Source organism: Anas acuta, chromosome Z (genome assembly GCF_963932015.1).
Source record: "Anas acuta chromosome Z, bAnaAcu1.1, whole genome shotgun sequence".
Taxonomy (NCBI): Eukaryota; Metazoa; Chordata; class Aves; order Anseriformes; family Anatidae; genus Anas; species Anas acuta.
In genome coordinates, this window is record NC_089017.1 from 57,231,404 (window position 1) to 57,366,600 (window position 135,197).

The window sequence follows — 135,197 nt, forward strand, 5'->3', positions numbered from 1 at the left end:
AAAGCAGTAGACAGAATTTTTGCCCTGACATTTCATCAAGTTTCTAGTGTGCAGAAGTAATTTTGTATTTTCAAAGGGACTTTAACAGTACAACCTTGTCATATACTATTTAGTATTGTTTTTCAAATTCTGAACAGTGCTGTGTATAAAAATAGTTATTACTATAATTTCCCAAACTCTTGTGACTTCTTACATCTGTAACTATTTCCTATCATTGGAAACATCTGCTAGGTATTTCAACGAAGTCGGTTTCTATTGATCTTGTTTCTAATTATGGTGTCCCTGCAAGCCAGCTGACTTAGATGACTGCGTCAATAATTTGACCTCTAGAGGAAGTAATTTGGAAATTGCTTGTGACTTGTTGTATAAGTAGCATTAAAAAAATGCTTTCAATTAGCTTTTTGAAGTTTCTGAAGATAGTGAGTTGTAGTGAGTTTATGTGGCAGGGTTTGGGTAGTGGGGGGCCATAGGAGTGGATTCTGTGAGAATTCAGAAGCTGCCCCATGTTAGATAAGGGGACTGCTGCTGGCCAAAGCCAAGCCAATAAGTGATGTTTGTGCCGCTGTGGGAGCATATTTAAGAAAGGAAGGGGGGAAAAAAATACTGCTATGGAGCAGCAGCAAGGAGAGAGAGAGGAGTGAGAAGCAGCCCTGCAGCCTCCCAGGTGAGTGCCGCAGGAGGGCAGGAGGTGCTGCAGGCAGGCAGGCAGCAGCAGTTCCCCTGCGGGCTGTGCAGGGAGAGGCCCCTGGTGGAGCAGGCTGTCCCCCTGCAGCCCATGGGTCCCCCATGGAGCAGATCTCCACGCTGCAGCCCCCCCATGGGTGGAGGAGCCCCCGCTGGAGCAGGTGGATGTGGCCTGGAGGAGGCTGCGGCCCATGGAGAGCCCCCGCAGGAGCAGGCCCCGGGCCGGAGCTGCAGCCCGTGGAGAGGAGCCCACGCAGTGCTTGAAGAGCAGTGCTTGAAGAGCTGCTGCCTGTGGGAAGCCCCCGCAGGCTCAGCTGGGGAAGGAAGGCATCCCTGGGAGGGAACCCACGGGGAGCAGGGGCAGGGAGGGACTGTGAGGGAGCAGCAGAGACAAAGTGCTGTAGACTGACCGCAACACTCATTCCCCTGCACTGCTGGCTGGGAGGAGGTGGAATAAGGTAGATGGGGGGAAGTTGTCTTAATTTCTTTCCTTTGTTTCTCATTGTTCTATCTTGTTAGTAATGGGCAGTAAATTTCTCTAATCTCCCTACACTGAGTGTTTTGCCCATGATGATAATTGTTGAGTGATCTGCCCATCCTTATCTCAACCCCTGAGCCCTTTGCATCGTATTTTCTCCCCCTTTCCCTTTGAGGAGGGTAGAGTGAGCGAGTGATTCTGATGGAGCTTGGCTGCCCACTTGGATAAGACCACCACATGACTGTTATGTATCAGTGCCTAAACCTGTATGTGAATGTTTGTTAGCTGAAGAACCCCATGTAGAAATTCCATGGAAGATAGTTTGCAGTGCCTTGTCTATGTATCTGGTGAACTAATTAGGATGTAGTCATGTAATTTCATGTATTTTTGATAGCACCTATCTTTAGGTTAATGTTAAGGCCTGATAAGATTTAGATGAAGAGACCTGATACTTGCAGTCTATGGGGCAACTATGCTTTTTAAGGACACAAAATTTATGCTGATTTAAGCTGGTATACAACAGAATTTAGGATTTGCTAGTTAGAACTCAGTAGCAACCATTTTTGCTTGTCTTGCTAGGGTTAACATTTGTCAAAGTAAATAAATAGTTTTCAAAATAAAGAACAGAATCCCTATGCAACTAAAACCAATAGATAGTCTCCATTTCCATTAATGATCCTCTGTGGAAAAATCTGTGAAAAAACTGAGAATCTAATTCTTGATGTGAAGCTGGGAATGAGCAGATTAATTTGGCTTGGTTTTCAGGTTTCAGACCTGGTACAGTATGTGACTTCCAGTAAAAGTTACAAATACCTCTGACTAATATACACAGACACTCATTTGAGCGTAAGAAGGCTGCACAACACTAAATGAAGACATATTTGATAGACTTTAGAGAAATCAGATTCTGCTGGTGAGAATTACATGTCTATGTCACTTTCTGCCTGGTGCTTCCTTTTAACTTCTTATTTAATTTTCAAATCTCTTAAAGGGGGAAAAAGAACTGGTAATGATAATTTTGCTCAAATAGAAAATGAGAAGAATGGCTAAAGCCAGGCCATACTGCTATCTTTATTTAGGCATCAACAAACAGCCACACAAAATGACAAGTTCTTTTTAAAACTCAGCCAAATCTTCAAGAAGCATGCATAATTAGGTGAGCCTCTTTGTATCAGGACAGCTAATGTTTATTAGCATGTAGATGCCTAATTTTTTCCTGCATACAAATGCGAAGGGCCAAATAACTTTTACTATATAAATTATTACTCTGTACATTATTTTTTAAAATTTAAAATTGTGCTTCAAAATTAATTTGTAATCCAAATCAAAATGCACAGGATATCTATATCAATTGGTTGTCCATACATGCACCTGCTCAAGAGAGAACATGCATATTAGCAGGTACTGTAGACTTAAAATACAATTTTAAATTATATTGCATTAAAAAACAATTATGAATGCAGTAAAATAATGCAAATAATACCATTACTTTGGACATTTTTGACATTTTTTTCCTTCACTGCAGACACAGCTAGAGTTCAAGTAACATGTAAAAAACATGTACAGTACTGCAACGATCCAAATGCCATGACTAGCTCCTAAAGGTTAGGGAAAAGACATAGGCACTGTCAGTTACTCAGAGAGGTCTCTGGCAGCACACTCATGCAGTTTCTCACAGCCTTTGGGAGTCATCCAAGTCTACTTCTTCTTCAACTCAACTAGGATGTTAGCACCTCACTATCCCTCAACAAAAAGTTCCACAGCTGAAGCATTGCTTATGAAAAATGTACCTTAGTTTTTTTAAACCAACTATTCCATAGCTTTGTCTGATGATCCACGTAATTCTTGCACTGGGAGGAACAGGAGATAACTGTTCCCTTTTAATCACTCCCATTCTTTTCATGATCTGTCAACCTCTATCAAATTCCATACTCCATCCTTTCCTGACTAGGTACTTAGTCCATGTAATGACTCTCAGCTACAGAAGCCTGAGCAACCTTCTCTTTCATGTCTTTCAGTATCTTTTTCGATCCTAATATACACTTTGATGATAAGGAGAGGAGGGAAGGGAATACAGATCTGCATGACTATATGCACCAGGTATTTACATAGCAAAATAGTTTTCAAGCTTGTTCTCTATTCCTTTTCTAAAAACTTTTACCATTAAACTTGTTTTCTAATCTGTACTCAGAGGACTTTTGTATAGAACTTTTTGTGGTAATGCCAAGATCTCTTTTTTCCTAAGTGATAAAATCATGCAGGTCAGCATTAACTTGTCTACCCACGCTCTTTACAAAATTTCATGCAGGCTAATACCAATGATCCTCCATAAATGGTAAGCTTTAGTTAGAAAGCTTTTACAAGAATCTTAGCATGAGCACTGGCAGACTTTAGCTTGCATCTATTCCAGTTGTGAAGTATACAATATGCCAACAGCTCACCATGGTTCCAGGACACCATAAATTGCAGTGCTGGAGCTTTAGACAACAGACCAAGAATAAAGACTCCAGTTCTTTTAATATGGGTAAATTCAAAGAAAATCCACTCACTGTTTAAATATCCATTTTAATTCTTCTCTCCTACACACATACCTGCACACTGACTTATAAATTCAGGTAACACACGGGTGGAAGAATAAGGAAACATAAATTAAAACATTTGTTAATCATTTATATAGACTCTTAATACCATAAAACTGCTTTGTCACATTGCTGCTACTGGCGTTGTATTTCATCATAGTCCATAATAAGCAAGTAGTTTCATATGCATGGAAACTAATGAATTTTCATTTCCTGTAATGCACGGCTCACAAAGAACCTCTGTTCAGGTGGCTAAAGAACAACAGGTTTCAACTGAAACTTTTCCCAGTGTCAGGGCTTTGATTAAAACTTCTCCCTGCCTACAGTTCTTCAGATGTACTCATCTGCAAGCTCTGAATGCCCCTGTCTTTCTGCTAAAGTACCTGCATGGTCTCCTCCTCCACCCAGTCTTCATGAAAGTTTTAGGAATTTAATTTTTGAGAGTTGTATCCCCCTGATGGTTACAACTGAAATGCATCACCAGCTTATAAAATAATTTAAACCCCATGGACACTATTTCCGAAACAAGTTTTGGGGGTTTTTGTGTTATTGTTTTTTGTTTGGTTTGGTTTGGTTTTTGTTTATATTTTTATGAAAAGTTTAGTCTTGTAGCAATGACAGTTCCCTCACAAGCTAATTGGGTTAGGATTTTGTTTATCTCTTTCTCTATGCTGCAGTATAGAGAAAATAAAAACATTTTTGTTACCAGTAGGTCATGAGCTAACTGCTTACAAGTACTGCGACTGAAATGAATTTCCCTGCCTAGCAGAAACAGAAGACATCAGACTTTTTAGTGTGCTACCCCAGGGGGATATCTCCATGCCACAAACCATATCATATGTCTCCATGTAACTGGGGTAGAGATTTACTCTTTGACTGTTCACTCTTTCACGAAGATGGAATGCTTGAGCAAGCCTGAAGAATGTCACAGCTGAAGGCTGACGTGCAAAACAGCAGTTGAGAGAAAGGACCCTGGGCCAGTCTGGAAACTGAGCAGTGCAACCTTGCTCTCTGTCAGAAAATTTAGGAGAACAGGCAATTGTCACTATACAACACTCAAGGAGCTAGAGCCTCCCTAAAAGTAGAGTGGAGTGTTCCCCCAGCTGAAAAGAGACAACGGAAAGTGTTGGTTTCTGAGCAAAACCTTCTACCTCTATCTGCAGTATGTATCCCCTGGAGGCTGGGGATTGATTTGGGTCAAATCAATTTATCTCTGTTGGCTTTGGAGGAATAAATATTACTTTTGTTCCATTCCTATAATTTCTTTTTCCTATTTATTAAATGACTGCCACGATACCTGCTTGTTTCTGAACACAGCATCACGGTAACATTGTGACTTTATGACTTTATGCAATGTCAAACTGCATCCAAGCAGCATCCAGGCAAAGTACCAAGGATAGTTTTGAATTTTCAAGTTCCAGTGTTGCCAGTGATACCAGTCGTAGTATGGGCTACCTGCCTACCATGAGAAACTAGGTAAGGGGTTTGATCTGTTTCAAACTCAATGAGGTTATATACTGCTGCAAATAATCAAACGAGCTGGAAACTGGCTGACTTGTGGCCATCAATCCACATGCTTTGTTTTGCTGTTGAATTTTTAAGATGCTTTTTTTTTTTTTTTTTTTTTTTGCCAGGTCTGACAGCACTTTTTAGTTGCAGACATTTGAAAAAGAACTTTGCTCGGTGATTTTCAGTAATAGCATCAGTCCACAGAAATGCAGCTTCTTCTGTTTCATAAAAGTCACTACTATCCTCTTTCTAGTTTGTCATCCTTCTGTTTGTAAATGCAACACCTTATGTTCCTGTTCATTTCAGTGAGTTCTTTTTTCCATCTCTTAATGCAATGATTGTGCCATTAGAATTCAAACCAGCCTGTAGAGAACCATTTTTGCATCTAGCAACAGATAGACAACTTAATCTGAAGAAGATCTACTTAACATTTCTCTTTCTACATCAGTTGGTTTGTGTAGAGAGCTGGAATGGTAATACAGTTTCTGTTTTGCTGTCTGCTTTGGTTTGTTTTGTAATGTGTTTAGTTTGCAGTTTTACATATCTGTGATGGTAACTCATTGCTGACAATAAATTATATATCTGTTCCTAAAGAGACAGAGCCAAGACAGTATAATATTCAGACCGCCACTTCCACATATACTATTCTCTGTCATCAGATGCTTCCTAAAAGCAGTGTTCCCTAAGTGTGTAAGCACAATCATGAAGTAGTGTCCTGTTGAGAAACAACTTATTGTAACAGCAACAGCCTCAGCACTACTGAACTGCATGTGATTGATGGCAAAAAGCAATTGCATTGAGGTCTACAGAAGACTTAAAAAAAAAAAAAAAAAAAAAAAAAAGAATGCAGGTACTGCACTGGACATGGTCACAAGCTTACACAGGGGTAAGAATATTCATTACTGACATCATTTATACAACTAAGCAATAATAAAAGTATGAAAAATTTGGCTTTATGGAAGATAAAAAATAGTGAAGCTAAAGCAAATCTTTCTGCAACTGTATCTCATCATTAAATCATAAGCTCATTTGACTAATGCTTGGAACAAGATAAGGAAACACAGGACGAAAAGATATGAGAAATATTCTTACTGTCAGCATTACAATAGCTGACATTAAACTCCTGAAAGAGCAGGAAGCTTAATCTAATTAACATACAGTAGATAATAGGCCATGATGTGTCACCTCTCATGCAGTTCTTTTCTCTTTCATCCAGTGCTATGATATGCATTTGAATATTAGGTCAAAGCACCCAAATAATTATTTTCTACAATTATTTTTCAAGCTTTGATAGTAATATTTCTTAATCCTTGCAGATGCCCTCAGCAAAAGCAGTTTTTACCAGCTACGGATCATTGATTCTTCGATTCTTGCCTGTCTCCAAAACCATTAAGACGTCTCACTTCAGTCCTCACTGATGCTGAAAAGCAGTGTTTGAGAACATGACCACTGATAAAAAGTATTTTTATCTGTTAATACCACACTCAAAACATATTCTTTTAATATATTATTTCTAGGCAGATTTCTGCTAGTACATGTCTCTGCTTTCTGATCAGCAGTGTAGGTTGCATCTTCTGCTCAGGTGCACTGTGAACCTGCAGAAGGTACTCAGCCTTCTCAGGCAGCTGAAATCTTTCTCAGATCTCCAAATTTTAGTCACAGATGTTACGGCCCAGAAAATAAGAAGGAAAAGAGATTGGGATTAACAATGATCTATGGATTTTAAATGTAATCTGCAGGAAAAAGATGGGGAAATGAAATACAGAAGGCAAACGCAATGAGTCTCAGTTCACTGTTCCACACAAAACAACCATTGCCTAAAGATTTTCATAGCTCTAAAAGGGCAAGCAAAAAGCAATCACCAAATGAGCTAAATAAAATAAAATAAAATAAAATAAAATAAAATAAAATAAAATAAAATAAAATAAAATAAAATAAAATAAAAAAGCATGTCAGACATTATCAGTGTATCAGTGCACTCAGTGTAGGCATATGCATCTGAAAGATACTTATGCATTTATCAGGAATGCCCGGAGGTTCCAGGGGGCTGATGATCAACTGTTGTTTAGCAGCAGGGCTGAAATAACTGAAAAGAAAAAAAAAATAATCACACCATTCCTAAGCAAGCATATCTACAAACAGACTGGGCATAAGGCAGTCTAGAAGAGCCTCCTTCTGCTAAGCTAACAACCTAATGACAAAACAATTACTAGGAAATTTAAAATTACTTTGTAATTTTAATTGCTACTTAAAACATCAGTAGCAAGATGTCATTTTAGACACCAATAATAATATTCATCATATTGCAATAGCAGACACTAGATTTGAGGCAAATTGTTTTTCCTCAGTTAGGAGTCAAACCTCTGGTTAGGGCTTTCTGCCCTTCTGTTAATTGAAATCAAGTCAAATTGAGGACATTCAGCACCTTGCTGGGATCCACTGATTTCTCAGATTCACAACCGCAAACTTTTTCCATTATCTCAATGAGTAGGTTGTATTCTTGGTTAGATTAATCATCCCCTACACCCCCTCCTCCAAGGACAGTTGCAAATATGATTTCTCTTTAGTTGCATTTTAAATGAGAAAGCCTAAATGGCTTCCAGCTATGGCTGAATATAAAGTTAAATAGATGTCTCTTGCTCTGTTTCCTGAGGATGAGTCACCTAAATTGTTAAAACAGCGGAGTGACATACACAAGTAAGAATAATAATGTCCTTGTTGGTGATAATTTAATGAAACAAGCTTATTAGTCACTAGGGAATGACTGAAGTGTTGTATATTTAAATTTTCTGAGTCCATTTTATTATTACTATTTGATGGGTGTGTATCCTCTCATTTCATTAACCTGGTTATAACAAAAATCAAAACCAGAGGACAATTTAGATTACAGAGTAGATTTCGAAGAAAACTGTGTGTACCAGCTCGGTGTTTGCATATACCCTCATGATTACAGAAGTCTGTAATTTAGCTGTATAGAGCAGCCAGTTAGTCCCTCTTAGTGTTCGTATCAAACTATTCTAGTAAGATAGATGTAAAAAGTCTAAGTAAATGAGACAACACCAACACAAGACTACTAATCCCATTGACTAATGACTTGTCTAGATGTTTACTACATCTAGTCAGTACTCATTTGAAAAGATTGTCCTGTTTTTGCTCTTCTTTGAGATTCTTCCTGTTAACTTGTTCCCTCTACATGTGTGCATGTTCCTGCTAACTTCTGAACTCAGCAGCTGACTTCAACCCAGTCTGCCCAAACATATCTGACAAACGTTTTTTTGGGTGGCAGTATCAGGCTGCACAACTCCAAGCACCCTTTTCTTCTGTCCTGCCCTTAACTGTACCAGTAAAATTGCTTGTGTGGCTGTGCACTGAAGTAAAACCTCACAGGGATGCTCTGGGTATGTACTGGCTCGCTGAGCTTGCTTATTGTCCCATGCTACCCTTGCTAATAGCTGCACCAGCACAACTAGGTGTGAAAAAGTAGTGCGTACCTGTAGAAAAGAATGGATAGAAGTTGCTACTGTGCTAAATTTCTGCCAGCAGACTAAAAGATGGCAGCTGGGTAGAGGAGAGGGACACTATTAATATCCTGAACAAGGGAAACAACTCTGCATGAGATCACCTTTTATTGGACATGAAAAAAAAAAGAAACACCTTGTTTCTCTGTGAAGGTGTTTATAAAGGTTTTTATCTTTCTCAAGTTTCAGCATTTAAAGGATTGCTACATCTTTACATAGTTTGCTCATGTCAGTCGCAACCAGGAAGCTGTCTGTACGCACAGAGCCTGAAATGTCTCAGTTGGCAGAGTAGGAAGGATGTTCAAGGTCTTCTGAAGGGCTCAGTGAAAAAAAAATAATAATTTTGTTTGTTTGTTTAGCTTGCTGATATGCACTGATCAAGGTCTGCTTAAATTTGGAGAGTCAGATCCAGGTGAGATTCTCTGTTGTCCTCTGAGAAGAGTGTGAAGGGGTAAAGAGTGAGAATCAGAGCAGCCATCAGAACTCCCGTTTCCTTAACACATTCCTTGCAAACACTGAGGACTTCTATGAATCCAACACTTCCCTTCCCTGAACCAACAGATCTCCTTTATGGGGCTTTACAGCCAATCTCAGCTGTATAGAAAGAAAGCTAGAAATAACCAGCATGGTATTTGAGTTCCGTATTAGCTGATTCCCATTGGTAGGGGCAGTCTTGCTGAATATCCATGATGTTAGGAAGGCTTTGCAGCATGAAAGCAGATTACCAATTCTTTAACCTTCAAAATACACAGTGTGTGTGCTTGCCCAAAACATGGACACCTAAATCTGGCTGGAAATATCAAAAGCAGAATGGCTTTCTTGAATTTAGTTTCACTACAGTCTGATAAACAGTAAAAAGATACCAGAACCTTTGCTAGTGCAGGAGCACTAAGCACACTTCTGATTCAGGCTTTCAGCTAGGACAGCTGTGGAGGCAGAGCAGGAGCTCTGAGTTCTTTGATTCTTCCAGTGTTCAAGACAGGACTGTGTATATGCTTGTAAAAAAAAATTAATAATAATAACAACAAACAAACAACAAAAAATAGCAACAACAAAACAAACAAACAAAAACAGAAAGGCACAGGCTAACTAAATAAACAATTTCTTCTGTTAGTGAGAAAGTGACCTGCCAGACTCTGGGTTTTACACATTTCATAGAATCACAGAATGGTTTGTGCTGGAAGGGACTTTAAGACCACCAAGTTACAGCCCCCTGCCATGGGCAGGGACACCAGGTTGCCCAAAGCCCCATCCAGCCTGGTCTTGAACACCTCCAGGGATGGGGCAGCCACAGCTTCTCTGGGCAACCTGTGCCAGTGCCTCACCACCCTCAAAGCAAAGAATTTCTTCCCAATCTCCAATCAAAACCCACCCTGTTTAGTTTAAAGCCATACGCCCTTGTCCTATCACTACACTCCCTGACAGAGTCCTTCCCCATCTTTCCTGTAGGCCCCGTTTGGGTACTGGAAGGCCTCTATGAGGTCTCCCCAGAACCTTCTTTTCTACAAGCTGTCCCCAGCTGTCTCAGTCTGTCTTCATAGCTCCAGCCCTCTGGTCATCCTCGTTTCTCTCCTCCATATTTGTTTCAGCCAGAGGAAACAGATTCCCAAAGGATTGAGTAGTCCTAATATCCTCAGGCCATGCTCTTTATGGGGACCACTGAGCAGCAAATGTCAGTGATCAGTCTTGCTACAAGATAATTGACAGGAGATTCCAACATTCCTCCCAAAACTTAGTAAAGCAGAGCATGTTTGCTGTTACAATGAACAATCTCACACACAACAAAATCTTTCTGCAGAGGAGAGCTGTTGGGGAAGAAAAATATGGCAGTTGGGCTGTCATCGCCACTGCAATTATGCAGCAACCGGGTCTGAGAAAATGTTCAGGTCTACAGAATTCACAGAGCTATTGGCTAAAACTTCCCAGTTCGCCATAAACTGCATTTAAAAGTTCCCTTATGATAAGGAGTACATTTGCAAATCAACATTGAGCTCATTGTTAATACCCGTTATATTCTATATTTGCATGATTGTCCCACTGGATCATCTGACCTTTTTTTTTTTCTTTTTTTTTTTCTTTTGAGATGAAGGAAGCTTGCCAGGACATGCAGCGTATGAAAAAAACACAAGTCCTCAGACTGCAATGTATAAATCACTCCAAAGTGGTAAAGGATTGGCACACACCCAAGCTGGAACGTCAATGAGTGGTGAATGGTGGTCTGCATGTCAGACAACTGTTGCTGCTGAATGTGGTGCATAGGGAAAAAAAGAAATGGGAATCCCTAGTTTACAGTGTACTGGTGCTCAAACTGTCAGATTACTGTCTGACAGACACATTCCTTTTCCTTTCCAAAAACGATAAGAGGTACAGTGTGCAGGCACTGAATAAATCACTGCATAGCAGCTGCTCCACAGGGCTGTGTGCTTAGTCCCATACTGTTGTGGCTGACACTAGATAATTTCCGATAGGTTACCCCACAGTGACAAAGAGGAAAAACTGCCTTGTTTTTATGCATTGCTGTACTGCAGGGCTTGACATAATATAAGCTCACATCCTGTTTATCCCACTACAATTGGTAATGCCAACAACAAGTTTGAGAATGGGATCAGGAGTTAAGGTTTTATTTTTCTCCTCAGTACAAGCCAGAAATATTTCCAGAGTCAAGAGAGATCTTGATTTCTGGTAAACTCTTCAGCATGCCTCTAATTGCATTCAGCTTTAGTATCAGCTCACAAAGGAACACTGCACTTTGATTTAGCAAAATGAATGCTGGTAGATGGCCAGAATTTGAATTTTGTAAAATATCATTAGTTATCCTCAGAAGTGCTGTCTCTGTGCTATTCTGAGGTCTGAATATTCAGATGAATTAGAAGGAGATCTCAATTTGCTAAAAGACTATGCAGCTGGAGAGTGAGACTTGCTCATCATTGCCAAAAGAGAGAGCAGAGCATGGCCCTTTATATAATAACATGAGATTTTAATGGGATCCAGAGTTTGGTGATAAAGTTTTCTGAGACAGATGTTATCAGCTCATTTTGTGACAAACAGAAAAACTGATGGCAACTGCCAGATACTACCTAGGCTGCCTTTAGTCCATTGTCATTAGACTTATCGACCCTGAGCATTTTGATTGGAAGCAGTGATGTGCGCACAACTGACTCACAATGGATTGTGTGTCTTAGGTTTGCATTATGGTTTCTGTCTGTGGCATCCAGTCAGGCTTTGACCTTGCTCAGGAGACAGACAATTGGAATTTTCCAGCACTTTCTGTGCACAAGCCCTGTATAAATGGAAAATTACAACCATAGCTGGGGAGATGAGTCAGCCAGTCTTCATGACTCCCAAGTATTCCAGCAGAAGCAGACCCCAAAGCAGATTGTAATAAGAGATACAGAACATCAGTTTTTTCACAAGTCTGAGAATGTATTTCAGTGATACTACAGGACAGGGTTGCCAGAGTCTGTAGAGTCAGGAAACAGTCAGTATAGAATATCCATTTCTTGCTGTAGTTGCTCATAGAGACTAGCAAAAATAGTTGCTAGAGTGGATGGTTGAAAAGTCATGGACATACATGTACACACCTTGTTCTGTCTGTATATTTTGTTTTGTTTTGTTTTGTTCTGTTCTGTTTTGTTCTTTTTTCTTTTTTTCCTCAGAGAAGTAGCAAGCGTAAGTTTGTGCCTAATATGGTACTAACACAGAGATCGTGTCAGACCAAGGAGATCACCCAGGACCATTTGTGTTCTGCAGTCACAAATCTCACAGAGATAATAAGCAACCTTGCCAATCTTGGAGCCATGCAAATGTTCAGCCAACATATGAGAAAGGTCAAGGTCTAAGATGACTGAAATCACAGGTCTAGGATTGTCTTCATTCTGCCAAAAGCACATTGCCCCAACACTCAGCACTTGCAGGAACCACACAAGTGTCAGTCTTCTCAATTAATATAACTGGGCTGCAATTTCATGAGAACGAAATTGTGATGAAGAAAACGTGTTTCAGCACACAGCTGCACTGGCAGAATGTTACTCCAAATATTATGCTTTTGTTAGCAGTCATTGTTCATGTTTTAAAATCCCTGTGCCCTTACAAGAGCGGGATGAGAAGAGTCCTCTGACATTGGAACTATGGGGTCCTGATGAGCTTTGGCAAGGAAGAAAAAGGCTCGGTATAGGCTGGCCTGGCAGACCCAGTAGTGTCATGCCCTCATACTGCTCTTTCTTGGTTTACAGGAAAGTCTCCTGAATCATTCCTTGGCAGATGTAATATGTGATTATATAGCAAATATTCCTGTTGAAAACATTAAAATATTAATTCTTCTACATGAAACCTAATCACAACAGGTTCTTAACAAAGCAACATTTTATTCTGCAGGTATTCAGCACAATTTTTAGGTATGTGTATGTCTTATACTTTCTTATTCAGACAGTCATGTCACTATTACTGCAGTTACAAATTACGTTCTAAAAATAGCCACAGAGTTGTCAGTTATCAGTCACTATTTACAACACACAAAGGTTTATATTCTTTAGCACATTTAATACTTACTGGATTTATCTTTTCAGATCATTAAAATAAATGGCATTCATGTCCGCATTTATTCAGTTTTCTGTCACAAGTTTCTAGAATTGTGCCAGACATTTCACCAATAATAGCTACAATTTATAAGTTTTCTAAGAATTTTGTTTATATTTTGGATTTATGACAAATGAAGCATAGAGAACACACCCAAACTGACCAACTATCACCTGAAGTAATGATTTACTTTCAAAATCATGCCTTCAACTTCTCAAAGGTTGAATTCTGAGTCTTCTCTATATGTAGTCTCTATTCCCTCTTCCCTCTCCAATAAATAATTTGCGGACTCCACCTATCAGTTTGCTCATATGTAATTACATTGCCGGCCAACATATATATTCACTTTTTACCACACCCCAAGAAAGTTCTCAAAATGCAGAAATATAGATAAAATAGCTGTGGTTACAGAAATAAATAAAATAAAATAAAATAAAATAAAATAAAATAAAATAAAATAAAATAAAATAAAATAAAATAAAATAATAAAATAAAATAAAATAAAATAAAATAAAATAAAATAAAATAAAATAAAATAAAATAAAATAATAAAATAAAATAAAATAAAATAAAATAAAATAAAATAAAATAAAATAAAATAAAATAAAATAAAATAAAATAAAATAAAATAAAATAAAATCATAACGGTATGTTTCAATACATTGCTAACGAGCAAGTGACACACAAACTGTGCATCATATGAGCTCCCAGTTTTCCTCTAAATACCAGTTCCTGCTGATTATAGGGATTCTGAATTACCCCTCCCCGTTTTATTTTCATTAGTAAAAGAGACAAAATTAAACATGGCAAAAAACAGCTCAAGCATAATGCCAGTCCTACTTGCTCAGAAGTCCTTGCTGAGCATCATTATACTTATCTCCAAGTCAGTTTTTCTAACATTATTTTTCCCCTGTGTGATGTAATAAGATACTCAGAAAAATGACTGAAAATTCTCTCCACATATTCTTTCCAAGCAATGTTTTCAGTCAGCTTCTAGCACTACAATTTTCCTTTTAATCAAATACTCATCTTTAGTCTTGTCTCAGTAGTGCTACATGCAGGTACAGACAAATCACAAGGACTATTGCCATTATCAGACTGGAAAAATTCAGCATCTAAAATTTAATCAGATCAGAAATCAGGGCATTCAACAGATGGGGTACACTTTCTAAAGTATATAGAACAGTAGGTAAGCAATGACTTTTGAGTAACTCTAGACTCTGGAGTTGTGGTGCACAGGAAAATACAGTTCCATAAACTAAGGTATCCTTTCACTGATGTCTTTTTATTTACTCTAAAAGAAGTATATTTTTCAATATTTAAAAGAAAGGCATTAGAAAGGAGAATTCTCAGCAACCTGAAGTCTCAAAGCAGTTTGGAATCGTCAGGTAGGATTGATCCCTCTTCCCCATACTGTGCACAGAAGTGGAATCAGGAGGGAAACCTACTTCAGCTTGCAGAGTAATTTTGTCTTTGTGAATTTGAAGTTACATTTCCAACTTTAAAAATATGAATTGATGAAGTATCCCAGAATGTAAGTCTGACCTTTTGAATTACTTCCCTTGTCCTGCTTTTGTTATCTTGCACTCGTTGCCTAGTAGACTATCCCACAGACAATAATAACATTGGCCTTGATTTCATGATGGTGTAAAACCATCATGAAAGTTTGCTTAAGTTATTGTTTGGGCATCTGGTCAAATGAATGCCATTCTTTTTATTTATTTATTTATTTGCTTGTTTATAGCCTTTTTTTAAAACTTCACTAATAATACGTATGTTGACTGCTTTCTCCATTGATCCTTTCTCCATTTTACTGGATCATAATTATGCAAATGAAAGAATTTATCAAACCTCCAAGAAAGGCTATAATATGTCAGAAATTGTGTTTGGTAAAATGGCACGTCCTTATAATGAACGATCTTTGAAAATATACATGCATCCGATGCCAAAATTCTTCTTTTATTTTGACTTTCTTTTTTTTCTTTCTTGTTGTTAATCTTTTATTTTTGCATTATCTTGCATCAACTGTGATGAATGCACCTGTCAATTATTCTCCAAAGTAAGAACAATAACGACAGTGCATAATGAAACATACGTGTTTGCATTAAAAGCAAGTTCCTTGTATTTAAATGCACTTGAACTGAAAGGAAAACAGATGCAGGTATCCAGCTACAAACCATTAGTAGCACAGCATTCCTAGTATTCCCCATTGTACATAACATAATCTCCACACCTCAGCCTGTCTTGAAAATTTACTGGCATGATTACTTTAATTAGTTGGGTTTTTTTTGTTGTTGTTGTTGTTGTTTGTTTGTTTGTTTGTTTTGTTGTGTTTCCATTGAACTAAGTATCTTTATAGAAATAGTTTCTCTACAAATAGTATCAAAAAATGTTAGTAGGGTCTCTGGACAGACAATATGCCCCTTATGCCTTGGAGTCAGATCAAGGCTGCAACTGCCTCAGAATACCACTGCTGAATAAAAGATTAAATACTTAATTACTATTATGAATACTGTTACAAATAAGTCCACCATTATCTTTTCAATTTGTGTTCTAAGTCACCAAGTGATTAAAAAAGGGTTGTAGGGTTCCTTATTACTGGACCCATCTCATTACAGGGTGAGCCTTTGAAATACCCCTCACCATTGGCACTGAACAGTTCCAGCAGAAGAGACCCAGAAGAACCACAGATGTCTTCAAGGACACTGGTGACATATCAGAACCACAAAAAGTTGGGGGTAGCCTTAATTAACCAAACCTCAAGAAGATGAAGAGCTGGTATGAGGAACCACATATTCCCATATAATATTAGAACCTGCAGTAATCTAGTTTGTTTATTGAGGGCGTTAATCTGTACAGAAAAGCAGTACTGTAAAAAACAGCTAAGAAAATTCCTTTGGACCTAGTTAGTGCTAGAAGTTAATCACTTGTAGAAAAATCAACAGTAGTCCTTCTGATTAGAAATTTGAGTGTACAACAGTCCAGGAGTCCTGAAGCGTCAGTACCTGCACTCTTTCAGCTCACACCTCGTGTTTCCTTTGGGTACTATATTTGAAGTGTATGTGCCCCTGCTGAGCTACACAGCAGTGCTTCTGCATTAAAGTGATGCTTACACATCTCGTCAGCTCCTGTTTCAGTCACTGGCCATTCAGTTCTGCAATCTCGGTTTCTATACCTTCACTGTCCATGCTGTTCAAGTTGAACAGAATTCCGATTATTCAAATAAGAGCTTATTTTATTGCCAGAGCGCAGCCATTCACATAGCTCAGTGGTGTGCCAGTGTAGAAATACCCCTATGAAAACAAGGCATCTCACCAAAAAAAAAAAAAAGTCCATTTCTAGTCCTGTCTATCAGCAAATAAATTTCAATAAGTATATTGCTCAGAACACTTTTCTCTTAAAAAACAAAACAAAACAAAAAAAAAACATTAGCATAGCAATAAAGCACAACACCTCCCCTCTCCACCAGCTATTCTTCTCAGCATTAGCAAAGCACAGCCAGAGGTCTCTGGACCCCCATCTGGTCCTACTGACAGTACACCTTTGAACTGCTGCCGAAACCTGCTGATAGTAACACAGGCCACATGTGGAGTTGATAACCAGCAAAAGTCTCTAGCTGTTCCAAGAAAAACTGTTATGCCCACTTAGTACTAAATTCCTTCTCAGTAGTGCTTTGGAAAAATGATTGCTTAAGTATACAAAATGCTGTTCTACATGCAAGCTACCTACCACCAGGGACATGGAAATAAAAGAGAGAGATCAGGGAGATTATATGGGAGAAACTGCAGCCAAAGAATGGAAGGGAAATGTCATTTTATTTTTAATTTCTGACTGACACTGTGAAAAGTTAGACTTTAACTTCTCCATCACTGCAAACTAGAGGTACTCACATGGCCCTTATGTCTTCGGAAAACTAATCCTCTCTAGAAACATGAGACAGCTTCACATTTGGCATATGATTTTGATGCCCTGACCATTTGATTATCTGCTTTAATAGATAATATTTCATAGGGCCTCCTCAAGTGCCAAAATGACTGCAAGGTGGTTTGCACACTTCATTCTCCCTGTGTGATATGCCCCAAGCCTTTGGGAATTCTTCACAGAGACAGATATTTGCTAACCAAAGGTCCATGCTGTTTTGGTTTTGTTGTTGTTTTGTTGTTGTTCTTTGTTGTTCTTGAGACAGAGGGAAGATCCACATTGAAAGACCTCGTTAATATCTCATTAACTAGCAAAACAACATTGAATGATCCTTGCCTTACCCACAGCCAGCCAAGCACCCAGGTCACATTGTCATGGGTGCTGGTGGAGGGGCTGCATCAGGCAAACCAACACGCTAAGCTCCAGGAGGCAGGTCAGTCCCAATGGGCAAAGACTCTGTATGGCTTCCCTGGAGTACACAGCATAGCCTTTACTGGTTTTGTTTCTTTGTTTGTTTTTCCAGTTCCTCCTCTGGGTCTAGAAACAGTGTAGCTCAAATGTACTAGTGTTTGAATTTTTTCATGGAGCCTCACTAAAGAGAAGATAATTTATGAGAACTTTGATTTTGTTAGCTGGAACAAAAGCTTATGTCAGCTTATCTTACTATCCGAACTCAATCTTCTAGAGAATCCTAAAAAAATGTGCCAAACCACCAAGAGCATGGCTATTTTCTAAAGGAAAGCTCTCCCTGCTACCATGTTGACACCACAGGAGGCACAGCATGGGGCACCCAGTCATGGTGCCCATCTAACGGCCACCATGCTTTGTTTAAAGGCATGGCAGGGCCGAACTCCTTGTTAGTTCTGCAGCAGTGCGGGTCTGCTCTCCATTCCCCAAACCGATGACCTGGGACACAGGACAGTGATGAGCTGTGGATCTTCTCAGGGCACTGCTGAGAGGAAAGGAGGAGACAAGTGACCTGCACAACGTCTGCCCCTCCGTGGGGCTAGGGTTGGCCCAGTTTGTTATGTGAAGCCAGGGATATAACTCCATGCACCTTACTCTGTATTGTGCTTATACAGCAAGGTTTTGGTAAAAGACCCCAGCAGCTGCCCCATGTCAGATCAGAGCCAGCTCCAGCTGCTCCAAAAGGGACCCGCTACTGGCCAGAGCCCGGTCAGTGAATGACAGTGGTTGGGCCTCTGGGAGAGCTGGGAAAGGAGTGAGAGAATATAGAGAGAAACCTCTCTGCAAACAGTTTGCATGTAGCCCATGGGTCCCCCATGGAGCAGATCTCCACGCTGCAGCCCCCCCATGGGTGGAGGAGCCCCCACTGGAGCAGGTGGATGTGGCCTGGAGGAGGCTGCGGCCCATGGAGAGCCCCCGCAGGAGCAGGCCCCGGGCCGGAGCTGCAGCCCGTGGAGAGGAGCCCGTGGGCTCCTCTCCACCCGTGGGGGACCCGAGCTGGAGCAGTTTGCTCCTGGGGGATGGATGGATGGATGGACCCCGTGGGACGGAGCCGTGTGGGAGCAGTGCTTGAAGAGCTGCTGCCTGTGGGCAGCCCCCGCAGGTTCAGTTTGGGAAGGACGGCATCCCTGGGAGGGACCTCACAGGGAACAGGGGCAGGGAGGGACCGTGAGTGAGCAGCAGAGAGGAAGTGTTAGGGACTGACCGCAGCCTCCATTCCCTGTTCCCTTGCACTTCTTAAGGGTAGGAGGTAGAACAGGGTAGATGGGAGGGAGAGGTGGGTTTAGTTTGCATTTAGTTCTCACTGTTCTAGTCTGTTATCAATAAGCGATAAATTGCATTTATCTCCCTCATGCTGACTTTGTTTTACCCATGATGGTAATTGCTGAGTGATCTCCCTGTGCCTATCTCAACTCATGAGACTTTTCTCATTGTATTTTCTCCCCCTTGTCCTTCAGAAAAAGAGGAAATAAGAGAGCAGCATGGTGGTACAGAGCTGTCTACCAGTGTTCAACCTTGTAGGGAGTAGAGGAGAAACTTAATATTCATCAGTGCTCAAGGACCTTAGGGTGAAAGTGCTATGGAGCAACAAAAAGCTATGCTACTGCAGCTTGTATAGGTTCTTGTCTGTACTAGTAAGGCAAGGGAAGAAAACATGCTCAAAAACCCCCAGCTGTCACCTCTGACATGACTGTCAAGTAAGGTAACTCTCAGATCCTGTGTGACGAAGTGGTTTGAGTATCAATACACATTGAAGTGTTTGCTTTTAATCCTGCTAATTTCTGGCAATGACTCTTAATGTAATGAAGAGCAGAACCCCTCACCCCACCAGCCTGCTGCTCCATCTCCCTAGCAAGGGTTCCAGTGCTAGGGCCAATAGGTCACGGCCATGGGGGCCCCCTCTGACACAGGTGCTGCAGGCTGCAGATAACCTACATGTATATGAGCTGTGCTCCAGGCCTGACAGACCTCCCCCAACTTCCAGTGGTTGACAGAGGCATCTTGTGCTGCCCAAAGTGCTTCATGATAACAAGAAATATTACTTTGCATCTGCACAAGGGCTCACACTATCTCATTGCTTGAGCCAGCAATTCTTCAGTCCTCTTCACTTTTTTTTTTCTTTTCTTTTCTTTTTTTTTTTTTTACAGGTGCCAAGCGATAAAAACAACCTTCTCAAGGTTACACAGCTAGCTGGTAACAGAGTCAGAGGAATAAATCATATTTTCTCAGTTGTCATCCTTGCTACCTCCTGGCCTTTCTGCTGCTCTCCAGCTTTCTCTCAAATTTCAGCAAGTGTCTCCTTAGTGAACCTGTAGGATCGTGACTACTGGAAAGGGCAAGCAAGAGCAAGCTAGAGGCAAGCACATGACAAAACAGAGGGATATCTATAGCACATCCTCTGTACAACTGTATGACTTTGTAAGTGCAGCAATGCAAACAGTATAATGACCTCAAAATCCAACCTGTGCACTCACAAATACTCTGTGAAACCCAGTCTAAGGGTAGGATAGAAGCCCTTGTGCGTGGACAGCAAACACAGGCATCAGTACACATTTCTTTGATCACCTGCAAATCCCTCATAACTGTCTCAAAGCATGAATGGATTGAAAGAATGGGAGCTCTATCTTGTAAAGGATGGACAAAAGCAATCCCATATACTTCTTAAAGGATTATGCTAAATAGGCTTTACATAAATATGAAACTTTTACTAGTTACTTAAGTTATATTTCCATTCATAAACTCCTCATACATGCACTTTCTTAATGAGCTAAGATTAGATTTTTTCCATTTAATATTTTGTCTTATATTTTCCAACATAAATTAAACAAATTCTGATAACTAATAAATACCATCCATCCCTACACCAGCATGAGAATGTGAACACATTCAGTCACATGTGTGCTGTTAATACAATACATCCATACAACCTGCTGTGACAGTGTCTTTCTAGATTCACATCTTCTCTTACTCCCCTATAGCTGTGCAGAGACCTGTAATCTGTGATCAGTAAATCAGAAAAATGTGTTCTGTTACAAAGGTCATTAACACCCAGAGGAACTCTTTTGATTTTTTTTCTCTCACTCCAAAATAGCACGTCATTATAGCTAAAATATTATATGTAGCATGTATATACATTAGCATACTTTATGTCCCTCCAAAATATACATACATTGGATATTAGTACATTATATATACAATAGCTCAGCAGTATTTTTGTATGCTTGCTAGTATTTATCTTAACTGAACACTAAGAAATGTGTCATAGTAATATACAGCACCCTGCCTGCAATTTCAAAGCTAGCAGTCATGCCTGTATTTCAGTCTGGCCTTTGGCAACTCAGCTCCACTTTGCTTACTAGCATTAATAAAATACTCTCAGACAAACACAGCATGCTTCAAAAAACAGCCTATGTACCATCAGCACTCTCTGAGTTAGGTACAAAAATGATTTAATCAATTTCAGTAGTGCAGGTTTAAAATTTATTCCTTCCTACATGTGAATTTATCATCTTAGTGGGGTTCCATTATATACTTTGTTTTGGCAGCTTCCTGAACAATATAAATAAAACTAGGCTGAAACTCACAGGATTAAAAGAATTTCCCAGATCAATATTTTGTCTAAGAAATTTAGGACTTTGTCACATAACATCTTTTCTACAGGTGTTTATAATTACATATATAGAGATGGATAAGTTTTATAAAACTTAAGACTCCAAGTTCATCTCTGATATTTTATCTAAGAAGCACATTCTTGATGCCTTGTGTGTATGACTATGTTTAGATTTGCTTGCAGTTAGGAATAAATTAACTCCTCTTATTTTGGTTTCACAAAATCATAGAATCACAGAATGGTTGAGGCTGGCAGGGACCTCTGAAGGTCATCTTGTCTAAGCCCCCTCCTCAAGCAGGGACACCCAGAGCAGGTTGCCCAGGACCACATCCAGATGGCTTTTGCAGATCTCCAAGGAGAGAAACTTGAGAACTTCTCTAGGCAACCTGTGCCAGTTGCATGGGTTTACCATGCCTTCTTTATCTGCATGATAAAGCAGTGTTCAGATGGAGTCTCCTGTGCTCCAGTTGGTGCTGATTGCCTCTTGTCCTCTCACTGGACACCACGGAAAAGATCCTGGTTCTATCTTCTTTGCACCCTCCCTTCAGGTAGTTACACACACTGATGAGATTCCCCCTGAGTTTCCTTTTCTCCAGGCTGAACAGTCCCACAGCTCTCAGCCTCTTCTCACAGGAGAGGTGCTCCAGTCCCCTGATCACCTTGGTGGCCCTCCATTGGACTCTTTCTAATATGTCTAGGTCTCCTTTACACTGGGGGGACACAAAACTGGACCCAGTACTCCAGCTGCAGCCTCACCAGTGCTAAGTACAGAAGAAGGGTTACCTCTCTTAATCTGCTGGTGCCTGATGCAGCCAAGAGTGCCATTAGCTTTCTTAACAGCAAGGGCACATTGCTGACTCTTGGTCAACTCAGTGTCCACCAGGTTCTTTTCTGCAGAGCTGTTTTCCAGCTGAGTGGCCCCCAGCATGTCCTGGCACCTGGGGTTGTTCCTTCCCAGGTGCAGGACTTTGCCTCTCTTGCTAGTGTGGCTCTGTAGTTCGTAATTAAGGCAAACTTTCTAAATTATGCACTTCTTAATATCCAAGGGATTCTTTGATCATGTATGCTACATGTCATGTTGCTGTCATGATACATGGTGTATGTTAAACCAGCTGACACTAGAAATTGAACTGGCAACCTGTATAAACTAATATTCAAGATACATCACACACACTGTCCAATAAATTAGGTAAGTGGATTTTCAGGGAATATGAACCAGTAAAAGCATATGTCATACACCTTCCAAATCTGTTCACTCTCTACAGTAAGCATTGCTGTGCAACTACCGGTGCCAATGAGAACTGATCAGAGGCTCTCCTATCTGCATGCCGTGCAGTTTAGCCTCCAGTTCCTTTGAACTGCTGTCAAATTGTCTCCCTTTCTAGGTCTCAAAAGAATCCTTTTGCAACATGGGAGGTCTTGAGGAGCAGCCAGAATATGGTGAAATTCTCCTACAGATTCTCCGTGCTTCCGCATCAATAAACCTAAGCAAATTTAGAAAGAGTAATACATCCGCAAACAGAGTGCTGTCATCCAGACAGAAATGCCCAGGCCATGGGAGTCAGGAGCACAGAGCTATAGGGGTTGGAGGGCATCATCCCACAGTAACACTGCCTTACTGAGCATGGAGTATGTTGTGGTATGTAGCTATATGACTAAATTCTTGAGATGAGTCTGCCCTGCTACTAGCCTAAAAAGTATGTCTCTGTAGTGCAACAGGGAAAGAATGGGACCTTGGGAATGTCTCTCTCAGCAAAATGTTCGTGGCAATATAGAAATAAAATAAAGAACAACTGAACCTAAGGGAGCCTGGATCAACCCCTTCCGTTCCAAAAAAAATAAAGGCTGAAAATGAGGATGAGAAAGAGAAAAAGTGAAAAGACGTGAAATCCACTGCCACAGAGAACAACAGTTATATAAAACTTGCTTGGAGGTTAAAGAAATTTTCTGGTTGTGCGGTGCTGCTGACAGTATCCAATTACAGGCAGGAAAATGAAAATTTTGGAGCTTGAGGCAATAGTTGATTGCCATTACCCTTGCACCCTCTCCCAGGAATTTTCTTTTTAAGCTTAAGCATCAGATGAAGGGTATAGCAGATGTTCTGCAGCTGAATATAGCTGTACTCACCAGAATAGGCTGAATAACCTCTTTTTCGTAGTCTTTGTCCAACTCAAAAGGTAAGGAGAGCTTCCATCGCAGAACAACCGCTGCTGGACCTCCAAATGCAACTCTGTGCCTGCGGAAACTTACAAAATAAAGGCTCTAAAAATGGCCCTGATTTTATACTTCACGTGCTCACCTTTCTAGAAATTTAACGCTCCCGGTTAAATTTTAACCTAAAGGGAAGAAAGTCACCTAATCAACAACATCATTTTTTAAAATCTTTTCTAAGATTTTTCTTTTTTTTTTTTTTTTGTGTCATTGGTTGTTGTTTTTGTTCCTTTTTTTTTTTTCCCTAGATGTTGCCCACAAGGACTCTTACTTAATGACAGTGTTTCAGACCACAGCTCAAATAGGTGTGATCACCAAACACTTGTTTAACAAGCAGTAACTTCCATTCCCAAGACACAGCAGGCATTTTCTTCTCAGTTCTGTCTGCTGTCGTTCCCTTGCCTTGTTGACCACCTCTGGTGGTCTTAAAAATTCTCTGTGGTTTCATTCTGTTAGCCACAAAAAAAGTGCTAAAAATAAAAAAATAAAAAAAAAAATACCAATTAACTATTTTAACCATTTAAAGGGTCAGAATAGTGGATTCTCCTAGACACCAGCTTGAATAAATGGACTAAAGTGCCCTCTTGTGTTCCACAATGCTAAGAGAGGCTTAAAAACATTCTGATAGAATACAGTGTTGAGACAATTTTCTTAAGAAAATACTAAATAGCATATCAACTATTAAAATATGAAAGAACACAGAGACATTCAGAAAATATTTCCAGGACCCAGATAGCTAAGCTGCTGTCACATTTCACAGTGCAAAAAAATATGCTAAAATAGCCTAAGGTTGATCACTTGTCCTGTACTTGTCATGTATTGTACTGACTCCACACTGCAACATTTATATCAAAGTTACAGCATAAATCAAGAAAACATCAGCGGAACAGAGTTACAAAAATAAACCTGTACTGAAAAGCCCCTTACATTTTTGTTTTGGTTCATTTTCTGAAGTAGTAACTTCAGATGTGTAAGCAATACAACAATTTTTTTTTTATGTTAAAAACAAACAAACAAGCAAACAAAAAGCTTTAAGAAGTTGAAAATATTGGTGTTAAACTTGCTTCCTTTTTTTTTTTTTTTTTTGTCAACTACATTTCTCTTGTGAGAAGGGATTGCCCCTGTGAATGAAGTCTGAGGGGTCGGGTACTGAAAAGTTTCTGTAGTTTGCTGTGCTTTTTCAGGATGATATTGTAGCACATTAGATTTTAGTGTTGATGCTCAGATCCTGCTTCATCTGTTCATTTTATGGAGGAAACGGCATGAATGATAACAGCAATTTTATTGTTTATTTATGAGGGAGGAAAATATTTAAGCACCACATTTACTTTGGAAAAATTAGTCATAATTTGTATACACACTCAAACCTTCATGTGTCTTTCCCTAGGAATATGCCTGCCACAGCCAGCTTGTCAAGAAGATAAAAATCAGGAGCTGTGCGCAAAGCCCATGCAGTAAATTCAGAGGATTGCAGCAGGAACGGGCACCCTAACAGCATCCACCAACTGCCCTTGGCTGGCAGAGGCACACGGCAGTGCTCATTGCCCAGGCTGTTCTGCTCGCGGCACAGCATCCCTCTTCAATTACTCCTGCTTTGCTCTGTCCCCACATTTTTGACAGGCAGCTCCCTGCAGATCTTTGTTTTAATATTTCACGGCTGAACTGGAGCAGTTGTTTAGGGAAGGAAATGGAGGTTTTAATATCTGGGAAATTTTTGCCTGGAGGCAAAAGGGACTTTCCCATTAAAGTGGTTGGCTTAGAAATAGTTGCAGAGATCTAAATGTTCATTTTTTAGGTTTCAGTTCTGACATATTGAGATGGATGTAGCACTTGACACCTTTCACTTGAATTGTTTCAGTTCTCGGGAGAGCCAGGAAGTTTGCCTTCAGCTCATGATTTTCCTTCAGATTTTCGTATTCTTCACAACTATAAAGGCTCACTCTGAAATGAGAGAGTTCTGCTTCAAGAGACCTACACAATGCCCATCGAATTATAAGCTAGAAGAGTCTCTAACCACAAATGCAAAACTTGTTTACCTATAGCAGGCAATGGGATTGGGGGATTTCTCTATTTTTTTTTTGGATCTACCAACATTCAGATCTTGGCATGTGTGCAGAACAGGGCTGTTAAAGCCTTTACACTTCAACATCTTTGCTGTTTTGTTTTGTTTGTTACGTTTTGCTACCATTTCTTTCAGCTGGTGAAGAATTGTGCATGTCCTCTGGACAAAAACCTGTCTGAAAGTCCAGAAAGCATGAAAGAGCAATTCCTATCATTTAGCTTACCAGCATGACCTAATAACCTGCTTTCTTCTCCCAAAGTTGGACATGCATAATATTTTTTTGCTATACCCTCACTAACCACTTGACCCAAAGCCTTCTGACTTCATCAGAGCTGCTCCCAGTGATGTGTTGAATGAAACCCTGACATCCCTCTGAACTAACTGCCCAAGAGACCAGAACTGCCAGCGATGGCAGACTGGCATGTGTACATCCAAGGGAAGAGAACACAAGAGAAGTCATCCACAGTCACTCTTGCAGGTGAACGAGGATGAATCTTAAACATCTCTGCTGTCCCCTTCTCTCTATAAACACCATCACTGAAGTAAATAAATGGATATTATAACTATTCATGAAAAAAGGCTCAGATGTGAAATATGGTTTGAGCTATGAGATTATTATAATGAAGCAGTGTACTGTCCTGAATACCATGAAAATAAACACATCTTGCAAGATTGAACAGTAAAAACATACGATGAACTTAAAAGCATACCATTTTGTCTGCTTTGGATTAAAGTATTAGCAAAGTTTCTGATGATGTAATTATGAAGAATTTTCTAAACCTCAGTTTCTTTTTATTTAAAGAAGTTACTAGATATCTTTTATATCTACTCAATATGGATAATAAAGTCAGGCTGCAAGACTTGGCTATCTGTTGTCTTTTTGTTTGGTTGGCTTTGCTGCAATATATTAGATGACACGTAATAAAAAGAAATAAGAGATGTCAAACAGGTTTATTTCTTTTTCACTGAATGCATTTTACTATGGAGGCAATACCAGCAGAATTCTCATTGGCCCTAATTTGATTGTATGCTTCTATTGAGATAAGTTTTCACATGCATTTGCAATCAGCAAAACTTTTAGGCATGTGCTTAAATCTCACAGGCTTACAAGACATATTGAAACTTTACTTCAATTCCATATCTCTGCAGGAATCTCACTGGAATGCTCTAATTTTAATGCCCTAGATACATGTTGCAAGTTACACTTCCAAAGGGATTATCCTTTCAACTGTTTTAATTTTGTGTATGTTTTTACTCCTCTGGCTGTGTCAAATGCTGGTCTTACAGAGCTGACAGAATATCTGACTGTCTTCATATATTTTTGTTTTTATTCTGTACTAAAACACTACGTATAGTCAAAGTAGCAGTGAAAAAAAAGGCCTTGAGGTCTGGGGCCTGAAGAAAGGGTACATAATTTATTTCCCTTTTGTCATGTTGGGATTTGAGCATTGAATTACAGGGCACTATGACAAATGAATCTAGTCAGCCATGTTAAGAAACAATAAGCAAAGAGTTTACTGAAGTCAGAGGGAAGTCAAGAATTCTGTTTGTTCCCAAGAGACGCCATGTCTGCTTTGATAAAAATTTTCCATTTGATGCTCAATATAGTTACCAAAGATAAGTGAATTTCAAGTGCTTGCCTTACTTTGATTGACATTCTCATAAGCAAAATTAAACTGATGTTAATGAGTATAGCTCCAGCTAAGTCAATGGTACTAAATAAATCCTTAGCAGCTGAGCATTTAGCATAGCATATATCCTAATATTATATCAGATATTTTGGTCAAGAATCAGACCTGAGAAGACAAGTGCTTCTGTAATTAATGGTAGGTGCTTCCTGCGGTAGGTTTGATTGGCCCATAAGTGTACTAAATCCAAATCAGCACAAGCTACAGAATGAAACTGAGCACCTTCTGCCAGAAGCTAAAGAGTGGGGCCAATCTATATATATGGAGAAAGGCACCAGTCAACTGGCATGAGCATCCCAAATGACTGACCATTTATCTTAGCCCTTGAGAGGACTGCTCAAAGTGTGTGTTTTCTGGTTTTGACTTTTATGCTTTCTCATGATGATTTTGCTTATAGTTTATAAGAATAAAAAGAGAGATACAACACCCCAAATAAGCACTTTTGCAATATAAAATAGTGAGAGACCAAGCTGCTAAATCACCTGTTGTAGGACCATCAATCAGACTTGTAGTGTTTTCCCAACACTGTCACTAACATTCTTGTAGTGTTTCCCTAACTCCACACACATTTTCATAATTCATTTCAATTGGAAAGCCTCTAAACCCAGTTTAACCTAAGTCACCAGAACAACTTACATGACTGCACCCACAGTCTCTAAGAAAAAAGAAAAAAATATATACGTTGACTACATAAAAAACCAGCAACAACATCAAACACGTCTATGCTGCAGACACATGAGCAATCACTGTGCTCCAAAGGGCAGCTCATTCTGTCTAGCTGAGGTTCTCAAAGAAAATGCATGTGTCCTACAGACAAGGCTCTCGGGTCAGTCGCATGTCCAAGGGACAGGGAGCTGCAACTAAAAGCCACCAAACTGAGGACAATACCTAAAATCTACCCAGAATCCTAAAACAGAAAATGACCAAGGCTGTGGGAGCAATACTGTGGACTGGCATGTGTCCAAAAAAGGGGAGCCCAAGAAAACCATTATACTTTCACCATCCGAACCTGTGATCTCAAGCAATTAAATTAAGTACCTTTGACAAGACCTATTTTCTTTTAGGCCATATTGACTGACATTAATTATACTGCAATCTTTTAACCATTCCATTTTTTTTTTGGCCACAAATCAATGAAATATTGACCTAAAATTACTCACTTACCTTTCTAAAAATAATTTCATGACTTTCGCACTGCCTTAGTCTCTTGGAATGCACCCAGTGATAAATTTACAGAAGTTGTAGAGGTGGCCCAGAGATTTCTACTATAAACAAGCCTTTTTCAGTCATCTTTGTACCATTGTTAGACTTTAAAGGATATAAGAGGCCAGAGAAAATGGGGCCTCCAAGTTACACATTTCCTTACCTGGGGGTGTTTGACAGCTCCAGATCAATGGCTGCAGGTGGCTGGAGCCATTAATCTCATTAATCCCTAATGCTCTCAGATGGCCCTCTTGGCCATTCTCTCCTCAAAATCTTAATGAACATTAGGGTGCTGTCAGTCCTAACCTGAGAAATTTTTCCTCAGGCTTTTCAGTTGTCCCTATGAAGAAGGCCCTGGGTGTTGGGAAATCAGTGTGTCTGTATATCCAGGGGAGGGAAGAAGATCTGTCCTACAAAATGTGCTGCAGATTAGGGGGAATATGAGACCATTAAGTAAAACAGGCATGTCACCCTCCTTTTTGGCCCAACTCTGGATTATAAACTGCTTGAACTGTGCTCCTCTGCTGAACATGAATCTTAGCATTTTACAGCTTTGTCAGACCATTTATTCTTTGATTTACCCCTCTCCATACATCGTTCCTCTGACTGAAGCAGTTCTGCATTTCTGGCTTCTTATAAATTGATTTTTCTTTCAGGACCCTGGGTTTTATCTCCTCTCCATTCTGAACATCATCTCGTTGCTTTCAGAAGAGCCTTTTTCATGATTAATAACATAACAATCATACCCCTCACAACCCTTCTTTCTCCAGAGATGAACATGATAGTGATGGTGATGATGATGATAACTATAATAACAAAAATCTAGTGTATTATAAAAGAGTAATAGGGAGGAGGGAATAGCCTATAATAGTAGTTAGTCTCTATAACATAATTAATCCTTATAGCAAAATGCTTGACAGGCTGGTAGAAGACTTGAAAATCCCAATCATAAGAATTAAAGTGACTGAAGGTAAGTGACTTCAGATGAGTGTAGCTGGTGAGTTTCTTTATGCAGTGATTCTTCATGTAACAGCCTTATCTCTAAATTTCAGGACAATCCAGCAAACTAAGCACATTACTGACGTCTACAGAAGGAGTTTTCACAAGTCATACTTGCTTTGCTATGCAACATGAAAGCAAAAATGCACAGAGTCATGTAGCATTTCCAGTGAAGATACGCCAAGCAGTATATGAATCCCAACACTGAGATGGTCCTTGGCTAGAGGGAGAACAGTGAGGAGCATCTCAGGCACACTGAAGTCAGAGGTAAAGCTATTTGCAAGGCCAGTAAGAACCAGATTTCATGTTTATTTTGCCAGTATTTGATGACTGCAAATAAAATGCATTTTTTCTTCGTAAATCATCGACCATACAGCAAGGCTTGCTGTCTGTTCAGCACTTTCTCCCCCATGGTACAGCATCTTAGCCAGTGGAAGCCATTGCAAGAAACATCTGGTTTAATGGGTTTATTATTATTTTGTTATCAATCGTTTTTTTTAAAGATAAGAACTGTATTGACAATTCTGCACTAAATATGTACTTAAATGTCATGTCACATGTATCCTTTTAGACTGGAAACTCTCTCACTTGAAGTAACCTGTAAAGTGCTTTTAGCTTGTTCCTTTTAGCTTGTCTACTAGACCACAAAATCCTTCATCCAGGCTGGATATCTGAATGCAAAAGAAGTGCGACAGTAGCCAAGTGTGCAGCAGGGCTGGGTATTGGAAGCACGTACGTTTTTATCTGACTTAAAAAAGATCTGTTTTCACTCTCCATCCAGCTATAAGAGTAAACCTAACAATACAAGGAGAACTGAAATCTAACAGTAGTGATGGTTTCTGTCTGTTTGCTGTGATCCTGGCTGGAGGAAGCCTTCTCCTTACTTTATTAATATTAATTCTTATGTTTCCAAACAGCAATAGAATGTATATTTCATTCTGTTTTCACAAAGACAACAAAAAGAATGAATTTCACTTATCCAGGCTGTGCAAGGAAGCAAACTAAGGAGCAAAATGGTCCAAGTTGGTCAGGTTGGGTATTCAGATACACATCTCTATTGCAAGTTGTCTTTTCCACTTGAACTGTGGCAAGATGATCCAAGGAAAATGATGTCCTAATAATGGATTGAGTGCCTGAATTAGGAAATGTGAGACATCAGCATAGTTTCACTTTACTTTAGGCAGAACTGGGAGTAAGAACAGAACTTTTTTTCATATTTTTTTTTCTGTACTTAAAAAGGAGTCTGAGAGTACTGCCAAATATAGAGAGAACGTCAGCATCTGAACTGGGGATCTGTCATACAACAGGCACACAGTCATTAACGAAAGAGGGTCACGTTCACAGTTGATGTAAGTGGACACAGCATTTTGTATCTCAGTGAATCCTCATTTAATCAGCAGAGTAAAGTGATATTCTCAGCATCAAGGACAAATACTCACCCCACAAAATCACCATTACCTCCAGCACACTTGTGTGCTAATTTTCAGAGTGTAATCAAAGTTAAGAAATCAGACAAGAAAGATGTTGCAAGTCAGTGTGCCAAAAGGGGTCTGCCTCTTCTAATAGGAACTTTGACCCTATTGGTTCATTAAAAAAAAAAAAAATAAGAGGCAAGTTGGCCGTTCCATTACCAGCTGGGTTTCTGTTGGATATTATGACTGGAGGAACCAAATCCAAGGCTCAATAAACATATTCCGAACTTCATAGAAATCCATCTAAGCCTTAAGGCTTAGGGAGACATCTATGTAGCTGCACATAACGCCCAAACACAATGCATTATAACATAAGGTAGATACTGACAACAAAGAAGGAAGAGTTTCCATCACCTTTATTGCCCAGGGAAACCTTCTATGAAATGATACAACAGAATACTCCAAGGTGAGGAAGCTGAAGCACAAGCATGAACATGAATGCACATTTTCTGTCATTCCTCACGCATATTAAGAAACACCTTTAGCCTCCAAAACATTTTATTTTATTTTATTTTTTATAAACAAGAAAAATCATTGGGGTAGACTAAGTCCTTAAAAGGCATTTTAGCAAAACAGTTATTACCGTCATGTATATCTTGCTCAATCCCCAAAATACCTTGCTAAAAAGGCCCTAACACAGACCTGGCTGCGTTCTCAGCAAGGCACTATTTGGTCGATAAGCAGTGATTGAGAAGCAAGGCAACAACCTTTTTCTGAGCACAGGTAGACAGCTGCTTGGTACACACAGGTATTTGACCACAGGGCTACAGTCAAGCATTTATGTGGTCTGAAACAGAGTCTGTTATATTTCATCTGTGAATACACGTAAGAGATAGAATCATGGAATAACAGAATGGTTTGTGTTGGAAGGGACCTTAAAGACCACCCAGTCCCATCCCAGACCAGACCAGGTTGCCCAAAGCTCCACCCAGCCTGGTCTTGAACACCTCCAGGGATGGAGCATCCACAGCTTCACTGGGCAGCCTGTGCCAGTGCCTCACCACCCCCAAGTGAAGAATTTCCTCCTAACCTCTAATCCTAACCTCTAATCTAAATTTCCCCTCTTGTGGTTTAAAACTATTCCCCCTTGTCCTGTCATTATCTGAACGAGCAAAGAGTAGCTCTCCATCTTTTTTTTTAAGGCCACTTTAAGTATTGAAATGTTGCAATAACGTCATCCCAGAGCTTTCTCTTCTTTAGGCTGAACATCCCCAGCTCTCTCACCCTTTCTTCATAGGAGAGGTGCTCCTTGATCATCCTTGTGACCCTTTTCTGGACCTGCTCTAACAGCCCCACATCCTTCTTGTGCTGGGGGCCCCAGACCTGGACGCAGCACGCCAGGTGGGGCCTCACAAGGGCAGAGCAGAGGGAGACAGTCACCTCCCTACACCTGCTGTCCACCCTTCTGTTGATGCAGCCCAGGATGCAGCTGGCCTTCTAGACTGCAAGCACACACTGCTGGATGATGTTGAGCTTTTCTTCCACCAGATGAAACCTATTTCCAGATAGATTGGAAACAACCAGTGTATATGTCCTTCAGAAAAGAAACTTCATTAAATCTTCTTCTGAGGTAGTAATATAGGATGGAGTGAAGAGACTGAGCTTGGGATGCTTCATTGCAATTCAAAACAAAGAGCAAAGTGTCCTTACACAAAATTAAAACAAACAAATGAACAAAAATATCTAATTTTGTTCTTCTTAATAGTTACCTTCACAAAGCAGTAACTATGATAACATCAAGTCCTGAAGCACAGAAATAAAATAATGTTTCTAATGTCTCCTTTGCCCAATATCTGAAATTAGAGAGAACTTTCTCATGTCAGCTGAATGATAAGAAAAATAAATAAATAAATAAGTAAACATGTTAAATTAAGTATTTTATAAGCTAAGGGCCATTATTAGGGTATCTTTATAAACATCCAGGAAGAAACAGATCTTAGAGAATGCTTTCCCTAAATGATGCTGTAAGTAAATCAGAAGTAATGCACAGGATTTGCTGGATTAAGTTCTGCAGCCTAAATTAGTCTCTGTTCCAGGGTTAGATAATCGCAGTGATTTCTTCAGGAAAGGAAACAGTTTCTGTTATGGATTCATTTATTATTTTAAGAGGATGAAAGTACAGTTTAATAAATTTTATTAAGTACTGCTGGGAAACACAGAAAGAAGTTTAATCTCTTTAATTTTTCATGCAAGTTTTTATTAACAATGGTGTGTAACTCTGATACATATTTTTTCTAAGCTGATCTCTTTTATTAGTGGTATTTGAAACAGCACTGATTGAAATTTGTGTAGCTAACCAGTGAAATTGAGTAGGTCTAGGGTAAGTAAATGAAATATGAGTAATATTAGAACGTTTGCTTTTAAAACTTCTTTCTTTTTCTTCTTTTTTGGAAAACATACTTATACCAGCAAATCCTGAAAGAAAACAAAATCATTTTAAGACAACAAGAAGAGTATAAAGGCATATGAAATTGCTTTTTGATCTTCATTTACCATATGTGATTAAATTAAACTATAAATTTTGGCATTGCAGTTAAGTAGACAAATTTTCCTGAACAGAACCTTTACTTCAAGTCACTGTCATCTTCTTGACATAATGTCTAATACCATGCACAAAATCAGAAGAAATGGGTTAACTGGAAAACAAAGAATAGGTTGTTGGGATGGTCAGGGAAGGATTATGACAAAATTGAGTAAATATCTCAAATACTCATATGCAATATTAATACATGTAGATAATAATCGTTACCCACATGTGAAAATACAATGGAATTGTATGATATATTGTGTCCTTTCAATAAATATATATATATTTTTTTTCTTTTTCTGTTCTTGTAAAAGCTGCAATGCTCTTGAAAAACAATGTATCATTAACAAATGAGTGAGTTTTGTCTTTTGACCATCTCTCTGTCTGATAATCTGGTAATTTATCACTGAGGGGACAGTCAAGCACTGGAGTGTGCTCCCCAGAAAGGTGTCACAGCACCAAGCCTGCTGGAGTTGAAGAAGGTTTTGGACAGCACTCTGAGAGATATGGTTCGATTTTGGGGTGTTCCTGTGTGGAGCCAGGAGTTGGACTCAATGATCGTCATGGGTCCCTTCCAACTCGGGATATTCTATGTTTCTATGATTTACATACAATCGTCTGTGCAATTGTGTAGGCAAAGATGGAACTTGGCAAAGGTTTTGTTGTTTCCTGGTGTTACCTGGGTATAAGGTCCCACTCATGATTCAGGCTTGTGGGAGCTTGTAGAGTTTGTGTGCTATCTCGCCCTCCAGTCAGGATTACTTTAACTGTAGGCACCAACATGAAAAAAACTCCTCTGTAGAGAAAATTCTCTGCTGCACCCTGATTCAGAAGCAGGCATAGGCCATAAAAACCCATCCATTATCTGATGAGCAAGCAGATCAAAAGAGTAAGCCACCTAGTGATAAAACTCACTGCCAGAAGAGACTTTTAAAACATATCTGTAAAAACAACTCAGGAAGTAAAATCAATTGCCATTCTATTATGCAATATATAAATACATATTTTTTTAATAAAATGCTGGGCACTCATCCTGCTGGAGGAGACTGCTCTGGAGGTCAGGACTGATCACTAGTGCTCAGGCTCCCAATAAGCTGCTTAGCATGGCATTCAGAAAATTGCTTATCTTGTTAAATTACAGCGTAATCATGGGCAGAATCCCACAAACTTGGCAACATTTCTTATAGCTGATGCCAACCAGAAGATACCGAGGCTGAAATAAATCATGCAAGAGAAAATAAATGAGAAATAATATATCACTGTACGCCTCTATTGGTATTTGGATAGCTATAAAGCATCTAGCACATAATCATGCATTACATTTACTTAATGTAGCTTCATTGCCAAAGAGGTTACCCTTTTCCCACTGCACATTGCTCATTCACATCCATGCAATATCAGCCATCATCCCCTTAAAGAAATGGCCTGGAGGTGGGATGAAGGGTCAGCTGTTGGTGGCAGCATGGCCAGAGACATCTCACACCAGCTCTGGGGCTGAAACATTGCAATACGGGACTACGTTGTTATTCTTTACAGCAAATGTGACTTAGCAGCCTTGACCTGAAACAGATCCCTTTTTCACTTAATCATGTCACAGTGCTGACAGCAGAGTCCTTAAATAAGACACAGATGCTCCAGAGAAATGAGCGTGCATGTGTCAGAAAGGAAGAGATGACTGCAACAATTTCTGAGTTAATTGTAGGGTAGACTTGTGATGCTCCTAATTGGGGCTAAGGAAATAAGCTACAGAAAAAGCAGAAAGACAGGAAAAGCAGGTAAAACACAGAGAGCAGGGGAAATACAGAGTCAGCATGTTGGATCACACGGATATGTGAATCATGCAGGACCAAGGGACACTGCAAAAGGAGGACCTGTCAAAAAAAAACTCGTCTCCTTTCCTCCAGCTCTTCTCAAGCACGCAGTTTATGCAAGCAGGAATATCAAAACCCGGATGCTGAGAGTCTGGCTTGGTAGTGCCAGGTGAAATAACAGTTCTCTTGTCAACTGCGTCAAGGACATCATTTTTTTAACTTTCATCTGTTCAACTACAAGGTTTCTGATTTGCCTCCAGAAAAGCAGTTTCCTTCTTAAATTCATATTTTTTCCTGCTTATGAAAAAAATATGTACATTTATTTTCTGAAATTTAGGTACAGGAGGTCATCAGGAGTATGGGCAAAAAGACATCAATAATTCAGAATGGATCCACAAGCTCTCATGTACAAAACTTGAAGCAGTTCTCTGCTCTCCCAGCCCTGGATTCAGTCTGGGGGCTGTCCTCCCATAAAAATAGGAGTTTCTTGTGAGGGTCTAGGGTTGGGGTTGGGAGAGCAATTGACATGATAGAAAACATGACTTTTGGAGGTGAATTAAAGAAATTGGAGAGGGGGGCTGTACTTAATAAAAAGAAAAAAAAAAAAAAAAGAGGAAATGAAGGAGGAAGGGATGTAATAAGCATCTTAAAAAAGTCAGGGGACTTCTGCATAGAAAATAGAGGAGTTTTGCTCTTCACATCCACCATACATATCATCTAATCAAGCAAGCTGTGCTGTCCCAGGACAGGGAGATGCTCCAGGACTGCCCAGGGACCCACTGGCAACTCCCACTCTGGGTAGGGCTAAGGACATGTTAACTAGCTCTTTGTCAGGGCATAGCTATCAGTGCTGCCCCTTCACAGCATGGCTGTCACCCTTTTGGGTAAATTGTTGGAACGTTTAAGTCACTATCATGAAGCAATCATTTACTGAGCTGATCATGGACAAAAATAAAAATGTATCTTCTATGTGTTGAGAGAAAGACAATAAAAAAGTCACAGATATTCTTGCTGCTATGCTTGTTGGCTGGCAGAGCAGGGCAGGTCTACTTTCCAAACCTGAGCAGTTGTGCTGCTTGAACAGGAGATTCAGCGAGACTCAGATATCCAAGGAGTTGCTTTAGCAGGCCACGGACGCCATCTAGGCAGCAAATGTGAAAGTTGTTCTCTCAGCTGCAGAGCCTGCAATGCAAATGAGCGCTGTGTCCCCTTTATACCCGTTTTTTTCTGCAGAGGGCTAAAAAAATGTCGGCGGGGCCTTCCCCAGGCCCCTGTGTTGCTGGTGAGCGTGTCCTGGGGGAGCAGCTGGCACCCTGGGCAGGACACTGCCGGGAGGGGTGCAGCAGGGAAGGAAGCTGGTACCAGTTCAACTCCCTGCTCTTAAGTGAAAAGAACGGGGTTTCAAAAGCACTGCTCGTAACTCAGCACTCCTACAGCACAGGGCAAGGCATGGGTGCTTTTTGGGCACTCCCCACCGAAAGCCGTTTTCGGCCACATCTATATGTGCTGGCTCCTATGTGGGCGCCTTTCAAAGTCGTTGGAGGGTCACGTCCCTTAAAAAATCACCCACCTCGGATGGATGGCCAGGCACGCCAAAGCTAAAGCACACCTCACACTCTGAAGAATCATTTTTTAAAAATGTTTAGCACTGTGGGCGTTTGAGACCAGATACCCTTTGGAACAAACTATTCAGACTATTTCTAGCTTTCAATCTGCTAAGTATATTTGTTCATTTTTTTCCTACTGGCATTTAGAAATATGCTGCCGTTATAGCAGCTAATTTATATTCACTTTCAATGAAATATATTGGGACTGCAAGGGGGTTCCCTCCATCCATACATCACAAATTTATACACCAGCTTTAACATCTGCAGCAATTCAGCATGTGACTTTGAACAGTGCAGCGTATTGTGCATAGCTACAGACTTTATATTTAAACACGTGCTTTTTTTTTTTTTTTTTTTTTGTGGCAGGGGGAGGCTCTAGGGTGACCTCATTGCAGCTTTTCAGTATCTAAAGAGGGCTTATAAAAAAGATGGAGAGCAACTCTGCTTTTTCAGATAATGACAGGATAAGGGGGAATGGTTTTAAACTAAAAGAGTGGAGATTTATATTAGATGTTAGGAGGAAATTCTTCCCTCAGAGGGTGATGAGGCACCGGCACAGGCTGCCCAGAAAAGTTGTGGCTGCCCCATCCCTGGAGGTGTTCAAGGTCAGGCTGGATGGGGCTTTGGGCAACCTGGTGTGGTGAGAGGTGTCCCTGCCCACGGCAGGGGGGTTGGAACTGGGTGGTCTTTAAGGTCCCTTCCAATCTGAGACAATTCTATGAATTATTCTACGATTATTTTCCCAATTCCCTTGTACCTGGTACTCCAAGTAGAAATTCATGTTCCTTAGTGGTTTACATGATGTAATTGTTTTGTTTTGTTTTCTTTATGGCATTATGCTTCATAATCAGATTTAACAGAAGGAAGACAAATCTAAACCGCTGTTGCTTGTCAGAATAAACCGACAGCCTTCTTGATCTCCAGTTGGCAGAGAAGCAGCACCCGCTGCAATGCTCCCTGTGCTGCTGGCCAGCTGCCCCAGGGCTGGGATGCGGGCAGGGCCCTGATGGCACGCAAGGAGCCCTGCCTTGCCCCTGCCCTTCTTCTGGGAGAGGTCCTGCCACAGCCCCACCTAGTTTTTAATTTTTCCCTAATGATTTGCCCCAGGCTTCTGCCTCATGGACGCCCTGGGAGGGCAGCCAGTCTCATCCCCTCAGACCATGTGTGTCCAGCATGCCCATTCAGCTATTCCATGCACCACCACCACCACCATTGTCAGCAAAGCACTTAGCACTGCCCTCTGCTCACCTTCAGACTGGTAGCAAAAAACAAACCAGGCCATGGACTGCAAATGTTGTGTGCAACACGTGATGGGCAAAGGCACTGCCCAGTGGCCCAGAAAATGGGCTCTGGTGCATCAGGTGGATGTGCTTCGTGCAGAATTTGCTTCTTGCTTCTCTTGAAGATAGATAAAAAGAAGGTCACTGACTGATACAGCTTTCCAGTATTTAAAGAAAATGTAATAGCTTTGAGGAATAAGAGACTGAATGCCTTACTTCGCTACAAATTCTGTATAGGAAGAGTTCTTTCTGCTTTGTACAGACAGGCGTTGCAATGGCCAGCTGCACAGTTTAATGACGGCAACTTAAAGGGTCTGAGTTCATGATTTATCTCCAGGTCTGACAATTATATTAATTATGTTATTAATTTTATTAATTGAATATATTAAATAACTATATTACTAAGACCTGGAGATAAGCAGAGTTGCTTCTTCCTGCTATCCCAGCTGCAAGCCTGCCAATTTTCAAATTAGGGCCTGCGCACTGGAAGACTGACGACTGCACAGTGTCACAAAAACCTGGCTTTTCAGCTGCAGAAATACTTATTTCAAACTGAATCTGAGCATTTAGGCAAAAGCAGAGGCCACTATGCTAATTGCCCAAAGCAGGAGGTTGAAAGTCCAGCCACAAGCCTGAAACCCACCTGAAGTCACTGCGTGTCACAAGGGTTATGCAATGAGAAGCAAAACACACCCAAGAGTGAAGAGGGGCACAGCAGAGAGTTGTGGAAAACAGAGGAGTCTAAGACTTTATTTGCAAGAATCTAGTGTGTTTTTTATTAATATGGGACAGATCGTGGCTGTTGTTAAGTAAAGGTCTAAACAAAAAAGAGGGTTTATAATCTTTGGAAAAGTGGGCAGGCCACTAGGGAGGACTATAAGGATGTAACGAGGCTGTGCAGGGACAAAATTAGGAAGGCCAAAGCTCATCTGGAGCTCAATCTGGCTACTGCCGTTAAAGATAACAAAAAACGCTTTTATAAATACATCAACACAAAAAGGAGGACTAGGGAGAATCTCCATCCTTTACTGGGTGCGGGGGGAAACTTAGTTACAAGAGATGAGGAAAAGGCGGAGGTGATCAATGCCTTCTTCGCCTCGTCTTTAGCGGCAATACTGGTTGTTCTCTGGATACCCAGTACCCTGAGCTGGTGGAAGGGGATGGGGAGCAGGATGTGGCCCTCACCATCCACGAAGAACTGGTTGGTGACCTGCTACGGCACTTGGATGTGCACAAGTCGATGGGGCCGGATGGGATCCACCCAAGGGTACTGAGAGAACTGGCAGAGGAGCTGGCCAAGCCCCTATCCATCATTTATCAGCAGTCCTGGCTATCGGGGGAGGTCCCAGCTGACTGGCGGCTAGCGAATGTGACGCCCATCTACAAGAAGGGCCGGAGGGCTGACCCGGGGAACTACAGGCCGGTCAGTTTGACCTCAGTACCAGGGAAGCTCATGGAGCAGATCCTCTTGGGAGTCATCATGCAGCACTTGAAGGGCAAGCAGGCGATCAGGCCCAGTCAGCATGGGTTTATGGAAGGCAGATCCTGCTTGACGAACCTGATCTCCTTCTATGACAAAGTGACACGCTGGGTGGTCGAGGGAAAGGCTGTGGATGTGGTGTACCTTGACTTCAGCAAGGCTTTTGACACCGTCTCCCACAGCATTCTCCTCAAGAAACTGGCTGCTCTTGGCTTGGACTGGCGCACGCTTCGTTGGGTTAGAAACTGGCTGGATAGCCGGGCCCAAAGAGTCGTGGTAAATGGAGTCAAATCCATTTGGAGGCCAGTCACTAGTGGTGTCCCCCAGGGCTCGGTGCTGGGGCCGGTCCTCTTTAACATCTTCATCAATGATCTGGACGAGGGCATTGAGTGCACCCTCAGTAAGTTTGCAGATGACACCAAGTTAGGTGCGTGTGTCGATCTGCTTGAGGGTAGGAAGGCTCTGCAGGAGGATCTGGATAGGCTGCACCGATGGGCTGAGGTCAACTGCATGAAGTTCAGCAAGGCCAAGTGCCGGGTCCTCCACCTGGGGCGCAATAACCCCAAGCAGAGCTACAGGCTGGGAGATGAGTGGTTGGAGAGCTGCCTGGCAGAGAAGGACCTGGGAGTGATGGTGGACAGTCGGCTGAATATGAGCCAGCAGTGTGCTCAGGTGGACAAGAAGGCCAACGGCATCCTGGCTTGTATCAGAAACACTGTGACCAGCAGGGCTAGGGAGGTGATCGTCCCCCCGTACTCGGCTCTGGTGAGGCCGCACCTCAAGTACTGTGTTCAGTTTTGGGCCCCTCGCTACAAGAAGGACATTGAGGTGCTTGAGCGGGTCCAAAGAAGGGCGACGAAGCTGGTGAGGGGTCTGGAGAACAAGTCCTATGAGGAGCGGCTGAAGGAGCTGGGCTTGGTCAGCCTGGAGAAGAGGAGGCTCAGGGGTGACCTTATCGCACTCTACAGATACCTTAAAGGAGGCTGTAGCGAGGTGGGGGTTGGTCTGTTCTCCCACATGCCTGGTGACAGGACGAGGGGGAATGGGCTAAAGTTGCGCCAGGGGAGTTTTAGGTTAGATGTTAGGAAGAACTTCTTTACCGAAAGGGTTGTTAGACACTGGAACAGGCTGCCCAGGGAGGTGGTGGAGTCATCATCCCTGGAGGTCTTCAAAAGACGTTTAGATGTAGAGCTTAGGGATATGGTTTAGTGGGGACTGTTAGTGTTAGGTTAGAGGTTGGACTCGATGATCTTGAGGTCTCTTCCAACCTAGAGATTCTGTGATTCTGTGATTCTGTAATTCAGCAATATCCATGTGGTCCAACATTCATACCCCTCCAGCAGAAAGTTAATCTGGAGTGGAAAGGGAAGTATTTTCCTTGGCTTCTTTCAAGGGTCTTTTCCAGAACTGATGAAACTCTGTGATGAGGACTTGAACTAGTGCAAGCAAGATGCATTTAAATTACATTCTCAAACCTGGTTTTGTTCCATTTGCTCCTCTTTGTCAGCCTTGTTGTATGGTACATGTGCTGCAAAAGCAAATGACAACTGGCTGTTCTGTCAGTGGAGTACACTTTCTTAAGCATAGGGAAGCTGAACTTTGCTGGATTAGCTATATTCCAAAATGAGAAAGATGATGTGAAATTTTCTGATTCAGACCCAAAACACATTTTCTTCCTCTTCTTTCTAATCCTACAATGAGTTTCATTAATTTGATGTGCAAAACTTAACAAAAAGCAAAGAGAACCTGAAGTTTGTTAATATTAATTTTTTCAAATGACAGCTATCCAAGGATCAAATCAGATCTTGTAAATGAAGGTGTAGAACAAGGTTTTGCTTCCTCTTTGATATGTAGTTTGATATCTTGTAATGTTTCCTATCTTATCGCTTTGATAACATAGGAAACCCCGCTGCTAAACCAAACAACCTAACATTGATTATCTGCAAATATTTCTTCCCATATTTATGTCAACTACACAGTATTTGGTGTGCATTTAGACCGAACCTACTATAAGAAGGAGAAGGGCAGAGAGATAAATGTTCTGGTCAGTAACTCAATTGTGGAAGAGGGAAGTAAAAATTGGCAGGCTCCTGTATGACAAGATTATAACGTTCACTAAAATTTCTGTAAAATTTATGGTAATATCCTTTTTTATCTTCCAGTTTCTTGAGAGCTGCTCTCCTCTGATTTCAGCACGCCTTGGAACAAAGCCCACCTTGTGACTTCAGCCCATTTGGCTTGAACATGACTTGGCTTATTCACACATGATGTAAACCTGCATGAAGGAAACCTAAGCACACTTTGTAAACTGGATAGATCCAGATCATAACAATAACTATGCAGGGTTCAAGAGCATGGTTAAAATCCCATCTGCATTGAAAATGGTAAATAATTATACCTGGATGAGACATCTACTTTTTTAGTGATAGTTCAGGAAGGTGCAACCTAAAGGGTATTGAGGTCGCCCCTTAGTCTTTTGTCTTTTTTTTTTAGTGTATTTTAATATTGCTTTGAAAATAGAGAAAGTTGGGGGGTGAGGTAGTTCTTTTGGTTTGTTTGATTAATTGGTTAATTATTTGTTTCTTTTGCAATAAGACTTGCTTGTATTGTCACCAGGAATGACAGAGGCACAGGGAAAACACATTTTGTGCCTTTTTAAAAAAGAGAGCAGTAACTATAAGAAAATCGGTATCTTGCTTAAAGCATAAAAATAACAAATGTCAACAAGTGACTAAGAAGGGACTTTTTCTTACTGATAAAGAATATTTTTATTAAAGCAGAGTTCATCTTAACGACAATTTATGAACTTACAGCAGATTTCTCAATAATCTGTGTAGAAGTTGGCAAAACCAAACCTAAATTTGTCATTGCAAACACATTCCAAATGTGAGCAGTACTGACCTCAGCCGTGAAACACGGTATAATCATTGACTCTGAGTAGCATTGGGGAAGTGCAAGCTTTTGACTTAATTTCCAGCAAGTCGTCCCCGCAGACCTACTCTCTTTCAACAGGCTAAGTATTCCCTAGCATAAAAGATGTTGAAAGTAAGAATGTGTTTTCTCTGGTCCTTTGCTTCTCAAAGCCTTTTGATTGTCACTCTCCAACATTCATTTGCATTGTATGTGTCATATCAAAAGGAATGGCAGCCGGAGGAGAAGTGGCTTCTCCACCAGGTTTGCATTTCAAAGAAGAACCATTTCCCAGATTAACTTCAAAGCTGCCAGCCCTTGTGCCTTCGCGTTCATAAATGCTCCACGGAGGATAACCCGATGCTACCAGCGGTGTCGGAAAACACATTAAAACCCGGGCTGGTCCCATGTCAAAGAGCACCTCACGTCATCTAAAATCCTGTGCCTCTCCCTTGAGAAGCAAATAGGTGTTTGTGAAACTGCGGACTGTACAAAGCAAAGCACGCACTGACTATACATGAGCTTCACAAAGCAGGCCGGGCCTGTCTCCCAGGAAATGCCGCCAATGGCTGCTGAGGAACCACACAGCCCATCTCCCCTCATTATTTTAATGCCTACTTCTCAGTCAATATGCCTCGATTATGGGCGCTTTAAAACATCTCCTCGCTTCCTCCTGCTGCCCTGGTGCACGGTCCAGCCTCACAAACACGTGCAACCAGCCCTGTGGGGGTGCACCCACAGCAAGGGCTCCCAGGAGGACAGATCTCCCCAAAAGTGCCCGGGGGTGAGCTGGGAGAAGCACAGCGCCGCAGCACGGCTGCAGGAACTGGGGCTGAGCGCTGGGGTAACGCTGGGTGCCGTCAGCCCCTCTTCGGAAAGGAAATTGACACGGTTAACAGCTGGACTGGAACTAAAGTCAGAGTGAAGAAATCAGGATTTCTTAAGCAATACAGACAACAATTTTAAAAGGTAGTGATGGGTCTTTAAATTTGAAAAGAAAAAAAAAAGCTAGGCTTAAGTCTTTTTTATTCTTTCCTTGAGTAGCTGTAAATAATGAAATACTAAAACGGGCAATATGTAAGATATGTAAGCAAGTAAATACGCAGGCTTTTCTCCTTACCATATGTATCACCCTACAAGTGGTTATGTGATCTCCAAGGGCATGTTCTTTGCACTGCCTCTCTAAAAACATCCTTCTGCTTGCATTAACATTAGAAACCCAGCTACTAACTAGATAAGAAAACCTGGGGAGAAGGAAAAAATAAATAAAGGGGGAGATGCTTGGAAGTCAGTGAAAGCAAAGCCTGCCTGCCTGGTCAGGGTCTGCCCTCTCAGCGCCAAAACCACTGCCATGGACCAACACAAATGATGGGATGGCCCCAAGGAAGAACCCCCTGGGCCCAAGCATGCTGCATACCGGCTGCTCGCACGACAACTTAAAAGAGGGGTGCAGGAAGATGATAAACTCATGTTTAAATGCCATTTGATGTATTTACACCACAAATCTGCATGCTGTGTGCTACTGCCCTTTGATTGAGCAGCAGCAGCAGCAAGCCAGGCTGAGCACGGCGCTGCCAGGCGCTGGCTGCGCACCGGGAGCTGGAGGGGGCAAGTGTAAGGGCACGATGCTAGGAACATCTCTGAATGGGCAGGCGAATTGGGGTATTTAAAGGAGAATTAGGATCCTTTCCTCGCTAGTGTCTTGACAATGCTCTTTTCGTAAGGTTTTGTATCTAGAAGAAACAAAGTGCTCTGGAATGAAATTAAAATGGTGCCAACGTGGTATTAAAACTTACTTGTTCTCATAACAAGTCCCTCTTCATCCCTACTTTTATATCTTACTAGCACTCTGAAATGGACTCCATTGTCATTGAAACGAAAAAGCAACAATTAAAATTTCAAGCTGGATTCGCTTTGTGTAACTATTGGCCTGTTCCCCTGTCAGGCAGGAAAAAGACACCTGGAGCAAGACTGAATTCACACCTGCATGAATACCCTGCAACTTCAGAAGGTACCTGACAGTGCGGGTGCCTGACAGGTGGGGAAATCCTGAAGAAAACCATCCTGTTGGCTCTGCCAAGGTGTGCTGTCACTCCTCCACATCCCCTCTGGCTTAGAGCTCACAGGTACCGGAGGAGTTGCACCGCCAGCATCACCCGAGGTCCTCGTGCCTCCAGGGTGAACAGCCCCCTCACCAAACACACCCCCAGGAGCACCCGAAAAGGATGCTTCTCTGCCACCTTGCATATTCCAAATAACCGGGTGCAGGGCGTGCGCTCGGCCCAACAATGTGCGACACCACAAACAAGAGGGCCCTCAGAGCTGCCAGCATTGCTTGAGTGTCAGCGTTTCCTAACAGTTTATCAATGAGTAGCTTAGTTCCAGAAACAAAGGGACATGTGCAAACATGTAAATGCATATATCCATATGGCTACATACAGGCAGGTTCAGTGGTAAATGAAATTAAGTGCTCCCAGTTTTCCTTAGCCAAGTGGCTGGCTCAGAGCCTTGCAATTGTCTCATGAAATGACTTCTCAAATGAATCCTTCATCCTAATTTATCACTTAATTTGGTTTTGGAGGAGTATTTATGAGGCTACATCTTAACGGAACTTTTTTTTTTTTATTATTATTATTCTACTGGTTTAGTTACGATGCCTTGCAGCATAATATAACTAAAAACAAGGATGACAACCCGTTTATATTGTATTAATATAAATAAGCTCATACTGCAGTTCTTGTTCAATACAGGATGGAGAGGTATCTGTGCAGTGATTCAGTAAGTTTTTCATTGTAGATGGACATTGTGGGCTGCCCAGAGAAGCTGTAGGTTGCTCAGGGTAGTTGTGGATGGCCCATCATTGGCAGTGTTCAAGACCAGGTTGGATGGGGCTCTGAGCAACCTGGCCTAACTGGGGGTTGGATCTAGGTGGTCTTGAAGGTCCCTTCTGCCCCATACCATGCTATGATTCTGTGATCTTCAGCTGGCCAAATATAACTGTTTTACATTATGACATTTATGAAGGAATGCACTGAACTTCCCCGTTTTAGCCTACCAGGTCACAGCAGGTTCCCAACCCCAGAAATAACCATTTCTGACCAATGTGCCCGTGGGCTGTATGTTTTCAGCAGCACTAGGCAAGAACCTCATCTGCCTGCTCTGTTCAGCCACCCACACAAAATGGTCAGTCACAACCCCTGGGGAAGAAAATAGCCATTTTCTGTCTCCTCTGACACCTTCTGTTGGATGAAAGCTTTCACAGAATCACAGAATCACAGAATTTCTAGGTTGGAAGAGACCTCTAGATCATCGAGTCCAACCTCTAACCTAACACTAACAGTCCCCACTAAACCATATCCCTAAGCTCTACATCTAAACGTCTTTTGAAGACTTCCAGGGATGGTGACTCCACCACCTCCCTGGGCAGCCTGTTCCAATGCCTAACAGCCCTTTCAGTAAAGAAATTCTTCCTAAAATCTAACCTAAAACTCCCCTGGCTCAACTTTAGCCCATTCCCCCTCGTCCTGTCACCAGGCACATGGGAGAACAGGCCAACCCCCACCTCGCTACAGCCTCCTTTAATGTACTTATACAGAGCAATAAGGTCACCCCTGAGCCTCCTCTTCTCTAGGCTGAACAAGCCCAGCTCCTTCAGCCGCTCCTCATAGGACTTGCTCTCCAGGCCCCTCACCAGCTTCGTCGCCCTTCTTTGGACCCACTCAAGCACCTCGATGTCCTTCTTGTAGCGAGGGGCCCAAAACTGAACACAGTACTCGAGGTGCGGCCTCACCAGAGCCGAGTACGGGGGGACGATCACCTCCCTAGCCCTGCTGGTCACAGTGTTTCTGATACAAGCCAGGATGCCGTTGGCCTTCTTGGCCACCTGAGCACACTGCTGGCTCATATTCAGCTGACTGTCCACCATCACTCCCAGGTCCTTCTCTGCCTGGCAGCTCTCCAACCACTCGTCTCCCAGCCTGTAGTTCTGCTTGGGGTTATTGCGCCCCAGGTGCAGGACCCGGCACTTGGCCTTGTTGAACTTCATACAGTTGACCTCAGCCCATCGGTGCAGCCTATCCAGATCCTCCTGCAGAGCCTTCCTACCCTCGAGCACCTAACCTCGACACACGCACCTAGCTTGGTGTCATCTGCAAACTTACTGAGGGTGCACTCAATGCCGTCATCCAGATCATTGATGAAGATGTTAAAGAGGACCGGCCCCAGCACCGAGCCCTGGGGGACGCCACTAGTGACTGGCCTCCAACTGGACTTGGCTCCATTTACCACGACTCTTTGGGCCCAGCTATCCAGCCAGTTTCTAACCCAACGAAGCGTGCGCCAGTCCAAGCCAAGAGCAGCCAGTTTCTTGAGGAGAATGCTGTGGGAGACGGTGTCAAAAGCCTTGCTGAAGTCAAGGTAGACCACATCCACAGCCTTTCCCTCATCCACCCAGCGCGTCACTTTGTCGTAGAAGGAGATCAGGTTCGTCAAGCAGGACCTGCCTTCCATAAACCCATGCTGGCTGGGCCTGATCGCCTGCTTGCCCTTCAAGTGCCGCATGATGACTCCCAAGAGGATCTGCTCCATGAGCTTCCCTGGTACTGAGGTCAAACTGACAGGCCTGTAGTTCCCCGGGTCAGCCCTCTGGCCCTTCTTGTAGATGGGCGTCACATTTGCTAGCCGCCAGTCATTTGGGACCTCCCCCGATAGCCAGGACTGCTGATAAATGATGGATAGGGGCTTGGCCAGCTCCTCCGCCAGTTCTCTCAGTACCCTTGGGTGGATCCCATCCGGCCCCATCGATTTGTGGACATCCAAGTGCCGTAGCAGGTCACCAACCAGTTCTTCGTGGATGGTGAGGGCCACATCCTGCTCCCCGTCCCCTTCCACCAGTTCTGGGTACTGGATATCCAGAGAGCAACCGGTTTTGCCGCTAAAGACTGAGGCAAAGAAGGCATTAAGCACCTCCGCCTTTTCCTCATCTCTTGTAACTAAGTTTCCCCCTGCATCCAGTAAAGGATGGAGATTCTCCCTAGTCCTCGTTTTTGTGTTGATGTATTTATAAAAGCGTTTTTTGTTATCTTTAACGGCAGTAGCCAGATTGAGCTCCAGACGAGCTTTGGCCTTCCTAATTTTGTCCCTGCACAGCCTCGCTACATCCTTATAGTCCTCCTTAGTGGCCTGCCCAATTTTCCAAAGATTATAAACCCTCTTTTTTCTCCTAAGCTCAAGCCACAATTCTCTGTTGAGCCAGGCTGGTCTTCTTCCCCGCTGGCTCATCTTTGGGCGCATGGGAATAGACCGCTCCTGCGCCATTAGGATTTGCCTCTTAAAGAGCGCCCAGCCTTTCTGGACCCCTCTGCCCTTCAGAACCGCCTCCCATGGGACTCCACCAACTAGTGTCCTGAGCAGCCCAAAGTCAGCCCTCCGAAAGTCCAATACAGTGGTTTTACTGGTTCCCTTCCTGGCCCCGCCAAGAATAGTGAACTCCACCATTTTGTGGTCACTCTGCCCAAGACTGTTCCCGACAATCACATCCTCCACCAGTCCTTCTCTGTTTGTGAAGAGAAGGTCTAGCAGGGCACCACCCCTGGTAGGTTCACTAATCAGCTGCGTCAGGAAGCTATCTTCCACTTCCTCCAGAAACCTCCTAGACTGCTTCCTCTGGGCTGTGTTGTGCTTCCAGGAAATGTCAGGGAAGTTGAAGTCCCCCACGAGTACAAGCGCTGACGATTTCGCAACTTCTGTCAGCTGCCTGTAGAACTCCTCATCCGTCTCCTCATCCTGGTTCGGCGGTCTATAGCAGACCCCGACCAGGACACTAGCCTTGTTGTCCCTGCCGATCCTAACCTTTCTGTCTACCTGCACTTTCTCTCCATTTCCCTCAGCAAGGTTAAAGGACAACCACATTTTCCCTCCTTCCCACATTAGTTACGTTGCATGGAGGAGCAGAAGACACGGCTGCTGCTGCTGTTTCCAGGTCTGAGAGCACATAGCAGAAAATGCAGTAACTGCACCACAGCCAAGTTGATGTGGTTGTAATGGAGCAGGAGAAAGAGATGGGCAGAACTTAATTGACAGGCAGGAAAGAACTGATTTAGAAAAAAAATGCTATTTTCAACTGTTCCAGCCTCCCATTTCTTCTTCACCAATGTCTTACTGGAAGGGAAGCAAGAGGCAGGAGAAATGCAAGGGTTAAGAACAAGGACTAAGCCTGTCAAACCAGGCAGGCTAGCTAAAACAAACAGATCCTTTCATGCCAAGTTGGATTTCCCAGTGCAATGTTTATAGTTGGGCAATAAATACACAAAAAGCCTTATTATTTCGGCAAGGAGCTAGAAATATCCTCCAGGCCAAGTCAAAGCCATTTCTTTCTAATTTGAGACTCCCGTGCAAACTGAAGCTCTCTCTCATGCCATTGTGCAGTTTGTTTCTCTGAACCTTCAAATAAGCTTTCAGAAAACTGGCGCTGAGCAAGAGCTGAGCCAAAGACCACTCACTCAACACCTTAGCCTGCCCCTCAGGGCAAGCATTTCAGGAAGTGTCAGTAAACTCCTTATTCATGTGCTGATGTGCCTCCAAGAATAGTCTTCAGCCTGAGTCTTTTTTCAAGCTTCCTTAGCCACCCTTCTAGTCTTTATGGTGTCAGTTTTACTCAAAGAGATAAACAAACCTGTCATTTTTATCTTTGAACAACGTACTTGAGAATGGCTGTTGTATCAGGAAGTTGGGAATTTTCAGCGGCACATTGCCTTTCTTTTTCAGTGCTCCTGCTTTCCCAGCAGTGTGAGCCCTTTTCTCATAAAAAAGCGTGGACACACACACCGTAGCTGTGTTTTAACCACATTAACATTGCTCACAAGACGCTCACTGCAAACAGCCTCCAGCTGCACACACAACGCGCCCAAAGGCAGGAACCAACAGAAGCTGTAGCTTACAGCACCCTGGAATCAGCAACATCTCACAGTGCAAACACTGAATGAACGTTCAGAGATGCAGGTTTGAGCACTGGCACCAGTTTTCAGAATTGCAGACCAAAGCAAGCACGGTGCTGGATCCACCCAACCTCACTGAAGTTGCTTGGCTGGGCTGCTCACGCTGAACAGCCTTTCTTTCCTGATACTTCTCCCCTCCACTGACTGAAGAGGGAGTCTTGGGCACCCACATTGACACCTCAAGAACCTGATGTGGCAGCTGGTCCTACCTAGACTCCTTCCTTCAGCAGCTGAGGAACAGAGGTACCGGGTAGGTGTAGGTGCAGACTTAAAAACCACAAGCACTGCTTTCTTCCCCCAAGTCACTTGTTTTCATCTACTCCCAGAAACGTTACTTCAGCTGAGGTACTTCAGAGATGGGATATAATAACATGAACAGCCAAACTACTGTATTTTCAGCTTTTATTTAAAAAAAAAAAAAAAAAGGAAAAAGACAACACATTTACATTTCAGAATATTTTTAAATAAGGCCTTTTTGTTAAAGCTTTAGATATTTAAAAAGAGTCTACAATATTCACACCTGCATGGAGCTTTGCAAATCACACAGTAGTCACCAACAGCTATATTGCACAAAGATCCACACAATATCACACCATTCTTAGCTTAGTCTACATCGTAAAGTGCTGTTTTGTATGAAGAAACTTGTTTTGGAAAAATAAGTATCTGTATAGGCAAGTACCACTGAATTGTATTTCTGAAAGGTGACGCTCCCACTGGAGAGGAAAAACATCATTTGCCTCTGACATTAAGTTTCTATTTAATAAGCTGGAGCAAGCACCGTGTAGTACTGCAATGAACACATCCAAAGGATTCAACACCAGAAGTGTTACCGATTTTTAAACTCAGAATGAGATAAATACAAACAGACATATCAAAAGGCAGATAAATGTTAAAAGTAGCATCAGTCTGTGTCCAGTAAAATAAGTAATTGCATAGCAGGGCACACCTTAAATGAATGTAAGGTAAAGCTACAGCAGAAAACAACCTGGAATTCTTCTTCCCTTACTTCTGTATTCTCAAACCAGTACTTTTTTTTTTTTTTTTTTTAAGGAAGCGAGCCTTAGGGACAGTCTCTATGTATCTAAGATGATGTGCATAGTTTATGAATATTTTCAAGAAGTAACAAAATGCTAAAGCCTGGTGATATTGGTCCAGATGCTTCCAAAGAATCCAAATGTGGAATTGTGGAGAGCTAACTAACGCAAAACCTGTAATATAGACCAATTTCTGAAACAGAATAATAAAAATTAATGACATATTTGTCTGTAGAAAGAGATTTGATCTGGGGACAAGATTGGGAAATCCAATCCTATAATCTGTAGCCTTAAATTGATACTAGGTTCAGCAGATAAATGGAAAAATGACAATTATGCATTGGGACAAGTCACAGCTACTGAAAACAGAATCTTGTCTCCTGAGTCTGTTTGACTTACTGAGCTCACAAGAACATGGATCTTCGAGTCAGAGCATACTAAAATGTAAAGGTTTTCAATAGCTGAGTAATTAACTACGGTTTAATAAATGGAAGGAACGGTACATGTTTAACAGAGAGGAAGAGAATTGATGTCCCATTACAATATAAATTGTTGCAAGATCTGGAAAAGGAAGCAAACAAAATGGACTGCAGTTGTGTGCCCTATAAAATTTCTCCAATCAATCAAGACTAGAAGTGACTGGAGAATCAACCCTTGGTACTTGCAGTACAAAGTGACTAGGTAAGCTGGCAGATGAAACTCAACCTTAAATGCAAGCTAGTGCCTCAGGTGGAGAAGCCCTGCATGTGCACATCTTGTTCACAGCTAACCATAAGGATTGTGTGGAAAACACTGCAGAAGTAAATCCATGCACATCAGCTTAATACTTGGCCAAATATTAATATTGGCCAAAAAAAGGCAAATACAGTTTTAGGACTACAGAAAGAAGCAAATCCCAGGACTTTTGTCATTCTTCAAAGAAGTGTCTGTACAGAGTCCGTCTCAGAAGGCAAGAGAAGGAGAGGGCAGCAGGATGCTCACACGGACAGAATTGCTTCTATTTAGTGAGAAACTACACAGGCTACAAAACACAAAGGGATGGGTACAACAGGAGAGAAAGGCTATGACAATTTTTACAAAAGGAAAAGACTTACAGAGTAACAGCTAAGGGACAAGTTGCCATTTCTCCTTCAGGAGAAAGTTCCACGAGACACCCGCTGCTTCAGCACTGCTGCCTGAGGTATCAAAGTGCTTCTCTCATCGGCAGGCAAAAAGCTCTAGAATTTGCTCCTACATGGCATTAATAAGGCAGAAAACGTTTGTGGTGAGACACACACAAGAGGTTGCCCTTGCTGAGCCTTTCTAGCCCCCAAAGAGCTGTCGTGCTCACCTCCCACCAGTTTTCCCTTCTGCCATTTTTTCCTGACAGTGGTCACTGGATGGAGGCTTAGGAGAGAGGACACTGAGCGGGGCAGACTCGTCAGCACAGCAGTTCAGACAGCAAAGCACAGCTAAGGTTTTGCACTACGACTTACATTCATTTAAGTGTACTGTGATTTTCAGGTCCCAGTTCATTGCTCTACAGCTATATACAGGTACTTAGTAAGCATACTTCACACACATTCATCGAGATGCGACGTGATATCCCCAATTCAGAAAGCACCAAGTGTGTATTAGAAACATCCTTCACTTCAGATGTTATTTTTCCACAGTGCAAATTAACAGTGCAAGTACTCAACTGTTTGGTTTTTGTTTACATAGATTACTTCCAAACAGATGCAAGCACTACTTCATGATACAGTTTTTAAACATAACAACAGAAATTTGAACAGAAACATCCCTTAAGGCAGAAATTGAGTCTCAAAACTTAATCAGTGCATTTTTATCGTTATTACTAAAAACAAGCCATTACTAGATTAAAAATTTAACTTAAAAACACATTAACAGAAGTACCTGAATTTTTAAAAGTTTGCATGTTATTAGTCATGGTCTTTGCTTTTGTCCTAAATACCAGGTTACTATTACTCACACATGCAAATACTTCTGATTTTGGACTCTAAAGTCTGTTTAAGGTCAAATTGCACTTTATATATTTTATGTAGCCTACACTAAAAACCTGGAAGAGTACAGAAACTTACCATTATACCACCAACTATACAACAGGTGTCAGAACTAGAGTTTCAGCTTACAGTCACATTAAACATATACGAAATACAGCTTCTAATGTAATCTCCTCCTTCCAAAAACAGCCTAAATGTTCCACTGCAATTCTCATTTCTCACTGCTTTGTATTGTATTTGTGCAAGAGTTGTAGAGTGCTCACAGAACCACCTCCAGGGTGCTCATTGGTTAGTCAGAAACCATTGCACCCCTCAGAGGCTTCAGGCAGATTTCTTAAAAGAATAATGGCAATCACACATTGTCAGCTTTGACTTTATTAAATGCAAAGCTGACTGTGTAAGGATTTAAGTTACATAAAAGGCAGATTTTCACCCCGACAAGTGATTTTGGTTGCTAGCTGAGCTTCCTGCCTACCTCCCCCTGGGAGGAAAGTCTGTGGAGATCAGCATTGCACAGGTCATAAGGAAGGCAGGAGAGCTCCTGGAAGAACATTTCCTACTGGTGGAAGTGTCTGGATCATTTGCTTGGAAAAAAAAAAAAAAAAAAAGAGCATGAAAAAAAAAAAAAACAAACTCAAAAACATGATCCAAAGGCTTGTGTGCAGCACTTAGGTATAATGTAATTAATCAGGACTGAAAACTAGGGTAGGACACCTCTGCTCTCATATTCCATCTCAAAACAGCCACAGGAGGAGATCACCACCCTACAGGTCATCCTGGTACTCCAAGTACTTTGTTGCGATGGCTTCCTCAAGGTGAATTGCTGCGCTACCCATTAAGGCAAACGCTGGGTACATTATGCCCGAGCAGTCCACCTCGCACTCGTAGAGGCATTTCATGCGGCCAGCGTCGTAGAAACCCACCTTGCCGCTGTCACAGTCAAGGCAGATCCCCAGGCACGAGGGCAGGGGGAGGACTCTGCTCGCTGCGTCCTTGGGGTCAGCAGCGGCCTTGGGGATGAAGAACTTCTTCATGCCCAAAGTGACCAGCGTGAAAGGCTGTGATGAGTCAAAGCAGGCATCCTCACTCCCGCTGTCATGGCCACTGTCTTGTTCGTACCTGGAACGGAAAAAACAACCATTTGCTTGTCAGGTTTGGGCAGCACTTGTTCACACTGCCAGCTCTGTGAACTAGAGAAAACATTTCTGTTAGGCAGGTAACAACCCGTGATCACTAACAAAACCTCGCGGGGCAAAAATACACCTATGCTGGAAGGGAAGATGCATTTCATAGGGGAGTGCTCACTTGGGCCGCTTGAAACACCTAATAAGAGCTGAACGCTAATTGGAATGAGACCACAGAAGGCTTTACTAAGGAACTATTAAGTTGCAGATTTATCTGAATGTATCTACGCTAGGTAATCATTAAAGAGCCTATAGGTGTAGCAAATTAGTTAACTTGGGAAGTAATTTAGCAAATATGACTCACCAGTACAGGCAGGATAGGTTTAACTTTATTCACACTATGTTAAACAACATCAATAAATACATTTAACATCAATGTTGTCTGGTGAGTTTTTCATGCTGCTGCCGTACTTTATTGCCTTCACAACACAACAATTAATATTTTAAGTTTTAAAGAAAATCACACTCTGCCTGGAGGCTTCCCTGAACACCTGTGTCCCAGCAGGTAGCTGGGGGAAATCTGTAGCCAGATCTGCTCAGTCTACACGTTTTCCTCCAGCCTCTGTCACCAGATATAGACCAGAGAAGCACAAGAGCCAATATTATTCTGTGCAGACAAGTCCTATGTAGATTTGCATTTTTGGTGGTGATTTATTTATTTTTATGGATGAGCAATAGCTGAAGGTTTCCAGATATTCTTGTGACTAAGGAAGAAAGGAAATCCGGAAATCAGGATTGAATTTCTCACTTTGCAGAAAGGCTCCATCTGACTAAACAACTCGAGCCACTGGCATTTTTGTATGTTGTATAGGAGAAAGCAAATACATCTGTTAGATTAAAAGTTAGAGTCCCCACGCAATACTCTCCCAGCCTTCAGCTCCTAGATACATCCAAGCTTACTACAGATGTAACTGAGAGCTGGAAACCTTTGTGTTGGCTTGCCCTCTGTACTTTGGCTTGTGCTCAGTAGCACTCCCAGTGCTGTATGTAAGCGTATAGCCTGGGAGAAACCAGTGGCTTGGAATGCATCGTGAGTGACGCAAGCTACAGCGAAGACACACAGATACGCACGGTGAACGTTGCACCTCTGAATGGCTGCCAAATCCAGCGTGCTGAGGGAATTACGCCTAGTGACAATTAAGCACTGCTTCAGCCTTGCAACTGATGGATTTTTCCCCCATTTAGCTTTAACTAACACATCTTGACATCTGTATAAACCTGACTCCTTTCCGAAAAAGAAAGACAAAAGGAACCTGGGTAACTAGAACACTTTTCTACTAATGGCAGGGAGCAGGGAGAGGAACAGCACAACCAGCACACACCATATTGCTTCAAGCTATTTTCCACTGTTTTGGTTCATGTTGGTTATTAACTGAGACTAGATTTGCTCTTTAAAATAATTTTTTTAAAAGTCATCTCCTTATATAAAACATATAATGCACAAGCCTGCAATTTACCTTGGGCTGGTCACATCATGGGTATTATGGAACAACTTCTGTATCTTGGCGCTAGAAACGACTCCCACTTTCACCAGGTAGGAATAGGCTTCCACACGAAAGGCCCAGAAGTGCTTCCCTTTGGCAATCCCAGTGTCACCAATGATGTAATCCAGGGTTGTGTAGCATCCAACCTGTATGCGTTCAGCTCCTAGCAGTAGAGGAAATCCAGCTCTACTTTCCACAGCAGTTCTTCTTGGGTTGAGCAGTAGACGTTCACTGTTGTACCCACACTTGTCATCAAAAAGAAAGCTAAAAACTGAAAAAACAGTATTCCAAGAATTTCTTGTTAGTTATATACTTCTGGCCTTCCCCCCTTATAAACTACATTCTAACACATTAGCATTAGAAATTCTCATTTCTAAAAGCTACCAGGAATGTCATGCACGCTAATAGTTTCGGTATGCAAATTAACCTGCTTATTAACAGTGCTTATACACATGTATGCAACCAATAATGAAACAGAAGTCTGGGAGCTACTGGAAATCAGCTAACAGCTCTTAATGCCTACAGATTCAGCACCTTGTGGATATAAGAAAACATAATACCTGGAGCAGGAGGTGTATGCAAAATAACTACTTTGCTCCAAGGGCTACAGATGGACCCTTTGTATCCTCGAACTCTAAAAGCATAGCTGCTGTCGTCATCAAGATCAGATATGACTTTGCTCTTGCTGCAAACTTCGATCTCCTGCCACATCACATTCTCTTCTTCTCTATTAAACTTACGATACTCAAGAACATAGATATCAGCTGCGTCTGTCTTCCCAGGGGACTCCCAACTAATCACAGCTTTGTTGTATATTCTGCTCTGCTCCTCATTGATTTCTGGTATTTCCAGCCCTGGAATGCAAAACATTAAGGAGAAAATTCCTTAAGTTTAGATATTTAGACATACATTATTTTAGAATTTCCACACAAGCCTTTGTTCAGCAGCTTAGCACAGTGGAGAAAAAATAATCTGAACCACACAGGTAAAGAGTGTAATTTACCATTGGAATAGAAGGACAAGTCGCTAAGGATCTGTTCTTGCTTGGCAGTGTCCACCACAAAGTCTTCAAAAGAAGATTCAGCTGCTGGTCTGAAGCTCTTCAGAGATTCAGTAGCTTTTTGGATTCTGAAAGTACACGAGTGGAGACACAAGAGAGAAAAGAGTTTGTGTGGATTTTTAAAAATAAAAACGCTATAAAATAAAAAGCGCATTCCAATTGTTCTGTTTTCATGTACTTACTGAAGTCTCCCAGGAATTTGTCTCACTAGACAGAATTTAAATTCAAAATTTAAAAGCCTTTTGTATACACATGTGAAGATAACAAACAGATGGCAGAGTATTTTTGACTGTTTGGGGCATTATGTTCAAAGAACAAAGTAGATGTGAAGTGCTAATGGAGAACAACTACTAAGATCAAAAGTTTAAAGCCAGAAGAGACCTGTTTGATTAACTTGCAAATAACTGATATAATCACTGAACAAAGGAATGTGTCAGTGAGCTGAACGGACCACCTTCCCATTGCAGTTTTACTAAGCAGGGCTGGATGTTGCAGAAGGATAAAACCCATTCAGTGCACACTGTAATGTGGTAATTTCTTCTGAGCTGTACCTGGACTGATCACGGGGCTCTGCAATACAAGGTACTGCACTCAGAACCTTGCTAGCAGGTGTCAAGAGAATGTTTGACCAGGCATCCTACAACAGAACGTGCATCTAAACCAGGAGATAATTGAGGTACCTGACATGAAGTTGTTTTGCTGTTTGAACAAAACAGGACTGATCTGTTTCTTTAAGTACTTCTTGAGCATATCCAACGAGGCCATTATTTTCCAGGAGACCTTGATATTCTTCTGCCTGGGTTCTCAATTTGTCCAGTCTTAAATTCTTAGATGCTTCAATTGCCCGAAGAGCTGCAGATTTCTTCTCCTCCAGAACATGAATTAACTTCTCAAAACTCTGAGATGCCTCTTCTTTAGCTCTTTCTCCGTTGCACTAGGAGGGAACAAAATACATTTCAGACTGATTCCACAGGACTGTGGCTTTGTATAGAAACATACCTAAGGTTTCTCAAGCTATCACAGCAATCTAGTCATCTGTTTGAGTGACAAGACTTAAGAGCTCTGTTAAGCACTGAAAATGCAAGCAACAGTGCACCCAAACTAGTGAGCGTTTATCATCTTAACACAGCCAACGAAGGGGAGAAAAATATTCCTCTGATTACGCCTTGAATTATGCAGGATATTCCTCTGCCTAAACAGCTCATGGAAAAGCACTATAAAAGCAGGTCAGCCTCTGAAGTCTTCTTGCCCAAGAGGCTGGTGCTCTTCCATCTTCCCTTATCATCTTGCATCAGAAGCCTGAACCCATTTCCCATGTATGGCCTTACAGCAGCAGGCCCACCCCAACTACGAAAAAAGAACTATAAAGCACAGGTATGGTCTACACTAAGACATGGGCCGGGACATGACCTCCTGCAATTTCTGTCACAGAGTTGTGCAGCTTGTATGCAGAGAATGTCCCCAGCTCTGACTCTCCTATAGCGAGTTTTTGTCCTTAATTCTGACTTTATTGCAACATCCTCAAGAGAAATAGAAAGCAGGAATCGTGCACTGCCATTAATACACAGACCTTGAAGTTTAACCCAGCTTTCCTTGGGTAAAGCATCAAATAAGCTTTATTTCAATTACATTTTCACTAGCACCTAAAACTTGCTTTCCCTCTGTATGTTGTCTAAATTTCTTACTGTAGAAAAAGTGTGGTTCAGGACTAACACAAACTGTACAGAAATTGTATTTTCAGTTAGCTAATAAAAAGCTGTGCTAGGAACAGCTCCAGTCCCCGCTGCATCCCTTCAAGGACCATCCCCTACCAACCAACAAATCACTCTTACCTCTGTTTCTTTCAGCAGCAGATCCAGCTGTGAGATGTGAGCTTTCACCTGGCTCTCCTTACTGATGAGGTACTCTATATCTTTTGAAAGCTTTTCCTGTCAAAATAAAATGGCAAAATGGCAGAACAAAAAGGATTTCCCACCCAAACTGACCACCAGCACAGGTGGTCACCCTGCAAGCGTTCGGTTTATCTTGTTACAGGGCTGACAGCCTGCCAACAGTTACAGAAGGCAACACTGCAGAGCACTGCTAGATAAATCAGGATGAGCAAGGAGGGAGACCAGGTGACTTTTCTGAGCAAAACAGGGAGCACATGCAAGATACAGTGACCTAAGTTGGCTTACTCCTTCCCAAACTTCAGGAGCCTGAAGGACATTACTACAACTTACAAAAAAGCCTTGCTATTGATTCATTTTTCATAACATTTGCTAGAGAATTTAGAGGTATGGAGCACTATCTTATGCACTTCCCCATTTGAAAGAGTTCTAATCAGTACAGGAGCAGCCCTGCAAACAGGCAAGGAGGCCAAAGTGCAGAAGGCAGGAAGGTTTGGTCTCCCCTCAACTCCATCCTCTCTCTTCCTTTTCTTTCCCCTCTGTCCTCTCTCATCCTTTCTTCCACTTTCTTTTTTGTTTCTTCCATTTTCTTTTTTGTGAACAAGGGGAAAAAGAAAAGGAAGAAGAGAAGGTAGCTGAAAGCATTCGCTAATAACAAGATATTGCTTGCACGTCTTTCTTGTTGTACTAGGCTTAGGGAATCAATAGCTATACAGCTTCAGAAACACACCATGTCCCAACAGATACTTCAGTTTCATATTTTACCAGGCTGCCTTTAAGGTGTCAGCTCACCCAACACACAAGGAAACCAACCTGAAAACACTGAGTGGCGTGAGCTAGGCTGTAAAGCACTAACATCTTAAACTCTCTGAAAGGGTCAGCGCTGCTGCACAGATGGCTAAATTAAGGTGGAGGCCCTTTGAAGTGGTTTATGCTTCAGCCACCATAGAATATACAATTGCTTTCTCAGGCATGTGCCATGTCATGTTAATAGGCACATTAACAGACGTTGCACAACAGCATGCCTCACGACTAGCTCAGTGTCCCCCAAGCACACGTCCAGGCTCCCTGCCAGAGGCAGTTTGTCCTCACAACAGAAGCTCAGTGCTCTTCCCATTCTTAAGGCTGGGTCAAACAACATTTACTTTTACCTTCAGTGTTTTATAGGCAGTGCTCATCGTTGTTACCCTGTGGTTTGCGTGAGATCCACCCAGTTTACAAAGATGACAGACAGGCCTTCTGCAGATTTCACAGTACATGTTTACTCTTTCCATTTCATGTTCTGGGCACATCAAAATCTGAAAAAAAAAAAAAAATAGAAAGCAAAGAATGAAGGTGTGTTTCCAAAAGCAAAGCATTAAAACAAACAGCAATCCCACAGCATCTGACTGCCACAATGGATTTTTATTTTTTATGTTCACTTTAGCTGCTGTCTTTTTATATTTGTTCATCCAGGAGATGAAACGCAGTTTCAGTGAGGTCTACAGTAGGTAAATATGTAGCAATGACGATGTACACATCCCATAGCCTCCATACTGCAATTAACCCTCTTGCTAATCCCTGAAGTGGTTTGCATGCCTTAAGCTCCCTGTACTCACATTCAGGGCTTCAAATGCAATATACAACACACCCCACCCTCTCAAATTTAACCGTGTCCAGGTCAGCACCTCAGTTCTGTCTTGAAACTGACGTGATCCCTTTCTTAAAGCAAAGAGTTGCTCTAAGACTGTGATGTGATGATTTACATCTAAACTAGACTCGGCTCAGCCACACAGCCACTGGTCTTGGAGCAATGAGTGAAATACAACCTCCGCCACCAGTCCCTGTCTGTTTAAAGACAAAAGGCTCCAGTGTTTCATTTATTTTTTCTGACTCCAATTACAGGCTGTTCGTGCCAAGTTCCACTCCACGTATCAGCTTTATCAGTAGCCTGAAAAATCTGGTGCTCGCAAACTCATCTTTCAAAAACTGAACATGTATGTTGGAATAACTACTCAGCGAGGGGAGGGGAAGTGCAACTCAACTCCAAGCTCAAACAACAGATACACACACCTAAAAGGGGGGAAAAGATTAAGAAAATCCTTTTGCCTCATTCCAAAGCACTGCAAGACAACATCTGGGTCACAGGAACAGAAAGGACAAGACATCATGGCCAGCAGCTGAGCCACTAAAAATATCATCTCTTAATTTTAACATAAAAAAAAAAAAAACAAGGGAGGGGAAAAAAATTGCCAGTGGCACAAACCTGGGCACACTAAAGTAAACCGCAGACCATCCGTGAAACCAACTCTCAAACCCCAAATGTTATCTGAGACTATGAGGAAGAAGCCAGAGACACCAGTCTCACTAGCACCTTGGTTCATCAGGCTTCATTAAGCAGAACACAATAAGCCATCCCACACATGATAAGGCATCTATCTCATTGTTTAGTTAATTTAAAAAAAAAAAAAAAGGAAACTGTTGGGAAAATCAACTGTGCCAGCAGGTTATCTCTAAGGAACTGCATTCATCTCAGTCCATGGAAGTCCTTTTTCCACAGCAGCGTCCAGCCACGCTCAATAGGAACCACACATTTTTATTCACCTCCTGGGTAAATCTAGCTTACAGCCTGCAAGCAGTAAGAGGTAGAAGGGGTAGATGATCCCCTCACGCCCCCAGTGTTGCAATTTGCTCTGCGATCTAGTTTTAAGTTATGACTGGGAACACTGCTTAGGAGACTAAAAAACACTCCACGTACTGAGTTCTGGTCTTGACAATGGACTGTAACAAAAAATGCACTTTCCTTAGACTAAAATCAAACACTCCTCAAAAAAAGTAAAGTTAATTTGCTGCTGCTAGTACATTCATTTTTACACCACATAAATGTACTTTTGTATCTACAATTTTATTTTTTTAAAAATACTTCTGTTTCCACCCATAATTTTAAAGAGCTACATCAAGCGTTTCTGTGATTTATCAAGGCCATGGATATCAAATCTATTTCTCCCCCTTTTGCCCTCCTTCAACAGAATTCAGAATTCAGCTACTGATTTTTAAACCTGGTTTTAATCTAGATGTAGTTTAACAACATGTGGTACCTGCAGGAGGACACAGAGACCATCAGATGGCTTTGGCATTTTGAGTAGAAATACTGCTGCAGTGAGGGCTGAGATACCACAGAAGCAAAGTTTAGGTGTGGTACAGCATTTCACATCAACGGGTGGAAGACAGCACACAAACTCCTAATTTCCAAGTTTCACTTTTACCCAATAAAGTGGCGTTTCACAAAATTAGCCACCTTCTAGCCCATTTCAAAGCATTTCAAGCACAGGCTTGCTGTTAACTGGAACGGGTATGCTAGAAAGAACTGCACCATTCCAGATATCCACCATCTCCGAGCTCACTACTTCTTGAGTCGCAAATCCTTCCAGCCTCAGAAGACAGAGCACCAGTAAAGAGCTTCTTACACCACCCACATCAGATTTAATGAAGTGAATCAACACTCCCTGAACACGGTGGGACCTTCAGGGACACAGGGACAACTGGGCCGATGCACGCTGTGCATCAGACCCTACTCTCCTCACCACCAGGGTCAGCCTGCTCGGGGGCCACGCAATCCTTCCCCCCTCAGGACAGACCCTGGGAGCACCTGGAATGTTTGCCTGGAGTAAAGGTATGTTAGCTTCACCTTAAATGCCTCTCCTTATGCTACATCCCTTCTAAATTAGGGACTGGAGCTCTATGCTAGAAACTAGCTCATTACTGGGGCTGCTTTTAATTGCCCTTGCCCCTATGCCCTGCCCCAAAATGTACAAGTAGAGCTATGCACCACGACACCACCTGCATGGGACCAAGACCCAGCAAGCTGTGAGCACAGCTGGTCTGCTCCAGCAAGTGCTAGCCCTGAGCACCACTGCCACTAGGAAATCCATGAAAATCAGCCCACTGCACTCTCCTCGTCACCAGCCACAGGTATGCAGCAAATGCTGGGACACCAAGGTCTGCTGTGGTCTTTTGCCAGAGGGATGGCAGACGTGACAATTCCTTTTATCACGCAACTCAAATCCACCAGGGCACAGCCTTGTTCTGCATCACACTTTGCAGGAGAAACAACATCAATTTGCAGGCACTCTGTTTTGTCTGAACGCAGCAGCAGTGTGTGAAGTAGAAATTTTGCCATTACATCAGTCTCTTTTACTATAGCTAGAGAATTGCACAGTGTAGTTTCAACTGAGACCTGAACTCCCATCCTGAGCCACTGCTAGATGCAAGAAGGAAGGCCAGAAAAATATGTTTGTGTTGGATCAAGTTCAGGCTCAAAACATCCAAAGGGACCTCGGACACTCCTCACATACCTGGTATACCCTTCACCATCTTTGCTGCCCTCCTTAGGGCACTCTCTGATAGTTTTACACCCTTATAGTGGGATGCCCAAAACTGCACTGAAAGTGAGGCCACACCAGCACAGAGCAGAGCAGGACTATCCCTTCCCTTGACCAGCTGGCAGTGCTGTGCCTGATGCACCAAATCCCACACAAGTTCAGAGCCAGCTGGGAGTCTGTCATTCTCACAGTCACGCTCCTCTGAATTAAGGCTCCTGAGGTCCCATCTTCGGTGTTAAAAAGAATGGGAAGAAGGCATTAAACATCCCTGTTTTACTGGCATCCCCATCTGTGAGGTGCCCAACCTGCTCCCACACTCTGAACAGGTGGTACTTAAAAAGTGACCAGCACTGATGGACCCCAGTGCCTTCAAAAGCAGCTCCCAAGGGACCTTACCAACTCGTCCCCTGAGCAGTCGCAAGTCTGCTCGCCCCACACCCAGGACTGAAGTTTTGGTGGCAGTTTTTCTCCTGTCACCAAAGCCTTGAAGCTCAGCTACTTCACGGTGGCTGCAGCCAAGATGTGACCAATCTACTTCACCCACAAAACCTCTCCATTCACAAGCAACAAATCCAGGGGGCACCTCTCCTGGTCAGCTCCCTTAGTGCAATTCTAGATATTCAACATCATTAAGTCTTGGAAAAAAAAAAAAAAGGCAGAAAAAGCATCTCAAATGACAATTAACACAATCCATTACCAAAGTAAAATAAAATAAAATTCCAAACCCTTATTTTTAGGGTTGCCTTTAAGTGTGTTCTCAATGTATGTTTCAACAGCAACTACTTTAAAAAAACAAAAGCTTACGATTCCCTCCAGAAATGACCACAGGACTCAATAAAGCAACGCTGGTCCTTGAAAGGCCCTGCCGCAGCACAAACATGTCAGAAGCAATCCAAATTCCAAAAGACACAGTGTACTCACCTTGGGTCTGAAATTGGTGGTTGGTCCGACATACTCGTGCTGGGCTTTGAGGGTTCCCCAGGGGTGGTGTACTTTGAAACACTCGTTGCAATAGCTTGCGCTGCAGTCCATGCAGCTCTTGGTGGATTCTTGAGGCGGAGGTTTGCAGAAGTCACACATGATAGCTATGGCTGCCCTGGCTGCCTGCCTGTGCCTTTCCACAATGGTTTCCAACGTTAAATTGCGAAACAAGCCATTGATGCCACGTTCTCCAAGGTCAATATCGTGCTGACAGCCAGGACAAGGGAACAGAGTTGTTCTAGGAGTCAGTGAATTGCGCTTTCTGCCTGTGTAGACAGCAAATCCTGATTTAGAAGGAGCACAAACAGAAGAGTTTTAGGTTTTAAAGGTGGAAGCGCGGGAGCTTACGAACCAATTCCAAACTACGGTAGCACATCATCCAGACCAGTACGAGCAATACCAACTCATACACACTCTGCCAAGCCAAAGAGAGTAAGCTTGCCATGAGAAGGTGCTGTCACGTTCGAGTCCGGGGGACGCTATGAACTGCTCTAAAACTTACTCCTACGTGCAGGCAGATTTAACTGTTCCAATTCTGCCTTCTGCTTCCTGCAGCTTTGTTTCTTGCAATGCCAGAACAGTGACACCTTCTTCTTCAGAGCAAGCACTGCACTGCCAGGCACGAGTGCAGACAGGTCCTTTCCTGCTCAGAGCTCATCCTTGGTGGAGGGGACTGCCTCAGCTTGTGGCCTTGACCGGCCAGAGGCTTTGCACAGCAATAAATCCATGCCTTCCCAAACCTAAGGAACATCTATGTTAGCTACACACAGCACAGGGACTAGCCCTTCCCTGGATGAAAGGCCATGATAAAGGAGGACTGCTAAATAAGCCCCAAATACCAAGGGAGACACTGAGATGAAGAAGTTGGAGAGTTTCCTCCACCCTGAATTAGGGAACCATAACTACGGACAGATAACTACAGACAATTTTCTCCTCCTCTCTCAAATAAAGCGACTGAAGGCTTGAGTCAAGCTGCAAGCCGAAAAGAGCCTCTGGAGCCTCACGCAGACCTGAAAGCTATTTACAGCAAGCACAATGCTCTTAAAGCTACCTGAACCCAAGGGGAACGACGATCACAAAGCAGTCACTTAAGGATTTCTGAAACAGGCTAAGCCAGCACATAGGCCTAATGTGTACCTTCTCTGCTTCCCCTTGTAAAGAAGCAAAAAACTCATCCTCTGCAGCTGGACCATGGTTTTTAAATCCCTTTGAGAGGAGTGCATGCTGCTGTAACTAACAAGTTCATGAATGGAGGTGACAAACCTGAATTCTTAGTCTTGAAATGGGTTCTTCTTCAGGAAGGGAAATTTGTTCTTATCTAAACTTAGTCATTACCTTCCCTTCAGAAATGTTGATGCCTTATTTCTTTTTGAAGCATCCTTTGACACCAGACAAAAAGACACTTGCTTTGCACTGCTCTTCTGCCGCTGCTTCACCCAGCACTTCACAACTCCCTTTCCTATCGTGCCCTTTCAAGTCTCTCTAATAAGAAAAAGAAAACCAACACGCACAAAACCCAACAACGCTCCCACAAGGAACTAGCTCCTTTGAACGCCTTTGAAATGTGCCCTGTGATAGTTATGTGTGATCGTCAGCTTAGAAACCACATCCAGAAGCATGAATAAGAGCACACAAGCTGGCAGTCTCACACCTCAGCTGGTCCCACACCTTCCTGCAGGTTCTGAGCAGAACCACCCGATCACGTCTACAGGACACCATACACATGACCCAAGTCACCATGCACAACTCTCTGGCTAAGGGAAGCAGAGGATTGGTGGGTTTAAGTTTTTTAATTTAATATTTTTTTTTCTGGTACTTACTTGCAGTGAATTAATTACCCAAACTGCATGTCCTGCAATACCTGTAACTTGGCACACACAGCAACACACACATGCAATGCGCAGAACAGCAGTGAAACACAAACTGGATCTTGAACGTATGCTCCAAGCGAGCACTGTGCACAGAAACGCAGAGAGACCTTCTACACAGACTTGTACAATGGCCTCAACAAAAGGATGATTTTGCATGCAGTGCCATGCAGTCAATCGCTATAGAAAGGGATTCAGAGCACTTACATTTGCTGAAGCTAAGAAAATAATGGCACAGTGTTGTATGTACAGGGACTGCCTACAAGCAGTTCACTACAGCAGAGAGCAAACAATGACAAAGCAAGAAAACAAGGGAAAAAAAAAAACATGGTGCAGTGGTCAAGTTTAAGGATACAATCTGAAATTCTTATCCAGGAGCATGCTTTGGAAGCCTGGCCCAGGCGGCTCACGCATGGGTCTGGTGTTTGTCAACGCAAAGGTGAGCTCAGCTGCAGTCCAATTGAGGCCTTTCATTCTGCCAGTCGTGGGACAAAACCGGACTGTTGACACGAGCCATGCTCGGCAGTAGCTGGTGACACTCTTCTTCACAGGGAAGCCCCACACAAGTCTTAAGATGTCTCATCCCTTTTCTCTGAGAGCCAATTTTGCTGCTTCCTGCTCTAAAACCTGCGTGCCCGGCCACTTCTGCAGTTCAAAGTAGGGAAACATCCTTTTTTTTTTTTTTTTTTTTGCCTCCAACAAGTGTTAATGCTAACATGCAGCATGAGTTAGCCTGCTTTCTCCAAGCATACGAGGTTCATATGCTTGTATTTTAAAAAGAAAGTGATGATGAAGTGATAAATTACTTGGAGCACACCCCTCCTATCTGCCTTGCATTCAGTTTCCTAAAACTGAGCTGCAAGCACTTCACACAGCAAGAAACTGGAGTTTTGTACTCAAGATGTGTGGCTCAGAGAAACTCAGATCCATCCCATATTGTCTTTTACATTTTGCCAATCCAGTTTCCAACAAGTATGTATTTTGTACAAGTATTAGGAAGCACCACAAGAAATCTCCCGTTGTGGTTTGTCAACAAACCACTTCACTTGCAATGAGTAACTCTATGAGCAACCTAAAAAATAAGCACAGCATGTGCTCAGACTTAGACTCCAAACCCACAAATACTAGAATATGAAGACTCGAGTCAAAGAGCAGCCTTGCATATGCCTTACGCTTAAACTTCCTCTTACCGAGCAGAGGTGCCAACACTTCAAAGGCAGAGAAGCCCAACCTGAACCTCAGGGTTTGCAAAGGGATAAGACATCTTAACAATAAAATTGTGTTTTCCAAGTGAACAGTATCACCAGCATTTCATGATAATGGAAGACATGAAAGTTAAATGTGTGAGTTAAAAAACAAAAAAAAAGGAATATTTTAGAAGTCAACTGGATTTTTCATAAAACTTTTTTAAAATGTAAATGTCTATGGCCACCCCAAACTCAATCAATGCTTTTGGATGGATGCTTAGGAAGAAATTAAAAAAAAAAAAAGATACTAAGTCAGCAGCTGCAAAGCATCATTTTCCGATACTTTAATCTTCCCCATATCCATGGTGCTTTCTCCAAAAAAAAGGTAATTTCGGACAGCTTTCTGAGAACTGTCTGTGTCCTGTGTTACCTTTGGTTTATGACACTTCCAGTCTTCACGTGAGGCAAACGAATGCCCACGTCCTACTAGCCCTGTTGCTGTTCACACTAAGTACGAAATTTGGATTTGTGTTTAGTTCTGTTCATTCCTTTCTCAAAGGACACAGTACCTTTAACAATTGCTCATGTGTCTGCCAATATTATAGTAACACGAAGCTTCTTTTTTTTTTTTTTTTTCACCAAAGAAGAAGTATTTACGATAGTAAGCCCAAACAGTGGCTGAGATGCTCAGACTAGCTCAATTTCAGTAACTAGATATATTTCAAACCAAGAGACACTGGCTATTCCCTCAACCTGACTGTGTCACTAAGCACACCAAACACTACAAGGGTATCAGTTTGAAATACTTAGTTTTCCTCATGCATTCAGGCCTTGTACTGAATTGCCAGATCCAGAACTACCTACTCGGATTAACAAGGTGTAAATTTCAGTCTGCTTCTTTATCAGAGGCAATTAAAGAGAGCTCAGATACAGTGAAAAACTGGTTTTACCTTCCACTTAGAAGTGACAGCAAACCACGACCTCTTAATAGTTAACAATCAATAAAATAAGTACACTTCACTACTAGAAAGACACTGAAACTTGAGTGTGTAAAGTCCTGAAAATTAAAAATTATAGGCATTGGCTGCTGCATTTTTGTTTTAAGGGGAAGAGAGAACCTTTGTTACTTGCGCCTATCAAAGTATGTTTAGCCATGCATACACGCACGAAAAAAACAACCCTTAATTGAGTTTCAGTCCAGTTGACCTTTAAGTCAGCGCTAAACAGAATGAAAAGCTTTCCTAATAGAAGTCTGTTGCTTTACCTTTGCTCACTGCAAAAGCCATTTTCTGGACTTGACCACTGACAGAAAGCTATATGCTAACCAACAATATTTCACTCTAGAGTTAAACACTAAACTATCTAGAGCCAATACAAGAAGTGAAGCATTTCTACCTCTCCACCCAAAAGACCTCCTCTGTGAGGCTGCGAACAATGAACAGAAAGCTGTTAAGAAATTGGGGAAAAAATAAGAGATATACCATTGGTTTACAATGGCTTAAATGAAGAGCATCAACTGTTTTCCCTCCTGGAGCTGATAAAACACTGCAGGGCTGAAATGAAAGAGTGTTTAATTTCCTAGAACGACGACACAGCTGTAGCATTTAGGCAGAAAAGAAACAGGGAGAAAGAAGAGACGGCAGAGGAAAAAAGATCTATTTCAAACATTCAATTTCTGCATCACCCATCAATTCTGCACAAGTGTCAACATAACCACATCACATGCTTTATTCTAACTACACCAACATTTTAATTACACTAACATTACGACAGATTAGCAGTAATACCCTTCATTTTCATTTCGTATACAGCAATTTTTTGTCAAAATTATTTTATATACAACACAGGTTGTTTTTTTTAACCAGCACATTAGATTTTAAGAACACACACTCCATTTCAACTACGAGTTGTGGCCTTTTTAAGATAAACTGTACTTGTAAATGCAAGTTGTGCGTGCACAAAAACCACAGAACGTGGACCAGTTCTTTCTGGCACTCAAGCATTTAAATGCCAAAATCATTTTTAATAGATTGTACTCCTCATGAAGGCAGTAAGGATTTCTTATGTGAAAAAAAAAAAAGGAAAGAAAAAAAAAAACACAACAGGAGAAAGATGTCACACATTGTCAAATGTGATGACTAGACAGTGACATGCCCTGCACACCCCTATGGGAAATTCTTGTGGTTTTTGGTATACATATGAAGCCCCACTTTGGATGTTGCCTTGTGTCTCTGTGCTCTTATGAAACTGTTCCATTATAAACCCCACTGAGGATCACAGAACGAATTAAGCGAGGGGATGTAGTTTCTTCAGACGCAGGATGTGAGTGGTACAAACGTAAGCTGTAAGCTGGATGAATGTTATCAGTACCAAACCTGTGAGGGCAGAGCTCACACTCCACAGAGTGAAAGAGCTATAATGCCTGTAACATCAGAAGCAAAGACAGCATAACCTGAATGTCCAAACGTGTTCTTTAAAGTTCCCATTTCCATATGCTTTTCATTTTGCAAATCTGAACTGTCTAGGATGGTAATTCTCCTATGATGTGCCTCTGCCCAATGCTCTTTGGGGGAACGGGGTGAAGCCCATTATTTTGAGGGACCAGCACAACCCTGCTGCTCATCAAACGGGGACAAAGATGTTAGCAAAGCATTTCTCTCCCTCAGCTAACAGGTCAGTTCAGGAGATACCACACATTACTGCCGATCAGTTTGTTGGGATGGTGGCGGACAGCTGTGGATTTGAAGAGGACAACGCCTGCAATAAACTGATGGCACAGATCTGAGGGGGCAGGAGCACCAAAAATGGGTCTTTCCTACCCTCCTGTTAAGGATGTAATAAAGCCGTGACACAAAACCTCATGAAAAAGGCTGTCAACAACTACTGCAGAACTGCAAACTCTGTTCTTCAAACCCTAATTCTCAAGTCTCTGAGATTCCTCGCTCCTCCCTTCCACTACAGCCACGCAGGAGGATGCGACAGCATTTGGTTCCTTGCAGTAATTCAGTGTCAGCTTCTCAGCACAGCCTCTGCCTCCTTCAGTGCACAGGGTGTGGGCTGTGCCATGCACCATGGAAGGACCGCAGCGTGTCAGGTCCTCACTGAAACTGGCTGATGGGGAGCAAGCTGAAGGCAGGCTGCCAGGAGCCCCTTCAGGCAAAGCTTGCATCAAGCCACAGCTACAAAGGCTGGGTGCACTGCGTGTAGTGGCCACATCAACCACAGGGCTACCCATCCCACTCCCTGAAAACAGGGCTGGGATGGGGATACCTGCCCACCCCATCTGGGGATTCCTTCACCTTGTATAAGCACCAGTCAGCCAAGCTATGGCAGACGCAGCATTCACTTCTTAGACTCATTGGAAAGAGTATCTGTATAAATGAGTTAAGTGTTGTTTAAGAGAATACAGTGATTTTGAACTTTGAGAATTGGGAAGGGGAAGATGATTGTTTGTGATCTGTGAAGTGCAAGATACAGATTTAGGGCGTGTCTTGCGAGTGACTTCCCAGAGCACTGCAGTGGGGTTTTATAGCAGATGATTTTTTCAGCACGAAGCCTAAAAGCCAAGGTGAGGTTTCTGTTCAGCACAGCACACACAAAGTACTTCCAATGTATGTGTAAGAGCCGATCATATTACCGACGGATTAGAGAGCTGAGCAGAGTCAAAATCTGTATATTATGGTATCACAAAGAGCATTATGAATTCTCAAGCCAAGTGTTCCTTAAAGGCTCAGGCAGACCACGCTGAAAGAAACTGCTAGCACTTGCTTCTCACAGTCAAGTCCTCCACTTCTTCAACCACACAACGATCACCATCTGTGGAAAACAATTTACTGCAAATATCAAGAAATGGGTAGGGAACGCTGTAATTTGTCAAGTCTGCAAAGACTCGGAGGCAGGTCCAAACTGCAGAATTTGGGCTGGCCAAAATCTGGGAGAACAGCCTGAACAGTGCTACCAACAACACTGCTGAAATCTACAACTTGATGCTCAACAGAAACTGAAATAAAGGAATAAACAAACACAGTGACTACAAGCATTTACGAGATGCCACAAAGACAAATGTATTCTGTATGAAATGGAGTGCATTGTCCTTAAAATTAAAGCATTCCCATTGTTCTTTCCACAGAACGCACAAGACCTGCACTATCCCCAAGTCATCTATTCAACTGTGTCAGCAGCAGTGAGAAGAGATTTTACCAATGCAGATACCATTCACCTCGAGTCAGCCTAACACGCCGAATGGGACAAACGTGCAAAATTCAGATACATACCTGATCTACTAATCCTGTCAATCCTATCCATGCTGGGAGAAGAGATGCGGATTCGAGGGCTGCTCTGATTAGAGGATTCAGACCCCCCATCAGCCAAAGAGTCCTCAAGTGTGAAGAGTATTTCCTTCACGCATTTGTGACAGACGTTGTGCTGACACGGCAGGATCAGCGGGTGGGTGAACAGCTCCTTGCACGCTGGGCAGATGAGCTCTCTTTCAATACTCTTTGTGGCAACCTTCACGGCAGAAAGGGGGGAAAAACAGGAGCGAGTGCTGGAGGCGCGAGGGCTCGCTGCGTGTCGCGCCCGTGCATGCCCCCAAACCCACCCCAGCCCTGCCGAGCGATGGCTGCAGGTGCTGCGAGGTGCTGCGAGGTGCTGCCCTGCTTTATTTATTTATAGATTTATTGCCAGCAGAGCTCTATTGAACACGGATGAACGCAGTGGCAGCGCTCCTTCCAGGCCACACGCACAGGCGGCTGCCCTGCGCGGTTCAGCTCTGGGTCACGTCTGCATTGCAGGGGGAGGAAAGCCGAGGCGGGGAGCAGCCCGGGTGGCCACCTCGGGACCTGCTGAGATGCAAGCCCCCGTGTCGCCCCTCAGCAGCAGCCCCACTCGCCCGGCCGACAGCCCGAGCCCTGCACGCCTGCCCCCCGATGCCCGCAGCTCCCCCCACCCCCGGGTGGCACCACGGGGGCCGCCTGCTCTCGCTCGTCCCACCAAAACTAAAAATAAACAAATAAATAAACGCACAAATAAATGCACAAATAAATAAATAAACGCGTCAAAGCCCCAGCCGCACAGCACGGGACGGGACGGGACGGAGGGGATGGGGGGGGGCACGGTGGCCACACGGCGACACCGCCGCCCCCCGCACTCGCACTCACCTCCGGCTCCGGCTCCGGCTCCGGCTCCAGCCCGTCGCCCTCCATTGCCGGCGCCTCCCTGTGCGGCTGTCGGGGCGCCGGGGAGGGCGGAGGCCGAGGAGAAGCGAAGGGAAGCGAAGGAGGGAGGGAGGGAGGGAAGGAGGGCGGCGGAGGGACGGAGGCCGCCCGCCCACTGCCGCCGAGCGGGGCGCGGCGCCGCACAATGGTGGGCGGGAGGCGGCGGCACCTGGAGCCGCGGGGGGCGGCCACGCCCGGCGGCAGCGGCCCGGCAGGGGGCAGACGCGGCTCGGCTGGGCTCGGCCCCCTCCGCACGACCCCTGCCGTGTGGACACACGGCCGCGGCACCCCGACATTTGCCCGTTCGCCTCGGGGTACAGCGCCCAGGGACCCCCCCACCTCGGCGGCAGAGCCCCCCGGGAGCACAGCGCCCTGTCCCGTCCCGTCCCGTCCCGTCCCGTCCCGTCCCGTCCCCACAGCCTGCCTCTCGCCTCAGCCGCACCCCGAGCGCGCCCCTTGCACCCACAGCTGGGCAAACAGGGCTCTGCGGTCCCCTCAGCCGCCTTGCCGAGGCTATTTCTGAGGCTCCAAGCTGAGGTGTGTGGTGTCCTTGCCCTGCACAAGCGGAGGTTCAGTCCATGCAAACAGGGGGACTGCAGCAACCTCCAGACGCTGCCCACTCAGCAAGCCCTCACCCTGACCCACGCGTTACTGCATAGCCTGCCTGAGAGGCCAGACGCAAGGAGAAGAAGTTCACTTCTGCTCTCAGAGCCGCACTTTGTGTCAGTCAGGAAAACGGGCTTGAAATCAGGCTCGCTTGGGTTCTGGTCGTTCATGGCGGCTTCAGCAGCCTGGCCGTGAGGTCGGAACGGAAAATTTCACTCTGGAGTTACGGAGCCAGAGGTGATCTTTTCGCGTAGCCAGCACTACAAAGAACGTTATTTAGAGAACACACTTAAAAAATTTGATTTCACATTTCGTTTAGAACCAAATTCATCCAAGTAGATGGGTGCTCTCGCTATGATGGGCGCTGTGTGTATCCAGGCCGAAACGCGCCACCTAACCAGCGAGGGGGCAGAACAGGCTGGCAGGGATGTGCTGGGCTGTCCGCCTCCCCACCGGGTTTTCTGCAGCCATCTGTGAGCTTGTGAGTAAAAATGTCATCCCCAAATCTCCGCTATTATCCCCAAATGTTACAGGCAGGCTTTAAAGGATGTTGCTTTTAAGAAGCCCTTTACTGCATTAGCGCATTGCTCATTGCCGACACTGGACGTGGTCAGCTTGGGTCCAAATGAGCAAACTCTCCTCCGCAGACCAGAATGAAGCCAGTTTGGCTCTGCTGCTGCCTTCAGGAGTGTCAGGGACTTTGCCTTGGGCCAGGAAAACCGCCCTGCTCCACATGCCAGTGGTGTGGTGCCAGCAAAGGCTGACATTAGGGCAGGCAGACCTGGGGCACGCGTTGGCTCCAGTCTCCCCGCAGCCCCGCAGGGGCATCCCCGTAAAAGCCAGCTGCTTTTACGGTCAGGACATGTGGGTGACTCTTCAATCCCCTGACAGATCGTTAAGGCATTAACTCGCTTGTGTCTGTTTGCTCTGGCTTCAGGGTACTTTAGAGCAGGATTTTAATTACCACCTCCTCCTACTCCACCACCATGTTAAGACATGTGCCAAAAGCTGCATTAGCACTGAGCTGCTGAGAGAAAAGGAGAACAGTTAGGGATCACTGGTAAGTTAAAGAAGTAAGAGCAGAAGCCACGGCCAGAAGGGCCTCCTGCTCTTGGCCTCTGCGGAAGGGAATGGTCAGACCAGCGTGGCCACAGGTGTCGGCCCTGCTCGTCTGCTTTGCTTCCAGAGACACGCATGCATCAGCTGGACACCGCTTGTGCTAGCAAGGGGTTTCTTTTACACCAAGGAGTCCCTGTAAAGAATGAAGGTGGCTCAGCCCATCCTGCAGAGCTCACTCCCACCCTCAGCCGGGGGGCCTGGCTGGGAGCTGCAGCTGAAACTGGAGGGGAGCAGGGGCTGTCACCCCTGTTCTGCCACCTCCCCGAGGTTGAACGCACTCGTTCATTTAACCAGGACTACCCAGCACTCTCCCATGCACTCATCTGCATTAATTATCAGTGCAATTCAAAGATGAGCAAAGTTTTCAGTTAGCTGGAAAAATCCTGCATTTCTCTGACAGCATTTGGGCTGTGATCAGGGTCCTGCACTTTTTTGAAGCAGTACAGACCTGACCCAAAGAGCTCAGGACATCCTGGCAATGCCTTCACTGCCTTCAGCAGCCATGCTCAAAGTCACTACCAAGACAATTTTGTTTGCACTACTTTTGCATCCTGCACTCGTCTCCTGAACTGAACCACTGTCTGGCTGGCAGGAGAGTCACACCACAGCACAGCCAATGTGTACACAGCAGAAACAACCAGGATGCCGTGTGAGACTTGTTCTCAGCTAACTGAGAACAAGTTAGCTGAGAAGTTTTCACTTAGCTGGAAATTGAGACTGAGCACAAGAACATTTGGGGAAAGACTAAGGTAATAAGGTGATTAGTCTAAGGTGATTACGTAAGGTAATTCAAGATGACACCTCCTGGGGTTTTCGAGAATTATGCAACAAAATCACCTTTTGGTTACCCAACTTTTCTTGGCTTAAGCAATTGTTTAGAGGAATATTGATCTTCTTTTTAATAGTAGTAGTTCCATTTTATGAATAACACACTGTGTTCTCTTGTTCCTTATCATGCAGAATCCTTTAGTGAATTTGTAGTGAAGAGAGATTGTTATTCTTACATTTACAATATTACCCATTCTTAGATTCTTGCTCATAACAGATCTGTACTATAATATTTCTGCTGCTTTGTTTGTCAGAGTGAAGCTCCTGATTCTTCTTTCACTTAACAAAGTGATTTTAGAGCATTGTGAATTATTTTTTAACAATCATATTTTACAGGATAGATTAAGTTCAGTAAAATAGCATGCCTTTTTATGTTGCTGCTTCTGGTCTCCCCTCACTTCAGCCTGGTGTTCTTGCTCCTAACTAAAACATTTCTTATACTTCAGTGTTGTGTATACAGTATTAACCTGCATTTTGTTTTTTAGTATGTTAATGAGGTTTTGAGACAGATTTCATTTATATGTTTAATTTTGTTTGGAATTACATGAGCATTAAAGAAAAAATGAAGCTTTTTCATTACAAAAAAGGAAAATGGATATCTATCTGCATCATATGCTTTCCCTTTTTGGCAAAGAAATATTTACCTATTTCTAGACACTTAACTAAAATGAGGTAAAAAGTCATAAAAGCTGTCTTTAATTGTACTGAAACGAAGCTGATCAGTTAACAATATTGTGCCAAGAATTTTCTTGAGGCATAGGTTCAGAATTTAACTATTTTTAGATGGTCATTATAGTCTGATAATTTTGCTAGTAAACTGAGAAATAGCAATGTCTGTTAAAGTGATTTGGCTCTGAAGTAACTGGTTTGTACATTTTTTTTCTTCAGTCCTATGATAATGGCTTGGCACAAGGAGCTGGACTGGAATCTCATGGTAAGAATGTTAAAATACTCTCTTTTTAAGGCTGGAATTGTGAAATGCTGTAACAAGTTCAGGGTATGTCATGCCTTTCCTTTTTCTAATTTTAACAAAGTGGGATGAGGAGGAACAAATCTAGAACATGCCTCACCATACTATCTTCCTTCTTCTCTTAGTTTCTGCTTAATATCAGACCAGATAGACACTTGATATACCAGCTCTGATATTTTTACCTCATGAATGTTTTGTTGAAAGATGTTAGATCTGATGTCTTGATGACAGAGCAAACCTTTTCATCGTGTACCATTGCTACTCTGTGCATTTACCTGCATGAGATTTTATGCAATGCACCTGATAATCTCCAGTTTCAGCACCTCTTAGTTAAACCTAGAAGCATTTCCCCTGACAGACTGCACCACCCGTTGGAGGCTCAAATCTTGAAGACACACACTTTTGTAAAAAAGAGGTAACTTCGAAGATAGGAATTTCCAAGAGACTGATGTTTTTAAGCAAAGTATTTTTCTATGCTATGAAGTAGTTGGTCTCTTCCTGACAAAGAAAGTTCTTACTTTTATGTGACTGATACTAAATCTCTCAGATGTTTGTTAGTTTTATCCTTGGAGTTGAAATTCTGAAGTATTCCAACTGTGTTCTTCCTGCAGGAAGGAAAACGTTGAAAAACTTAAACTATATCCCAACATACTTAACTAAATTACTGTAGAATGCTGATAACACATAGCATTATTTCAGTTACCCTTCCTGCATTTCAGCATTAGAAAGAAGATAACCTTATAGTTGCCTGTGGTCTTCTAGCACCGGAGTTGTATAAAGAACTTTGAGCCCTGAGTCATATATCAACATCTCTCCTACGTTCTTTCCCCGGGCTGTAACTTTATCATTGCAGATTATAGGCTCAGAATGAGTTTTAGTGGGTTTTAAAAAGTGATAGCAATGATGCACAAACAACGTGAATTTCTCTTCCAATTGCTTACAGATGCCTTGACAACAAAAAATTTTGTAGAAACATAATTTGTGTTGGTGACAACCATGAGAATCCAGCAGTCTTTTCATCATATTAACCATGCCTTAATTTTTTCCTAATACTTCTGGGGCTTTCTGATCATCAGACACTTCTGGTTTTCTTCTCTTGGGCATTGTATCTGAAATTGCATTTGGCATTTCTGCTTCAGTTCAGTTGCTAGCTTCTCAATGGCTTTCTTGTGTAAGTTTAACATGAAGAAATGTTTGCTGCTGCTTTTACTCATCCCCAGGCTGCTGTGTAATGTAAATTATGCAGCATTGAAAGCCTCCAAATTCAGTAAAATGAATTCAGGTTTATTTGTGCAAGAATTGTTTATTCATTTGTTTGTTTCCTCAATATATGTACTGAAGTATTTTTATTTGTTTGGATTTTAGATGTAAAAGATGCTTTCATACTTGCAGAAATCTATTGATGAAATTGTCACTACTCTAATTGAAGTTCTGACTGAACAGGCTTCCCTGAAAAAGTGCTCATTAACAACCATTTCTTCACAGGTGGCTCTACATTTTGTGGTATTGCATCTCTGTGTTTGATGGGTAAATTGGAAGAAGTTTTTTCAGAAAAAGAACTGAACAGAATAAGAAGGTGGTGTATAATGAGACAACAGAATGGCTACCATGGACGACCCAACAAACCCGTAGACACTTGCTATTCCTTTTGGGTGGGCGCCACATTGAAGGTAGTGTACAAAACAGCCACAGGATAGTTACTGTTTTGTCTTGGTTTCCTTAAACATCATACCATTTCAAAGAGTTACACCTTTGGCATCAGTGTGTAAATATTCACAGAATACTGTAAAGGTTTTATATCACGCAAGAACACAGGATTTGGAGGTTTACCAGCTTAGTGCTCTATTGCACTGCTTATCTACATAGGTAGGCACTGTATTTTAGTATTAAAAATACACTAAGGTTTAGTATATTACTGTAACAGTCTACCTTCTTCTTTTCAGCTGTTGAACGTATTCCAATACACAAATTTTGAGAAAAACCGAAATTACATCCTGTCAACTCAAGATCGCCTTGTTGGTGGATTTGCCAAGTGGCCAGATAGCCATCCAGGTATATTTACTTTTCAAAATCATGCAAGTGTGTTAAAAGCTAGAAGTATGTTTCCAGCAGTCAGATATTTGAGAGGTGTAAGGGAAGTTTTTTCCCCAGTCTCTTTCAAAAAGTAAATTAAAAAAATATATAGTGGAATTTTCATGATTTAAAAGAAAGACAGGGGGTGTATTTTTTTTCTTGTTGAACCACTGAGCAAGTGAGCTATTGTTTAGACTAACACTGAAAGAGTATCACTCTCTGTTCAGAGCTGGACAAGCCTTTCTGAATGTGTTTAACTGTTCCAATTAAGGAATGCATTGTACAATGGGTATCTCCATAAATGTTTTGATTAAAATATTTCAGACCATTCGCTTTCTTAATAAGGGAATCCCTTAAGCTTATGCAGAAGTCATTGATGTATTTAATCAACTTGAAGCATAAATTGTTATGATTTATATATTATAGTGACTCAGAAAGAAGTAGCATATCTGAAAGTCAATTATTGTTATCATCTTGCAGTTGTGTAATTTGAAATAACAAAAAGCTTGAAAAGATAAAAAATCTTCTCATTTGAAATAATTTTGCAAGATGCTAGAGTGCAACAAAGGTATTGCAAAGTTGTAAAAGTTGGGCCAGTAATGTTGCTGAGTGGCATTTTGTACAGGGAAGATAAACAGCCTGTAAACTCAGTAAACAAGAGAAAAATGTAGACGTAATAAAGGATGAGACCGTTTTGAATCTGTGCAGATATTTCATCCTTTCCTCACTTCACTTCACTTCACTTTGAGCAACAGTTGAGAATTTGTTGTGGTAGACCAAGACAATGTATGTGATAGATATGTTCCCCCTGTATCCCTGAAAACCTGCTTATGTTTCCTGAGGACTAAATATATTTTTCCTACAGTAGGTAAATAGTCAGTATCACTTGGAGAAAATATTTCTGTTTATGTTGATGAACCATTTACTTAGCAGGCTAAGAAGAACGTACCTGCTTAAAATGCCAGTCATGTGCAAAGTTCCTTAAACCAGCTTTTAACATAGCTGTGATTGAGATACTTGAAAAAGGCAAGACTTCTTATAAAGCTGTTTTGCTCTGATTTGTGTGATGTTCCTGCTTGAACACTGCTGTTTCCTATATAACAAGCTTTTGCTATCTCTTACATTTTCTCATGAGAGTAAGCTCCTTTTGAATGTCCTTTTGAATAAGCTACCACTTGAATGTCCTGGCTGGTCACAGAAATGCAACACAAGGGTTAAAGTAGAGTAGTGATTAACTAGGTTGTTCTATGAACATACAGAAACTTTGCTACTATTCCAGACTTTTTTTCTAGTTTGCTCTGACAATTCATACAACACATGTCTTATAAAATTGTCTATCTTCCTGGATTTTTTGGGGTGGTATTATGTTTGGTACCACTGAATTTAAGTGCTGCAGGAATTTTTCAGGGGCAGGGGAAGATATGCACTTTTGTGATAGGTGGTTTATTACAGGATTCTTTCCTCAGGCAACTAGTGACTGTAAGTCTGTGTTCAAGTTTTGAAGGAAAGAAAAAAAAGCTAACTGCATCTTTAATCTGAAGAATGACTATAAATGCAGCAATGCAAAATTTTTTTCTATGGATTTGTAATTTCAATGTCATATGTGCACAGTTAAGCTTCCTACAAGTTCAGTCTAGAAACTGGAAGGGAAGCTGTCTTTCTGAATGTTGTATGTCTGCCACAATTAAGATTTCACACTTTGCTAACATGAAGCATCTGTGCAGCTCTGTTGTTGTCAAAAGCGTGCTGGTGGTTAAGTGTACACACTCACGTTGACTTAAAGTAAATTCAAAATGAGAAGGTAATGAGAATGGTATGAGTTATCTTGCAAACATGTGAATACATCTGGTGAGGGTCAGTATGAAATAACTCACTCTTTAGAGTTTCTAAGTGTTTGGTAATAGTGGCTTCAATTTGTTTTTGTTACAAAACTCAGATGTGATATAACATCCAGTAAGTAAGTAGTAAGAATGTGAGAATGTGCCAAGGAAAGGTTTTTATCTCATGAATCTTCTGGATATCACTGTAGTAGCATTATTACTGTTGTATAAAGGGGATATGGACACTGGCTTTCTAGGGAGATTCATAGTTCAAAACAGAATTGCATACCTACTGTATTTGCTCAGTTCTTTATTTACAACTGTCTGATAAACTTATTTGAACATGTCCATATGAGGCAGATGAAAGTGATATTTTCTTTTTTGAAAGTTTCATTCTTAGTAATTAGATTTGCTATCTGAGGTTAATGCCACTTGAAACAAACATTAAACCCCCAAATCCTACAGTTCTACAGAACTTTTCCTTTTTTGTACTGGGTCTGGTGGCTTTGATAAAGTTAATTTTCTTAGCAGTAGCCCGTATGATGCTGTGCTTTGGATTTGTGACCAACACAGTCCTGATAAGACATCAGTGTTTTAGATATTGCCAGAAAGTGTTTACACAGCAGCAACAAGGTCTTCTCTGTTTCTCACACTATCCCTTACCATATGGCATCATACTCAGCAATAAAAGCTGGGGGAATGAGGAAGGGAAGACTGTGGCATTTCAGGTGTTTGTTTTCCCAAGCAACCCTTATGTATGATGAGCCCTGTTTTCCTGAAGTGGCTGAACACCTGCCTCCTGATGGGAGGTACTAAGTGAGTGCCTTGTTTTGCTTTACAGGAACACGCACCTATGCATTACCAGTTGAAATTTTTATATCAGCCAGGGAGTTTTCTCACTTTTGCTCTTCTTTTCCTCTTCTCCCATTCTGCTGGAGGTGGAGGAGGGAAAGAGAGGGAGAAGCCATGTGATGCTTAGCTGCCTACTCAGGTTAAACTGCAACATTTTGCTAGAACATATACATAAACATATTTTTTTTAACTTGAGCATAAATCACTACTGGATTTAATAAACCTATAAACTTTTTTTTTAAGCTGCTAGATGCACCGCTGTATGCCCCAGGAAGTCATGCAGCAACTGTTATGCATCTTGTTTGTTATCTGTAAATGATAGGCAGTAGAAAAGAAATGGAAGCATGTATGAATTACACGTGTTGCAAGAGAAGGATGAAAAGATTTAACATTAATAAAAAAAAGAGCAAGAAGTTGTAAATGTGTGCAATTACTAAATGTAAAATGCTAAAGTGAGTTTTTGCTGCCATAGTGCATACACTTTGTTGTTTTCTATGCTTGTGAGTTGCTCATGAACCATTTGGGCAAGTGTATTTCAGCAGTGAAAAAATGTGTTCTTTCATAGCTTGTAACAGAGTAGTACATAGACTCCATAAATGTGTTTTTCTAGAATGTGAGTGTTAAGTTGGTATGGGTTTGCAGAACAGTTGAACTTCATAGCTAAACTCACCATGTACAGGTAACTAGGTTTGTATATGATTTTCAGTGCATTTATTACCTCCTGAAGCTGAGTTCACCTTGCCTAACTGCAGTGTTTTTAGTCAGCTGGGCAGCTGAGTTCTACCACAACTGCTATCTGACTACCCCTCCACAAAGGGAGAGGGGAAGAAAATACGATGCAAAGGTCTTAGGGGTTGAGAATAGGACAGGAAGATCATTCAACAATTATCATCACAGGCAAAACTGACTCAGCACAGGGAGATTAATAACATTTATTACGTATAGCTAACAATCTAGAGAAGTGAGAAAAAAGGGAAAGAAACTAAAACCACCCTCCCCTTCCACCCTCTCCCATCACCTTCCCCTGAGCAGCTCAGGGGAATGGGGCCTGCAGTCAGTCCCTGACTCTTCGTCTCTGCCGCTCCCTCACGGTCCCTCTCTGCCCCTGCTCCCCATTGGGTCCCTCCCAGGGATGCCGTCCTTCCCCAGCTGAGCCTGGGGGGCTGCCCACAGGCAGCAGCTCTTCAAGCACTGCTCCCACACGGCTCCGTCCCACGGCGTCCATCCATCCATCCATCCCCCAGGAGCAAACTGCTCCAGCACGGGTCCCCCACGGGTGGGCGGCAGCTCAGTTTTTTTCCCCCTTTTTGTAAATCTGTTCTCCCAGAGGCCCTCCTATCCTTTTAGTCAGATACGACTTCACTTACACGTTAGTAAAAGATTACTGCATGTTGAGAATTTGTAACGTACACATTAATTTGTTAATACTCTCCAAATTTAGTCTGTGATTTCTTCGTCAGATATTCCAGTCTAATGACTTGCTGTTGCACAGGGTGGGGAGGTTCACTTCTCTACTTCCCAGCTGGCCCAAGTACAGGTGCATTCTCCTTTCCTGTTTTTGCACTAACACTGGTGTATATTGAACCCTTCTGCAAAGCAGTTTCATTCACTAAAATGTCAGAAAACTGTCCGCTTACACTTGCTTATATGTTTCCTGAGTTGCTGTATGTCATGGAGGTTCAGCAAGCTTTAGTCCCTGTGTAAGGCAGGCATCAGGAGCAGAGTGGAGCAGGGGAAAGAACAGCTGTTAGTCATCTGTTACAGCTGATCAAGCCACTTAATGAATTCCTGTTCTTAGGATATTTGCTCAGGAAGCAGGGAAGATAGGTAAGTCTGCACTTCTAAGTCTTGCTGTCTGTCAGCTATTAGTATTTCTTTAGTCATCAGTCCACCACATAGCCAAAAAAGTCTTTCATATTTGGGGAAAAAACATTTGCTGTCTTGAAGGAAATTATTTCCAGCTCCTGAAACTCTTTGCTGTTTGGCCTGAGCACTCGGAAGTATAGTAATGGGCAAGAATTGTTATAAAATAAAAATGATTCTAGTCTTAGAGATCGTAGACCGTCGGTTCATGCTGGCAGGTTTAAGCAGAAATTGTTTTACTGTGGAAAATACCAAATTTAAAATGTAACAGCTGTGTGTTTTCCTTGGCTGTGATTATTCAGGGGGGCTGAAACCCAGAATACTTGACTGCTACAACTGAAAGACACACAATTCTATTTTTCATATTCTGTCCTCCTTTCAGATGCTTTACATGCCTACTTTGGGATCTGTGGCTTGTCGTTAATTGGAGAATCTGGCATCTGCAAAGTTCATCCTGCCCTGAATGTAAGCACAAGAACCTCAGAGCGCCTTCACCATTTTCACCAGATCTGGAAAACAAGGACTCTAAACAGTGTTCAGACGACACAGACATCTCTACATGACTGATTTACACTTGAATTTAGTTCTGGTAGCATAATTGTAGCCCAAGGTTAAAAGCCATGTATAACCAACGTGCTCTTTTAAGTGCTGGAGTCATGCAATCAGATCTGTGTTGCTGGCATCACTTTGATAGGGGATTATCTTCAGCAGGTTACTCTGCATTATGAAAAAGGGGATATTTTGATTATGTAGATGCTTGTAACCACAGACTGTAATTGGCTCTTCAAATGGCTTTATGTCTAAGAAATCCCTTGAGGCAATTAAACTTCATTTTTATTTTATTTTTTTAAATTTGTGCATACTGTGTCAAAATATATAATGGGAAAGTATTTTCAAAATCTGTTTACATATCATACAGTATAGCACAGAACCTTGGAGTTCTTTATGATCTTGATGTCTGACATATTTTTGGGTAGAGAATATTCCCATATTAAATCTCAGTTAAAAATTACCTTTTATCGTCTACTTTCAGATTCCATAAACTTTGTTAAAAAAATAAAATCAAGTAAATAAAATTATTTTATTCAATATACTGGACTTTCAAAGTTGTGTGGCATCACTAAATGAATTTCATGGTTCTCCTGGGTACCTTCTATACATATGCGGTGGATTGTTAGCCAAAGTGTTTTTATCTGAAATACCATCTTCATGGGATATTAATGAGTGTGTGGTGTTTTGATACATGGCATTATGCTCAAAATAAGCTGCTCTAAGTAAGTCTCTGCTGGCAGACAGACCCAGTATTGATACTTTTCTGGCTGCGTGAGGAACACTGCATTTGATTATCCTGGAGCAAATCTATACTTGCAAAATCTTGAGCTGTGGCTCCTGAGTTTCACTGCCTGTCACCGTGTTCTCAATTCTAAAGAATAACAGGGTAGAGAACCAGAAGTCATGACACAACAGTGAAAAATCATATTCTGTGGAAAAACTAGTTGATTTCTCAGTGCAAGTAATTTAACCATGTTTTATAGGGCAAAAGCAGCTAATTCTTTTTTTGTTTGTTTGTTTTTGTTGTTTTTTTTTTGTTGTTGTTGTTGTTGTTGTTTGTTGATCTGTCAGCTACTATGCCTATATGGCTTGTTAATATGTGTTTTACATTTCCCCTTGGGCCCCAGTTCTTCTAAAACTTTTTTTTTTTTCCTGGCTAAATAGCAGCATCTTTCTCAGACTGAATGTTGACAGCAGAGTTTCCCTTTTCTAAAAACTGCAGAAGGCGTATTTGTTTCCCACTAACTCCCACTGTTTCTCAAGCCAGCAAACTGCTTACACCTCTCTGGCATAAACAGAATTTTTTGACTGCTTTGGAATCCTTAATCTTTTTTAAGTTGACAAAAATATGTGTTAATAACCAACTCTGCATACATGATTTGCCATTCTTAACATCCAACTCAACATCAAACAAGCAGGTGGTGGGCATTGAGTGTGCCTGTGGAGTGGCTGTTTTGATCCTGACTGACTTGTGTGGTTAACACTAGACTGCATTGCCTTTCACATTTTTGCAGTTACCATGTCTTCTGACTAGAAAATAATGAATGATAAGTTGATAGACAAAAAATTCATAGGTAATGACTTAAAATCCCTTTAAAAACTGAAGTTCAAATGCATGTAAACTTGTATGTGAAATGTAAAATGTAAGCATAGCTACAAAAGCTGTCCGTCAGATTACTTCCCACCTGTAACAATTTTGCATTAACCACAGCTTTACATTGCTGAGGCTGAACCTAAATAAGCAATTAATTACTTCAGTGACTTTAACATGTCCTTGAGGGTGTAAAATGTCTTGGCTATAAGGGCTTGCATTAATTATGTGGAACAGCTACATTGCCACAACCTTTTGATGTTCCAGCAGTGGTGTGGTACAACAGACCCACTCCTTTATTCTGCCTGCCTGTCAAGACTGTATTTATAAAATTAATGCCTTACATAATCCTCATCAGCACTCAAAGCTCGGTGATGTTGGCTCAGCTGACAAATATATGTCAGCTGGATGCCCCTATCACTGATTGTTCACAAACAATGTCTTCAACTCCTGTTCTAGAAGAATAGCTTTGAAGTAGCTGGTTGAACGAGGGGAGTTAAATGCATCCTTTCAATAGGATCTGAGGACTGAGGTTTTAAACATCATCATTAAGGCTTTCACAGCAACTTTAATCTCTTGTACATAGCTGCTGGCAGACATGATAGAACCACTTTGGAGAACTGTTGCTAAGTATGTACATATTTATTTATGGGCTTTTCATCTAGAGGAAATTTCTAAATGGAACAATTACATGCTATGAAAAAAAATGACTAACAAGTAAATTGGACATTGGAGGAACATCTGAAGTATGTATGTGAAACGTAATAACAGGCTTCCTTGCTCTGTGTTCAGTGCCCCATAGCAAAGTAAAAGACAACCTAAAAGGAGCTGAAGAAGTTAAATACTCTGCTCTTAGTGGAAGCCAGTATCAAAAATGAAATATCCCTTTGAAACAGTAGTGTCCCCAGAAAAATACATTTCAGCTTTGTAGTGAGTCCTTAGCCATTCTGTTTGGGGTTCCCTTGTGGTAGAGGGTGAAGGACTTGCAAAGTAAGAGCTATTGTGGACAGCTCAAGAAGAACTCTGACATTGGTAACTGATTTTGGTGCCACTGATGAGGTAGAAGATACGTTGTTGGGACATGAAAAAGAGAAAGAACCCGCAGGTAAGCAGATCCAACTGGAGCATCTAAAACACGAAACATCTCTGAAATTCATCTGTTGAATGAGAATATTGGTCTGTTTTGGTTAGTGTTAAATACTGCAGTCCTGAAAAGTTCTCGGTTTGCTATTGCAAGTAGTCACCATTTAAGCAGTTCCTCTAACTTTCAGCAATCGCAGGGTGAAACTGAGTAAGTGTCACTATCTCTATACTAAATGACTACTAAATCACTCTACCGAGTGATAGCAGTACACTATGGAATTACACTTTCAACACACTGTTCTAAAGTTTGTGTTACTTGTCTCTGTTTGTCCAATTAGTTTCTGAATTCAATAAAAATCAATGACCTGTTGCTTTGTGAAACAGGAAAAACTCATGTTGGTGGGTTTTTCCAAACCAGTCACATGCTCTGAGTGACGACTGCCCACACAGCACCTTCCCTGGGCACTGACCGTGAAAATGTCCAGAGGCTTTCAAGTTGCACCACCAAGGGCAGCAAAAATCCCACACTACCTTAGTTTCTGAAGCACTGGCAAAACACCTTGCTTGACCACTGAAGTGTGTGACCACCCTTTAAAATGTACTTTGGTAGGTACAGACCCTGTACTTAGGGACAGGATAAAAATAATTACTATTGCTGGAGAATGCGCAGGATCCCAAGAAAGGAAGAAGCTCTGTCTCAACAAAAATGAGAAGTTCGTCAAGGAAGAGAAAATCTAGATGAGAACAATCTGCAGCAGCAATCTGAGAATTTCAAAATGTGCCTGGGAGGGGAAAGGTTTGTGGTGAGGACATTGCGCTCGACTTGCCAGATTAGGCTGTTTATGTTAAGCTCGCAAGGGAAAGGAGGGAGATGTGTCTATATAGAGAAGCTTGTGTTTTGGCAGCCGTGTATTCATGCAAAGGTGGCTTCTGTGTTAACTCATAGTGTTAACACAGTTGTGGTGACAACTGGGCTCCTGTTATCAAGGACCAGGAGGCTGCCCTGTGTCCTGCTAAACAACCACTTTGTGAGCTAGCAGTGACAGAGTTCAAATACCCTTGTGAGATAGCCTGGAGGCCTTCATGAAGCTAATTCTGCAAGAGCCGTCGCTGAATTTCATCCGGATCTCTCCCCTCGTCCCCTTTGATACAGCACACGTTACACAGGCTCTGCCTTACCCCTGTGACCATTTTATGGGGAATCAGCAAAAGGGATGACTTGGCAGGAAAATGACAGAAGAGAAATCAAGACACAGCTTTTCACTGTTCATCACCTCGGTGTTTGTGGAAAAGGAGTGGTGCTTATGCTGCCTGGAAAGCCAAATATGCTGGAACGCTGCTAAAATTGCATGTTGCCCTTGGGTAATTTGAAGGTTTTCCTAAGCACAGAGCTATATTTGTTTGGTGTTGTGCTGCCCATTTAGCAACTTTCTTTAAATCATGACCATGCCTTACAAAAACAGGCTCACTTTACAAAACTACGTTTTAATCTTGAGCCCAGCCTTTTTACTGCTTATTATAACATTTCCATAAAAACCTTATTCAACTTCAAACTTATTTTGGAGGAGTATTGCCCTGAAAGGCATCTCTGTAAACCTATTGCCCTGGGGAAGCTGTGGAGTTTTCAGTGAGGCTGTCCTTTCACATCAGGTCAGACTAAGCCAAGAATGACACAGGGACAGCTTATCCTGCCTCAGGACAGTTTGGTGTACTCTTAAGGACCCTCCTGGCCTATTTTTTTACCAAAACAAGTTATTCAGTGCTGCTTCAACACACTAATTTTTTGCTGGTAAGACTTAAAATACTGAACTGCAAGGTCCATAGATGAGTGGGGGATGTTTCTGTAAATAATATGAAGATAATCTAAAGAAAATCAGAAGTTTTGGAAGAACTGAGCACATTTGCACACCAGCCTTTGTGCTCACACGTTACAGATCAGCAGCCCCCGGGCAGTGCTGCCTGCCCAGCATCCTTCTGATGGTGCAGCCAAGGGCAAGATCCTGCCAGAGATGTGTCTGGATGAGGTTTTCCAACACGATCACTGGACTTTTCTTTATTTTTGTGTATGTCTCTCTATATGGCTTGAAGTGTATGGCCAGGCAGCACACATCCTGCAGTGTTGATAAAAAATGCCCTCTGTGGCTCCCCAGATGCTATAGATAGCTTCATACGCAGGCCGTGGAAACAACCTTACTGGTTGTTTCCAGTACTGTTACTGCTACCAAACCTTTCTGATGGCTCCGTGCCCTGACTTTTGTTTTCACTGTACATAGCCCCAGCCTTGACCAACTTCCTCTTGCAGAATCTGGCACTGCTGGTAGTAGTAGGGCCTGTGACAGCAGACATAAACCATCTCTTGGTAGGAAGGCTGCTGTGTAGGTGGTGACCCCAGCAAGCACCAGAGCCTGCTCCATGCCCTGTGGTGTGCGCTCTTAGCATGCTTCTCCCCCTGTTCTGGGTGCCCCTTGTCCTTCACCAGGCCTGAGGGCTGTAGCCCTCACTATTGCAGGCTTTCTCACCTTGTGTGACTCCAAGTCATGGTTCCCAAGCTCCAGAACAGGGGGGGTGTTTACAGGTCCCCGTACAAAGCAAAGGAAAACACGCTGATTTTGGCTGTGGCAGAAACCTGAGCAGACTCACAGTAATATTTGGGATATTACGTGGCATGTAGTCCCCAGGGAGGGCAGCTTTTTAAGCTAAGGGCTCCATGGCCTATGAGGAGCAAGCGTTCCCACGATCTCCCTGCTATAAAAGGATATTAAATTCTGCAGCAGCTGCTGATCTGGTAGCCCGTCTGGGCTGGAGCCCCCCTCCTGTCCCCTTCCTGGCTGGCCAGCCTGCTGCAGCTACCCATGGGCCTGCTTCTGCCTCTGGACAAGCTGAGCATCGAGGTGAGTTTTGATGCCAGCTAGATTTGGAGCGAGCAGGAACACAGTGAAGGAAGTCTTTTATTTTATTTTATTTTATTTTATTTTATTTTATTTTATTTTATTTTATTTTATTTTATTTTATTTTATTTTATTTTATTTTATTTTATTTTATTTTATTTTATTTTATTTTATTATTTATTTTATTTTTTTTGCCTGTCAGAAATAAATGCTCTGATGTCAGCCACTGGTGGAAGTCTGTGCACTGCACTAGTAAGGGCAGACCTCAATCAGGAGCAGCTTATTCTTGATTAATTTAAACTGGGGGAGCGGGAATCACACCAGACAAAGACGTCCTTTTCACCAACATAGTTTATTTTGCCTGTCACGGCTCTACATAAAGACTAGTTAGGCAATATTTCTAACTAGTGGGAGAAAGGTTTTTCTGGTCTTTAACCATTTTGAAATCCTGGGCTGGGCGCTGTCTGGGGAGGACTCTGGGAGGAGCCACCCCTGGCAGAGCAATGTGCTTTTGACTTTCCTCCATTCACAGCAAGGCAAAGCAAGTGGGGCAACGTGTAAGTTGTGCCTTACAGCTGAACCAGAGGGAAACCCGCTCCCCTCGGTCAGGCTGCTGCAGTGCAGAGGCCTCTTTAAACATGCCACGGAGAACTGCTTAAGACATCAAGTCAAAGGAACGAACCTTTAGGAGCTATAGGGTGGCACATTAAGCAGCTGTCTGCCCATGGTTGGGCCCACAGTCCCACCAGGAGGGGCTGTGCTTCTGCAGATCTGAGTGACAGGGCCTTTCTGTGGTGACCAGGTTTGTGGTGCCTCGCTCTGCCCTGCAGAACATCCTCCAGAGGACCTGCCGAGCTATCTTACTGCATGGTCTCAGCTCGTCGTGGTGCTCTGCTTGCACTTGCACTTGGGGAACAAGCCAGAAGCGGGAGGCTTGGCCTCACAGTCCCTGCCCAGCCCTGGCATCTGTCTCGCAGATGGGGCTGGAGCTGCTCTCCCCCGTCCCCTGTGTGCTCCTCACAGCAGGACCAGGGAGCAGGAGAGTGACTGCTCTTCAGTGCTGACCCTTGGCTTTCTGTCAATACAACCGGAACATTTTGCCTTGCTGTGACTTCAGACAACCTCCCGCCAGTGGCATTAGGCCTTTAGCTCAGCACTGCCCATCCCTGTATACACATGAGCAAACTATGCTGGTGCTGTAAGCAGGTGGCAGGGCCTGGCCGGGAGGACCTCAGGTGCCTGCGGGACAGGCAAGGAAAGGGACACGGCAACCCTGGCCTGGTGCAAAGTGGGGACGGGCAGCAGGTATCCAGCAGGCCTCAGGGCCTGCACAGATGTGCAAAGCCACTCCACCGTGAAACTGAACCCACTGTCAGGAGGGATTAAAGATTGGTAAAAGCACAGGGCAGAGTCATTGAATTAACACAGGGCACGCTACTCTGTGAAAGGAAAGTTAGCTCCAACCCAACCCTGGCATAGTTAAGTGTCAGAGCACAGCTGCTGCCTTCAAACCCTGGGCACACAAATTGGACGAGCTCTGCAAAGAGATGTGATATGTGCCGAAGGCCAGCTGAGTCTGAAAAGCTTTCAGGGCTCTGCCCCCCTCCTCAGTGCCAGCACTGTTTCAGACATGTCCCCTCTGTATCACATGCAAAATTACTGAAATATGCATCGCTGCATTCATATGCAGAGATTGGTAGGGCTCATCTTCCCTGTATCTTCACCCAATTTCCATGTCTCTGATTTAATTAGACAAACTCTTTTAAGTAAATCAATAGGCTCAGTAAATTAGCAGGCTCAAGCCTGCTGTTTTACTCAATATTTGTTAAAACTCCACATATACACGAAATTCTCGTTACATTGTCAAACTTGATTAACTGTAGTTGTAGCAAAAAATGGCAATTGCATTATATATTCATGGTATGTATCATTATGTACTTTAGCTGATTCCTTATAAATATATAATAACATACTCAATACATTAAATATTAATAATAATCTACATACTTAACCCATATTTCTTAAATAAGCTTTTTCCCAGGGGTTTGTGATATTGTGTTAGAGTCATATGGGAAAGTCTAGATGAAATCATACATAAATTTTCATGTGGCATGGATGCATTTTTAGCTCTGTGCTTTATTTTGTGTGTTTGTACCTGAAAAGTATTGGATAGAGATATTCATGGTATTTGAATGGAGCTCTCTAAATGGAGCATTGCCATTTAGAGCCTAGAAGTAGATACCTACCTGTACCTATATCTAGGTATCTGTATAGATAGATGTAGAGAGATATATATCTGATACAGATTTATTATACCTGTAGATACCTAAAGGTGACAAAAAGTTTGAACACAAGTTGCAGCTGCCCTCTGCTGAACATAGCAGAACAAAACATCTGGCTCCAAAACATCGTGGATTTGAAATTCACCTTTTAATTTTACTAAATTTGCCTTAGCCAGAGGACTTGCAGCCAGAAGTAAAGGAAATGTGAAGGTACAGGCGCAAGGTGAGAATGGTTATTTTGGCCATCAATGATGGACAACATCACACTTAGCCTCAGAGCAGCTGCAGAACTGTCTCAGTATCTGTGTGGCTTGTTGCTGTTTGTGTGCTATATTCAGTGCTACATGTTTAGCGATCTTTTGGGGTTTGCCAGTATCTATCAGAATGAGGTATGCAAAACTCAGTAAAACTCTGTTTCAGACTGTGTTGGTGGGGAATAAAAATCAGATCACTAAGGAAGTCTAGACTGGAGACGTGAAGGAGGCAAAATCACATTCCCCAACATCAAGCATGGATGTGAATAGTCAGCTGCAGTGTTGAAAGGGATCTGGGGATTCCCAGGAATCACAGACTCGCTCCAGACCCAGAGCAGGGGCCATTAACACTGGTGTCAGAGAGTGGGGCAGGAGTTTGTCTTCTTGGGGTGGCTTCGGTGGAACCTCAGCTGAACACAGAATGGATGCAGAAGCAGACAGCTCCCTGACTGCTTACTAAAAGGCTTATATGGGGTTTATCCTCAGAGCAATGAAGGTGGGAATGGAAACAACCCTGTGGTCCCAAAAAGAACTAGTAGGGATGGGTTTTGTTGCAGAGAGAGCTTTAGATCTGCATGCAGGTACTGCAAGCTTTGAAATACAGTTTGGTCATATTTGTCCTGCTTGCAAAATCTTTCCAATCATCAGGTCTCATCTGTTTCAAGGCAATTTTTCTTCTTCTTCGCAACAGTTTCCGTCAACATTACTCCCCATGGAAGGAAACAGTTTACATAAAATTCATAAACTATTTACAGAAAATCTCTTCATTATTGCTCAATTCAGATGTAGGCCTCTAAAAATTGTTAGGAGAATTAATGCATGCCATAGTCCTTACCAGAGGCAGACATCCCTGGATATGCATGTTTTGTGTTTTGTTTTTTCATGATTTCAAATGTTTGTCCAAATGTACACTTTAACACTGAGGTAGGTCCTAGTGAATGTCGGCACAATTTTCCACTACCTATTACATCATCTTTCTTGCCATCGCTGATGTTGACACTGCTGGTGACATCTGAGTCCTCTGAGATGGCAATGCACCTACACAGATCCATTTCCCCCATGAATACTGTAAATTAGAAGCACAGCACTTTGTATCTCCTTAGTACTGAAATATTTGTATTAGCCCCTTCTGTATGGCCACCTGCAGCTGGTTTCAAACCCACCTTTGAGTAGATTTCCTCAGGTCATGATAGCCAACAACTTCACACGTGGCATGCAGCAGGGCAAGGCCCCTCCTGAGGGTGATGCTGGATTGCTACCACAGGTGTATGTTTGAGTGTATCATCTGTACTGTGTAAATGGGAAAACACTTTACAATCCTGGGGGAGCAAAAGGAATATAGTGTGCAGATTTAGTTAGGAATTAGAAACTTAGATGGAGGACATCAACCAGAAAATCTAGAGCTGTCACTGCTGTCCTGGGAGAATCAATGTAATTCACAGGTCAGGAAACATAAATTTCCTTTACAATATATTTTCTGCATTGGTGTGTCAAGGCAAAGCATTGTGCCGTGTAACATTTCAGGATAAGAATGCAGGACCAGATTTTCCACTGGTATAAAACAATCAGTGCATAATTGGGCCAAGGATCCTTGCTTTTTTGGAGACACTTCCAGTCGAAGTGATATGAAGGAAATTAAATCATTCTACTGATTCATTTCAAGAAACATGAAGTGTTCTGACGTTGATAATTTCCTGATCACCAAAGTTTTGGATGCATTTTTGGGTGTCGATGTTCCATAGAAAGGAACCAACCTGAGACAGAAAACTGGGGGCGGAATAGCAGAGAAAGCAAATTCATACCAGCAATTTATGTGGAGCAGGTGAGGCATTCCCCACTATTTCTGCCGTACAGCCTACCTTGCAAAGGTTGCGTGAAACACAGCAACCAGATACCAAGTGGGGCTAAAGCCCCTGGGCCACCAGCTGCAACAACATGAGGCTTCTCCACCTGTCCCTGGCCTTCCAAGCACACATTCCTCTGTCAGCCTGCAGCCGCTTGAGATAAAGGCTGGTGCAAACTTTCCTTTGTCCTGGGGGAGGTAGATGGGACCCCTCGGGGTGGCCAGGAGAATCGATATCTGCTGCAGGGAGCAGTCCCAAACCCCTGGACAGTCTAGATCTGTGGGGATAGCTTATGTGAGTGATACCGACCCATCCGTGAGGCCCCCAAGCCTCGCAGCAGTCTGTGGGAATACCCCCTTCTGCAGGGCTAATGGCACACAGGGCTGTTGTACATGGATCTTTCCACAAAGAGCCACCTGGGAGGATGCCACTGCCAAAGATGCAAGATCTATGCAAAAGCAGGCAGTGACCTTGTCCTGCTTGCCTGTCACTGACAGCCACCTGAGCCCGGGATGCTAACAGAGCTAGTGCTGAAACAAAACCGCTCCAAATAGATGGCATGAAAGAACCACCAGCTTCGTCCTTCTTCTCCTGTATCCTCTGTGCCCTTCGTGACTTGGGCTACATTTACATCTCTTTTGTAAGCAGCAGCTAGGTCAAAATACCGGTGTGATTCATGGCCAAAGGACGCTGGACAGACGCATGCCACGTCAGAGCACGGCCTCGCAGGACGCTGGGTGTCGATTATCACGAATGTGACAGCCCTGCCATGAGGTGCGGGTGCAGACACACCTCCAGCTGAAGGCAGCAGTGAGGAGCCATCGTTTCCTATATAGAGCAGGAAGGGCTGTAAATTCCTCAGCTTTTTGCATGGCTCATCATTACTGACCAGCACGGTCAAAGGTATGTTTGCTGCTGGGCTCTGGTTATCATTCAGAGGTTGATGCCGATGCCACGGTGCAACCCTCCCTGATGCCGGGGTGCCGCGGCTGGCAGGGAGCCCGGGTGCAGCCAGGTGAGGAGCTGCACAGCCCTCATACCCAGCCCCTGGCCGTGCTCATACCCTCCGAAACCACAGCATCAAAGCTTCCCCACACGGCTGCCACTTGGTGAGCTGGAATTAGATCAGAGGAGCAAAACATCTCAGTTGGAGTTAAATTATATATCACAGGCTTCTCAGCTGCGTGGGCGATGACAACTGACTGTCCACCGTGCCACTGCCCATCGTTTATTCCGATAAACTCTTTGCTGCTTGCACAAAAGCAATACGGGGAATGCTGAAAGCCTCCCTATACCCCAATAACAGGCTATTTGATTAATGAGTCATCTGATATATGTAATTCTACAGTATCTAGTAACAGAAAAGTCCGGTGGCTATTCATGAGTCCCATTTCCTGAGAAAGAAAGGTATATTGTTTCTGTGAGTAACCTGCCGAGAGAATACGGTATAGCATTACTACTGCATCAACAAGCTTAGGAAATACAGCCTCCGAAGGGATATGTTATCCCGTTATAAAACACCCTTCGCTATGCGTTCACCACGCCGGGGTGATGTGCCCCATGGGCCACCCGATATCCGAAGGGTAAGCGCGGCTTGTCCCCTTCCACCCCTTGGTCCGGGGGAGAGCTGGCGAGGGACCAGGGGAGTAAGAAGTCATCTGAAGTGCCCCGTCCCGCTTCCACCATCACTAGCAGGTGATTCCAGCTGTGCAGAGCGGAGGCCCTCACGGAGCAGGGCTGCGACACCTGCCTTGCCTCAAGCACCCATCGCCGGCCGCCCCACGGGGTGCCCTTGCCCAGCTCTTCCGGACGGCGTTTTGCAGAGTGCCCCCTGCTAGCCGCCCCTCTGAGCGCCTCATCAGACCCCGAGGATCTCCTCCCCAAGCAGCAGGGTGCCGGCACCCCTCCCTGCGCCTCGGCAGCCTCCAGGCACGCCGCATCCCCCCCGCCCGGGCGGCAGCACGGCAGGCAGCACATGCAGACCCGGTCCCACCCTGCCTGACGCCCCCCGCAGCCATGCAGCCGGCCGGGCACCGCACTGCACCGCATGCCAGCAGCAGCAGCCCCGTGCACGGCCCCTCGCCCACCTCCCCACGCCGCCCCCAGCCGCCCGCCCCCCGCCGTGCCCCCCGCTCCCCCCCGCCGGCCGGGGCGCTGCCGCCCGGCCGCCGCCGCTCCCGCAACGCCCCCGGCGGCTGCGGCATGGCGGGGGCGGCCGAGGGCGGCCGCTTCGGCTACATCGCGGAGCTGCTGGAGCGAGGAAAGGTAAGGCATGCAGGAGAGGGGGGCGCGGGGGGCCGCGCCGGGACCCCCCTGCGGCCGGGGACGGGGCGAGGGGCGCGCCCCCGGGGCGCCGCCGGGCTGGGATGGGGCGGGCGGTGCCGCCTCCGCCTCCTCCTCCTCCTCCTCCTCCTCCCGGCGTTTCCCACGTCCCCTGCGCCTTTATCTCACCTTATCCTACGTTATTTTATTTTATTTTATTTATTTTTATTTTATTTTTTATCTCATCTCATTAAAATTATTATTTTTAATTTTATTTATTCTATCTCATCTCATCTCATTTCATTATTTTATTTTTATTTTATTTATGTCATTTCATTATATTTTGTATCATTTCATTTCATTTTATATAATTTTATTTTTTATTTTTATTTATTTTATGTATACGATTTCTTTATGTTTTGTGCTATTTCATTATTGTAAATAATATACGTGCATTATAAATAATAATGCGTTATTATTGACTATATCATCCTATATTATTATAACCATCATCATTGTTCGATTATTTATTTATTTATTTGTTTATTTATTTATTTCGCTTGTTTATTGGCGTGCCTCTGAGCGCGACGCATTTTGTACGCCCGCTTCGCCCTCGCAGCACACTCCTGCGGCCGCCGGATGGAGGCCCAACAAAGCCCCCGCTGTGCGGGGCACTGCTGGGCCCACCAGCTCGGCGCCTGGCACTCGTGCGGCCCGTCCCTGCGCTGACCTGTGGACGTGGGGCTCCAACGGGGCCGCACGCGGGCTGGCAGGGTGCTGGGTGCTTTTCCTGTCACCCACGGTTGGGCTGGCTGCGGGCAGCGCCGGAGCGGGAAGTGGCACCCGCAGGAAATGATTCAGGGCTTGAAAATATTTTGAGGGAAAGTAGCCAGTGCATTTCTCACAAGAAGGGGGTCATAAATCCAGCTTCTCGTGTTTGCGAGCTGCTGGTGCATATACAAAGCAGAAGGAGCTTCTTCTCCCCTCCCCTCAGAGACTCCGCTCTGACAGGTTTAGAAAACACGAAGCAAGCGCTGCATTTTTAGCCTTAAACCCAAGAGTGACAAACAAAGGGGTTATTTGGAAGAGTCTGCGTGTTCTGCATGTGTCCTGTGTCAGCTCCAGAGGTGCCTTTGCACACTCTGTTTGTGCCCACCACGGACTCCCCGTCCCCCTCCCCTCTTCCCAGTGCAGGCCCCTCGGGCCTGGCTGAGAGAGGGCCTGCCCCAGTGATCTGCTTGTGGCCCAGCAGGAGCCATGCCCAGGGCGCCTGGGTCAATTTGGAAGGCCGGGTCTTGTTCCCGTCCCATCCATTTTACATGATACACAAAATCATGAAGGGTTTCAGTCAAGAAACCCCTTTTTGCCCCTGATTTCCCTGCGAGAGGGTGACAGCCTGTGCCGCCTGTGCTGGTAGCTTGGATCAGACTTCCCTCCACGAGAGCATATGCCTCGATAGACAGCCGAGTTCGCACGTCGGAGTGAAATGTGGATGTTTACTGCAAACAGTGCTGTTCCTCGTACGCAGAGCATCGCATTGCCAAGTCCCAGCCCCAGGGATGCTTGACGTGTGTGAAGGAAAGCGGAGCAGTAGCTGTCCTGTGACCTTTACAGACTTTCCGTAGTGGCGGTCACTCTGCCCCCGGCTCTCCAGGGGCCACCTCGGAGGCCTCCTGCTTTCCGTGTTTTCCGCTTGCATGTCTTTACCTCCAGCCCGGGGTTTAGATTACAGCCCCTTTGTAATTTATTGATGTTATCCAGGAGCCGAGAGATATTCTGCTGCGATAATGAAGCTTCTTTCTCGGGTGACATAAATCATGCTAGCGAAAGGATGCTTCTGTGTGGTAAACCGTACGTGCTTAGGAGCAGGGTATTATTGCTTACAGATCCCATTACCCCAGTTTTGCCTTTCCAAACCTCTCACATCAATAAAGCTGTTGCAACAAAGCCGGGGAGCGTTAGCATACTCTGCATTAACTGCTAAGCATCTGGTTTTCTCCAAACAAAGAGCTCCTGTTAGGGAAAGAGGATATATCACCAATTCCTTATTCCCGCACGCTCCTGTCCCTGCGGTGTGACATCCCAACAGGTATTAATTCCCTCCCTGCACACCAGTGCCTGCACCCTGGGCACGTTATCTTTTTTGGCAGTCACAATGTTTTTCCACTTAGCTTGTCAGCCCTCACACCAGGGCAAATGATTGCATATTGCTGTCCCCCAGGGGGACATCACTTCGCCAAGTCGTTATCTTTCCTAATGATTTGTACTGATTATTCCCCTGTGACTCTGTTTCACAAGTTGCACGTTGTACCTGGGACACAGAGACGCGTGTAACACTTCTAGCCCCAAGAAGGCAGTCCTCATGTAATCCATACACCCACGACATCTGCTTAGGCTCAGTACAATGCTCTGTGAGATATCCTAGGCCCCCAAGGCACCTGTCACAAACGTCACAGTAGCATCTGAGCACTCCCAAATATCCCTGTGAGACAGATTAACAATCAAGTGCATTTTATAGCAGAGGCACTGAGGCATTAGGAGATTATATGACTTTCTTTCAGGACTCTTAAATCCCAGTTCAAATCACAGGAAAGGACTGTCATAAAAGTGCCATAATATTATAGAAATGGTTTCAGGCTTCTTTCCTTCTCTTTACTTCTCACCGTGTGTAAGTTTCCTTTTGCAGCAGTCAGCCACATGAACACCCCTGCAGTTATTTACCCTCAGTCTACTCAGAATTGTTTTACTTGCACAGACCTATGTTTCCTTCATTGGAATTCATCTGTGTCTCTTGTAGCTTTAACTTCAAAGTATTTTTAGATGCCGTGAATAAATATTTGTGTCTGATGGTCTGATTGATAATAATACTCGTCCCTTCTTTAGAGCCATTTCAGGCATTTTTCTGCAAGTGGAATAAAAATCAGTAAACCAATATAAAATAGTGTGAATTTCAGAGAGACGACAGCAATACTGGCACTGTCCTTGTGCAACAGCTATTGATTTTGTTGAAATAAGGATCTCGGTGTACTCTGGTTTTTAATCAAATCCCTACTCTTCTCTGTTTTTATCTCATTCTTTTGCTCTGCTCTAAGATGTATTCCTGCTCTCAGTATGGTTTGCAGAAACCAAGAACTTGTCATTTATGAGGAATGGAATAAATAACATTTCTCCAGAAGGAGCCATTTAGAGAAATGGACAGTACTAGATACAAGCCCCTGATCCCAAATGATATGAACATGAGAACTTTCTGAGAATAGTTTTAAAAGCGTTTGAAATTCTGCATGTTCTCCACCAGGACCCTGCAGGTGACACCAGTTTCTGTCCCTGTCTTCTGCCTGGTTTTATATAGTGACTGATACACAGCTCTCTTGTGATGGCATTTCTTCTTTCCCCAGGTGGGGGTAAAGGATAGAGCTGGGCAGCGGTACAAAATTGAATCACATGAGGAGCTGCAAAAAGGAAATAAGCAGAGATTGCTGCTGGGACTTGGAGGTTTGCTCTGAGCTGCCTGACTCACGTGAACCTGTTGAACCCCTCATCCTTCAGAAGAAAAGCTTTTCATATTTCTTAATGAGCAGAAAAGGACTCGTCTACATTTTCAGTCCCCATGAAGACGCTTTGCTTTAAGATGAATTTTACTCCTTAACAGCTTAAGCCAGGTATTGTAGAGGAGCCTGAGTTTGAAATCCGGTGGCTAAGAGGAACTAAAATCCAATTTGCCTGTCTTTGCAGCTTTTAATCTGAATTACTTATCTGGGCTAGTCAGCCTGTGTGTGGAAGGTGTGTTTGCAGGCCTGCCCTCACTGTTTCGGCAGTGGTTCTCTGAGGAGCTGACAAGAGCAGGGGATGTGAGGGGGCGAGGGTGGGCTGCCCCTGTGTGATGGTGGTGGGGAAAGCAGCCACCAGAAGTGAAGGAGGGAAGGCAGCAGGGCAGAACAGCAGCCCACCCTCTACAAACGTCTGTATTTTTCATGCTTTTCACACCGTATCTTACATAGCATCAGAAACCGAGCCCATGGGTGAGCTTCCCGTAATTTGGACTTCTTATACATAAGGTTCTAAATCCTTTTAAAAATAAGTCCTATATTTCATTTCTGCTAAACAGTAGTATTTATTCACAGGTATGCTTCTCTTCCAGAATCCTGTAAGACAGAGCTAGAAGGTATTTCAGTGTGAATTCTGTATTCTTTTAGGAAGCCTTTCAGTTGTAATTCTTTCATTTTCTCAGCAAGTAATTACAAGGAAGGGAGGGAAACAGCAGTGTCCTCTGTGCAGACTGTTGCCTGTGGCTGCTCCTTGGATCCCCTGATGCTGTTGCTCGCCACGCGTCCTGGACGTGAAACAGAATACTGTACACACTGCACAAGGTGGAAAAGCCAAGATATACTGATCCAACACAAATCCTTTCCAAACCCGAGCACAGTCCTAAAATGCTGGCAGTTTGATGAGCACAGTCTTTATTAGCTGAGCACTCTGTGCAGCAGCAGCAGCTAATGTGACCTTCCAAACTTGTTCGGTCCAGCTGATCAGGTTATGGGATTCGTTAGGAAACCCGTCCGACCATGAAGGCTGTGGGCCTGTAGCACTTCTCTGCAGGGTAGATAAACAACAAGAACCAAAGGATTAGGGCTTGATAGTTTTAAATTTATGCCCAGAAATCCTCAAGAGATCCTTAATTTTATTTTCAAACACCCGAGCTCTGTGGGCTCTTGCTGGCTGTTTGGGATGACGCAGCTGAATGGTAGCTGTCAGGAAGACAACGATGAGCCTGTATTCCTAAGCCAAAATGGACACATTTGTCTCAGGAAGCATAAAGTCCAGCCTTATTGCTGAGCTAACCATGCGTCTTTCAGCCTGCAGGACTGAGTAAGTCCTGGGGAAAAAAGCGATCTTCAAGGCTGAACTTCTCAAGGCTGAGTAGAGAAGCAGATTTCACCAGTGACAATTTACAGAGAGGTGTACATATGGTCTAAAACCCCACAGCTTCCACCCTGGCAGAAAATACTTTCCATTGCATGGAAAGGAAGGTGTCTGTCCAGTAGCTCAGTCCCCAGGACTGTGCCTGTACTATCGTGTGAGCTCAGGAACAAGTCTCACACGGCATCCTGTTAGTTTCTGCTGTGTACACATTGGCTGTGCTGTGGTGTGACTCTCCTGCCAGCCAGACAGTGGTTCGGTTCAGGAGAAGAGTGCAGGATGCAAAAGTAGTGCAAACAAAATTGTCTTGGTAGTGACTTTGAGCATGGCTGCTGAAGGCAGTGAAGGCATTGCCAGGATGTCCTGAGCTCTTTGGGTCAGGTCTGTACTGCTTCAAAAAAGTGCAGGACCCTGATCACAGCCCAAATGCTGTCAGAGAAATGCAGGATTTTTCCAGCTAACTGAAAACTTTGCTCATCTTTGAATTGCACTGATAATTAATGCAGATGAGTGCATGGGAGAGTGCTGGGTAGTCCTGGTTAAATGAACGAGTGCGTTCAACCTCGGGGAGGTGGCAGAACAGGGGTGACAGCCCCTGCTCCCCTCCAGTTTCAGCTGCAGCTCCCAGCCAGGCCCCCCGGCTGAGGGTGGGAGTGAGCTCTGCAGGATGGGCTGAGCCACCTTCATTCTTTACAGGGACTCCTTGGTGTAAAAGAAACCCCTTGCTAGCACAAGCGGTGTCCAGCTGATGCATGCGTGTCTCTGGAAGCAAAGCAGACGAGCAGGGCCGACACCTGTGGCCACGCTGGTCTGACCATTCCCTTCCGCAGAGGCCAAGAGCAGGAGGCCCTTCTGGCCGTGGCTTCTGCTCTTACTTCTTTAACTTACCAGTGATCCCTAACTGTTCTCCTTTTCTCTCAGCAGCTCAGTGCTAATGCAGCTTTTGGCACATGTCTTAACATGGTGGTGGAGTAGGAGGAGGTGGTAATTAAAATCCTGCTCTAAAGTACCCTGAAGCCAGAGCAAACAGACACAAGCAAGTTAATGCCTTAACGATCTGTCAGGGGATTGAAGAGTCACCCACATGTCCTGACCGTAAAAGCAGCTGGCTTTTACGGGGATGCCCCTGCGGGGCTGCGGGGAGACTGGAGCCAACGCGTGCCCCAGGTCTGCCTGCCCTAATGTCAGCCTTTGCTGGCACCACACCACTGGCATGTGGAGCAGGGCGGTTTTCCTGGCCCAAGGCAAAGTCCCTGACACTCCTGAAGGCAGCAGCAGAGCCAAACTGGCTTCATTCTGCTCTGCGGAGGAGAGTTTGCTCATTTGGACCCAAGTTGACCACGTCCAGTGTCGGCAATGAGCAATGCGCTAATGCAGTAAAGGGCTTCTTAAAAGCAACATCCTTTAAAGCCTGCCTGTAACATTTGGGGATAATAGCGGAGATTTGGGGATGACATTTTTACTCACAAGCTCACAGATGGCTGCAGAAAACCCGGTGGGGAGGCGGACAGCCCAGCACATCCCTGCCAGCCTGTTCTGCCCCCTCGCTGGTTAGGTGGCGCGTTTCGGCCTGGATACACACAGCGCCCATCATAGCGACAGCACCCATCTACTTGGATGAATTTGGTTCTAAACTAAATGTGAAATCAAATTTTTTAAGTGTGTTCTCTAAATAACGTTCTTTGTAGTGCTGGCTACGCGAAAAGATCACCTCTGGCTCCGTAACTCCAGAGTGAAATTTTCCGTTCCGACCTCACGGCCAGGCTGCTGAAGCCGCCATGAACGACCAGAACCCAAGCGAGCCTGATTTCAAGCCCGTTTTCCTGACTGACACAAAGTGCAGCTCTGAGAGCAGAAGTGAACTTCTTCTCCTTGCGTCTGGCCTCTCAGGCAGGCTATGCAGTAACGCGTGGGTCAGGGTGAGGGCTTGCTGAGTGGGCAGCGTCTGGAGGTTGCTGCAGTCCCCCTGTTTGCATGGACTGAACCTCCGCTTGTGCAGGGCAAGGACACCACACACCTCAGCTTGGAGCCTCAGAAATAGCCTCGGCAAGGCGGCTGAGGGGACCGCAGAGCCCTGTTTGCCCAGCTGTGGGTGCAAGGATGCCAACGGCATCCTGGCTTGTATCAGAAACAGCGTGACCAGCAGGGCTAGGGAGGTGATCGTCCCCCTGTACTCGGCTCTGGTGAGGCCGCACCTCGAGTACTGTGTTCAGTTTCGGGCCCCTCGCTACAAGAAGGACATCGAGGTGCTTGAGCGGGTCCAAAGAAGGGCGACAAAGCTGGTGAGGGGCCTGGAGAGCAAGTCCTACGAGGAGCGGCTGAGGGAGCTGGGCTTGTTCAGCCTGGAGAAGAGGAGGCTCAGGGGTGACCTTATTGCTCTGTATAAGTACATTAAAGGAGGCTGTAGCGAGGTGGGGGTTGGCCTGTTCTCCCATGTGCCTGGTGACAGGACGAGGGGGAATGGGCTTAAGTTGAGCCAGGGGAGTTTTAGGTTAGATGTTAGGAAGAATTTCTTTACTGAAAGGGTTGTGAGGCATTGGAACGGGCTGCCCAGGGAGGTGGTGGAGTCACCATCCCTGGAAGTCTTTAAAAGACGTTTAGATGTAGAGCTTAGGGATATGGTTTAGTGGGGACTGTTAGTGTTAGGTTAGAGGTTGGACTCGATGATCTTGAGGTCTCTTCCAACCTAGAAATTCTGTGATTCTGTGATTCTGTGAAGGGGCGCGCTCGGGGTGCGGCTGAGGCGAGAGGCAGGCTGTGGGGACGGGACGGGACGGGACGGGACGGGACAGGGCGCTGTGCTCCCGGGGGGCTCTGCCGCCGAGGTGGGGGGGTCCCTGGGCGCTGCACCCCGAGGCGAACGGGCAAATGTCGGGGTGCCGCGGCCGTGTGTCCACACGGCAGGGGTCGTGCGGAGGGGGCCGAGCCCAGCCGAGCCGCGTCTGCCCCCTGCCGGGCCGCTGCCGCCGGGCGTGGCCGCCCCCCGCGGCTCCAGGTGCCGCCGCCTCCCGCCCACCATTGTGCGGCGCCGCGCCCCGCTCGGCGGCAGTGGGCGGGCGGCCTCCGTCCCTCCGCCGCCCTCCTTCCCTCCCTCCCTCCCTCCTTCGCTTCCCTTCGCTTCTCCTCGGCCTCCGCCCTCCCCGGCGCCCCGACAGCCGCACAGGGAGGCGCCGGCAATGGAGGGCGACGGGCTGGAGCCGGAGCCGGAGCCGGAGCCGGAGCCGGAGCCGGAGGTGAGTGCGAGTGCGGGGGGCGGCGGTGTCGCCGTGTGGCCACCGTGCCCCCCCCCATCCCCTCCGTCCCGTCCCGTCCCGTGCTGTGCGGCTGGGGCTTTGACGCGTTTATTTATTTATTTGTGCATTTATTTGTGCGTTTATTTATTTGTTTATTTTTAGTTTTGGTGGGACGAGCGAGAGCAGGCGGCCCCCGTGGTGCCACCCGGGGGTGGGGGGAGCTGCGGGCATCGGGGGGCAGGCGTGCAGGGCTCGGGCTGTCGGCCGGGCGAGTGGGGCTGCTGCTGAGGGGCGACACGGGGGCTTGCATCTCAGCAGGTCCCGAGGTGGCCACCCGGGCTGCTCCCCGCCTCGGCTTTCCTCCCCCTGCAATGCAGACGTGACCCAGAGCTGAACCGCGCAGGGCAGCCGCCTGTGCGTGTGGCCTGGAAGGAGCGCTGCCACTGCGTTCATCCGTGTTCAATAGAGCTCTGCTGGCAATAAATCTATAAATAAATAAAGCAGGGCAGCACCTCGCAGCACCTCGCAGCACCTGCAGCCATCGCTCGGCAGGGCTGGGGTGGGTTTGGGGGCATGCACGGGCGCGACACGCAGCGAGCCCTCGCGCCTCCAGCACTCGCTCCTGTTTTTCCCCCCTTTCTGCCGTGAAGGTTGCCACAAAGAGTATTGAAAGAGAGCTCATCTGCCCAGCGTGCAAGGAGCTGTTCACCCACCCGCTGATCCTGCCGTGTCAGCACAACGTCTGTCACAAATGCGTGAAGGAAATACTCTTCACACTTGAGGACTCTTTGGCTGATGGGGGGTCTGAATCCTCTAATCAGAGCAGCCCTCGAATCCGCATCTCTTCTCCCAGCATGGATAGGATTGACAGGATTAGTAGATCAGGTATGTATCTGAATTTTGCACGTTTGTCCCATTCGGCGTGTTAGGCTGACTCGAGGTGAATGGTATCTGCATTGGTAAAATCTCTTCTCACTGCTGCTGACACAGTTGAATAGATGACTTGGGGATAGTGCAGGTCTTGTGCGTTCTGTGGAAAGAACAATGGGAATGCTTTAATTTTAAGGACAATGCACTCCATTTCATACAGAATACATTTGTCTTTGTGGCATCTCGTAAATGCTTGTAGTCACTGTGTTTGTTTATTCCTTTATTTCAGTTTCTGTTGAGCATCAAGTTGTAGATTTCAGCAGTGTTGTCGGTAGCACTGTTCAGGCCGTTCTCCCAGATTTTGGCCAGCCCAAATTCTGCAGTTTGGACCTGCCTCCGAGTCTTTGCAGACTTGACAAATTACAGTGTTCCCTACCCATTTCTTGATATTTGCAGTAAATTGTTTTCCACAGATGGTGATCGTTGTGTGGTTGAAGAAGTGGAGGACTTGACTGTGAGAAGCAAGTGCTAACAGTTTCTTTCAGCGTGGTCTGCCTGAGCCTTTAAGGAACACTTGGCTTGAGAATTCATAATGCTCTTTGTGATACCATAATATACAGATTTTGACTCTGCTCAGCTCTCTAATCCGTCGGTAATATGATCGGCTCTTACACATACATTGGAAGTACTTTGTGTGTGCTGTGCTGAACAGAAACCTCACCTTGGCTTTTAGGCTTCGTGCTGAAAAAATCATCTGCTATAAAACCCCACTGCAGTGCTCTGGGAAGTCACTCGCAAGACACGCCCTAAATCTGTATCTTGCACTTCACAGATCACAAACAATCATCTTCCCCTTCCCAATTCTCAAAGTTCAAAATCACTGTCTTCTCTTAAACAACACTTAACTCATTTATACAGATACCTTTACCAGTCCAATGACTGGTGCTTATACACCGTGAAGGAATCCCCAGATGGGGTGGGCAGGTATCCCCATCCCAGCCCTGTTTTCAGGGAGTGGGATGGGTAGCCCTGTGGTTGATGTGGCCACTACACGCAGTGCACCCAGCCTTTGTAGCTGCGGCTTGACGCAAGCTTTGCCTGAAGGGGCTCCTGGCAGCCTGGGAGGTATTCCTTTCTCCCCTGTCCAAACCTGCCTTCAGCTTGCTCCCCATCAGCCAGTTTCAGCGAGGACCTTCCATGGTGCATGGCACAGCCCACACCCTGTGCACTGAAGGAGGCAGAGGCTCTGCTGAGAAGCTGACACTGAATTACTGCAAGGAACCAAATGCTGTCGCATCCTCCTGTGTGGCTGTAGTGGAAGGGAGGAGCGAGGAATCTCAGAGACTTGAGAATTAGGGTTTGAAGAATAGAGTTTGCAGTTCTGCAGTAGTTGTTGACAGCCTTTTTCATGAGGTTTTGTGTCACGGCTTTATTACATCCTTAACAGCAGGGTAGGAAAGACCCATTTTTGGTGCTCCTGCCCCCTGAGATCTGTGCCATCAGTTTATTGCAGGCATTGTCCTCTTCAAATCCACAGCTGTCCGCCACCGTCCCAACAAACTGATCGGCAGTAATGTGTGGTATCTCCTGAACTGACCTGTTAGCTGAGGGAGAGAAATGCTTTGCTAACATCTTTGTCCCCGTTTGATGAGCAGCAGGGGAGTGCTGGTCCCTCGAAATAATGGGCTTCACCCCATTCCCCCAAAGAGCTCCCCCAAAAAATTACCTTAGTCTTTCCCCAAATGTTTTCGTGCTCAGTCTCAATTCCTCCTGCCTCATTTACACACATACAGCAACTAATATTGATTCAAGTGCATCCTTCCCCTTGGGAGGCAAATAAAAGGTCTAGTGCCTAAAACAGTGGCAGTTTTCCAGAAACAGGAAAAAAACTCTTGTATCAGTTTAAGTTCTGCACAGGGCATTAAAAAATCCACTAGTCCATGTGATCAAAATCTACAGAGCTCAATTCTGAAGTGTGAACTCATGTCAGCAGGCAAATCTGTTTCCAGTATAAGCTTACAGCTTATAGAGACAATTGCTTTTGTATCCATTCATCTATTAAGCAGAACTGTAAAAGCATTTGTTGAAATGGTTTGATAGAAGTGTATTAGATTGTCTTAGATTGTTGGCCTGCGAGAGTCTGAACGTAAATTACAACTGCAGACTGAAGAACAGGAAATGAAGGTCATAGACCAGGAAAATATAATATGTGAATTGGAATCTGCACTTGAGCACATCAAGTTGCAGTGTGACAGGCAGCTGACGCTACAACACAGAGAACATGAGAAAAAACTACAGTTGATACTGCATCATTTCAAGGGTGCTTGTTTGTTTTCCAAGGGGAATTGTACAGCAGATATTATCTTTAGTCACTGTTGAGAAATACTGTGTTTCATATGAAAGAAAAAAGAAGGTATGAGGTAGAAAGGTAACATTTTGGCTGTTACTAATTCTGATGTCGTGTAGGATGCTGATGAACAGACACAAGGTGCTTGTATAAAAGAAAAAAACTGACCATTTTTAAAAAACGGTCAGAATTGTCATATTTTTATATTCAATTTGTTGACATTGGAAAGGTGAAAGATAGCAATCCCATTGATCTTTATCCTCTAAATGCTCCTATTAAAATGGAGAATTGGGGTTGGCATGGGCTTTTTGCTCCTCTGTCATACTAGTTTAAATGTACACCCTGAAAGCAGAGTGTCGGCAAAATACAGGACATTCTCTAGCTGGGCATCTTGATTTTGGCCCAGAGAAGTGAAGTGAGGATTTGATTCTCATACTAGTTTTACTTGCCCTAGAACAAGATGGTGAAGGTATTGCAGAAACCTTGAAAGAGTATGAAGTAAAAGTCCAGCAACTGGAAAAAGACTTCTTTTATTCTAGAGAAAACCAGCAGAGAGCTGAAGAAGAAATTGAAGGGCTTTTTTGGAGAGTCACCCCATCAACTAATGGCACCTACTAAATGTAAGTACATGATCTTAAAATGCTTTTGTGTTCGTCAGTAGATCATTTGAGGGGTAGCAAACAGACAAAAGTATATCAGATAGACATAAAACTCATATTTTTACTGAACTAACTCTTATCCAGGAAGGTATTACATCTCCCCACACTTGCAAAGGAGAGACAACATCAGTTTGTAATAGAGGCAGTGGTATAACACTGTTCTAAATTCATGTTTGGTTTTCTGTGGATTCGAGCATAATTTCAGAAGCTACAGTCTCACACTGTTGTGGTTGAGAAAATGGTATTTTATTATCTGAAAGACTCTGAATGGCATTATAATTAACAAATGTGTAATATGCTATGCTTTTAGATGCCAGTATTTTAAACAATCAACTTGATTTTGCTGCCAGCACTTGATTTCATGGAAGTTATTTCTTGGAAGATTGTCAGTGAGGAGGTCCATACTTCCAGTTAACTAAAATCATTCTTTATTAAGGTTAAAAGACCTAGATATTTGTAGTAAGAAGATAAGCTTCCTAATGTGATCTATGCTTTGACCAAAAAAAAAAAAAAAAAAAAAAGGACCAACAAACAACTATGAAAAGTTTCTGATTGTTCCATGTCCTACTAACCACAACTCAAACTTAAAATGAAGTAGTTCTAGTGTAGGAGCAAAAATGGTTTAATCATTGTCATTATCTTGGTTGTCTTACACCTCACCCTGCCACCACCACCACTTCACACGCACAGTGCAGCCTTCTTGGCCCCGTGTTTCGTCTTAAGGCTCAGCGTGACTCATTCTTCCTCTTAACTGATGGTTCTATTTCGTCACACTTGAGGTAGTGCCATGTCTTTGTAACACGTAGATGCTGGTCACATATGCATCTGTTGCTACCAGAGTGAATTGAGGATTAGCTCTCCAGGCAGGATAATAAGCCTAGAGGTTCATTACTCGAAAGTATGCTGTGGCGGTGTGACCGTGAGTATTGCACAGGTTGGACTGTAAATGAGCATGGGGAAGATTATTCTGTGTCTAATACACAAAGAAGCATGTAGTCCAGGACATGTTTTGCTGTGAGGAAACATCCATCCCAGCCAAACTGTAGCGAAATGTAGAAGGGTGAATGTCCCTGTGAATTTCTAACTTTTTCAAATCCGTATGTTTGTAACGTTTGTAAGAAGCGCTCAGTATTTTTGTATAATTACCTTTAGTTATCTTTCCTCTGAATATATTTTGGGGCATCATACAATGTAATAAAAAAGTGATGAGCTTTAAAAATAACAAAAATCCCTGTGTACATTAAAGTCACATTCAAAGAATATGCTTTGTGTGTTCTGCTAATGAAATTGCAGACTACTTTTGAAAATACGAAGAAGTTCATATTTTACTGTCATGGTTCAGTTGTTTTAAGATTGCCTAAATTGCAAGTTAGAATGGTGAAGCTTGTATTACAAGCAAAGAGCCAGCGGAAAGTAAAAGACACAGTCTTTTACTTCCTCGTCTTTCGGGTCCTTAACATACAATGGTGCTAGCTCAGACCTAGGAATCACCAGTCTTTATCTTGTTCCCTGTCTCAAGTCCCCCCTTTTCTTGAGCCTAAGCAAATTCTTTGGCTTATTACAATCCTTCTTGATTAAAAGTTTTCATTAAATTCTTACCAGTTTTGACTTGGTGCTTGTTTCAGATACACTTCCAGGTATCATAATCTAGTCCTTCATACAGCACCAAAATGCACACTGTACCACTACACAAGTCAAGACTACTACTATTAAAAAGAAGATCAGTATTCCTCTAAACGATTGCTTAAGCCAAGAAAAGTTGGGTAACCAAATAGGTTATTTTGTTGCATAATTCTCGAAAACCCCAGGAGGTGTCATCCTGCGAATCAGCTGGCAATTTGCTTTGTGGCTTTTCTCATGAATTCTGCATGCTTCCTTTCTTTGGAGATACTTGACTTGTCCATCCTCTTGCTCCTTCGGCATCCCTTTGTCCTCTCACAGAGACAAAGAAACAGGCACCCAGGGCAGCTGCTGCCTCCTGACGGCGCTGCACTCCTGGGAGTGAGCACCACGGGGGCTCGGGCCATATAAGTCACACCGTCACCATGGGGACGCTTGCCGTGTCACAATGGTCTTGTGGCCTGACGCCGCCCCACGTCACAAAGCCTGAGTGCTTGCTGTGGAGCCTCCTTGTTCCCGGCAGCCTCCCGTCAAGACACCAGCTCACAGCAAGGTGGGGGTCAGGAGACACCTCTGGGCTGCTCTAGTCCAGGCCCGCTCTGTCATCGTGGCAGCCCTCTGCCGGACATTTCTCCAGAGGCGCTGTCATCATCCCTCACAGGCTCACTCTTGCCTGCACTGGGGCTGTTGGAAGTGCCTGGAACTACACTGTGCCTGGCACGGGGCAGCCCTTCTTGTGTTAGATCTTCTCCTTTGTCCGGCATTTGGTAAGGCCTGCCATCCAATATCTCCAAAGGGGCTTAGTTTGACCAAGTTTGCTCCTGGGGGATGGATGGAGCCCGTGGTAGGGAGCCGTGTGGGAGCAGTGCTTGAGGAGCTGCTGCCTTTGGCAGCCCCTGCAGGCTCAGTTCGGGAATCCCGTGTGAGGGATGAAGTTCTGTTTTTTTGTTTTGTTTTGTTTTGTTTTGTTTTTCTGAAGAAAGCGTGTGTTTAAGAAGGAAATGCAGAGTTGCCTTTGTTTGGCAGTCGATGGTCTTGCGGTCTCTTCCAACGTAGACATTCTGTGATTCTGTGAAGTCACAAACACCCAGGCGTCACACTGGCTGGCTCTGCAGCACAGATGCCAGGAGTGCCGCTTGGCATGGCGGCGGCGGCACGGTGCCCCAGCCCCAGGCCCGTCCCAGCCCCAGCGCACGTCGCCCTCCGCTCCCCCATGGAGCCCCCCGCCGCCTCAGCAGCCCCGCGGCGGACGCCCCATGGCGGAGCCGCCCCCGAGGAGAAGGAGCCCGCAGCCCTCTGCCCGCACCGCACCGCACCAAGCGCCGCGCAACGGCTGCCACCGCCGCGGGGGCTCCTGGTGTGAGCGGCAAGCGGTGGCAAGGGGGGGCTGCGCTTCCTGAGTCGAGCTGCTGGACACCGGCTTGCCTGGGCAATTGCCCATGTTGCTGAGGAGGCAACAGAGCCAAAGCCCTTGGGGCTGAAGATCCAGCACGGCTGGGGAGGCTTTGGCGTTTCTGCACAATGCTGCTCAATCCTGCTTGGGAGCCCAGCCTCAGGTGCGGAATGAAGCCAAGCAAGCTCGAGGGAAACTGTGTGCTGGTAACTGGTCAGTTCTTGCTTTCTTTTTCATTCCTCACGCCTAAGAAAACCTAACTCTTTCAAGCACTTGTTGGATGGACTTGATTCTGGGTGTGCTCCTTAAGCTTGTTTGGCAGCTGTTGAACCCCGCTACACTTGCAGGAGACCTATGCTCGAGTTTCTGCTTGCTGTGATCAAGCGCTGTTCTTTTGCTCTTCTTTGCTTTGGGGATGGCGGGTGAGGTTGCAAAGAGTTTTCAGGAGGATTCTTCTTTTCCTTTGCAGAATGCCAGACTGCGTATTAGAGCTGATCTTCATCTCTGCTCGGAAAAGCTTCACGGGCCAAAAGAGAATGGAGATGAGGAAGGCAATGGAGAATGATGAGGACTATTTGCAGTCAGCACGCGTAAGCTTTGTGAAAGAATCAGGTGCATTTCTGTAGTGGTAGAAAGCGTAGCTGGAAAGACTTCCTAAGGACGTCAAGTCCAATTCCTTGTTCTCAGTTAGAGCAATCCCGTAGTTTAGACTCCTGATAAGGTATTTGTCTGTAGGCAGCTGCCAACTTGTCCAGCTAATCCAATTCAGCCTGGAAAACAAGCAAGCAAGCAAGCAAAAAGCACAGAAACCTGCAGTTTATGGAGTGCAACTGTCTCCTTTCCAATCTCACGGGTTTCACCAAGTTTTGAGTGACTCCAGGGCTGGCTTGCCAGGGAGACTTTCTTGAATTGCTGGCAGATCAGCCAGAAGGGCAATACAAGGCCCTGGCTAAACACAATCTGTAGGCTGCTTCTAGATGAACAGTTTCCTTGGTTACTCCACAACCTCCACAATCTCCACTTGCTTCGAAGCTGTGAAGATTGCAAGTCCACTTTGTGTTTTTCAGCCCCTCTGTGTTTTGACAAACACGGTAAGAGTTTTCCCTGGCTGTTAAAACAGAAAGGACAAAGAGCCCCTCCTCTGGGTCTTCAGAAGGCTCCTAAGATCCCCCAGACTGGCTAAGTAGCGACGCTCTAGTATAGCTGCATCTAGATGCAGTAGAGCTAGATGGTGGGAGAGAGGCTCTAGCATGGACGTGACACGCTTTGACAGCATCTTTTCTCTGACAGCAACTTCTGCCTTGGCTCTTCCCATCAAGCCAGAGCAGTTTCTTGGCCTGCGCAACCTGCAGACTGGCCTCTCGTGTGTATCCGTGCTGGACTGAGGGTAATGTTTGGAACACACACTGATGCTGTATTCACTAGAACTTTGAGAAGAGAGAGCAAGAAGCTAATCTGCAGACGAGTTTCTTAGGTTTCTGTAGAGAGAGGGAGATATACATGCATACATATTTACTTCTGTCTTTACTTCTTTCAAGATAGCTTTTGTTCTCCAAAATGAATCCTCTGACTGTTACTAATGTATGGGACACACCTTGACACTCTAATGGCATAGAAATACTTTTCAGCTCATCCTTGCTATTGTTTCTGGATTGAAAAAATAATTGTGAATATGATTACCTGCTTGGAATCTTTTTCTTTTTTTTTAACATATACCTATTCTATTATGAAATCCTATAAAAAGGAGTGAACTCAAGAGGAAAAAAAAAAAAAAAGAAAACAATTTGAATTCCACTTCTAAATTAGATATCTAATCCTGATAGATTCACTCCCTTCCAAACAGAGCTCAACAAATGAAACAGTAAAAAATGCACATAATATTTCTTCTATGCCAAGATTTCATGGCACAATAGTTCTTTGCCTAACCCTGCAATAGCCCCATAGGCATTGCAATTGCTTACTTGTTCTTCTCCTTTGCTTGTGTTTAGTGTTTGCTTTTCTAATGTTACAACATTGGATTGATTTCCCTCCTTAGGTATCAAGAGAAGAAGGCATTTGCTTCAGAGGACAGTACTTTGATGCTTTCCAGGGCTAATGGCCAAAGTTCTCCAAGCACTTTTTTTTTTTTTCCCCATCAGTGATTTATACATTTGTCAATCTTTCCATCTTCATTTACAACTCCGAATTTAGGTTTTAGGTGAACAAGAACCCTGAAACCAGCTGAAGCCATATCAGACATGAAGCCATATCACACATAGTAAGGACATGTGTCTGTGAGGAAGTAATTCCGAGTGACTCTCTGGTGTCCTTTGGACAGCTTTCCTGTGGTCCTCTGCACTAGGCATCCCCAAGGGATATTTCAAAGCTCTCGGCATGATCTGTCATTCTCTCTTCCACTGGAGTCTCCATTAGAAAAGCGTGACTATTCCTTGCCCATGTGGAAAAGAAGTCCTCCTTGAGTTGTTTCTAAGCAAAACCTCTTTCTTGTGTTCTCTTGACAGAAACCACTTGGCTAGACAAACTCAATCCTTGCAAATGGAGGGAGTGGAAGTACTTCAGCAGCGTGCTTCGGCTTCTAAGCAGAACTGTAATGTAGGTGGGGACAGAGCAAGAGGACATGGCCAAGCCGGGGTGGACTTGAAAGTCCCGTGTCCGAGCCCCAGCAAGAAATCCGTGATTGCCACTTGGAGACTGCTGCTCACCTAGTAGCACAGCAGCTGGAACGCTTCTGGATCCTGCTGATGGATTGCCACGAATCAGGCAGTGACACAAGCTACGAGAACGACGGAAGTGACTGGAAGTGATGCTTCTCCCTGTTCTCCATTGCAATTTGTGAAAGAAAGGAGAAGAGAGGAGAAGAGAAAAGGAGAAGACGGGAGGGAAGGGGAGGGAACGAAGAGAATGGGAGGGAGGGGAGGGAAGGGTAAAAACGAGAAGGGGAGGGGAGGGAAGGGCAGGGGAGGGCACGGGAGGGCAGGGGAGGGCAGGGGAGCAGAGTGTAGTGGAGTGTAGGGTAGTGTATGGGAGTGTAGGGGAACTGAGTGAAGGGGAAGGTAGGGGAGGTGTGTGTAGGGGATTGTAGGGGAGCATAGTGTAGGGGAGCGTAGGGTAGTGTGTGGTAGTGTAGGGTAGTGTAGGGGAGGGGATTGTAGGTGAGGAGAGTGTAGGGGAGCGTAGGGGAGGAGAGTATAGGGGAGTGTAGGAGAGGAGAGTGGAGTGGAGTGTAGGGAAGGGGAGTGTAGGGGAGCAGAGTGTAGGGGAGGTGTGTGTAGGGGAGTGTAGGTGAGGAGAGTGTAGGGGAGCGTAGGGGGGGGGAGTGTACGGGAATATAGGGGAGGAGAGAGCCAGGGAAGGAAGTGGAGGGGAGGAGAGGGAAGGGGAAGGAGGGAATATTGCCTTATTTGTTGCCTTTTTACTGTCTTCGTATAGAGCCATGACAGGCAAAATAAACTATGTTGGTGAAAAGGACGTCTTTGTCTGGTGTGATTCCCGCTCCCCCAGTTTAAATCAATCAAGAATAATCTGCTCCTGGTTGAGGTCTGCCCTTACTACTGCAGTGCTAGGACCTACGTGCTCAATGTGCTGAGGATGTGCAAGAGTCTTAGAAAGCAGTCATGTTTTCCTCCCTCCTTGCTTCTTTATGAAATAAACATGATATCATCCAGCACTGGGCTGTTTTTCATGACGGAAATTCACTTCTACCCTGCACAACAAAGCTTATGATATATCCAGACCAGAGCTAAGCCGTCAGCTTGGGCAGCCACTGTCAGGCGTTCGCTTCTGTGCAGTCACCCCTTGGGGAAGCCACTTGCACTGGTTGCTTTCCTCACAAGTTTACCAAGTTTGCGTAAAGCTCCAAAGCTCAGGCCTATGCAGACACAGCCCTGCTGCTCCTTTAACACACAAGAGGGGGCTATTGTTCACAACAGCTTTGCCAGGGCTTCTCTCCGTTTTTTGTTGGAAATCCAGTCCTTGCTTGCAGATTGGCTTTTTCAATTCGGTGATTAGTGGGTACTGGAAGGTTCAAAAACAACACCTGACAATCTTGTCCATACGTAGGTAAGGAGAGATCTAAGGAAGGAACAGGTTGCAATACCTAAGGCTTATGCATGGCTCAAGCTTCCAGTTGAGCTGTGAAATCCACGCCTCAGGTCACTTGAGGTACCAGGAGTCCCTGTAGAACATACAGGGGTCTCCAGCAGTGAGGTTCCCTGAGCAGAGGGCTTCAAGAGCTCCACAGGGAATGAAAAGAAGACTTGTGATATCCATGAGGAATGTGGCTTGCTCTCGGCAATGGAGACAAATTCCTTTCTGATTAATGCTCCAGCCTGCTCCACTCCAGGGACAGACGCCTATGGCAACCTGGTCCCAGTACGTCGTACTAGGATGAGGTGGCAGGGACTGTCCCCATTCATTTTCTTTCTTCAGGGTGGCCATGCCTCCTCTCTGGCTGAAGGTGGGCTTCATGGCCCGTGTGAAGGGGAGAGGACTGGGGAAGGACTGAAAAACTTGAGAAATACTCCGAGGATAAATCAAAAGTTGGTTGCACTGAAGTAGATAGGAAGTGCAAATGATAGCCTGGGTAGATTTGCTGCAAAGAATCTGAAGAATCTGGGTCTGCTTGCCAGAGCACTCATCCCAGTGGCTCATGATTTCTTCTGCACAGTTTTGGTTTGTTGTTCCCCAAGTCAGGACGGAATTTTGGGAATGCTCTTACACTTAGCTCATGAAAGAAAGACATGTTCTTTGCTAGGTATGATTTTACCTGCTTCGATTGAGGGTACTTAGGCTATGCTATACAACTCTTCTTCACAAGAATAGTCTTCTCTATACAACTCTGTGTAGTTGGTCTAATGAAATGAAAGGAACAATGTCAATTTACAGGAACAGTGTCAATTCCAGCATTTGAAGCAGTGCTGTGGCTTCATAAGTAATAGACAGCTTTTAGAACAGACAAAAATGATTCTATCTATCTTTATTTCCTGTGTAGACTTACTTATGTGGTTCTTTCCCATTCCTACTAATCCAGCTATTCACATACAGACCGGAGTTATGCACTAAACAATGATGTCAGTCTGTCACTTTCTGTCATGATGTAATTATTGCTTACAAGCAGCAGTCAATTGAACAAAGCCTTTCACATGACTGGCTGTCTAACAACTATGCTGCTGTTGTATTTCCCAGGTGAACCACTTCAGAATTTCATAGAAGTGAAGAAGGATACCCATCTGGTATGCTATCTGGCTACCCAGGTGTAGTCTGTTGGTTCCAAAACTGCCTGTCTTCACCTTGGGCAAAAGAACACAAGGTACTCAATATTGAAAAGATACCAGATAAGCATTAGTACCTTGAGTGTCGTAAGTACTCCAAGCCCGAAGGGAATTGCCACATTTCCTCTTGGCCAGCACAGCAGTGGTGTTTTTAATATCTTGGAAAACAAAACGATCAGGTATGCTGTGAATCAGCTGGCAATTTGCTTTGTGGCTTTTCTCATGAATTCTGCATGCTTCCTTTCTTTGGAGATACTTGACTTGTCCATCCAGGTCTTTCTTCTTCAAGAAAGTAGAAGCATCTCAAAAAGCAAAAAGTTACCAAGGTGTTTGAAAGCAGGAGTCCAAATCTAACAGATGTAGGGATTTATAACAGAGGAAGTGGAGACAAAGATCAGCCATGAAATAGATGTGAGAAAAACACAGGTAGCAGTGTCCCGTGCAGATAAAGAAAAAGAGATAACCAAATGTCTTTCTTGAAGTGGAATAAGAATGGGGAAAACAAGACTCATGGGAAAAGCAAGCATCTTAGCTGGGATTGACACTAAGTAAAAAGCTACTACGCAGAAGTCTGTAGCTGTTGTAAAGTTGCCATGCCATTTTGCAGAGCAGAACGCAAACACATCACCGTGCATTCTGGGCTTAGAGGAAGAAGCTCGTGAATTCTTGGTAGTTCTCATTCTGAAGTGAAGGGTCTGTAATGTGCATATTGAAGCAAAAGTCACACTTGTACAATATGTATAGAATTCCCTGGAGCATTTAACAAAAACGCCTGACTGGTAAGGTAGGACTGGTTAGAAATGCTCGCAAGTTGGGTGACAGCTGATGACTAGGTTACAGTGCAGAGTAACCTTGGATTTCAGATGACAACATTGCGGTTGTGCCAGAAGATAAGCTGTAGATCACCTTACACGAGCATGACATTTATTTCACCCATTCTTGTAGAAAAAGGGAAGGATTAATTCATTAGGAGGAAAGAGGCACAAGAATACAGTATGCCTCTTTGATTTGTTCCATACCAAGTGGACATCAAGAAATACAGACCTAGAAACCCCATGACAATCTTCTCTACATCTATGTCCAAAACCTAATTTGATGGAAATCTCAGAGCATGTGCTACTACAAGACTAACAATGAAGATCCTCTGCCCAGAAGAGTCTTTCAGAAAATGCTTCTCTCTACTCCAGATTGTCTCAGAGCAGAAGCCCCTGAAAGAAAAAAGAGCCTCGCTGCAGAAACACATAGCTTTCCCAGTGAAGATTGCTCAAGACTTAGTGCTGGAAGCCTGTTGTCGGAACTGAGCAAATGACTGCTTGAACAAGAATTGGTTTCCAGCAGCCTCTGCTCCACAGTGGCAACATCTGGCCAGAGGAAGACAGGAAGCCAAGAGGAGACTTGCCTTTGGATCTGTGCCAGCCTCAGTCAATCCTTCTGCACACCATTCAGCTGTCACCCCCATGGAAGACAAACACCTGCGGGGAAGTACAGAAACTGCTGGGATTGGAGGTGGTGGTATCGCAACCAGCTTTGGCTGCATTCTTCGACAAGCCCGGCTGTTCTACTGCATGGAAATGGGAGTGCAAATTCTGGCATGACAACTAACACACTGGGATGAAAGAGGACATCCAACAGGAGACTGCAAGACAAACTTTCTTTCAAAGGAGGAAAGAACAAGGACAAGATCATATTTTGACAGAGTTGTTGTTGCATTGCTTCACTCTCTCCAGCACAGTAAAATGGTGACACTGATGGACAGTAAAACCAGTTCATTTTCTTCCTATGAAAGTTTCTCTTCGGGTCTTCTTCCCAGACTCCACTCTTTTCCAGTGGCTATGGCTTGAAAGCAAGACCAAGGACATAAAGACAAGATTCTCTTCAACAATCAGGTTTGCTTATGGACAGAAGAAGTAAGGTTAAGACACGGCTGAAGATGAGTGAGAAATTAGCAGAGAGGTGGGCTCATCTGAGAAAGGCTGTAGCAAAAACCAGTCTGTTGGGTTAGCTCTTACTCTACATTTTTAAGCACTTGTAACTCATCTTGGTGCCAGGAACTGCAGTTTACTTTTCAACTTCTTTTTTATAATTTGTGATAGTTACACATTTTCAGTCCAAAAATAAGATAAACTGAAAGCTGACTCTAGGGTAAAAATACATAAAAAACAGAGCTGTGTATAGAAATTAAAATAAAATAAAATAAAATAAAATAAAATAAAATAAAATAAAATAAAATAAAATAAAATAAAATAAAATAAAATAAAATAAAATAAAATAAAATAAAATAAAATAAAAAAGGATTCTGACCTACTTATTATGTATTTTTAATTTCCATCATAACTTACCAAGGAACAGACTGGATTTGAATAAGAGCTTTCTTTCTCCACCTCTCAGCCTTTCCTGTCTTTGACAGACTTCCGCAGTCAGCCAGTTCTTGCTGTTTCCGTGATCTCTGCACAGAGTCTTGTACTCCCTCATCTTCGGGTGGGTAACCTGCAATGGTGTTCGCTCAGACCTAGGAATCACCAGCCTTCATCTTGTTCCCTGTCTCACTACAGAGCTCACCCTGACATCCCTGTTGGAAGGAGAAGGCTTTCTTAGCGGAGAGGACTACTGTGCATGGCTGCCCTGTGTCTCCGTTGATCAGACTCACAGCAAAGTAAACCACATGAGGATGAAACGGATTTCCCTCTGGACGGATCAGAGTATGGATTGAAATAGGACCTGGAAGAACAAAGGGCGTTCTCAAGGGAGTCCTTTCCCATTCATTTGCTTAGTCACTGGGAAACTCTTCCAGAAAATTCAGGCAAACAATTTCCCTGCATGGAAACCTCATTCTGTCTGTCGAGCTAAGCATTTATCCCAGGATATTCAGGTTTTTTGACATGGTATAAGCCTTTCTGCTCTAACTTCCCTCGGATTTTCTTTTCTTCTAAAGTTCATTTCTCTGGCAAAGCAATGCAATCCTTGAATTCAGACACCTGTGGAAAACTTCGGAAACTTCCTGGTCAAGAACTTTCTTCAGACAGCATCAATGATATCACAACAACGCAGACTTCTTTAACTCTTTCTTTAAAATACCCACCACAGATTCGGTATCATTTTCATGCAGACCAATCCCCAGCTTGATCATCTACATTGAATTGAAAAGCACAGAAACCTGCAGTTTATGGTGTGCAACTGCCTCACCACCCTCTGAGTAAATAATTGCTTCCAAATACCTATTCTAAATCTATCCTGTCTTAGAGTAGAACAAGCCATTACTCCTTGTCCTATCACTACACTCCCTGAAAAAGAGTCCTTCAGCTTTTCTATAGGTCCCTTTAGGTACTGGAAGCCACAATAAGTCTCACCAGAGCCTTCTTTTCTCCGGGCTGAACAATCCTAACTTCCTCAGCCTGTCTTCATAGGAGAGGTGCTCCAGTCCCTTGATCATCTTCATGGCCCTCCTCTGGACCCTCTGGCTCTAACAGTCCTACAGCCTCCTTGTGCTGGGGGCACAAATATTGCTTTTTGAAATATTGATTTTGTATAAATGCCACATGGATAATCTTTGGCTGTTATTATCAACACAGCACTGCTGAGATTAGTACTTGTAAATATAGAGGAATTAGAAAGAAATGTAGACAATATAATTTGATTAAACTGAAACTGAACTTGGCAAGAGATGAAAAGACTAACATGAAGGGGATTGTATAGGTACATTGGTCAGAAAAGGAAGACCAAGGAGAGTGTACCCTTTGATGGATGAGAAATGATAACTGGTAACAACAGACATGGAGAAGAGGTACAATTCCAGGAGGTCCAATGCCATGCAATCCAGTGTCCTGACGGAACTGGGTGGTGGAGTTGCAAATCTTCTTTCCATCATATTTGAAATGTCATGGCAGTCAGGTGACATCCATGGTGACTTGAAAAAGGGGTGTCCGTTTCCATTTTTAAAAAAGGTAGAAAGGATGACCAGTGAGCCTCACCTCTATGCCTGAAAAGATCATGGAACAGATCCTTTTGAAAACAGTATCAAGGCACAGGCAAACCAAGAAGGTGATCTGAGACAGACAGCAAGGGCAAATCATGCCAAAACTCTCTATTGGTTTTCTGTGATGGAGTGACGGCATCAGTTGACAAAAGAGGACCAACCAATGTCATCTACCTGGCCTTCTGTTAGGCCTTTGACATGGTTCCACATGACATCCTTATCTCCAAAGTGGAGAGATATGGATATGATGGGTGGACCACTCGGTGCATACGGAATTGGCTGGATGGCCACACAGAGTGTTGCAGTCAAAAGCTCAATGCCCAGGTAGAGGCTGGTGACTAGTAGTGTCCCTCAGGGGTCTGTCTTGGGACCAGTGCTTTTCAATACCTTTATCAATGACATAGACAATGAGATGGAGTGCACCCTCAACACATTTTCAGATGGCACCAAGCTGAGTGGTGCAGATGATACAACAGAAGGAAAATAGCCATTCAAAGGCACCAGGGTAAGTTTGAGAAGTAGGCCCACATAAAGAAAGATGGAGAGTGACTTTTTACACACTCAAATAGTGATAGTACATAGGGAAATAGTTATATATATATAAATTGAGATTTAGATTAGATATCTGTCGCGTTAAAGGGGTGTAGCTGATTAACCGTTACGGGCCCGGTCAGATTCAGAGTACTGAACCAGTCAGACATTCACCAAAAACACATTAACCGTCTGGGGGTCCAGTCAGACATTAACCAGAAACGCATTAACTGTCTGGGGGTCCGTTCAGACATTCACCAAAAACGCATTAACTGTCTGGGGGTCTGGTTGGATTCAGAACACTGAACTATCACGGATAACCACCCTCACCCTAGTTGCACTTAATGAGAGCTATCACAATGCAATCAAGTATGGTTTATTAGAGCAACAGACAATCAGGTTCTTTTGGATTGCCGGTGATAGTGACTATCTGCAAAAGCAAGCTAGTATGCATGAAATACACAGGTGTTATAGGTGTTACGGATGTTACCGGTGTTATAGGTGTTGTAGGTGTTACGGATGTTACAGGTGTTATAGATGTTACAGATGTTACAGGTGTTACAGGTGTTACAGGTGTTACAGGTGTTACAGGTGTTACAGGTGTTAAAGGTGCACAGCCTAGAAATAAACGCGTTAAAAGGATCAAAGACTCTATAGAGATTTATAAGCAAATATTCAGATCTCACCCAAAGGCGTCCCAATGGGGGGGAAGAGAGGCTCAGCCTGTCGACTGGTCCCAGGAGTCAGGAGGACCTAAGGATGTTGTATGTCCTCGGGATGGTATCTCCCCTGACGGTGGTATCTTAACATCCTAACATCCCCTCTCTCTCGGGCCAGTTTATATTATTTTCTATCTTTTAGGTGGAGCTTGAGTGGCTCTAGTCAAGCATATCTTAGTTATGATTGGTGTAAAGTTTTCCCGTCTCCGTTTAAAGTAATAGGCTCCGAGAAATACAGAGCGCATGCTCAGTGAGGGGTGGTCGCACCTTGGAGGCGGGTAGCTTTTGGGATGGAGGTGTGTTTTGGTATTATAATGATATTATAATGAGCAAAAAGTACACTAGGGTACAGCATTTGTCAAAACATGACAGGTCTTTGGCTTAGGGTGGCAAAAAGTGCAGCTTTGTGCACAAGAACAATCGAGGCCCCACCTGATTACAGAGCCTAGCCGTGGTGTCTCCACTCCACTCTACGCTCCGTGGTGTTCCCTAGGGCTAGCACACCAAGTTTCCCCAGCGCGATAGCATCTAAGGTTGGGAGCCTAGGGAATGCTCAGGTAATGCAGTTATGCCCTACCCTGAAAGCCTCTTCAATGCTGTGCCGTTTCCTTAAAAATGTGAATGTTAGTTTTATTTTCCTAGTTACTTCAGGCAATTACACCACAATATCAGAAGGAAATTCTTTAGTCAGAGGGTGGTGAGGCTCTGAAGCAGGTTTCCCAGAGAAGTTGTGGATGCCCTGAACTAGTTGCTGGCATCCATGACCGTGGCAAGGGGATTGGAACTAGATGATCTATAAGGTCACTGCAACCCAAGTCATTTTATGGTTCTATGATTATACTTTAGTCTTATTTTCACATAGTGCTCTCATTCTGAGCAAAACAAGATCTCAAGTCCTTGCACCTTACTTTAGGAAATTGATTAAGCTGAAACAGGAGTATATCTGAAACAGGATGCCAGAATTAGGAACTGAAGACAGAGTGTCTGTTGGTGTATTTCTTCCTATGAGGCAAACTCATGTCAGGAAGACTCTTGTGTACTTCTTGTGCCAAATTTGTGTAACATGAAGTCCTATTATTAACTGATTTTTTCTTCATATAGCATATCATCCTCCTCTAAGATGGTATTTTTCTGTGAAAGAAAGAAATGCGTGTTCTTTGATGAAGCCAAAAAGGTATTCTGACAGAAGAACATGATGCTGCTCTGTCCAGTTACCTTTTATGGGCTTCATTTGATGTGCTGTTGTGGTTTTTTGTTTGTTTGCTTGGTTGGTTGGTGGTTAGTTTTTCCCCTGAGATGCACAAGCACTTGATTTGATTTTTCAGTAGCTCAGACATGTTTGGTTCATCTAAAATAAGCATTGCAATTTGATCCCTGGTGATTTATCATGGTTTGGATTCATCTGTGCTCTCATTTTGTTGCCTAAGTTTTATAGACTTCCTTATGAGGCTGATTACTACCATAAAAAAAAAGAAAAAAAAAAAAGCTGTAGGAAACCTGGCTTTAAAAGTCTAGTTGTAAAATCTTTATCAAGGATTCATTCTTTTTGAAAACTTGTGTTAGCTTTCCTTATACTAGCATATGAAACACTGCGGCTGAATAATACAGGAGTGTTGCCAATTAATGTTTTGACTCACAAGTGAATGTAAGAGCAAAAGAAATGAAAAATAACACTTGTAAGACCAATATAGGTGAAAATGAAAGATTTCAGCATTTATAATAAAAAGATGTGAATTTTGCTGAATTCTGCTTTTGAAAGCTGCAACATAAATTCAGAATAAAACACAGCACTGAAAATACAATGAGATGGGTCAGAATTCTGGTATTGGAGGCTGCATCTTCAGAATATGAGTAAGTTCCAAATAAGGCAATATAATTTTTGTTTGTTTGTTTGTTTCTTTGCTTGTTTTGCATAGGAAACATCCTTAGGGAACTCCTTAGAGGAAGCTGGGCTGACAGAGAGGAAAAAAAAAAAAGAAAAAAAAAAAGCCGAGAAATCTATGAATTCTTCTGAATATTAAAGGTAAATTAGTTATGAAAAATTAGTTACGAAAGATACTGACTCATAATTTCCTTGCCAAAGACTCTTGGTATTTTGCATGAATTTAATTAGGGTTTAGAGAAAGAAGCTTTCCCATACTCAGAAGAAAGAAAAAAAAGTTCTCCACATAACTGTGAGGCAAGTTGTGTTCTTTTTCATGAGAAAAATTGATTGAGGAAGGTAGAAAAGGTGGTTCTACCAAATATGCTGAGATATCTTTCTTGTTAAGTTGGATTTGGAGGATATCTATGTATAAAACAATGTCAGTCAGAGTGCCCCCAATGGATATTATATTGAGCCAACAGCCAGCTGTATGAATGCTTATCATTGACTTTGGTGCTGCAGAATGAAGAGGGAGAAGAATGTCCAAGATATGATTCGTTTTATTACAACTAATGCTGAAAGTAACATTTTACCTGACCTATCAACACCTAATAATTAGTAGTCACCACCATCAGTACTGTTTCCACCAGTCAAATTGTGAGTCTTGATGATTCATTCAACATTTTAATAGTAAAGAAATCTCTGCTACCTCATTTATTCCCTTTTTATTTTTTACTTTTTTCTAACTCGTGCCTCAATCAGAGAAATTGAACCAACAGAAATACCTAAAGTGTTAATCAGTTTAAATTAAAGTAATGATTTCCCAAGCTAGAAACACCTACAGTATATATCAATATAAAATCATCAGAATGACTACAACAACAACTATTAATAAATACCAGGGAGAAATCCAAAACGAATAAAATCTTGATGTACAAACATGCAAGAAATATGGTATGTATTATGCCTGTTACTGTAAAGACTTCTGTATTTTTCACAACACTCTTAAAGGCAAAAAAAATTATCTGAAATTCATGATGTCATTTCACTTGCTCCCAGGAGACACCACTGGCAGGTAATTATTTTTGATAACGTTCCTTCCCACCGTGGAGCACTACTTTATGTGCACTGAATATATTTAACACTTCATTATTCAACAGCCATTTATCATAGCTATAATTAGTTGTTAAATAAGCAAACAATACTGATTTTATTTTATTTTATTTTGCTGCCAGTGGTGATGTTTTGTGCTTTTTTTTTTTTCTGTTTTGTTTTTATAGGAGCTTTTAAAAATGCAGACAATTTGCTGTATTGTTCTGAATTCCTACTGGAAATAAATAAGCAAAATGGAAATATATCCTGGACAAGTAAAATAAAATCCTATTTGTCATCTTTCGTGTCTGTTCAAGCAGGTACAATATTGAAATTACTGACGTATTAAGTCTTCATCTACCTTTAATAAATTAATATTTACTGAAAATGCTGACAAAATCTTTTTACAGAATTGCCATTGGATATAATTAAATCCCTGAATATGGTACAGTATGCTAATGATAAAGACTGTCAGTAATTTTGCAATGATTTATGATCTGCAGCTAAGAGGAGAGCTCCAACAAGACAAGCAAAATTGTACACATTGTTAAGAGGACACATTTTCCATTAAAGATTTAAAGGGAAATCTTACAATTAAGTTTTCTAGATAGAAGCTTTTCAAAGATATTTAGGTACCTACAGATACAACTAGTGTCTTTTAAGATTCTAAAAGACAGTAGTTTGTTTGTTTGTAGTAAGAGTCAAGTATCCATGAAAATAAAAAAAATCAAAGATTATGTGGTATAAAAATGTTATAGGATTCAAAAGCTTCTGTTTTCAGGTGAAATGAGTGTTTGTAAAATCTTAAAAAAAAAAATAAATAAATAATAATGATAAGCCATTAAACACAAATGCAAAGGTTTCCAGCAGCAGTGTCCATTTAGCTAAAACTAGCTCTCACACAGGTCTATATAGTATGTTCTATTAGTGGACAGACAAAGTGATTTATAGTATGTCAAGAAAAAATAGTAGTAGTAATGAATAACTGAAATTTAAAAAACAGTCAAGAAAGACAACTTTTATTTAAATATCTTCTTATATTACATTCTCCTTAAGAAAACCTACTAGGAAATAATGTAAAAATCACTTCAAGTTTGCTTTAATATGCTGCTTGTTTCTCCCTTCTTATTCCTTCTGCATCCTCTCTTCTCCCACTAAATGCTAAAACACGTACTCTCTCTCACCTGTCAGCTTAGGTCCATTTCCACATTTATCAGTTGTTTCTGTGTATGTGATATGTTTCTATACTTCTATGTTGAGTTGGTCTTGCTTCAATGGAATTTTGGAAAACCTATGGTGACCTGATGCACAATTTAAATGAATATAAGCAGGAAAAATAATTAATATGATTTCACTTTGAAACTTATCCTGTGGAAACATCTGGCTCATGAGCTGATACTTACAAGAGCAGATGATAGTCAACCTGCCAGTGAAAGATTAGTTAGACAGCTGAACAGATGTGACACTTTTTGAAGACTTTTTTATTCCCAATAAATATTGTATCACTCAATACAATGCAAAGAGGGATGTAGATTCCAGTGTTAGCTTTCATTCTGTCAGAAGGGATTTGTACAGCAGAAAAATAAAAATAAAATCCAACAAATACAATGTTTTAGTTTGTTTTGTTTTGAGTAAAATGAAATGCTCTCTTTTCTCTGCTCATTAAAAAGTGCAACATAAAAGTGCATCAAATCTTGATGCCTTTTGGATAAGATGCAGGATACATTTATTTGTCTATAATATAACACTCTGCAGTTCCAGGAACATCTTGATAAATTTTCCAGACAAAGGATATTATAGTTGGCTTTGGATTTCTACTACAACTTCTTTTGTTTGACCGTGTTATAAATGGTAACTTCAGCTCAATTTGGTCTTCCACACAAATAAAGCGGCTCTGATTTTGGCATCATAATTCTATGATGAGCCACTTCTGATAAAACTTTTTAGCCAATGGACTGTCTAGATAAGATGATCTTTTAAATAACAAAGGAAGCCTCCGTTTGTTGATAGTTTCTTAATTCAGTATAACTTTTCTGTCAGTCTAAAAACAGAAGCAATGGATGAACAGCTATCTAATTGTTCTGTTAAATATTTTTCAATTCAGTTCGAAGATAATCACTGCTGTTTAGTGTAGTTGTTCTTACTCCTCTATTATTTGAGAATAGATGTATGAATATAATTTCTTATATTTAAAAAGTTTTAGATTTTCTTTCATTTTTTGCTTCTTATCATTACCATAAATAATTTTGTAAGCGATCAAAACATTCAATTCAGCTCTGTAATGTGCAAGCAGAAATTTCGGAACAGTTATACTGCAATTATACTTTTTGACCAGAAAGAAATTAAATTAGTGGAAAATAAATAAATAAATAAAATTTAAATTAAAAAAAAAATCACACCACCATAATTATAATCTTGTGAATAAAACCTGAATTGTAATAGTTATTAAAAACAAACAAACAAACAAACAAAAAACATCAAATGGAAAATAATAAAGGCATCTGTCATATAAACATCTTTCCAATTCTGTGAACTGGAGTTACTTACAAAAAATAACTCTTTCACTATGTAACTATACTGCATCTTATATAAAACTACCATGCAATTGAAATCAATGTATTAAACACATTTTTAATGGCAGTACACTTTAGTGAGTGTAGTGAAAGATTTTTCCTGCACAAGGTAATGAACTTCTATTACGAAGAGCAGCTTAAAGACTTCAAGTATTTTAGATGATTAAAACATTAGTGGTGATTATTCACTGTCAGAGCTATAAAAATAGAGCATTTGATTAACACAGCATTAGTAAATGTGTTAGCATTTTACAACATGTTACTTTACAGTTGAAGCCTCATTTTTTATTGAATTGAATTATTTGCACCAGTCTAGGTGTTTCAGCTACACTTTGTTAATACTCATGTGAATAACTTATCCCTTAATACAGTTGTTAAAATATTCATTGTTTTGGAAAAACAATGCTTTGCTGGATTTGTGAATTACATGTTATTCATGTCTGTGTAACTAAAATTAAAAAAAAAAAAAATGATGCAAAATATCACTTTAGGTCATCTTCCAAAGTATAAAACTCTATCAACAGAAGACATACTGGGTTCCGTGATGTTAAAAAACTTTCAGATTATGCCTTGGTTGCCAACAGTAGGTAATGAAAATCATTTTCTCTCAGGAGAGTTATTACTCCATCTTTATGCTATGCTAAGGTAATTATTTCATGAGAGTTCAACATACAAAACAATATAGCTGGAGTACGAACAGTAAGGCTTTTCTCAGTATTGACATCAATATTGTATGAATTCTTTGTGTTTTTGTGTGTGCGTGTGTGTGCTAGAATTGCAATGTTGTCCTCATTTCATTTTTTCCTTCGTGCAAGTATTGTTAACATGTCTTGCTGGAAAATAAAAGAGTTTGACCTGTCAAACATTTAAAAGCTGCACTTCTAAAAACCCTGGTGGCTTTGTCCTCTTTGTTATTGAAATATATGTATATATATTGAAAACATGGTTGAATTATGAAGTCATGCATTCAAGTAATACGAGTCTTATTTTCTACTAGTATCTATTGGTTTTCATTTTAATCAGTCTGCGTGTATTTGATATAAATGTCAAAAGTCCAGGGCTTCTTTAGGGATTCCACAGGTGCTGATTAACTTCATTATTATGATACAGGATTAGAAATGCCTCTGAACTCCAGAACTGCCACTCTGAACTGGCAGAGGAGTGAAAAGGCATTATCACAGGACTACTGTTAAATGGGTACATTTTGTTCGGTATGTATTCATGATTCATGTAGTCATGTATTCATACTCATGATTTCAGTGAGTGACTTGGTATATTTCACTGCATTTTCTTGCCTTTTATAGAACCCTAGTTCTATAAACTCTAGATTCTGTTAACGTGTCTTCAAATGATTTTCAATAGAGATGAAGTCTGAAGTCCTGTGAACCAAGAACAGATTTGGTTGTGTCCCTGTTAAAATGAGTTCTTCCACTGTATTTGACTGAGTGTGAAAAGAGCCCAGGTTGTCATCTATCATGTTATCAGCAAGATTTGATATCAGACAGAGATGCATAGATAAAATCAATCTCCCAGTCTCCTCTTTTTTTTTTTTTTTTTTTTTTTTTCTTTTCTATTTTTTTAATATAAGGGATTAACAATATAGTAATGCAAAAACTTCATAATCAAAATAAAGCAAGTAGTCCATAGAAATGAATGAAATGCTCTAGATGGAGGAAAAACTAGAAGCTGACAATAAGACAAAAACCCTGAGAATCATCACAGATACTCTCCTAAGTATAACAACACATCCCATGCCTCCCTTCATTTCTTTATCTGTTTTCCCATTATCACATTTCTTTCCTTTGACTCCCACCTTCCTAAAATTTAACTTGTTCTATTATTAGTAATATAAATAGTATTTTCCAGTTATTCTCTTACAAGGGTTCTTTTGTTTAACGCTTAATGAAGCTGAATTGTATTCTGGGTTAAAGTTTTTTTCTTTGTTTGTTTGTTTTTGTTTTTTAATTTTTTACTACATTAAAATGGACTAGTATTCATTAATTATTCTGTTATTGCTGTAATTCTGATCTGATTTCAAATACTTAGAAAAGTGTTAAAGTCAACAGATACTCAGTTTAGATTTCAACCTGAATTGCATGCAATGCAATTGAGGTTAAAAGTGAAGTTATGATGAAATACTATGCAAGATCCATTGCACAGGTGTTACCTTTTCTGTATTGACTTGATTGAAATTTCTTGCCATACAAAACTTTAATGTAAGTCCTGAAGGCAAGAGATCTTGCTAATGACAACCTGTATCCCTTGTTATAGCCTGCAAATGAATAATGTAGCATAAATATAGCCAATGGCTAGGATTTGTCGTTACAACTTTACAAATATGACTGTGTTTCACTTCACAAATATTTCTTAGGGAGAAGTAATATTTTCAGGAGCTTTTTCTCCGTGTTGAAATCTTATTGTGCCTTTCAAAAGTCACAGCATATTGTCAAAATATCAGGATGTTATTTTGAATACAAAACTGCAAAATTCTTCAGTTTACTGAAACTAGGACATATGCATCTTGATGCATAAATAATTGTTTGTTCTGAATAAATTCAATGGAAATTTAAAAGACAGCAGTTATGATAAATACACTTCTGAACATTAAAAAAATATATTACCCTAATTCCCACTAATTTTCTTGCATTTTTCATTTGAGCAGGCCTTGCTCAATTTATATGTCATCTCATACTTATGTTAAAACTATAGCCATTTGAGATTTCAGTTTAGTCCAATACCTGATTCCCCTTATAGGACGTTACCTTGTTGATTTTAACCTGGTCTTGTAAATTAAGTTTTTTGGAGACACCATTAAAAGTACTGCTCAAGAAATGAATTCTATATGTAAATATGTTTCCATAATTCCAGTCATATTATATCTACTTTTTACTCTTTGTCAATCTTTCTTCTGTCAATGAAAGCTACATAGACACAGGAAAACATACCCTGAGACCCCCATGAGCACACAGCTTTTGAACAGATGTCAAGTATTCCCTAGCTTCCTCACTCCATTTCAACAGCATACTTATTCTGAATAATTTGATTGTTCAGCTCATTAAAATTTATCAGGAAAAAATACATAATATGGGAGTTTGTAACATTCTATTTGTATTTAATAGTAACTGTCTGAAGCAATTTAATACATCTCAGTGACAAAGTTGCTCAGTTTTGTTTTTATTATACATTTTAAATTAACTTTTGCATTGTGTCCATAAAATGTATCCTAGACAGAAGGAGACATAGTAAATCTGTCATATTCAATTGAAATATCACGTTATGCTGTAGCCACTACTATAAATGAAATAATGTCCAAAATGTTTCATAATAGAAAAGGTCAAGTTGGCAAAATAACTAACTGTTCAGAAACAAATTTTAGGTCAGTGGACCAAATATCAAGATGACTGTCAAAGTAGGAATTTTATTAAATAAAAAGTTTTAGGAATGAACCTTCTTAACTGAGTAAAGGTAAAGATATTTAAATTATTAAGTTCAACAGCATATAGCATATGCTATTACGATGATCTTGTTTTCGTAGTTGACTGCTTTCTTACCTGAGTCATGGAACAAAGGAAAAGAAACAAGCTCTTTCTAATTTTCTTGTGGCCCCTGTTTGGTTGTGTTGGTGGTGATGGTGGTGGTTTATTTGCTTCATAACGACACGCTATCTCTTTACTTTTTTGTTGTAGTTCAGAGAGCCTGTTACATCTTTCTTCCCAAGGGGTTTTGGTTTAAGAACTGTAGGGACTCATCCTATCTAGACAGCCCTAAAGCCCCACCTCCTATGAGTGCAACAGTAGCTATTCAAGTAACACGTGGTTTCACATGAAGAATAGAATTCATGGACAGTTTAAGGACAATTTATGAAAAAGCTTTTGATCATATTGCTAGGAGATTGTCTATTATTATTATTATTATTATTATTTTAATTTAAATTGCTTAAAGTGTTTTGCATAGCTATACTAGCACTGAAACTTAGGAAATATTAACTTTATTAAACACTCCGCACCTCAGTTCATTTTAGTTTTCAGATAAGGACTGTGTGTGGCTGTTGAACAATACAGGTATGTGTACTGCTTTCAATTTTTCCTCCTACTTTACAATATAAAGTCCTTCTGCAATTTGAAAATAAACAATATGACACTGTGATTTCTATTCAATTTCTTTTTCCCTTTCTCCAAATAAAGACAAAAAAAAAAAAAAAAAAGCTACATATAGCTCTTTCCAATCTATCATTGTGTTAATATTCTAAACTGTGATTTACTCTAAATGGAAGCTAAAACACTTGATGAAAATTAAAAGGAGACAAAATTAAAATTAAATGAGAGAGATGTGGAAACGAATGGAAGAAATACCTATCTCCAAGTCATTAAACAACTCTGTTTTTTTCCACAAGCTGTAGAAGGCTTTCTTCAAGGACTGATATTAATACTTCAGATCTCTGGATTTACCTCATTTCAGATAGTAGCAACTCAAAATAATCCACACAGTCTATTTTCAAAATGCTGTAATATGGCTGGACTGGCCTCTAGTGAAACTGAAAAATGGATATTAACATGGGACAGAAGAAACCTAAATGAACTATCTTATCTCCAGAAGCAGTGAAGCATTGAAATGTAATCTGTACATTTCATTTTGAGTAGACAGGCCTATCTCAACTCAAACCTGTAAGTCTAATTGGTACTTGTCAGATGCTCTGTTCTGCTTTCTTCTATATCACTGTATCAAAAGCAGAAAAAATAATAATATTTTAGTATTGATCTGCATTAACAGAAAGAGAAAAAAAGAAAAAAAATGCAAAAGGTATGTTTAATTGTTAGGAATCGGTTATTTTTATGAGACTGGTATTAATCTTCATTTTCCTTCAAACACATTAATATTAATGGGAGACAGGGTTTACCTTACAGACTTGGCCTCTTTTCATATGACATTAAGAAATCCAAAATTTTGAAGCTCCAGTGATTAGAAGTTGAAACACAACTTAGTTTTAAATGCATTAAATAAATTGAAATATATTTTATAACCAGTTTATTTTACCTTGGTTTATTTTGGGAAATATGCCTTATTATGTGTTTTCCTTGCTTATATTCTGTGTACCCGGGCTATTTTAGGTTTGTGAAATCTTTCTTAAAGTACTAGTGAAAAAAAAAAAAAAAGGAAAATATGCAAAGCTGGTGCAACCTAGGGGATCTTGAAAAGTCTGATAATGACTGAATGAATGCTGAGCCTTCCCTTCTTCAGGTTAAAAAGACACTGAAGTTGTTCAAACTTCTCATTCTTGATTGGCATCCTTTACAAATATGGTGAAATGAGAGAGCTTTCTGTGGGTGTAACAAAGTAAAAAACTGTTCTAGAGCAGTTGATTCTTTAATGCATGCATTTTTAAATCCATTTGTACATATCCTTGGCTCCTGAGGCCATGTAACACTTTAGAACAAGGAAGACTTACCCAAGGTGGAGGGGTACCAGGTTAAGAAGCACTTAAAAAAATTAAATGTACTTATATAGAAAGTGTCTGACAGATTGCACCCATGAGCTCTGAGCGAGCTGGCTGATATGTTGTGGAATATTGCCCTTGTAAAGTAGATTGAGCAAGACTCTTCTCCACAGTGCCCACTGACAGGATAAGAGGCAGTGGGCAATGAGTAAAACACATGAAATTATCACCAAAAAACACTTCTTTACTGTAAGGGTAGTTAAACACTGGAGTGGGTTGCCCAGACAGATTGTTGATTCTCCAGCTGTGGAGATATTCAAAACAGGACGGAACACAATCCTGGAAAGCCTGCTCTAGCAGACCCTGCCTAAGATGGGACACAAACCTCCAGAGATTCCTTTCTGTCTAAATGATTTGTGAAATACAGACTTTCTACATACCTGAAACATTGAAATTGTATGCATATATAAAGAACAGAAATTGTACACACACACACACTCACATACATGTGAGTGCATGTGCACAAAAACTTTTTTTTTTTTCCATGGTCAAATGTACATATAGTGGCTCTAATAAGATTTCATAGTATGAAAAATATCTCAGTCAAATACCAGTTCCAAGGGATACTTTCTTTGATTTCTGATAGAGTCATTGACAGTCAAAGAATAAGTAAGTAGCAGAAAATGTTTGCAATATTTTCCAGAATCAATCACTCCGAATCTACCAATATAACAGACCTGAAGTTACTTCTCATCAAGTTTCATGGCTGCTGATAATGTATTTTAAAATAACTTGTCCACAATCTGTAAAACCCTAGGAATCTTTCCAGTACTTTGTGTAGCTAAACTCTACCACAGAGATCGCTCGCTAAGAAAAAGGGGGAGAAAGTATGAAGGAAAAGGGTTCAAGAGTTGAGATAAGGACAGGGAGATCACTCACCAATCACCATCACAGGCAAAACAGACTCAGGGTAGGAAGATTAATATAATTTATTGTCTGTTACTAACAGACTAGAGCAGTAAGAAACTAGAAGCAAACTAAAGACACCTTCCCATATCATCCACCTTCTCCTCACCTCAGGTAGCTCAGGAGAATGCAGAATAAGAGTTGTGGTCAGTCTGTAACACTTTGTCATCTGCCACTCCATATTCACTCTCTTCCCCTGCTCCAATGTGGTGTCCTTCCCACAGGATGCTGTCCTTCCCAAACTGATCCTGAGCGGGCTTCTCACAGGCAGCAGCTCTTCAAGAACTGCTCCCACGTGGCTCGCTACCATGGGGTCCATCTGACATGAGCAGCAGCTCTTCCCACGGGCAGCAGCTCTCCCCAGATCCCCTGCTCCTGCATGGGATCCTCTCCATGGGCTGCAGCTTCGGCCTGGGACGTGCTCCTGTGGGGACTCTCTTGACTCTGATCTCCCACAGGCCCTCCCAGCATCACCTACTGGCTTGGTGTGTCCTGGCCGAGCAGCGTGAAGGTTCCGAGGTTGCGAAGGATCTGGGCAGCAGACGACGGTGACACAGCTGACAGCACTGCAGCCAGTGCATCGGGCAGGCAGGAGGTGGCAGTGAGGACTGCGGGCCAGCGCCTTCCCTACTTTTGCTCCACAACGAGTAAGAGCACTCTGCAGGACATTCAGGAAGAGTGGGAAGAGAGCCCCAGGACAGAAGCTGTGGCAGAAGCAGACGACGTCCTGCCCAGCACGTCTCCTGCCCCATCTGGTGAGGCAGATGCCAGGCCTTCAGCTGCTCCTATGGCCGCAGTTCCTGGGCCCGAGGAGCTCCCCGCTGCCTGCATGCCCAAAGATGGAAAAGCTTCAGCCTCTCCCCTGGCTGCAGACCCTGTGTTGGAGGCCAGGACAGCACCTCTCACCCCATCAGCATGTGAGGAAGAAGAAGCAGCACCTTCTCCCCTGGCTGGGGGCCTTCTGCAAGAGGTAAGCAAGGTACACCTTCCTCGTCCCACAGTCATGGAAGCCACAGACCCCTGTCGGTGGGCCTCGAGGCCCCTCATCACTTATCCATCTGGCATCGGGGGCATCGGGGCCTGGAGCATGGCCAAACAGTGGCCCACAGGGCTGTGGCTATTTCTGTCTTCCGGTAATCTAACTTATCCCTCTTTCTCCACGGAAATGGTGAAAATTCCTGTATATTTGATTTATATATAGCTTACTGGTCAAAATGTCAAGGTGATTAAAAAATAAACAAAACAAAACTTTGAAGATCATTTATAATTTTTCTCTGCTCATTCTATTGCTTATCTTTATCATTAACCAAATTACCTTTTTTTCCCCACATTTTTAATCCGATGTGTTTATTTATAGATAGTCTCTAAACCTATGCAGATTATATTCTTTGTAATTGCCTTTCCAAAGAGACAAAAAGTTGAAGTGCCTGAGTTCTATAATGATTAAATCAATAAAAGTAGCTAAGTAGAAAACAAAATTCAAAAGATTGATTTAGTTGGTGATAAAAACTTGAAGGATAATTCCTTTCTATTAATAAACTCGGATACTTGTTAGCAGATAATGCTTTAACAGAATGTTTATTAGTTTACATTCTTTTGGGGGGTATTGTCAAAAAGCTGACTTGACTCTCTTGATGAAATTTAACAGAACTGCCTAGGATTTGTAATACAGAGCTCAGTCTGTTTGGCACTTGTGAAGCTGTACCTTAAGCTGTCTGTCTTGTACGTGATAAACTGGAGAGAGTTCAGCAGAGGATCAACAAAAAGCCTCACTGGGTAGCACACGAAGTACAAAGATATCCTAAGAGATTTACATTTGTGGAGACTGAAAAGGAGAAGTCTAGGGACAAGGAAGAGGTGCAAAATGTGCTCTTTAACATCCTGATAGGCATCCAGAGTCTTCTGAGCAAATAAGATCAAATGAACAAGCTGCAGCAACAAAAAGGAGGATTTTCACCATGAGGATGGTTCAGCACTGGCACAGTCTGCCCCGAGAGGCTATGGGATCTCAGTCCCTGAAGGTCTTCACAGCTACAGGAGAAAAGTTCCTGAGCAACCTGCACTAGCTTTTGTGTTAGCCCTGTTCAGAAAAGGATACAGAACTAGAGCAATCCTCCTGATGACCCTGCCAACTGCATTTATTTCAGGATTGTAGTATGCCATACAAGACCAGCAAGGTATTTTCAGAACAGCAAACATCATCTGCAATAGCTTTTGTGAAAGGGGGACATCTTAGTAAAGAGTCTGCTTTGGTGGAGTTTGCCCTACGCATTTCAGGGCCTGGTGTCTATAGATGTGAAAGAGGAGCATTTCAATTTTAGTTCAAAGCTTTACTGTCAAAATTGCAGGCATTTTCCTATTTTGGTTGTCCAGATAATTTCTTAATACTCTACTTGTAGCAAAACTATTCTGTCTCCTAATCCACCAGTATGCCATGGGAATACTCATTTTTATATACTTTTGAAAATACTGTTTACCAATAAATTACAGTACTATGAGTAGTTAAAGGAACTTTGATCTTTCATCAGAAATCAGAAAATTATTTTTTTTCAGAGCTTCACAGAAACTGCACAGTACTTTCAATACAAAAATAAGGTGAAACTTTATCTACTCCTCCTCCAGCAGAAGAAAATAATTAGATATCAGTAGAAAACCATTGAAGTATAGCTGTATTTTCAATCAGGAGTGTTTTTAATTCCATTTATTTCTTCTCAACACTGTATCTAAGTAGTTGTTCTTGGATATATTTTTTTTGCATAAAAATGAAGCCAATTGCAGGAAACAGACCCTCGGACACTTTAGAGCAACACACTGCTGCAAATCATCACCTTAAACGGGTTATTTTCTTTGTAATACCTTAGTCACCTAGGTTGATTAAATTACCTTTATAATATTTCTGAAGAGGTTATATTCTATGAGGAAGGAACACCTTTATACATTTTTAAAAGCTTTTATATTTTTACTTTTTTTGTGTGTAATCTTTGCAACATTTTAAAAT

The 135,197-nt window shown here is 42.8% G+C and overlaps 2 protein-coding genes and 1 long non-coding RNA gene across 18 annotated transcripts; 2 read left to right on the forward strand and 1 right to left on the reverse strand.

Moving 5' to 3' along the window:
* Window positions 1-50,004: 50,004 nt before the first annotated feature.
* Window positions 50,005-72,251, reverse strand: LOC137847717 (E3 ubiquitin-protein ligase TRIM36-like). 2 transcript variants are annotated; one of them, XM_068666104.1, is made up of 10 exons: window positions 71,795-72,251; window positions 70,910-71,144; window positions 63,521-63,864; window positions 59,390-59,536; window positions 58,182-58,277; window positions 57,030-57,283; window positions 56,293-56,417; window positions 55,850-56,143; window positions 55,263-55,560; window positions 50,005-53,740 (listed from the first exon to the last, which is right to left on the reverse strand). In XM_068666104.1, the coding sequence occupies exons 1-10, from the start codon at window positions 71,837-71,839 to the stop codon at window positions 53,386-53,388; spliced, it is 2,193 nt and encodes a 730-aa protein (XP_068522205.1). In that variant the 5' UTR covers window positions 71,840-72,251; the 3' UTR covers window positions 50,005-53,385. The 2 variants fall into 2 exon arrangements, with proteins under 2 accessions (XP_068522205.1, XP_068522206.1); XM_068666105.1 differs by having other exon boundaries at window positions 63,521-63,846; window positions 71,795-72,250.
* A 1,953-nt stretch (window positions 72,252-74,204) lies between these two features.
* On the forward strand, window positions 74,205-83,080 carry LOC137847719 (uncharacterized). 2 transcript variants are annotated; one of them, XR_011091042.1, is made up of 5 exons: window positions 74,205-74,325; window positions 75,293-75,338; window positions 76,860-77,044; window positions 77,318-77,426; window positions 82,365-83,080. It is a non-coding gene; the product is annotated as an uncharacterized lncRNA (long non-coding RNA). The 2 variants fall into 2 exon arrangements; XR_011091043.1 differs by lacking the exon at window positions 74,205-74,325 and adding an exon at window positions 74,342-74,360.
* Window positions 83,081-94,208: 11,128 nt separating this feature from the next.
* LOC137847718 (E3 ubiquitin-protein ligase TRIM36-like) lies at window positions 94,209-112,578 on the forward strand. 14 transcript variants are annotated; one of them, XR_011091039.1, is made up of 7 exons: window positions 94,209-94,741; window positions 103,539-103,773; window positions 106,560-106,725; window positions 108,706-109,983; window positions 110,247-110,367; window positions 111,068-111,164; window positions 112,279-112,578. XR_011091039.1 is itself a non-coding variant. In XM_068666106.1 (4 exons), exons 1-3 carry the CDS (start codon window positions 94,493-94,495, stop codon window positions 106,721-106,723), a joined length of 648 nt encoding a protein of 215 aa, XP_068522207.1. In that variant the 5' UTR covers window positions 94,209-94,492; the 3' UTR covers window positions 106,724-106,725; window positions 108,706-110,849. The 14 variants fall into 14 exon arrangements, 8 of the variants coding, with proteins under 8 accessions (XP_068522207.1, XP_068522214.1, XP_068522210.1 ...); XR_011091036.1 differs by having other exon boundaries at window positions 108,706-110,367; XR_011091038.1 differs by lacking the exon at window positions 108,706-109,983 and having other exon boundaries at window positions 94,210-94,741.
* The last annotated feature ends 22,619 nt before the right edge of the window (window positions 112,579-135,197 follow it).

Bases quoted from the DNA above. Each gene is read 5' to 3' on its own strand.
- LOC137847717 (XM_068666104.1), bottom strand. From the start codon at position 71,839: ATGGAGGGCGACGGGCTGGAGCCGGAGCCGGAGCCGGAGCCGGAG. The intron at 56,418-57,029 runs GTACCTCAATTA...GTGTACTTTCAG, and splicing joins GCAAAACAACTTCATGTCAG to AATCCAAAAAGCTACTGAAT. The intron at 53,741-55,262 runs GTAAATTGCAGG...TTTCCGTTCCAG, and splicing joins CATGATGTGACCAGCCCAAG to GTACGAACAAGACAGTGGCC.
- LOC137847718 (XM_068666106.1), top strand. From the start codon at position 94,493: ATGCAGCCGGCCGGGCACCGCACTGCACCGCATGCCAGCAGCAGCAGC. The intron at 94,742-103,538 runs GTAAGGCATGCA...TCTGCCGTGAAG, and splicing joins AGCTGCTGGAGCGAGGAAAG to GTTGCCACAAAGAGTATTGA. The intron at 103,774-106,559 runs GTATGTATCTGA...TACTTGCCCTAG, and splicing joins TGACAGGATTAGTAGATCAG to AACAAGATGGTGAAGGTATT.